We start from the raw sequence: 144,179 nt of genomic DNA on the forward strand, positions 1-144,179 counted from the left end.
CACCAAGGCCGCAGTGAAATACGAGCCTGTGCACTATCCGCAGGGCTAACAATAAACAACTTGGAGGGCTCAGGCGGGGAGGTTGAAAGACAGCCATGATATGACAGTTTTCCAGGTCATCAAAAAAGAAAAAAGGAGCTGAAAATAGTTTGAGAGCTCATTCATGTGTTAACATGTGTTGATGAATCGTGCCCAGCAGACATGGCCACGCATGTGTGCACAAACACACTCGCAGCCGGCAGCCTGCCCTGCACTGTGACAGTGGCCAGGATGGCAGAAGCAGGTAAGAGTTGGGTCAAGGGCAGACTGTCATCACAGGGAGACTGCAGCTCCAGGCAGTAATCTCACAGCGTGTCTAATCGCAACTTCAGACTCCATGACTTCACCTGTCTGCTTGGGGGAAAGAAACAAAAACTCCCCTTGGATTAAAAAACCTTCACAGGTTCAAGCTTAAAAAGCAAAAACGACATGCTTGTGTCTAAGAAGAGAACATCACTCAGCGACTCTACAGCGATGGAGAGGCTTGAGACAAAAACACACTCAGATATCAGCGTTTTAGTTATCGGCCGGTATCAAAGAGTTAAATCCTGTAAATAGCTAAAAGCACTCTCTTTTTAATCCCCCTCAAAAAAGATAATCAAAATTAAATGATGGTGAAAATATCCTCAGTAGAATTACTCTGATGACTAACATGGAGGGCAACATTAGGGCTTATTTATAATAAGGCTTAGGGGTAATACCTTTCATCCAAGGCTCCTTTATACACCTACTTCCTCTAACATTAACTGGATAATTGTAGTTCGATGTCAGAAACATCCGCCGAAATGAACATACGATTAGACTAAGCATAATCAAACTGACATTGAAACCTTTTTTTTTTTTTTGGAACTCTGAATTTTTTAGTGGGTCTATTAAAAAAGCCTGGCAGTGAATTTATTAGCGGGAGAAACGATTGAATAAGTGTTTAGCTGGTTAGATGCCTACTGGCAAAAGTGGCTACTTTACATTGAAATGCCACATGCACAGTCCATCATTTCCCCAGAGTTAATGCAAGGCGTTTTCCCCGAGCACTTCAATTATCATATTCAATGCTGTGCAATTAGAATTTTGCTTTTCTGCATTATTCTTTGAGACGGGGATAAATGTACAGAAGACAAAGAGAGGCAGCCAACATGAGAACAGGCAGAGCTGGACGAGGTAGCCTGGCTGCTGCAGACTGAAAGAATACAATAACTATTCAAAGGATTTCAATGCAATTCACAGGATGACTGTCTATGACAATGCCCTCAGGTGATCCCCTTACGTGCTCCAATGAGGTATAAAACTATTGGATGGATTTACATGAAATTTGATGCAAATATTGATTGTCTGCAAAGGAAGAATGACTTTCTTTGAGCCTCTGACTTTCAATCTAGCGCCACCAGCAGATCAACATTTGAATTTCCCGATATATAATGACCTTGACGAGAATCTTCACAGACACAATGTTCACTTATGAATTATATAGACATCTACTGGATGGAGTGAAGCAACATTTGCACCTGTATAGTTTAGGAGGTGATGAATCCTAATGACTTCAGTGATTAGTGACTTTTACTGTAGCTCCACTATGAGGTTGACATTTGTGGCTTGGAAGTCTTCAAATATAGGATAGATGGACATGAAATTTGGTACAGACATAATGTCGTACTCATGATGATGTGTAGCTTCCGTAATCCCTTTTCAATGAGCCGCATCATCAGGTCAACATTAGAACGTGCCTAAAACAGTATATGACCAAAAACCTGCAAAACCATCAGCCTCAGCTGTACTTTGTCAGTGTTGGGTAGAAAGTATTAGTATGATGATATACTGAAATAGTAAGCGTGCTTCCCATTATATATGCTAAACATGAGCACCTTAGCATCGACAGCATCAAATGACTGTATAGTCTCAGAGAACTGCTAGTACAGTATGTCTGTAGACTATCATTGACAGTCAATTAGCTTTTTAAACTACACACCCACTTGGGCATCAATCCAGACATAACACCAGAGTACAGGGGTCAATTAGACTTGAATGCGGCCACAGAGGTGATCAGCTATTCCTCAGGCCAGATCTGCCAATAATAACGTACAGTCTGCCATCAGGAGGAATGGATTAACCTGTGCAATAAGAGTTAATTGCATACAGTCGCTATTAACTAGTGTCTGGAGGTACAAAGGGAGATGGAGGACTGAGAGGTGGAAGACAGGAGAGATGAAGACGTAAAGCCAGATGGACAGAACGAACGAGCCCACTTTTCTCTCGGCATATGTCCAGACAGACACAAGAGAACTTATTGTCCTTTAGCTGCTGAGGCTATTCTGCTGTTACACAATGACACCATAATTACAGAGCAGGGACTAAAGAAAGACAGCCACTGACCACTTAGCCTCCACAGTGGGAAAATCAGCAAGCAGGGGCAATTATACCACTCATGCTCCACGTCTGAATTTAACAGCCTTTAATCCTCAGTGTGTTTTCCTTAAGATAAGAGAAAATGTTTCTCTCATGCCCTAAAGATAGAAGCTATTCCCTGACATATGCACATCCAAAACGGGAGAAGTAATCCCTTTTCCTGCTAGAAGCTGCTATGTTATAGCAATAGTATATAGACAAGCCAAAGACCTCTGAGCAATCACTTGAATTGATATGTCATAGCCCTACTCAGATGTAGAAAGTCTTTAAAGCCATATAATGTTATTTTTTCCATGATATAATCTCCAGATCTTTTATTGGTCTACCTTCTGTGATTAGTGTTTGGCACTGTGCATGAATGGTTGATGTACTGCAGCCCTCAGCAATTATTATCCCCACGGCATTCATCTCACCGAGACCCTTGATTTGCAATTAGTCCAGGGGTGATGATACAAACTCGTGTCTCTCTTTTACAACCAGGTACAGTATCTGTTGTGTGCTGCGCTCAGCTATTGTTGCCGAGTCCCACTGTGTAGCCCCGGGCGATAAGTCAGCGTGGATAAGTATTCAGCTTGTGTGCTGCTGTTGTCGACTTCCACCATGATCCTCTGAATTGTTGTATAAGTATGCATGCGGAGTGGCGGTGTGTCTCCTCAGTCTCCCGCTCCTCCCCGTTCGTGATGTACGCAGGCGGTTTTATCAAACCCTGACTGGGAAGACAGATGGCTTTGAATAGGGGGGCCTAATGTAAAAGTGTGTGGAGTATGGCGGAGGGAGAGATAAGAAGCAGCCGGCCATTTCTCTCTGGCTGTGTTGGGGTACAGGGCCTTAAATCACCTGTTATCTCCTGCAGCCTCAGCCAGACGCTAATGGTCATCACAGCGGGCTGAACCCCGCAGGCAGCAGAGGGAGGGGGGGGTTGGAGCTGTGCACTCGCTCCCTACAGCTGCTGCAGCAGGCGTCACACAGAGGGACGGTGGATGTGTCAGCAGCAACATTATTCTTTGGGCCGTAGAGTCCCATCGACACAAAGCCCATTACGTTACTATGTGACATCACTATTTAGATAAACGTATTGTGTCAAAGACTGCACTTTGAAGGAATTCTGTTTTTTCCAAACTTAGGTCTTAGAGGTCTGAGTTTCTGCCATCATTTGTATTTGTTATGATGACGTTTACTCATTAAACTAATTGATGAGATAAAGGAAGACAGCAACTGGTGTTAAACAACACTAGCCATTTGACACTTGTTCACATAATGTTATAACATCGGACCGAATGTCTCTAATTAGTTTGTTTTTTAGGGATTACTATAACCAATCTTTTCAGTTTAAGATCAGGTGTTGGTTCCTTTTTTCTTCCTCCCAGCACACAAACCTCAATATCAAGTTAGGAAATGACAGAAGAGACAAAAACAAATGCGCATGGTTGTAGAGAGTGGATTTGATAATAAATGACGTAGATCTCCTCACACATATTTCATCCTGTAGTTAAGTCTATCACTGTTGGCGGTGTTATAGAGAGTGAAAAGTACAATTCTGCACAAAGTTATTCACCACTAAAACATGTCTTACTCTAATAGCATCACCATCTTACAACTAGTATTCATCTTGTATTCCCAAATAATTGTGTTTCCTTGCAGCCCAGTAGCATATGCTCTATGGTCAGGTACTGGTGTATGGCCTGGGGACTGATAACCCCTCTAATCTAAACCACTTCATTTAATGGTTAAACCAAACATGAACTGTAATTATCCCTCATGGCACAGGAAAACCATGTGTGCAAGCTACAGTGGTAATTACAGATGGTTCGTAAACCTTAATGGATGTTTACTATGTAAGGTTAGGGGAATCATTTTATAGTTCACCTTCATTTTATCTCCAAAATTGGTTGGAGCTTTGGGTTTGTTTGCACGGATAAATAATTGACTGTATTTTCCTAAATCAACTCTTTTGCTAGAAATTGTAAAATGTTAAACAAAGCTGCACAAATATATTAAACAAGAGCTCAGACCTATCTTTTCACAGACTGACAAAAGCTAAAGACAAGATAAACAAATGAATGCAATTCATGTTTTGTTAAACTTACACACAATACATGTGGCTTAATAGCAACAACATTTAACAGAAGTACAATTATAACTCACAAGTGTCAGAGAAGTGTTCACCACATGAAGAACATGCTAGCAACATTAGCATAAGCCTATGTCCTTCTACATAGCCTAGCAGCTACCTGACTTATCCTCTACTTGTAGCTTAGAAAACACTTGTTTTGCGTTTCTTACTCACTGCAGTTACCGTCAGAAGAGCATGGTGGACTTTCTGTCGGTTTGGTTTAAGGGCAGCCATGTTGCAGGATGTAATCATGTCACTCAGTCCAACTGAAGGGGGCGTGTTCAGGTGGGAGAGTGACGTCATGGCATACTCTCTTTACATTGAATGATTGTTCCAGAACAACCAGCGTAACCTTTAAATGTTATGTTACAAATCACAACCATTCGTCTTATTCATTTTGCCATTTCCTTTCATATCATTCTAGTGTTAAATATTTTAGAGAAACACTTGATTTAGAGCTCAAAGCACATTCCTTGATCTCAACACTTATTGTTAGGAATGACGTCCAATACTATGAGAAAAAGGCTTTATAATAAACCACAATGCATTTTTTAAACACCATCAAATGCTATCACAATATTACATTCACTGCTATCATTACCATGTATTAATATGCCTTATTGTTACACTATAGTCACAGTGCTAATATCACACTTCATCAGGCTGGTTATACAAAGCGTTTTGTCTGTCTTACAACAAAGGAAGCTGCAGAGAGTTGATTGTCTGCGGCTCCATTATTTGTGTAACCTCACAGAGCGCTCAGGTCAGCAACGTGCTCTTCATAAAACTGTCAAAAACTCCACTGCTGGTACATTAAAATCATGAACCGGTTGTTCAGCATGTTCTGCTGATATTTCTGACAAACATCAGCCTGCTACCGACTATACTCTTAACCCAAATGAGATCGATGGTGATACCAAAACACCACCCACTTATAGCTTCCTGGATGATAACAAGATAAATACAATTATAATGTAGGCACAGCTAAAAGCTAGATATATTGTGTACAATGAAAGCAATCTGTCATTTTGAAAACGGAATCAATCATTGTTTATGTACATTCACTGCATGAGTCGAACAAATGAAAAATAATCAAATAGTTTTCAACACAGAGACCTCCATCTCCAAAAGGAGAATATCAAATTGGAAATGTTATACCTGCTGTTACAATCAAATAAGAAATGCACATTCCTTATTTCAATCATAACGTGATGTGGTATAGCAACTGTTTTGTGTATAATATAAAGAGGCATCTTTTTTTCTCCAAATTACAATAAAGAAACTCTGATTTATTGGATTCACAGCAGGGATCAGCAGTTAAAGTAGAGTACTTGTGCCAAGCAAAACGCCTTTGTTCCTCTGAGTGATGATGAACTTGTCAGCGCATTGAGCTTTCCCTGCCCTGTGCCAAGAATCAGGTTTATAGAATCAAATGTATAGTGAGTGGAGAGAACAGGTGGGATTACTGAGCTAATAAAAGCCAGAAAGTGGCCGATTGTAGAGTTGATTTAAGGCAAAGATTCACACCCTGCCATCTTCTTTGCCTTGGGAAAATCCAACAGTGTCTTGTTCTGGTTCCTTTTTCAGCTTTGATGTGGGCAAGGTACCGCAGGGCAGACTTCACTTGTTACTGATTGGAGACGGCCAGGACTACAATAACCATTTCCTCTCCCTTTTTCATGAGTCAGTCAGAATTAAAGCAGCTGCCCTTTATAAGATTAGAATTCCACAGGGCGATGGCCTACCCACTTATCTCTATATAATGTGATTTCCATCAGGTATGGCCACATTGAACACTTGGTCCATGTTCTTGAAGCATTAAAGAACAGGTTCAACTTTCTTTCTAACTTGTCTCACAGCAACACTCACATGCCTATTTTATTCTCAGGTAATTCCAGTTTACAAGATAAGGAAATGAACCCAAAGCCTTCCATCTATTCCAAACGTTCAATATCACCCAAAGCTTATTTGAGTATCAGGACTCAGCAGTTTGAGTTATCAAATGAAGTTTGTATCTTTCAAAGTTAGTCTTTTTAGCTACACTACCTGCAAGGCTTTATGGAACGGTTTATTCAGACACTCCCTCAATTTCACACGGATTGCCTGACTTGTACAGATGATAAATCCCTAAAGATGAAGGTGAACCTGTAAACATAAACACTTTACAATCAATTGAACAAGACAAGGCATTGTTTGATCTCACATGAGATGTTACTTGTGTTATTAACTTTATTTTTTTTACATTTGTATGAAAATGTTAAACATCAATTTGTAGAAGGCCTGTTCCATGATGGACACAAATGGCGTTCCACCAAATGAGCAGGGGCAGCAGATTTAATCAACTCAGTGTATACTCCCTGCTGCAGGGTTTTATAACCCACTTCCTGCTAATAGGTTTTGGATGGAAAAAAAGGATTGGTTGAGGTAGGAAAGGCCGGATTGGAAGTTAGGCCTTGTTAAGGTCCCCTATTATACTGTTTTTCATCAATATATTATAGGTCTCAGATATATACAGAACATGTCTCTGAAGTGTTTGGCTCCAAACACCAAACAGATCATTGCAGCATCCCATAATCCCCTCTGTTTCAGCCCTGTTTCAAAAGTGCTGATTCTCTGTCTGTTACTTTAGATGAAAATAAGGAGCCACTCCCCACGCCCCTCTGAGAGAGATTTGGTTAAGAAGAACACAATAGCCGCTTTCACACCAAGTACTTTGCCGCACTTAGTGCCCCGGCACTTAGTACCCCAGGGCACTAAATACAGATCGCGTTCACACCGGAATAAGTTCCCTGTGGGAAGATTATGCAAATGAGCCGCTGACGTCACTTCGTCTTCTTCTGCTTTGGGTTTACTGGCAGGCCGCAAACAACTTCACGGCGTATACTGCCACCCAAAGTCCCCGTCCGGAGTTAGGGACTGGCTTCAGTAGAAGCTTCTGGGACTCCCAGCAGCTTCTACTGAAGCCTTCCGAGTAAATCGCCAGAATGCCGACACCTCCTCATCTCCACCGCTCCCATGTTTTTTTTTGTGTTGCCATAAGTTATTCTCTCTCCGTTGGTGCGCGGGGCTAATGCTAATAATGCTAATGCCACAAATACAATGGCGGCTTCACAAAACTTTTCAGAGTTTTACGGGCGTGGTTTGCAATTCGCCCAGCCAATCAGAACTGGGGCACTTGTTCTCCCCAGGATAGTACCACCTCTCTAGCAGGCACTAAAAATGGGGGTAAAAGTTCCCGGGACTAAGTACTCTTTTTGGTGTGAACGCAACATAAGGGGCACTAACGGAACTAAACGGGAAAAGTACGGGGAAAAGTACTCCAGTGTGAACGTGCCTAAGGGTGCTCTAGGAGGAGATTCAGGTGATAAGGGGGGGGGGGGGGGGGGGTACCTTGGTTATTGGCTAATGGTTAAACAAGCCAAAAAAAAATTGTTATGACATCACAAAGTGGGCCAAAATCTGATCAGGTTTTTATATAAATGGATCAGGACAAAAAGTGAGCAAATCTTTTTTCCTGAAACTTTCAGAGTCTCTTTACACAGAGGGGACACATGTTGATGTATAAAAGACATGAAAAAGTGGATTTTGCATAATAGGTGACCTTTAATACAAAAGTCTTTCCTCTGCAGCTGAGCAAGGAACACTGTATTTAACAAAAATCCTAAACAATGACTATGGATTGTTTTCCACTTCTTTCCCCTGTAATCACCTTTGGAGGGAATCTTTCCAAAGAATGAAGTGACCAAAAAGCCTGGATAAACAATGAAAAGCAACCTGTTGAACCATGTGTTTGTAAAGGAATAAGGCACTGAGATGTGACAGATTTCCTTTCAGCTCACAAAACCACACAACGTTATGGGGGAGGCCTTTAAATATCAACGAGATCTGCGACAATTACACCACAAATACAGAGAAGGAAAACCGCCTGCTAAAAACTTGAATGCTCTCTATCAGAAGCCGAGTCCAATTAACAGAATAATTAACTGAACTAACGTCTCTCTTAAACGACTGTTACAGGCCACTGTGACAGCAACAATTGCATTTTAATTAAAGTGCCCTCCAGGAAGCGTGTGTGTTTATAAAGCCCCACGAGGGACTCTTTCCCAGTGAAGAAAGATGTTCAATGAACTGGCAACACGCTGCATGTGCATTGTGAAAGCTTTGTCAACGACGGCTAAATTGGTTTGTGGATTGTTGTCAGGCGGGGAAAAAAACCCAATAAAACTACTATTCACGAGGAACCACAATCTCCGCTACTGCTGCTGCGGGCTATCCTTATGGGTGTCCAATGAAGCATGCAGATCAGCGTGGAAATTAAAGAGGGATTTGTAATGAAACTCCCAAAGCACTCTCTGTAAGAAAGTAACAAGACAGCACATAAATAAGACACAGAGAACGAGATCATAAACGATCAGGACTCTCGACTGGAGCAGGAAGTCTACGGGCTCCACAGGGAAGAACGTCATGTAGCTGCCACAAGGAATATTTAAACGAAGGACGCTAATGTCTATGTTGAAGGTACTGATCTCCGTCTTTAGTTTGAAACGTAGATCTAAGAAAGATTTAAGATGTGGGGCTCTGTAATGACTTGAAATGGATTCACACATTTGCTGAATGATTTATAAAACAAACTACTGGTACTTTTGAAGGTAGGAGTGTAAGCTCTAATCCTGGGATGCCAAAATGATATCAATTTGAGAAGCAGGGTCCTCCTTTTTATGGGGATATCAAAAGAGGAACTTCAGGTAATGACTGTCACTCTTCAAAAATAGATGGGTACCCTTCAGGAAATGAACTCTTCAAAAATAGACTAAGCCTTGATTCCCAGTTGGAATGTGTGTAATGCAGAGGCATGTTCAGGCTGATTGAACGAGCAGGTGTCTCTGGGGAGATGGAGGAGCAGATGGCGGACAGAATCATAACAATATATCAAACTGTTGTGTTGGTTTCTCAAGTTTATTCGATCCGTGGTTATCAAAGACAATGCCCAAGAACATAAGTTATGATAAAAAAGCCTTCATGATGGGGGACTGAGTTTGATATGACATTATCATTTTTAAACAGGCATATTCATCCTTATTTATTTTAAAACAGCAATGTTAGAAGTAAAAAAACAAACAAACAAATGGACAGAAGAGAGCAGAGATGCTGAAAAAAGGACATTATCTCAGTGGAGTGCTTCTTTTGGTGAGCCTCGGGACGGCTCCTGTTGTCTGTGTGTGTGCGTGCACCATGAGTTCACCAATCTCCACATAATCTTACCATTGTTCACTAGAGCATTCACCAGCGGAGTGACTGTAGTTCACCATTGTTCCAAGTGCTGTGGTGGGTGGGGTTGGGGGTGGGGGCTGAGGACAGTCCCCACTGTCACCTGCCAGTCCCCTGTGGCCATACAAACACTATTCAGTCAGAGGAAAGCCAGAATAGATAAAAACACACTGCTCACCATGAATCAGGCACCAGGTCGTCACATGGCCCCTTAAAACATCACACACAGGCACACTTGATCTCACACACACATCCATCCTCGGGACCCACACACGACACACACCACACACACTGTACAGTAATACAATCACAAGCCCCATACGCACAAAATTAAGACCGTTTAAAAACACTTGATAAAAGCACATATGGTATTTTTTTTAAATTAATTGCACATGAAAAGACGAGATGGAGGACGCACAGTGAGTGGGAAAGGGGAAGGGGGGGGGGTGATGGGACTTGGGGCAGCGGTGAGCATGGCAAGAAGAAGGATACAGTACATTCAGTAAACAAAATAAAGACAGGAGGGGAAAAGAAAAAGGCAAGATTAGAATCAGAACCACTGAAAGCAATTAAATAAAAATCAAAACTCTTTTTGTCCAGTTTGTCATCATTTTTTTTTTCAGTCATTGATTCGAAGCTCACTCCGGCGTGCGAGTCTTACAGTAGGTCCCAGTCCTGTCTCAGGTGAGCGAGCTCGGTCAGTTGTGAAGATTTAATTGTTTTCTTGCTTTATTTAAAATCAATGTTCACGTCTACATCTCTACAGAGCCGACCGTCGGAGCATCGCGGCAGGGGGAGCAGTGGTAGGGTGCAAGTCTTCCATGACCTGACATATGCACAGGCATTTACACAAGTGCACACACATTTTCGCGCACGCATACACACAAACACACGCTCTCACATAAGAGTGCATTCTCATCCCCATCACCCCTGGGTACAGGCTCTTCTTTTCTTCGCAGCTTAGCGCCACTAAGTACGCCTCGTATTCTGTACAAAAGCAGCCTCCTTCCCTGGAATCGGAGTCTGCGTGTTTCCCCCTCAACACCCTTGCTTCTTTATTTTTTTCATTTCTTCTTTTACTTATTTTGAGCATTGAGCAGTTTGTCCAGCCTCGGGTACGTCGGTTACTTCACCGCTCTCAATTTTCTCTTTGACCTTGTAGGAAGGGTAGAGGCCAGTGCGGCCCATTTTGCGGTTGAAATGGCCTTTGGAGTATCCGTCCCAGTGGTTTCCCGCCACGCCGATCAGTCTCCGGGCTCCAGGGAATGTCCTCGCTGCTGCGCGGCTGGTGGGGGGTAGATTGGCGATCTGGTTGTGGGCGTTTGTGACCGCCAAAGTAGTAGATGTCGGCCAGGAATAGAAGTAGGAGGAAGCGTCTGGATGCAGCGTCTGCATAATCTCATAGCCACACGGCAGACCTGAGACACACAACAGAAACAGGAATGATTTGTCTTTCATCTATAAATTCACATGCTTGTATTCGTCTTGACAATAAGGCTGCGAAGGCAAGAGAACACGCTGCTCGAGGTATAAAAGGATTTCTCTCTGTAAGACATATACTTTGCATTTCAGCCCTGGTAAAAGAGGAATAACATGTGCAAAGCAACTCATTCCATTCAGATCCTTGAAGTGGACTATTAAAGCCAGTGTGTGAATAGGAAAATATGCGGCTATTATTTTTAGGCTTGGCAGGAAGCCCGTCTACTCCGGGTTATAACTCTCTATAAAACAGCACTTTAGAAGCTGAGATGATCAGAATAATAGATGACAAATGCCTTTTGTAAAGTCAGCTGTGTAATACATGGGCTGTGAATCATGCGAGTAAAAATGGGACAATGAGGTTGTTGACAATTACATGCTCGTGATTATGAAAAGGTTCTGGTGTGCCTTGGGACAAACTGGAAACATCAAGTGACTATTGTCTTTCGACGGCTCTAACACCGCTATTTTAGCACAAAACCTTTTGTCTGACCTGATTCTTTTTTCCAAAGCTGTGTTCGTAATTAAAAATATAATCAAGGTATTTTTGTTCTCAAGTGTGCTTTTATTAAAGGGTCATCTCCGCTTCAAGGTTATTCTCGTTCCTTTTTTTTACATCTGCAATTCTGTGCTTTTACTTGTTATTGTGAATTTACAAAGCAATCAAATCAGCTTCAAAGTCTATCATTTATTTCCAAAATAGCAGCTTAAAAAAGAAGAAGTCTTCTTTCTGAAATATTCATGAGCTTTCAGTCACACCTGGTGACCTTCCTCTGATTTAATTGAAACTGTTAAATTGATATCATGTGATCTACAGAAGGCTCAGCCTGGAAGTTCAGTTATGTGACAACTGAGGTCACATGATAACAACTGAATCATCTCCATGACAACTCAGCTCTTTCCGCTGATGAAGGTCATGAGATGTGCCTGAAAGGTCGAGACAATTTCCAGAATGTCAACCTCTTTTTCCAAACCAATCGTTCACTTTTCACTATCATTTACATATGTTCAGTAAATCGTCTGCAAAGGCTAAAATCCTAAAGTTCCATCTAGAGGGAATTTCTCTCCCACACTCTCTCCAATTACATGACACAAAACAACAACATAAAATGCATGTTTTTAACTAAATATGCCACCATTATTGTTTTATTCCACCTCCATACTTCTTCGTCTGCTAGCGCATCCCAACAAATCCATCACAAATGTCAATTTAGCCAAATACCAAAACACACAGCAAGAATGCCCCCATATCAAGCTGTAAATGGTGCCTGTGGGCTGACCTGTGAGGAGAAGGTGCAGACCAGGAAGTCGGTCTGAGACAGGAAGTAGATGTCCAGGATGACTCCTCTCAGCGAGTTCTCAGTGTAGCGGTTGTGAAGGCCTGCCGACCAGGAGATGGAGTTATCACTGATGAACTCATACTCTGGATACCTGGGAGGGTCGAAAAGACGGAGAAATGTCAAGTCTCAAGAAGACGATGATATTTAAATAGATGTGGTCAGAATCTTCACACACCCATTAGATCAGGGGGTGTCCCAAGTCTTTTTCACCGAGGGCCCACACACAGAAAAATATACGAAGGGCTGGGCTGTCACTAGAGGTATATTGCCTCATAAGTTATAAGTTAGAGAAATCAATCAAATGTAGGTAAATGATGGTTGATATTGATGAACAAAACCACACAGCTCCCCTTAGGGTTTCATGTATTTGTGTTGGCAGCTCACTTCTCAGATTGCTTATAATAAAGGAAATATGAAGGGTATGTTTCAAGGTTGTTATGAAAATGTGTTATTGGGCTTTTTTCTTATCAACTAAGGGGTTGTTAGAACATGTTTTCAACTTAATTGTACTGAATTTATTTGAAAATTGGGCTTATTACACAATGGATACTGTGTTATATTATTTGAACTATATATTCATGAAGTACAATAGCAGATTGTTTAATTTTGTGGGCCATATTCACTATACTTTTAGAATTTGCTGAGCGCCGATTCAAAAATGGTGGAGGGCTGGCATTTGGACCCCGGACCGTAGCTTGGACACCCCCTGCATTGCATTGCAACACACACACACACACACACAACACACACACACACACACACACACACACACACCACAGCACACACACACACACACACACCACACACACACACACACACCACACACACACACACAACAACACACACACACACACACACACCACACACACACACACACACACACACACACACACACACACACACACACACCACCCACACACAACACACACACACACACACACACACACACACACACACACCTGAACTTGGTCTTTGCTTCCTGCAGCAGGGAGGGGTCAATCGGTTGCCAGGTAAACTCGTTTCTTGTCGATGTGGACTCGTCTGGCCAGATGTTGGACTGCTCCTCCACATGCAGCATGTACTCCTCGATGGGGTGGAAGGCCGCCTCTGTCCCCACTTTATATCCGTCCTCCTCACATGGACTCTGCAGACACACAGACAGGGTCACACACATGATATGGTTTTCATATTGTGTTGCGTTTTGTTCAACTGCACTCTAAAGAAGTAGGGAGTATGAATAGAGTCCTCCCAATACAGCTGATGAAAAGCAACAGTGCACTTACTCTTAAAATTGTAAACCCAATTTCAAGGGAAACCAATTCATTTAGCAGAAGAGATAGCTAGACATCAAACAGATCTCTGTGTGAACTGTAGATTTGTGTTATCATTGGAAGATATGGCATTTGGCCTTGGCAGGGGGTTTTCACTCTCTGAATGCCCCTTGTAGTGAAGAAAGTGTTTTTATCCCTAGCGAAAGATCCTAGTTCTGACTGAACAGTCTGTTTCTTATTTGTTTTCATGTGTCGTAAAATCATAAATAAAAACATCACTTCAAACCGTATGCCTTTGAAATCTTTGATGGGGCAAACCACAAAGAAAGAAAGGAAAAAGAAAAGACATGCGGGTACAAAAAGGGAGGACGTTTTAAGAAACAGAAACATGGACAGACAGGGAAATAACCATCACAACTGTACTTTTTCAGTGTTTTTTGTCACCGCTTGCAAAAAGCAAGGACAAAGAGAGACTGCTGTCACCGGCTGAACTTGAGAGGAAGAGCACAGCTTGTAAACGGAACAAAGGACGGGCGAGAATGGAAACGCAGAAGCATCCTTCAAACTGATAGACGAAAAACACAATTTCATTCCATCCAAAATTCAATTACAAAACTACCCAGCCACATCTGCATTGTGACTTCTGGCCTGAGGAGCAAATGACATTTCAACAAACAAAAAATACATTTTTCAACCTTCACCTATTAAGGGAAAACTGAATATTCCACGAACATAAACACAGTTCCACCACCTAGTTCAACCATCTACTGCTGACCCAGGAGCAGCTCTACTGGAACATAGGAGGGCCAGGATCATTTGGTGGATGATCAGTCTTTAACTTTCTTTCCCCGGTTGCTTTAGGGATTCAAAAAGCTTCTCTAACCTCAAGGCTGTCTCTAGCGTGTTTGTGAGAATGAGGTAGGGGAAGAAAAAGAGAAAAGAGTCAGAGGTCCAGAGAAATAAACAGGCTCCCACCGCTGGCCGGCGGTGATCAAACAGTGACTGGGGAATGGTCAGCGGGGGTGTCTGATCCTTTTCATTCGCTGTCTCTCATCTCGGACAGAGGTCTTGACTCCAGGCTTTTCCCTCCTTTATCGAGGTCTTTCTCTCCCGCTCCCTCTTTCATGTCTTGTGGTTTTTGTTCCTGTGAACTCTCTTTTTGTCGCGGTCCTTTCTCTCTCTGTCAGAGCAGCACAGGCAAGCTCAGCTCTTACCCATCTCTGCCGCTCCCTTCCCCGGGACTCTCCCACACTATTACCACAATAATTCAATCCATTTACTCTCTACTCACACAGCACTGGCGAGGCAGGGCAATCCTCAAGGTGGGCGTAAAAGCATAAGAGACCAAACCCACCCACACACACAGCCAGTGCTGATTCTGCTGGAAACTGAAAATAACATGTAGACCGAATAAATGATTTGTTTGACAATGACCTCTGGATGCCTATCAGCAGCATGTGATGAACATATATTACCATATTACATCTGTACTTGCTGTAGAATAACACACGTTCATTTTGGCATCAAATCAGATCAAATGTGTTCTTGAGATGTAGCGCACGTTCATAATTATACCCTGAAAGCGAAAGGTCAACTTAAAGTGTGTTATTAAGGTGTTGGGTGTATAACTTGTCTGTAACTCTTCTGGAGTCTTTCCTTTAATTTGCCGTGTAGGGCAGTTGTGAACATGTTGTTAAACTGTGGTTTAAATGTTGCGGTAGCTGGCTGGTTGTTTACATTGTATGTGAAAGAGATCCCTCCTAATAATGAAAGAAATGATCATTGACTCTGCGGTTAACCTCAGCAGCTGTTAGCTTATCGTTTTTAAATTTCATATATTTGTTTGGTCTTTCTCTCAACACGCAACGGGCAGGTGTTTTCACCAACAAAGCCCAACCATTTTTCTTTACTGCATCGTATCAACATAGAAACTCAATGTTGTGTTAACAGCTTGTTGTTTCTGCATTTATTTAATTTTCACAATAATACAAATTTAGCTTTAAATTAGGTAGAACTTTTTAACAATCATAATTTATTTAATTTAAATAAACTAATAATTGGATTTTTAACACAGCCGATTACAAATAATTTTTTGTTCGGAAACGTTTTTTCTCCCCATACACCATATTATGCTAGCATATTAATAAGAACCCTCAGTTGAATGTAAACTGGGATATCAATATACAAATAACAATAGAAAGTGATTAAATGCAATAAGATTTTTTTTTAAAATAAGTTGGTGAAAAAATACAGTTTAAAGCATTTTTCTTTTTACGTTAAAGCATGTGAACACTGAATACAAAATATGAAACCAGAAAATGAGCAAAAAGGGCCCCTTTAAAATCCAAACACACATTATTATTTTTTTTAATATTATAATAACATGTTTTTTACTTGTAATATTGATCATTCAAAAGGAAGTTTGTCTGTGTTTTAATCTAACCCCTTAATCCCACCAGGAGCGTCTGCGCTGCGGCAGTTTTTAGCGATCGCGGCCACTCTAGTCAATGGGTACTTATCCACCAGAGCCGCTGCGCCGCGGCTCGAAGCGTCCCAGAAGCTCCTCGCCGCAAGGAATTTCCTAAAATATAGGATGAATCCTATTTTTGACGCGGCGCAGCGGGTCTGGTGGACATACTGCGAGGCTGCACACACGACGCTCCGCTTCCGCAACGTTTTGAAACGCGCCTGGTGGGTTATGATGCAGGAGGAGATCGCAGCGCTATTGCCATGGCGATAAGGCTATTCTAGATGTGCAATAGCAGCAGTCACCCAACTTTCCCCTCCTTCTCTCCCGACCAGCCTGACTACCATTAGGAAAGCATTAAATGGTGGCAGCATGGAGCCGATAGCAGCCTTTAGTCGGCGGCTCGCAGCCTTCCTGCAGCGTCCTGAGGGAGCAGGGGGGGGGGGGTTGTGTGGGTGGTGCTGAATGAGCGGGTGGGGGTCGGCTGGAGGTTGCTGGGTACTCTGGGGACCAAGCTGCCTTTCTAGCCCTCTCGTACCCTCTCCATCAACCCTTACACCCCCCCACTGCTTGCCACCCTCTCGCCTTTTTCCTTGTACTGAAACTATAGCTCTCTTTCAGCCCCACTGCTGCATCTCACATTAACCCCCCCCCCCATTTTTCCCTACACACACATATCGCCTTCCCCCACAGTGCTGACTGAGGCGCACAGGCACTTTGTTGCAACATCAGTGAAGAGAAGAGTGGAGCTGAGAAGGGACCGGGAAAAAAAAAACGAATGAAAACTTTGTTCTTCCCAGCACATCATTTCAATAAGCCTCTCCCCAGTGGTATGACGGAGAAAAAGGGTGGGATATATCAGGGGTTGGTGGTGGGGGGAACACAAAGAACACAGATAGAGATGTGTGTAAAACTATGAGAGCAAGAGACTTGTGGGTACTAGGAATAAGCACCGGGGGAATGTGAGTGAGAGGTGAGTGTGAAATGTCTTGAAACAGGGTGAACAAATGAAGACAGCAAATGAGAGGATGTGGAGATTGGAAAAGTTTGGGATGAGTCACAAAAAGGGGGGTGGGAGACATAAGATGCCAGGGTGATGAAGAGCTAAAACCCAAAGAGGAAATCATCTGAGAAAAGAGACAGGGAAAAAACGAGAGAGCGTGTAACAAGAGGATGGGAGATATGAGAAGAGCATGACAAAAACATTGAAGAACAGTGAGGATTATTTGCAGCAAAATGAAAAGAAAAAAGGCTACGAAAAGTGAGAATCCTACGAAGAGGGTGACAGAAGTAAACCAGGCTTACTTCACTAACAATCTGAATATAACTATAAGAATTAGTTTTAAACTACTTCCTTTCCTAGCTGAGGGGAATCCGTCTCATGTGACGGTGCAGGAACGTTAGGGAATCTTTTTTACAAGATTGTCAACGGCCTTACCTCACCTCCTCTTAGACAGTTTATTAACATACGCACAACTAGGGTAACAAGAGGTGCAGCGAGAGGAGATTGCATTATTCCACTCAGAAAAAGTTCTTTCAGTCAGTCTTCATTTTCTGTCAATCCCACCTCCAATCAGAGACACATTCACTTTATTTAAATCAAAACTCACAATATGGTTAGTGAGGAATCAGCTCTGCCAACACTGACCCAATCTTCTGCTCCTTACAACCCACTGCCTGTGTTTTAACATGTTCTTTTGTTTTCTTTTAATGTTCTGTATTTTAAAATGTTTTATTTAAGTATCCCAGTAATGTCTGTTGCATGTTTTAAATGTATTGTATTTACTTGTTTAAAATGAAATGTGTTTTAGGTTGACTTTTCAAATCTGTCCAGGGACTACAGATGAGAAATAGCCTCTTGGCTAACTCTGGCACGTTTACAGAAAAGTAAAAAAGTAATCATAAATGATTTTAAATCTTTAAAAACAGGTCTCTAAATTGTTATTAAATCTTAAATCGCTTATGTTTTTCAGAATCAGAATACCTTTATTAGGCTCACAGAGAAGACATTTGCATCGTTACAGCAGGAAAGAGCCGCAGACAGCTTAATGTTACAATGTCAAAAGTACTAAGTTATGAAAAATATATGTAAAAAAAGAAAGCAGCCCCTGCTTTCTTTTTTTACACAGTTACACAGTTACACAGTTACACAGTTACACAGTTACTAATGGCATTATGTATATAATAATGTATATATTGCACATATTTTGATGGTATTTAATTGTAAGAACAATTATACAACATGAGTAAATTGTGCATTCTTTGGGACTGTTTTCAGCTGAGGATTAATGCAGTGAGGCTCATTTATGTGTTTTTAATAGTTTTACTATAATGGCACGGCAGAGAGGAAAGACACTCAGTGAATCCGGCTCTGGCAACAAAGATAATAATTGTTTGTGGGATTTATTTAGAGTTGTTTATGGTATTTTTATGGGATTTGTTGACAATAATAAAAAAATAGAATATAGCCTGGTTTATGCTTTAATCAACAAAGACTATTGAAGATAAAAGAAAGGCTTCCGGCTTTTCATCTTAAACGCAGCCATTAATTGCATCACAAGCTCTATCTCTTGTTCGGTTTTACTGACTTTTACTCTACGGCTATTTCATTGATTTAGCAACAATATCAGATCAGAAGGTCTTCTGTATGAATTGACTTGGATTGGACGAGGGAATACGAACCCTCGTGAGGACATTTATACATGAAAAAAGTCAGAATCAGACTTCACATCATAACACCGCTATTAGAAAAACTAAGTACAGAGTGATGACATTTCAAGTTGATTTTCGTAACTGTGAACGGCAACTATGAAAAGCAAAAGACTGTAAAGGAAAGATAGAGGTGTAAAACTAACTAGACAAAACACAAACGCCAAATGAAGTTACTTGTATTGCTACTATTTCATTAACCTCATATTAACCTCACCCAAAGCAGTGTTTGTTCCACCACAGCCCCACGGCCATGTCTCTGTTCGCTTTGATTGCGCAGCACTTTGTAAGTGTAGAGGTATGCTATAGCGACAACGTTTTTATTTCTAAAGCGATTATAACCACAGAGAGGAAACACAGAGCCACACACACTGAGCTGTGAGAACTGAGTGTCCTTACCCGATGATGGGGTGTTTGAAGCCCAGCTTGGCGGTGGTCTGCTGGATCTCCTTCTCCAGCCACGTCTGAGGTCGCACCAGGTACTTGACGAACTGGGACACCCACCAGACGGAGGGGTCGCCGTGGAGACGGTGCAGGCGCGGGGCCAGGTCCTCGGGGATGGCCAGGGGAAGGTAGGAGGGCCGAGGGTGGAGGCTGTCCACGATGGGCAACTCCACAACCTGGACGTCTTTATCGTGGGCCTCTCCTGTTGAGTATAACGCACTCAATATTCAATACTGATTCAACCTTTATGAGAACAGGGCTTACGTTTAGGGCTGTAAACAATGTTCATTCATCAATTGTTTAACCAGTAAAATATCAGTAACTACAGAGAAAAACAATCCGTGCAGCTTCGCAGAGCCCAAGGTAATGTCCTCAAATTGCTGGTTGCTTTTCTAGCAGACCAAATAATACACAATAAACAGCAAAGCAAAAAGGCATTTATTTGAGAAGCTAAACCAGAAAATGTTTGGTGTTTATGGAAGTAATCAATTAATGCATTATCAACATTGTTAGTGATTTATTTTCTACAGAATGGATGAACCTTTCAGCACTGCCCATGTTTAAAACCTATTTAGTGGCCTTCCTCAAAAATAGTCATTTGTCATTTTTGGCAACAAAAATAAAATTGACTTGACTGACTTTGCTTCAGACCTTGCATCAGTAACGGCTGTCTGTAGGATTTAGAAAACCACAAACTCGAATCATTTTCATTTCTGATGCCAAAAACCATGAATGTACCTGTTCAGGTTAGACAACGTTCACCAGTTCATCAAGTTCAAATAAATCAGCAAGTTAATAGCAGTTTTTTTCTGTCCGAATAAATGATTGGGCGTTATTGGGAGTTATTGTTAAGCACTATTATATCCATTCCACTTCCAGCAGCAATCCATCCCCCAAGGTAAGCTCCCTTCCATCAGGGCTGTGTAGGGCCAGGGGCCGGTGCAAGGACCTGGGTGGTGGGGTTAGGGGGGGCCGGTGGTCTGGCATCGGCCCCTTCAGGCTGAGTCCTGCTTGGCAGAGGCCCTGGGCAGAGGCTTGAGCAGGGCTGATTACAAAGGTCACCTTTCTGGGCAGAAGAAAGCCCCCGTGCACGGCCAGACCTCCATGCACGTCAAGGCCAACTGTCCATACACACAGACTCGTACAGGTGCATGCTGCACACCTGCATGCGTGAATAAAGGTGGAGAAACATGCCAGCGCTCATGTACCCCACCCACACGCACACACACGGACATGATAAGACACACACAGAACAGGCTTATAGGGGTTTTGTGATCAGATGGAATAAAGGTGATCCAACACAGACAACTAAAGGGGATCCAAAAAAAAGAAACAATAAGAAATAAATGTGCATTCACGCACAAACACACACGTACACACAAAGAGCCCGAGCTAATCTCATCGCACCAGAAGGGATATGCCTGGCAGACAAAACCTTCACTCTCTTTCAGTCTTAAAACCCAAGGAGAGCTTTTTTTGTCCGTGTATGTGTGTGTGCGTGTATGTGTATGTATGTGTTTGTGTAAACCCCCAGTTTTAAACAAAAACAAGTTTGAGGCCTGTGTTCTGTCAGGCTAGAGTGTCTTCTCTAACTGCCACCGACAGAACCTAACACAGATGCAAACACAGCCACAACACACTTCCAAGTAAACGGCATAATGAGTCATTAAAAATGGCCTTTCACAGAGAGGGAGGGTACATAAGAAACACAAGGACAGACACAGAGGCTTCGATTTATGTGTCTGTATGTCTGAGCATGAACTGAATATAAATTGGTAGAAGCATTAAATATTGAACAGAAAAATATTCCGAGGCCTGTCTTTGCTTATATAACAGCATTGGCATGATCCATATACAGGGGAATGGGCATGTTTTGAGGCCTGCACTTCTTGGCACAGAGATGCAGTCTGTCTGCCTCCCACAGATACTTAATTAGATCACATAGCTCTTTTATATTTCATCTCAACTCCAGAGCATCTGCATACATTTCCTGTATGCGTCATGACTTAAAGCATGAAAGTCAGCACTGAAGCAGAATCACTACACTGTATTGTAAGCCTATGGTGTATATTGAGCCTAATAAATATTGCATGAGATTAACACAGCGATGAAACTGGAGAGCCAGTCATCCAGACACAAAATACGGAGCCTCTCCATTCATAATACATTTAAGATTATGAACGTTTATGAACTTGGAGAACTCTTGTTCCAGTCCTAACATGGCAGGGAACATTATGTTTCGGCTGCCGCTCGCAGACTCGCTCATAAGGCAGTAATATCTCTACAGAGAACCTCAAAGGAATACAGTCTCTTTGGCAAATTAGCTCTTTGATCAACGAACCATTGTTCCATAAGAAGCCTGGTTTCCCCTTTGTGTGCTCAGAATTTAGTTTGATATACCAGGTCTGTAAAGTAGTGCAAAGAGCTCATGCTGTCCACTGAATTTTAAAAGTTGAAGTAAAACAGCACAACACGCACCAGTGGATTAATAGACCGGAGGGCTGGGATTCAAACTAAATTCCTTCTTTTAGTACTGACAGAAATATGCATGATACGTAACAATGAGAACCTAAAGTTGTCAAGTACTAAAAACTGGAATTTGGACACATATTTGGACTATGGTGATTTGATGTATATGAATGCACCTGCCCATTGCCTGATCAAGTTAGATGCTGCGTATCACTAAGATTTGTGACAAACTGTAAAGCATTAACCCATCACTGTACTCTGTATGCAAGGGCTGGTTTGCTTTCACTAACTGTACGGAGGCTCAGTCACTGGTACATTTTTATATACAAAGCCATGTTAGGGAAACTTCCATCCTATATCTGCTCCCTGATCTCACGGCGAATTGTAAGTGGCTACTGCCTGAGATCGCATGCTGTGGTTTTATTAAATGTGCCAACTGCTAGGACTGTCTTAGGGAAGACAGCTTTTAGATGTGCAGCTCCACTGTCTTGGAATAGTCTGCAAATTAAATGGAAACGGAACAATCTGGTGCCACTAAATGTTTTTAAAGCTCGGTTGAATGCTACTCAATCGGAAGCTGTTGGTACCTGTTTATGTGGATAATGATGTAAATGATGCTGTATGATGTCCTTTTGTTGTTCTATTTATGTTGTTATGTTTCATGTGGAACTACTTGAGCAGGTCTCCCTTGAAAAAGAGATCAATGTATAAATAAAGGTTAAATAAAAAAATATATATTTGTTGTCACAGATCCAAACTAAAAGCCCATTTTCTGTAATTTGTTGAAGTAGCCACACAAGATAAACAAGGTGGATCAACTTGTATTAATAGTTCCATTAAATAATCATGGTTATACAAACCAAGCTGGTAAAATATGCAAGTGGTTAGTTCATTTGCTTAAGTCGCGAGTCAAAGGAAACATTTAATTTGGGTAAAACAAAACATTAACCAGCCATTAGCCTGTTGGACATAATGTAGCATCAATATAAAGCTCCTGGCAATTATTCTATTTTCAACAAGCAGCTCACACAGGGGTTCACTGCATGTTATGATGATTTATTTTTGTTTTTATTTGTTCCATCTGAGGGAACAAAACCAGCAGGTCCCCTAATGACGCTATCATTACCTTTGATTTGTGTCACACATGAATATACTGCACATCCACTCTCTGTCTATAGATGACTCATCCTAGGGGAAACACTTAGAAGAAAGTGGGTAAACCATGTAAAGGTAAATGAGGAGGGAAGGAATTAAATAGGGCTGCTACATAAAATACCCACAAAAACACAAGGCAAAGAACAGAAAGACTTGCTAAGCATAGAACACCCAAAGCAGTATGCTCATTACATTTTTAATAGAAGGTGACTACAAAGGAGTGGTGGCATTTACCGCGAAATAATACGACAGATGATTAGGATTTATGAGACACAAAATGAGAAAATAACGCTGTCCTCAAGGTGCAAAGCTCCATGCAATCCAGGCACTGTGCAAAGCCTTTTTATTTATCATCGAGTCATTTGCATGGTAGCTAACACACACACTGGTTAACCTTAGAATACAAGGCCAGTGTACTGTAGAACCACACTTGCAAATACATGTGGCTATTGCCCTTTTTTAAAGAGATCAGTATTCATGACATTCAAACGCTGTAATAGCACTAGCATGGACAAACACTCTGCTAAATTAGTGAGATATTCAATGCATATCTAGGTATGAATCCAAGGTTTTACTATCCCTGTGTGGTCCATTGCCCCGAGGAATGTTCTGGCCTGCACTGTTAACAAAACAGAAGAGATCTTGCATCTCAATAGGGCCTTGTTGGCTAAATAAAAGATGAGCACATGTGTAGCAAAGTATACAAAAGGTTTACATTAGCTATGCCTAGTACCTGGCGTGGTCAACAGAAAATCTGCCAATTACATGACTTAATAATGACATGAATTCAGAATGCTGAATGGCCTGGGGAGTGGCGTTTGAAGTGAGTTGGCTGTTGGCTGTGAGAAGCCAGATGGCATATATGGATCTATAGGAGGCTGTTTGTAAGACAGGCACTGGAGAAAGACATTAGATAGCAGCAAAGGACACATGAAAGGCAGGAGAATAAGAAAAGGGAAGACGCTTATGAGAGCAGGAGATAAGAAAGGAGAACCCAGGATGAGCTCAAGTCAAACGAAGCGATAGGAGAAAAATATACAGCTGAAAGGATGCGGTGATGAGAACAAGAAAGCAATGAGAGAAAAGTGACCGAGAGGGAGAGAAGGACGCAGGCATAGTCTTATATTAAAACCTCAGAATCATCTTCATTTTTTGGTTTTGTCAGCTTAACAGAGGCAAACACACCTGTATGTAATCTCTTCCATCAAATATTCTGCAACCAGAGCGTTGGAGAGGAGGTGCTTTCCCCCAAACAAGCACATCGATCCAAGGTGTAAGCTACTTTACATACAAAGTACATTAAGCTGAACATGGTGTTTATTATGGAGAGTCATCTGGTGGATCAATTCTAATACTCACCTTAATAACAAGATTAGAGCGAGGCTGGCAGCTCCGTTTGGCTGTACATGGGAACAGCGGTGGTACGAGCTAAATGCTATCATTATGAAAGTCTACCATGTTCACCATGTTAAGATTTTAAGGGATCACCCAAATAAAACAATTCATCCTGAGGGGGATTTACCACATTTAAAGTCAATCCCCCTCATAGCTGTTGAGAGTCACCCAAAAGCACACATTTAAACCTCGTGGTGGTAAATGTGTAACCGCCATTGCGATCAAAGTTAAATGGACACATTGTCTGGGAACGATGAATGTGTGTACCAATCAATTCAGTAGGTGTTGAGATATTTCATAGTATTGCTGAAAACATTGACCTGCTGGTGTTAGGGAGTCACTAAAACCAGACAAAATTCAAAATCCCCTTTATAGCCTCGCTCAACTTCAGGTCCCATCTCAGGGCTCACCTTAAAAAATCATTCAAAAGGTACGTTTAGACCAACAATAGCTCTCAAGCTAGTCCAGTTTAGAGGCACATTGAATGCTAACACCTTGAATATATGTCTATGATCCTTTATGCCTTTCACTGGCAGAAATGTTTACTTTCTTCTGAAAAAAATACGAATAAATGTACGATATTTATGGCTGAATACTCATACGCATTGCTTAAAGAGTAGAGCAGTGGACCTATGCTCAGGGGATTCAAGTACTTTTGTACTTTCATATGTTAGAGCAAACACAATTTCCCCATTCAACACTAGATTAAATATTGATGTCCAAGTGAATCTTTGGTATGCTAATGTTTACATTGCACTAGGCAAGTTTTAATGTGATAATATAAGACCCCTAAGTAAGTTTATGTAGAAACCAACAGATACAGTTTTTTTTACATTTGCCATAATCACTGTGATTAATTATAGATACGCCATGATGATAGATACTCAGAATACAGATAGAAATGAAAACATTGCGAGGATCTTCCGTTCTCACAAATACACAACATTTCTGCAAGAGTTGGTTAATCCATTCTTTGTTTGTATTAAACGTACGGCCGGTCAGAGGAGCAGGTTGTTCACTGAACTCAAGTCACAGGCTTTCTTGGCAATGAAAGCTTTATACAGTAACCGGCTGCTGCTACATTGGCTGCCAAAGTGCTTTAAACAGAAATTGCTCAGTCGGCTTAGCCAGGGAATTCACACTTTGTTTTTTCCGCTGTAGCTGCACAAAAGAGGGGCCTGGCAGACCCTGTCTTTGAGCCGAGATGGACCGAGACACACGAGCGTCATTTGATTGATAAGCAACCAATGAGGGCACTGAGGCTATGGAGCTCATTTCCTGCCATAACTCCACAAAACTAAAGTTTTACAAATGCCCTTATGATTCACTAACAAACGCAGTGTGGTTTGCAAATACAAAACACCATCTACAAACTAATGCGTTTAGTTTTTGCAAATATAAAACGTATCTATCAAAACAAACGCATCACAAAAATCAGGTGACAAGCGTAATGCATGTTTGTAGATGGCGTTCTGTATTTGCAAACCACACTGTGTTCGTTAGTGAATTATAAAACACGTTTAGTTTGTTTGTGGAGTTATGGCAGGAAATTAGATCCATAGATATGGCTGGTTGTGTGTTGGGTGTGTGTGTGTGTGTGTGTGTGTGTGTGTGTACGTACCTGACCAGTGTCCGGTGGAGGCCCCGGCGCGGTCGGTGCAGGTGTTGCTGACGGGCAGGACACACGGTCTCCCAGCCCCCGGGGCGTAGCGCCAGTTGTGGGACTCCAGGATGAGCGTGCGCTGCGTGCCGTACGCGATCATGAAGCAGTACACCACGTGGTGCAGCTGGCAGCCATAACCACAGCCCTTATTGATGTTACACACCAGCTTTCTCGCCTACTGCAGTCTGGAGGGTTCTGGGAGGAAAAGAGGGAGGAATGTTTCAACATTTTTTATTGCTTGACCTTCATCTCGTATCTCTCAAAGCCCTGCTCTCTGACTTGTAATAACACATGGCTGATATTGTTTCTTAGTTCCCTTTACCTGTCTGTCTCCACTTGCCTCTAATTTCATACCCGTTCAATCTTTTTCAGTTTGTCCCTCTCTCTTTACCTGCCAATTTTTCATTTTGCTTCTCTCTCAGTGTGTCGGTATTGAAACTTCTCTCTTCCCTCTTCTTTCTGCTTATTTTTTTCCATACTGTAAAGTTAAAAGCTGGTGATTTTCTATTTATCATGGTAGAAAGCACTGTTTATGTAGTCAAACTCTGATATAGATATTTATGTCCACTATTAAAAACACATTATTGAGCAACACCATTGCATTAATCTTCAATGCGATGAATATGGGCACCGTGGTTTATTTCATTGTGCTGGTGCTGTAAATATTCACAAGCGCATGTAAATAGGTGGCCACGGAAAATGCAATATTTACTGCCGTTTGAGTTACATTTGCAAAACTGAGACACAGCAACATAATAAAAATATATATAAATATGTATTTGCGGCAACCTTTTTTAGGATGTTATCAGTTGTCAGTGGAAACTAATCGGCTTGAGTGCCATTGCTGGGGGAAGTTAAAGGTTATTGATGGATGGACAACTTGAGGTTTCCTGGGATTTGTTGACAATTAGAAGACTGAAGAAATCCCCAGCCTTATCCTTTAATATGTCTTCCTTCTTAATCTCATTTGAGTCCCTTTTCTACCTCTGCCTTCTCCTGTCTCTGTCTTTTCATTACTCTTATTATTTAATTGTTTTCTTTCTCCCCTTCAATGTTCTCCGATCTTTTCTCTCTCATATTCTCCCTGCTTCCCCTTTTTGTTCTGTCTCCAAATCCCCATCCCACTCTCATTCCTCATCTCGTAAATTAGCTTCGATATCATACAAAGTCTTGACGGGAAGAATACCAAATGAGAGGCACTGGGGGGGAAAAAAACAAGGATTTCTTATAAATAAAAAAATGGAAGCCCACAGAGTGACACATGCTGTGTTGTCAATGGGTTGCCGGGCGGTTTGTGATTCGCTCTGCAGCCGGTCTGAGCGACTCTGCAACGCTCGTGCCACCCAGCTTCTTAAACAGCAATTACGGGCTGATAGGAGTGTTTTCCTCATTAGGCGGCTGCAGCTGTGGATGGTTCACAGTAATCAGGCCGCGCAGCACCCACCGGCTAACGCTGCCTATCACACACTCACAGGAGAGGGAGAGGAAGAGAGGGAGGAGGAGGAGGACAGGGATGAGGAAAAGAGATGAGGATAGAAAACAAACTGGATATGAAATGAGAAAAAGAATAAAGGAAAAGAGGGGCGCTGAACCTGAGAGCTGAAAACTGATTACCCTCAACTGCTGTTCAATATCCTGAGCAGAGTACAGCAGCCATGGAGCTGACAGAACAAGCCACACAGGTATTTCCCCCGAGTTACAGGCTGCCGGTTCACGACTTGCCCCAAAGGTGGAAGCTAACTCTCTGCCCTAATAATCTACAGCGGCGTCCCGACAGGAGAACTCGTGTTCAGCTTTTCTTTTGACAGAACTGCAATGTCTGCATGATATCAATGTGTGGTGTCAGAGGTGGGAAGTAGTGGAGTACAAATACTTTGTTACTGTTCTTAAGTACATTTTTTCGACTTTTTACTTTTACTTCTTACATTTTTAACACAAATACCTGTACTTTCTACTTCTTACATTTTCAAAACAGGTTTGTTCCTTTAGTTTTAATCTGCGTTTGGTGGTGTGATCATTATTATTTAGAGTCATTGCGTGCCTATTGATTTGAACACGATCCGTGTATCCATCATTTCCTGGTCTTCTCTAAAGAAGAGGGACCAATGGAAACGTTGTCATGTTGCCGTTGTTCAGCATGGAAACATTCATTAGCTAACAATGACATTATTGTTCTATTAATATAAAGGGAGGTCAGGTACTCTTTAAAACAGCTGCTAGTTATGGGTACTTTTTATTTAAGTACATTTCAAAGCCCATACTTCTTTACTTTTACTTGAGTAAAGAAGTTTAGTCAGTACTTCTACTTTTACCAGAGTATTTTTGAACACGAGTATCTGTACTTCTACTTGAGTAAAGGATGTGTGCACTTTTGCCATCTCTGGGTATGAGTAGAGGCCATCATAGGATCCCTGGCTGGTACTGATGAGAGACTCGGTTCAAGGATAATGACGGCGATGCGTGCTCAAAGGCAGCCTCTGAGTACTCTGCGCTGTAAGTGCCTGTTTAAATGCTGTGCTTTTTGAGTGTGAAACCTATAGGCAGTGGCGGAGTGATTCCGTTCAGAGAGACAACAGTGATATTGTTTAAGTAGGAAATATGGCGAAGAAGAATAGGAATAGATAAGAGGAATAGAGAGTCAAGCTCAGGCAATTATCTACTGTGATGCCCACATTCAAAAACAGAGTGGAAGATGAAATGACGCGGCCCACACTTGAAGATGTCTGATGAAAACTACATTACATTTTGTATAGAGAATGTCTGTTTGGCTGCTCTCTGTTTCCAGCACTATCAAGCTCATTAAAATCTTGGACCCCTTGAGAGGAACGACACCTGTAGAGTACAATTTGTGACACATTTGTTGCACTGAAAAGCAACAAGGTGTTTTCAAGGGGGGCTGAAGTGGTTAGCGTGAGCATTATCATGCACAATAGCTGGACTGTGAAAGAGCTCCAGCAAGAGAAAAGACACATATTTGATCAGATAATCCAATGAAAAACACGTCATTATTTGTATTATTTCGTCAACAGATGTAACCCAGTTTTTGTATTTTTTAGTACCAGCAATGATTCTCAGCAATGGCCATAACACGTTATTCTGTAAGGTCTCTTTGTATAACAGATTTCATGTGATTAATGCTTGCTGAGTTTACCTTTTCCGTTACTGGATACTAGGGGTGTAACGGTACACGTACCCGTACCGAAATTATTCGGTACGGGCCCTTCGGTTCGGTACAGGTGTGTACCGAAGTGTACCGAACGAATATAACGTTAAACGTAAAAAATTGAGAACGTGAACAACTTTTTGGAAGTAATCTCAGGTGCTGCGTCGCAGCATTCAGAGTAATTTGCTCACATTGGGTTCAACGCGTCATAGAGCGAGCAAGTCATTTCATTGGATGAGAGGCATACTATGAGAGCTGGTCAGAGGGATGCGTTCAAATGTAGTCAGTAATTTGAGGAACTGTCGAAAATTAATGGCGAACGCAGATAAAGTTGAGCTCGAAAATCCTCCAGCATCATTGAAGTCTCCGGTTTGAGAACATTTTGGTTTCGCAGTTACGTACAAGGATGACGGACAAAGACAGGTGGACCGAACCAAAGCTGTTTGTCGGCATTGTTCAACTAAAATTGGTTACGTGGCTGGCAATACATCAAACTTGCACACTCTTGAAAAGGCATCACCCGAACGTGAATATCACCGGTACCAAAATAAAAAAAGACTGAAGTGCAAACCCAACTCCCGCTAGCATGTAAGCCTCCACCACTCGCAGAGAGTTCAGACCGAGCCAAAGCTGTTACAAACGCCAAATATCCTTATGTTGCCATGTTAGCAAAGCGCTACCTGGCTGTATCTGCTGCCTCTGTCCCTAGAGAGGGTGTTCTCCACAGCAGGAGACATTGTTAGTGCCAGCAGATCTGCCCTTTCAGCAAGCAATGTGGACAAGTTCATCTTTCTTTAAAAAAACATGAAAATACAATGACAAGCAAGTCCTAATGTCAAGCTGGCTGCTTAGGAACTAGTACAGTTCAGTTCAAATACAGATTATTTCAGTTCATCGAAAAGCTGCACCTTAATGTTTATTTTATTTTATATTTTTTTTAGTGAAGATTCACAGTTTAATAAAAAATAAAAAACCCAAAACTAATAGTTTATGTTTTGTGAGTACTAGTAGCCTACAGTAAAGTTCAAATACAGATTATTTCAGTTCATCGAAATGCTGCACCTTAATGTTTATTTTATTATATTTTGTATTTATTTAAGTGAATACATTATTCACAGTTTAATAATAATTTAAAAAAAAATATATATATATGTTTTATTTTGTGAAAAAAAATTCTGCTGTACCGAAAACGTACCGAACCGAACCGTGACCAAAAAACCGAGGTACGTACCGAACCGAAATGTTTGTGAACCGTTACACCCCTACTGGATACAAATCGTTAATCTACACACAGGGGATTTAAAGACAAGGATGCGTTTGCACACAGAATACCTCAGTGGTAAAGCTGCAATACATGCATTTTTGTTAAAGCTTTAGAGTCAACTGACGCATCAACTTAAAAAGTGAAGGAACATCGCTAGAAAATACAAGTTGTGTTTGTGTCCATCCATCTGCACCCTCTTTTTTGGTGTCTGAACATTGCCTGTTACTTTTTGGATCCTTGCAGCTAGTTAACAGCTGGGTTTTAACCATATTATTTATCAGAGCTGCCTGCTGCAACCAGAAAACCCGTAAAGTTTAGGCCAGAAAACCTCGACAATGATCTGGAAGACGCTCTGTAGAGCTGAGAGGAACTGCAGAGTCAGGTGTTAGTTCTCTTTGGTTCCCTGACCCAATTCACCTGCTGCTTCAAGGATTATAACTGGGCACGTTTGTAGAGTGACAAGTGATCTTTGGGATATGCGGTGACAAAATGCCAAGGATCAAAGAGATGATCTTTCTCACTACCAATTAATTCCACAAAGTACTATAAAGGCTCACTGTGCAGAAACAGAAATCCGAGGAAGCATGCTACGTTCGGTGAATGTTGTGAGAGGCAGATGGAGAATACGCATGAAGGGAGAGGCTGGTGCGTAAGGCAGAGAGAGAGAGAGAGAGAGAAACCACACACACACACACACACACACACACACACACACACACACACACACACACACACACACACACACACACACACACACACACACACCACACACACACACACACACACACACACACATCACACACACACACACCACACACACACACACACACACACACACACACACACACACACACACACACACACACACACCACACACACACACACACACACACACCACCACACACACACACCACCACACTCTCGTTGTGTACCGGCATGTGCATCAATCTTGTGGCTGCGCATATGTGTGTGTGCTGATAGCTTGCGTAGGTGTGTGTGAATCCATCTGCGCGCGACTCGGTGTGTGTGTGATGAATTAGTGGCGGCAGCTGGTGGAGCGGTGTGATCCCTCAGCGGTGGTGACAGCAGCTGTTTGTGGTGCTGTCTCCGCCCAGCCAGACTGACTGGGTCCTCTTCATCAAACATACCGGCTCATTAATGCTGCGGGGACCCACCCGAGACCCCGGCCGCACCGGAGCCCGGAGCGGGGTGTCATCTCTCTCTGGGTGTGTGTGGAGCTTTAAGCATATGTGCATCAGAGTAAATAAAGTCTTTGTGCAGCGTAGACGTTTTTTTGCATTTCTGCATATGCACGTCTGCCGGTTTGTCATTTCACGAGTCTGCGCGTGTGTGTGTGTGTGTGTGTGTGTCACTGAACAGGCAAACAAGAATCCTACTTGTCAAATCCGACTGCTGAGATAGACAGTCGGCTATCACACCCCTCACCTGCTCCGCTAGAAACCCAGGCTGACAGTTATGGATGGTGTAAATGAGACTAGGGAGTGTGAAAGTTGAAATGAATATGCACGGTTGTACCTGTGAGGGAAACATTGGCGTAAATGTTCACAAGTCGACATGTGGGTGTGTGTGTGTGTGTGTGTGTGTGTGTGTGTGTGTGTGTGTGTGTGTGTGTGTGTGAGAGAGAGGTGTGTTGGTACATACCTGTAGGTAGGTGATTCTGTTCTGGACCAGATCCGACAGGTCTTTAGCCTCCTTTTCTCTCCACTCGCCCACTCCGTCCGCCTGGCTGAGGTAGTACAAGTCTGTCATGATGGACCTGCAGACACAGAAACATTTCAAAACTTATTATTTATTTATTTATTATAATAAGCTGAAAGGAGACACTGATTGCTACATCTATTGGGAGTATTTTTTTTGTAATAACTGTAATAAGTCAGTGTTATCTGCAATCCAATCCTCATTAAAACTATGACCATTGCCCTGACTAACAAAGAGAAGTACCAGCAGCCTCTGTTTCATATTAAAACGGCATCTTTGAGAAGTTGGTAATTAACACCATTTGAAAAGAATCCTTACAGACTCTAAGGCAGGGGTGTCAAACTCAAATTTCATCACGGGCCACATCAGCATTACGGTTGCACTCAAAGGGCGGGTTGCAACTTAAGACTATATAAAAAAAAAAATACATATATAAATATTTAATATATATAAAATAATGTATTATATTACATTATCGCCTCTGCATTGGATTATTATCGGATAGGTTAATAACTTCATAATTAACTACGTCTGAAAGCAGAAGTCTACGGCAAATAATTGCAAGTCTCTTCGGTGAGAATGTCACAAAATTATGTAAAAAGAAAAGCCAAATTCTGAAGAAAAAGTTAAAAAAAAGTGACATTTTGGAGAAAACACTTGACATTTAAATTCTGAGAAAAAGGCCAATTTGAGATGCATTGTGGGACATGTAGTTTATGGGCAACGTGCTTCTGTAAATCGGCATGTAACCGTATAATAAACATATTATATTCTTTCAGAGCTGTTGTGGGCCACATAAAATGAAGTCACGGGCCGGATTTGGCCCCCGGGCCTTGAGTTTGACACCCCTGCTCTAAGGTAAACATAAGAGCCCATTTTCAGTATAAACATATATGTTTTCTCTCTTCAACATTGACAGTATCTGGACAGAAAAATTGCATTGCACCAAGTAAAAACATATTTGCTATGTTTACGTTCTCAAAGATGGTAAAACATACAACCTTCTGTCCTTAGCTAACACATCAATAACTCAGCCTTTGCTTTGTAAAGTGCTTAATTTGCATCGCAGCCACTTAAGTTTTGTGACAAGAATTCAGTAACAAGTTCACGGTCATGAGGCAGTTAGAAGGAAAACCAGAGAGAAAACTTCTCAACACTGTTTGTATTCAACGCACCGCACCGATCGATCGACACGTTTTCAGCTTACACACACAGCAATGTATACAAACACATTCCGAAGGCTGCGTTTGGACTCAATAAAAAACTAATTAGGTCTGTGTGTCAATATGTTGTGCAGAGCAGAGAGCACACACTATCAGCTCTGATCACGTGATGTGTCATAACAGTAGAACAAATGTGTTTTATGTAAGTGTCAAAGTGTGATAAGTACAGATAAAGGACATGAGTGACTTCCCTTTTCTACTTCATTTAGGTCGGTTTGGAGTTGCTGCATTTTAGATCGCCTCGATAACATGCTCCTCTGCTCTCTCTTTGTAAATTATAAATGTTGGGTTCATGTTGTTTTCTTCAGATTTCAGAGGTCCATTTCAGATTGTCTACCCAAGTCTTATATTTCCGCAAATCCATCAGCAGGACAGGTAATTTAGAACTAACAGGATATTTAAATCAACATGATGATGCATAATCTATTTCATTAGATCCACCAAAATCAGACAACACACTTGGTTATATTATGGTATAACATTATCAAAATATGAAAGGATATACCACCATATCACCGCCCCTACTTTAATATGCATACGAGTTATGCCGGCATGATCTTGACTAAGCGAACTTACATATTTTATGAATCTTGCATAAAATACTTGCATATCTATCCGGTCTATGACCTTATTTTTTGTTCAGATGAGCTTCTGTTCTTTATTTTGAATCAGGGTACACATACAGACATTTATTATCCTCCCATAGAATGAATTAACTTTATCTTCTGTGATTCACTCCAGCAGGTAGATTGTGAAAGCAACACCCTGCCAAAAAAAGGTTCCCACGACATTACATACAGTACTGTAGGGCTTTAGATAGAAAACATCCTCCAGCATGTTAGCGGCATACTGTGAGTTAACATTACCAGGGCTCATTCCGCTTTCACGATGTTTATTGAAAAAGTTGTTTTTGTCAAGCTGACTGACGACTGCGTCTTTCTGGTTGTTTCGCTCTGTTTTGGATTAAGTCTGACAGCGGATTTGTGTCTCGTCACACGCTGCCAGATATCGTGACCATCCACTCCAAGAGCTCTGATACTTGCAGCTAAGGGCAGATGCAAACACATCACACACACACACACTTATGCAAGCTTAATTTATTACTCACTTCTTTGACCCAAATCAGTCACATCCTGTGTGATATATGCATATATTCAGTAGTGCATGCAAAGATAACAAACCCACACAAAGCAGATAAACGGCCCATTTCAACAGAGCGGCAGTGTGAACAGCGCCTTGCTCTACAAATAAGACAGACTCATTACTCATTGTTCAATTTCAAATCTGGAACCGCATTGTGTGCATGGGTGTCAAACTCTCTACCAGAAGCACATGGGGGGGCTGTGGGAAGTACAAGTTAACCTGACTAAATCCAAAAAGAAGGAATCAACAGACATGTTTTGGGGGTGTGTAGGATATTTGGGTATTTAGAATTTGTATGGGCATACGTAAAGATGGTGGGCTTACCTGGTGTTTCTGATGGGAACGCTTTTACAGTCCTGCCTGACTCTCACCATACTACTTCCCTGATGGCTCGCACAGGATTGTTGAAATCCTCGTGGATTCATCTTCTTATTATAGACACATGCATTTCCTAACATTCGGTCTATATGCTGTAAAATGTATTATCTCTTCGATTTACACACGGCATCTTTTGCACGTCTCTCCGTCCTGGGAGAGGGATCCCTCCTCTGTTGCTCTCCCTGAGGTTTCTCCCATTTTTCCCTTTAAACTGTGGGTTTTCTCCGGAAGTGTTTCCTTGTACGCTGTGAGGGTCTAAGGATAGAGGGTGTCGTATTGTCATACTGATATTCTGTACAAACTGTGAAGTCCACTGAGATAAATGTAACATTTGTGATATTGGGCTATATAAATAAACATTATGATTTATTGATTGATTGATTACAGGCTTTCAGGTTAAGATAGATAGATAGATAAGTACTATTTATGTTTACATTACAGCGAGAATTTGACCAGGCAATGTAAAGCAGAGGATGGCTAGAAAGGAGCCATATAACAGACTGTTTGATGACATGTTGTGAGCCAATTGGTTGAAAAATAAAAGTTTGCCCACTTTGAAACTGAACCCCTGTTTTATACATTATGTCGCAGATTATACAGTATTCTTGATTTTGGGAATTACTCTAAATGTGGGTCTTTAATACCAGTTTTCTCCATCTTTCTTTATTTGTTTGAAATGTTATTTAGCTGACACTTGAATCCAAAGGATACATGCACTCCAAAACCGTAGATATGCCTACAGGAGCAATGGGGTGAGGTACCTTACCAAAGGAGACACTTCCAGATGTTGACTGCAGAGGGTGGGATTAAACAGGTGATCCCCTGATTGGCAGATCAGTGCAATATCGCCCTGAGCTACAGCCAACCACTTTCTCTGTGCTCAGCATAAGGTTTACTACACATTGGTTTGTGGTTTCTCTTGTCAGTTTTATGGATCTCAGTTTAACTTGTGGGTTTTTAGTGAGACTCTAATATTGTAAAGACATATGAATATAAATTCAAGCTAAAAAAAAATCCATTAATGAGCTTCAGGGCCGTTTCTAGCTATTTGGGGGCCCTATGCAAGATGCTGTTTGGGGGCCCTATTTTGTCAAACTACATTTGAGGATTACAAAGCCTTTAAGATGATCTGTGGAGATACATTAATCTGTTACACTTTAAGAGGAACACAGGCTAAATTAACGAAAACCTCTCTTAAATTCAAATTGAACATCTCAAGTTGACCCAAGCAATTGAAACTTACAGAAAATGATATTAAAAAAAGGTAAACAATGAGGCTCCTCTATGTCAATAAATGCAGCATTTTCTCAAAAAATGTTACTTTACATTTTTCCTCCTCCTCAAAACTTCTGCTTCCTTGCTTTCTTAGAAGCAAAGTCATCAATAATGTCATCATATGACAGCTGCTTGCCAATCTCATGGTTGATGCTGATTATGGCAAGACCAGTGGGGCGATCCTGTCCCATGCATGACCTCAGGTAGGTTTTGATGAGCTTCAGCTTTGAGAAGCTCCTCTCTGCTGAGGCCAGTCACAGGAAGAGTGCAAGCGATTCGCAGGGCAATCCACAGATTGGGATACAGTTCATTCAGGTTTTTTTGTGGATGAAAGAGAGGAGCTCCAGTGCAGTCATTTCACATAGGCAGGCTTGGCAGATTGGTAATTTCCAGAGCCAGCTCCTTCCATCAATGTCACCTCCATCTCGTGCTTAATGTGCTGCAGAGCTTGTCACACTGGTTGCACAATTCCACACCATCCAGTTTTTTTGAAGTTGAGCAGCTCTCCAAATCTGGCTCTCACTTCACCCAGAGTTTCAAATCTATCCTTTAAGGATTCAATAGTCGTGTCAACAACTACATTGAAGAATGTCGTTTCTAGCCTCTTCATGGCATCTGCAATAGGCTCGTCTGGGGCTTCATAGGCAAAGTGTTTTGTTGTGCTTCTCAGTCTCTTCTCTTTCAGCACAGCCTCCACATTCATTTCCTCACACATGTCTTTAGCAGTGGCCTGAGCTGCAGCAAAGCCAGTGTCTCTATAACTAGTCAGAGACATGTTTGCCTTTGTAAGGAGGTCAACTGCCACATCAAGCTGCATTGTGGCAGACTGCAGGAGCTTGCCAACATGGTTCACATGGTGAAGAATGTCATACCATACCACTGTGCAAATGAGGAAGCGGTATGACCCAACCTCTTCTGCCAAACTCTGTGCTTCAACCTTGGTCAGGGGATCTGTCACTTTGTCCCTGACCCCCAACAATGCCTCCCTTATGTTAGGGGCCTGGTACCGCACTGCCTCTATGCTGTTGACACGGCTCTCCCACCGTGTGTCACTCCAAGACTTAAGTGCAATAGTCAGATGTTCCTTTAGGATTGCCCATCTTTGTGGGGCTGCTGAGAAAAGGGTGTACAGTTTCTGTACATTACCAAAGTAGCTGATGGCATCTGTCGACGCTTTTGCTGCATCAGCCACCACCAAGTTCAATGAATGTGACACACATGGAACATAAAGTGCACGTGGATTTTTCTGGAGCAGCCTTGCTTGAACCCCTCTGTTCCTCCCCTTCATGTTGGCACCATTATCGTATGATTGACCTCTGCAATCATCAAATGGAATATTAAGATCCTTAAGCCTGTTCAAAATCAAAGATGACAAACCAAGACCTGTTGTTTCGGAAGCCACAAGAAATCCTAGAAAGTGTTCCTTGATTGTGGGCGCTTCGTCCATTATGACAGTCCTTATGATGACTGACATCTGCTCTTGGTGGCTTACGTCAGGGGTACAATCCAAAATGATTGAATAATATTTGGACTGTTTAATCTCAGTCACCATTGTGTCCAACATTTTCCCACTGATTGAAGCAATCAGTTCATTTTGGATCAGATTTCCACGATAGCTGGAATGACTGAACTGGCCACTCTCCACACGCTCAATGTGCTGCTTCATGACAGGATCAAATTTAGCTAGACGCTCCACCTCTTTTAAGAAGTTTCCATTATGTTGCTGGTGTAATGTGTTCGCTGAACCTCTCAATGCAAGATTTCTCTTAGCCAAAGATTGCATTATAGAGATCAGGCGGGTAAGGACATCTCTCCAGCGCCTCTTCTCAGCCTCTAAAAGTGTCCTTTCAGCTTGGTCTATGGTCTTTCCGGTTTGTAGATGCTGTTCAAAATCTTTCCAGGTTGCCATGAGGGTTGTGTGCTCTGGACTACTTTCGTGACTTTTCAGAAGCATGCCTATGCTGCTCCAGTTTGATAGTCCCTCTGTCATTAATTTGTAGTCCTTCCTTGAAAATAACTTGCAGCAAAAGCAGTAAAGGGCATCGTTTTTTCTTGAGTAGATAAGCCAGGTCCGCTTTATCTTTTCCCCATTCACTAATGTTCTGTGGAAATAATGATGGTGAAAGCTCCTACCATCTTCTCTTGGAAAAGTGAATTGTTTATCAACCTGAAAAGGCCCTCTACCTACTAAATCGGTCCTAAAGGAATCGGGTAGCACTGATGGCCAATCAGCTGGATCTATTGGTGGACCAAAAGCTGGCTGCTCTGCTTGTAAGTCTGCAGGAGGAGCAAATTTACCTGTGGCATGTGGCTCAGGAGGTGATGAGAAGGATGGACCTGCTTGTGGCTCAGGAGGTGATGAGGAGGATGAAGAGGATGGACCTGCATGTGGCTCAGGAGGTGATGAGGAGGATGAGGAGGATGGACCTGCATGTGGCTCAGGAGGTGATGAGGAGGATGGACCTGCTTGTGGCTCAGGAGGTGATGAGGAGGATGAAGAGGATGGACCTGCATGTGGCTCAGGACGTGATGAGGAGGATGAGGAGGATGGACCTGCATGTGGCTCAGGAGGTGATGAGGAGGATGGACCTGCTTGTGGCTCAGGAGGTGATGAGGAGGATGAAGAGGATGGACCTGCATGTGGCTCAGGAGGTGATGAGGAGGATGAGGAGGATGGACCTGCATGTGGCTCAGGAGGTGATGAGGAGGATGAGGAGGAGGATGGACCTGCATGTGGCTCAGGACGTGATGAGGAGGATGAGGAGGATGGACCTGCATGTGGCTCAGGAGGTGATGAGGAGGATGGACCTGCATGTGGCTCAGGAGGTGATGAGGAGGATGTACCTGTGGCATGTGGCTCAGGAGGTGATGAGGAGGATGGACCTGCATGTGGCTCAGGAGGTGATGAGGAGGATGGACCTGCATGTGGCTCAGGAGGTGATGAGGAGGATGGACCTGCATGTGGCTCAGGAGGTGATGAGGAGGATGGACCTGCATGTGGCTCAGGAGGTGATGAGGAGGATGGACCTGCAAGTGGCTCATGAGGTGATGAGGAGGATGGACCTGCATGTGGCTCAGGAGGTGATGAGGAGGATGAGGAGGATGGACATGCATGTGGCTCAGGAGGTGATGAGGAGGAGGATGGACCTGCATGTGGCTCAGGAGGTGATGAGGAGGATGGACCTGCATGTGGCTCAGGAGGTGATGATGAGGAGGATGGAGCTGCATGTGGCTCAGGAGGTGATGAGGAGGATGGACCTGCATGTGGCTCATGAGGTGATGAGGAGGATGGACCTGCATGTGGCTCAGGAGGTGATGAGGAGGATGAGGAGGAGGATGGACCTGCATGTGGCTCAGGACGTGATGAGGAGGATGGACCTGCATGTGGCTCAGGAGGGTGATGAGGAGGATGGACCTGCATGTGGCTCAGGAGGTGATGAGGAGGATGGACCTGCAAGTGGCTCATGAGGTGATGAGGAGGATGGACCTGCATGTGGCTCAGGAGGTGATGAGGAGGATGGACCTGCTTGTGGCTCAGGAGGTGATGAGGAGGATGAGGAGGATGAGGAGGATGGACCTGCATGTGGCTCAGGAGGTGATGAGGAGGATGGACCTGCATGTGGCTCAGGAGGTGATGAGGAGGATGAGGAGGATGGACCTGCATGTGGCTCAGGAGGTGATGAGGAGGATGAGGAGGAGGATGGACCTGCATGTGGCTCAGGAGGTGATGAGGAGGATGGACCTGCATGTGGCTCAGGAGGTGATGAGGAGGATGGACCTGCATGTGGCTCAGGAGGTGATGAGGAGGATGGACCTGCATGTGGCTCAGGAGGTGATGAGGAGGATGGACCTGCATGTGGCTCAGGAGGTGATGAGGAGGATGGACCTGCATGTGGCTCAGGACGTGATGAGGAGGATGGACCTGCATGTGGCTCAGGAGGTGATGAGGAGGATGGACCTGCATGTGGCTTAGGAGGTGATGAGGAGGATGGACCTGCATGTGGCTCAGGAGGTGATGAGGAGGATGGACCTGCAAGTGGCTCATGAGGTGATGAGGAGGATGGACCTGCATGTGGCTCAGGAGGTGATGAGGAGGATGGACCTGCATGTGGCTCAGGAGGTGATGAGGAGGATGAGGAGGATGGACCTGCAGCATCTGGCTCTGCTTGCACAAAGTACTTGAGAATTGTCCCTGCAAAGACAACACTCCTTAAATTAGCAAGCAAACTTTGTTGTTGTTTATTTTTAAAACAGTCATCATACAAACATTAATCATAAACATATCACAATGTAAACTTATACAACAGTAATTAGTGACTGAAAAGGCTTTGGCAAAAAGCTTATATATGAATATCCTATATTCTTTTAATTAAATCGAAAACAAAACAAATACATTATTCACATTTGTATCCCCCCAAAAAGCAATACAAACAATTTCTTGAAAACCAAAAAAAAGGTACATTTTTAAATGTACATTTAAAGCTTTGTTCCATAATTTAACCCCAACAATAGATACATATCATATTGATTTCTTTATTAGCTTTTTGAAAAGCTACATTCACATTTAGCTGACGCTTTTATCCAAAGCGACTTACAATAAGTGCCTTCGACCAAGAAGACACAACCTTGAAGAAAACAGAATCATATAAGTACATCAGGTTTCATAGAGCCAAACATTTCAAGTGCTACAGGACTGGCTTTAGGTAAGCCAGTCCTTTGTTAGTATATAAGTGCTTTGTTAGCAATTGTATTGCTCGAAGTGGAGTCGAAAGAGATGAGTTTTCCTCTCTTGAAAAACAGACTGGGAGTGATTTTGACTTAGCCTGCTATACTCCAACACAGCAGGTGTCACTCCCATAGCACAGTCCATTTTGCATGACAATTTTATTTGAGCCTTTTCGTAAAGCAAACACTGTATTAAAGTGGGTTTATTCGCCTACAAAATACAAACAATCCTAGCCAACTAGCTCTTATCAATTAAGATGAAGCTAACGGAGCTAGCTGAGGCTAGCGCAGCTAGCATGACTTGCTCAAAGTAGCAAACTTGCTCAAACATTGGCTAATATTATAGCTACTCCCTCCACCCCACAAGTGAATTTACACCATGAACAAATGCCTTACCCTTATTCTCATCATGTGAGCGTTTTTCTTCTTCAGCTTTCTTCTTTCTTCTTTTTTCTGAACCAGAGGGATATGTCCGTTTTGAAGCCATGATTATCCCATTACGCTCGCTACTCTACTGACGTGCAGCGGCTGAATCTGAACTCTCAGCTCGGGGCCCCCTAGTGGCCGCCGGGGCCCTATGCAACCGCATAGTCCGCATATAGGAAGAAACGGCCCTGATGAGCTTTTCTGGAGCTTTGATAATCATATCATAAAATGTCTGCCCAGTTGTCATGGAAATATAGATGTTAACACTTACATGGTTCCCCGAGTGCTTTAAGTACCTTCTAAATGTAAAACCTTTTGTTAATTTAAGAGATTTTGCTTGGACTTGGTATCAACATACATTGTGATGTGGTGTTTTACAATATACTGTATTACAGACACACTTTGACCTGAGAGGTACACTCTCTTGCAGATGGAGATGTTCACTTCCTGTTGCAGACATTTGAACTTTGTGTGTGCTTTTCCTCCTCAGTGAACCACATGATTTCATATCAGCTGTATGTGGCACTGAGAGCCCTTCATAGCGCAGTGATCATGTTAATAAGGGAGAGGGTAAGTAGTGTGCTTCATTTTTTACATTAAATGGGGAATGTTCGTGACAAGGACCTTACCCCCTTTTCCCCGAGCAGAATTTAAATGAGAGAGCGGGGCATTTATTCCAGTCAAACATTTTACTGCTCTTTCCACCTCTGCCCCTTCCTGTGCTGTACCCCCAGCCCCCGCCTGCGGCACATACAGAGGCTGGGGGGCTTAGATGGAGAGTGAATGCGAGTGAAGGTCTGTGACTGTACGTGAGTGTACGGGTTGAGGAATCAGTCATTGGAAAGCTGCTTAGGCAGCAATGAGTAAGACAATGGGGCCTGTAAGCCACTTCAGCAGGATTACAATGAACCACTTGGCTCTGTGACATCAGGCCTTTCTTCATTCAGCCGTGTGAAGCTGGCCAACAGACAAAGAGAGTGCATCCATGACCTTTGCCCTTTGTTTCTTAGCAACCCACACCAGTGCTGCTTTCAAGTCCCCCTGTCAAATGTGTCATATTTTACCATCAGTAGGCAGAGCTGGTAAACAGTAGACTGAGGGTTTGACAATGAATGCTTCCACAATACCAAATGAGGACAGATACAATTTTTGTTATCAAGATTCTGAGTTATTTCTAATAGAGAAGACCATTATCACTACCAACACCTATCTAAGGGCTTCGGCTGACTGATTAGTTGTGTAGACTTAAAGATGAGAAAACATTTATGAATTTGAGACGGTAGAAATAGAGAATGTTTGAAAGTCACTTTTGATAATTAACGATTTGTCAAAATGATTGATTATTTCAATATATTTCATTATCACACAGAGGTGAGACCAACTAACATTTCAAAAGCAATGGATATTTAAATGTTCTAAATGTTTCATTACTCCTGCAGATGAAATACTTTAATTTCCATTCTAATACCGTACTCAGGACTACACACACTGCTTATAAATGTTACATTTGTAGCATTCAACGCCAATTTGTGGTACTTGACAGTTTGATACTCCACTTTTAGGTGGTCAACAGTCGGTATTGAGGTTAAATAACCAGGCCTGAGTACAGCATAGCAAGTGGGCAGGTAAGAAGCTCTTTAATATCAGTCAGGCTAGAGGAGTCAAAGCCCTGGAAATAGGTGATTTGAGAACATCACTATCAACACCAGTCTTTAGGACAACTACAGCATAAGGGTTTATAAAAAGTAATATAATACATCCTTAAGGAATTTGTGTCCCTGCTGGGAGTGTTTCAAGTTGAAGAAACAACCCACAGAGAAAACAAACAAGCTCATTTGTATAGGCAATTTTGAGTTGGAAAAGGCAACTGTCCCTGACTTTGGACTGTGGGAGGTAACCTTGGCAGGCATAAGAAGAACATGCAATAAAAAAATGTCCATGATGTCATAGGTTTCGTCAAAATCCATTTTGACATTTCCACTCAATAATCCCCACGCTCACCTCTCCTGGTGTCCCAGGTCCTGCAGGAGCGTGTCGGTATACTTCTGCCTCTCGCTGAGCTCGGCGTTGGCCAATTTCTTCACCTCGCTGCGAACAAAGTACCAGAACTCTTTAACGCCGTTCTCCACCGTCCTCCGCAGCTCCTCCTGAGTGGGCCCAGGGCCTGTTGGGGGTGGGAGAGAAGAGATGCGTGAGAAGTGCTTACATCAAAGCGTAACAAAGATACTCCGCTGGCACCGGTATGATCTAAAACAATGAATCGATGACGTTAACTTCAAAGCAGCTCAATGGTAATACAGCTGGAGGAACAATGTACAAATGATGCCATGACGTCTTTGAGCATTAAAGATAACGTAACAAAGCAACGTTTTTGATTAGAACCATGAAAATGTTGTCTTTTATTCGTTGTCCCTGGGTGTTGCTTTGACCTCAATACGGTTTCCCCTGCCTCGTGGCACTCATGTCTTTTCTCACACACTTCTAACAACAGGAAGGAACTCTACACCCCACCCGACAAACAATGTGGAGATACCCACAAGGACCACACAGCTGACTGCTCTGGTTTCTGCGGCAAGAAACAAAAAAAAATGGAGGGAAAGGGAAGGACAGCCTCGAGCAGGAGAAGGAGGTGGTGGAGAGGGAAACGTCCCTATCTTACACTCTTTCTTCTCTCCTCTCCGAGTGGAAAAAAGCTGGAGGGTATTTTTAGCTTTTTCTCCCCCTGCGGCGAGATGGAAAGGATGACCCTGTGCTGCCCTTCACGCATTCATGTCCTTTATTTTCTCTCTGTCCATCTCTTTTCTCTCCTCTGAGCCGTCATTGGGGCATTCACACAGCTTCTACTTCATTTACACATCTCCCCGCTCACCAGACAGTCTTCCCACCCCCCTGACCGCCGCTTAGAGAGGTAAATACACATCCATATCTCTGCCATCATCGGTGCTCAGCTGCAGCAGGTTTAAAGCCGGACTAGACTGAGACTCCAGCTTCAGGCGAAAGCTCACAAGAGCCGTGGACTGGTTTACACCATCAACCCCCGGACCTTCAAAATCAATCCTTTCATATTTCCAAGCTCTGTGCCAAATCCTTCCCTGCAACCTTTATACATAGTGCTGTCATGCTTACCATCTCCAGTGAGTTTCTGAAAGCTGTGGATCTTCTGTTTGGCTCTGGTCAGCTGGTCCTCCAGGGAGCGCAGCCTCCCTACAGCAGCCAGGGACCCCATGTCTGCCTGACCCTCTGGTATCCTGGAGGAGGGGGACACAAGGGGGGAGGGGACGGGTGAGCATGTGTACACTGATAGATGGAAACACTTTTTTGTATTAATTCATTTATTTCTACATATACATATATATATATATATATATATATATATATATATATTTATTTCTACATATATATATATATATATATATATATATATATATATATATTTCTATTATTATTGTTTTGTATTTTTTACTTATCGTTAGAACTTTAGTTTGAATTTGTTTCCAAATAAAGAATTTTAGAGAAGGAAAACACTTTTTTATTCATTTATTTATATTACTATTATTTTTTACTTATTGTTCGTCATTTTGTTTGATATTTTCTCCAAATAAAGAATTTTAGAGAACGAAAAAACTGCAAAAAAGTTTGACATGGCAGAAATAATCTGCTGAAAATGTAAAACTACATCCCGGTAAATCAAAATTCCAATGGAAACTAAATAATTCATACAAATTGTACTACAATTATAGTGTTGCAAGAACAGCACAGTTTACAGAAAAAGTGTTAGAAAAATGCCATTTAGCTAAAAGCAATCTGATATAATAAGCAGGAAAACATAGGCTTGTGCAAGTTGAATAAACCTGTTTGTCCCGTGGACTACAGTCGAACTCTAAGATAGCTAAACGTAGTTTTCCCAGGGAGGGAGCCAAGACCGCTGATTAATTATGTTATTATTATGTTTTTCGTTCCCCAGTGTTAAAACATAACCGGGGGTGTTTCTCAATCTCGAGTACACTTGCTTGGTAGCACATGTCTTCCGAGCGTCTTGCTTCAGAAGCGAGGCAAGAATACTTCCTAGCCTCGGAGAATGAAGAATGGAACAGGCTGGCAAGTGTGCAGGTGTGCGTCATATGAGAGGCCCCGCCTTACATTTTCCGCCACAGATTTGGGGAAATTGGTCCGTGCGCAAAGCATTGTGGGGATTTTAAGACCGCGGAGTCTACACATGTGCAGCCTCGAAATGTCTCCAAACGAAGTACGCCGGGCTCGGTAGAATTCCAAGTATGCTGGACATTGGAACAGTACTTCGGCGGCACTCGATGACGTAGTATGCTTGAAATAGTGGCTCTGGAGCAGCTTTACTCGCGATTGAGAAACACCCCATGTGCTCTTGCTACTTTTTAAATGTTATTCAACACTTAGTTTTAATTGTCAGGTGCAAAATTCCAAGAATCCCGACCTACTTAGTGTATTGAATATTCCCATTTAGATGTTTCTGTGCATAAAAAGTGCAGTTTTAGTTGAGCTGGGAGAGCTGACGTCTTTAATGTGCAACAGTGAAAAATCTTCTTGATTTTCTTAGACACCACGCTGAGCTGAGCCTCCTGGAGCCCTGTCCCACTTTATTTATTTTAAGCTCAACATTATGTACAAAGTACTCAATCATTTCCCCTCTGTGTTAGATCCAGCCTCTGCACTTCATGAACAATACATCCAAGCATTATATCCTGATCATTATGCAATGACTAGTCTATTTAGCAAATGTCACATTAGGGAGACAAGTGGCTGTTAAGTGCCGTTTCTTTGTGACTTTGATTGAACAACTATACAAAGAGGGAGATTGCTAGTATTTTCTCTTGACTTTGGTTGATGGCTCTAAAAACGACTGTTGTAATGTATTGCGGCAACATTGTTACTCTGTAATGGCTATTGAATTGAGTTGGGTAATAATAACATTAGTCAAAAGAGAAGGAGATCCAAAACACATTTTAGCAAATAAAAAACACAACTAATCAAAACTATTTAATCAGGGCAGTAAAAAGATGAAACATAATGTGTTGTTTTACTTGGGAAAATGATCGGCAGCCAAAACAGGAAACCCCCTTTCAACAGTTTTCTGATTAGTGTTGCTATGATAGCCTTGTGTTTCCTATATGTGTAAGTGGGACTAAGAATATTTTAGTGAGCTTGTTTTTTTATTTATAATGTGGGGAAATGATTTCTTGCCTGCACTAAATAAACTTAAAAGTATGATGTACATATGTCGCAAAACAAAACAATTATTCCCTTGGCACAACTCAGCTTTATGGCCTCTGTAGCCTTGTAAGGCTGGAGCTGAGATATGCTAAAGAGCATCATAATTAAAGGATTTAGCAAATGAACCGACCAAGTGGCTCATTATCGTTTAAATGATGTTTGGGAATCCTTTCAGTTCATTTAACGCATTTGGAATTAATGTGATATGTCATCTTTAAGTGCATATATGTGTACTGGTCTGTGTTAAAGCTGTATGTTCTCAGTGTAAATCATGGCTCACCAATAAATACAAAGATATAAATAAACATTTTTGCAGTCCCGCGCCGATGAACTATGAATAACTACTGCATGTAATGAAAACACAAATGAGCACCTCGACATGCTCGGAACAAAAAGATCAAATCAGTCAAGGAGAAAAGTTGCAGCTGAAATTATACCAAATCACTTCCCCTACATAAAACTATTAAAAATGGAATATGTTCGAATGCACAGGGGCATTGGCGAAGTGCTGCAGCGACCATGTTAATGAGTTATCAAGCCATGCAAACTCAATGTGCTCCCTGAGTGAGGAACATCAATCGCTGGCAGGCATAAAGATGAGACTTTTAAAGTTGCACAGCCCTTCTCGCTGCTATACCCATCCTCGCCCCCCCCCTCACTGTTTGCGCCTCGGTCCCTGGCGTCCCACTTCACTGAGCACTAACTGAGCATTGTGCTTCAAAGCCGTGGAAATAACGGAGAGAGGATATGTTAACTCCTACGTTATACGAGGATCAACCTTTCAAACCTTCGCATCATGGGTATTTATATCTTAACGTCAAGCTTTCTTTTCTCTGTACAAACTGTGAAAGCCCAAGCCAGCTGCCTGACAGATCTCTTGAAATAAGACCCAGGTGCATTTCCTTCCAATTCCCTGACCCTACTTTTTTTTCTAATAGCTAACTCTGTTCAAACACTATTCAACAGGATCTCCCAACGGCTACACCCTAACCTGCTGATAACACCCTTGTACAGGAAGTAGGACAATTTCCTAAGTGACATCATGTCCGAGAGGCTTTACACTATGATACAACTGTAACATAAAGCAACGTATCTCCTTGAACAAGGCAGAAGAAATAGGTCACACCAGCAGAAGCTAATGAGTAGAGACGTGACACAGAGGTTATCCAACATGCTCCAAAGTGACATCAACTGCTGAGGCAACAATGCTGGTGCAGGGAAACCACAAGCACACCCAACTAAGATATGAAGATATCAAATATATCCAAACACTCAGTGGTATCAAAACCCACACACAGACAGGAAAGGAGGCAAATACCGTGCACAAATACGCAAATGATTCCCGACGGTATCTCTAAGGACCTGAAGCGGAGACTAGACAAGGCAGCCGGATTCAACAGCGTCTTAATCAAATGTTACAGGAGAGGTAACAGATGAGTCAAACTCTGACTAGGGGGAGGCGGGGGGGGGGGATACTGTGGAGCGAAAGACAAGCAATGAAAGCAGGGGGTGATGAGACCCACTCGCACTAAGCACCGAGGCGGAAAGCAGGTGAGGTTCAGCATGCAGCCCAGTTTCCTCTGAAATGCGCCCCAGCTGTCGCTCCATTGGCTCCTCTCCCCCCCCACCCGGTAACCGTGGAGTTCACGGGGCGAGCAGGGCGGGGCGGAGCAGTTTGAACGGTGGAGGCCAGGGTGGCACTGCTGCGCATACATATTTCTGTGGCTAGATTTAATATAATCTGCTTGACTTCAAAAGGAAACCTATGCGCTGACCTGGGAAGCCATACATAGGAATGGAGATGTAAAGTGTTCTGGAAGGTGTAGATGAAAGCAGGCAATTTGCCCTAACATTATAAAGAACATTTGATGTTCCCAAACTCTGCATTTGTATACGCTTATGTGGGAATCACCACACTGTGATGCTTCAAAGACTGGACTACCTTGTTCTAGGGCTGCTCAATTAATCGTATTTTAATCGCAATTAGGATTTTAGCTTGCAACAATTATGAAAACATAATCTAAATAAAATGCGTATTTTATTTTTTAAACTATTTTATTGGTTTTCCAGTTGAATTATACTTACAGTTCAGGGTAATCAACTATTAAAAACATACTGTACTTTTTTCTTTTTTTTTCAATAAATTGATGTTTTCAAAGTAAATGGATAATCGTTTTTTTAATAATCGTGATATCAATTATTGACCCAAATAATCAAGATTATGATTTTTGCCATAATCGAGCAGCCCTACAATACCTTATTCCAGCCTTTCCTGCAAACTCACTTTGTGTTAAAACAAACCGCTTGACTTCAATAAGTCAAGCCAATAAACCACAGGAATGTTCCAGTGGGAAAAGGCAAGTAAACACTATAAATAGGCGGAAAAATCTTGTCATTACCATGAGAAACCCACTACCACTGCTCAGAATCGGTTTGAAAGACCTGCTTGTAGAGATAATAATAGCAATAGTGCTTTTGACTATATATTGTATGACTGCATAATACCTCATTGTGTATTCACTACAGTACATGGGAGGCTTTGTGTGAATATTTCTGCATTGTGTCGAATCAGTTCATCTTGCCTCGACATCTCCTTCCTCTGCTGTTCCCATGTTATTTCCAACTGACTCAAACAGTATTGCTCCCAAGTAAACTGATTCTGAACGGTGCATTCTTGCTTTGCATGCTTCATCGCCTCAGTACACCCGGAGAGAACCGGCTCCGCTCCGAGCCCTACTCGACAGAGATGTCCTGACCACAGACAGCTCCCACAATGGGGCCAGTGTGTGTGGCAGGAGCCCTTCCCTCACCGGGCCCGAGCGCCGGACTGGTCGATGGGAGTTCAGGCCTGGAAGCGGCAGCAGCAACTGTTTTGGTGCGGCCGCTGGGTTCAAACCAGTACAGAATTAAAGGTCACCTATTATGCAAAATCCACTTTTTCATGTATTTTCTACATCAACATGTGTCCCCTCTGTGTTAAGAGATCCTGAAAGTTTCAGTAAAGAAGATTATCTTTATTTTCATTCTGATCCATTTATATAAAAACCTGTCTGAAAATCAGCTGATCAGATTTTGGCCACTTTATGATGTCATAACGATGTATTGGCTTGTGTAACCATTAGCCAATCACCAACCAAGGTAACCCCCCCCCGCCCCACCTTATCACCTGAATCTCCTCCTAGAGCACCCTTGTGTTCTTTTTAACCAAATCTCTCTCAGAGGGGCGTGGGGAGGGGCTCCTTAGTTTCAAGTAACAGACAGAGAATCAGCACTTTTGAAACAGGGCTGAAACAGAGGGGATTATGGGTAATGCTGCAATGATCTGTTTGGTGTTTGGAGCCAAACACTTCAGAGACATGTTTTGTATATATCTGAGACCTATAATATATTGATGAAAGACAGTATAATAGGAGACCTTTAAAAACTTCTCTTACAGTCTCCTTGTATATGGGTGGACCTCACCTCCCTAAACTATAAACGCCTGTCTGTTTATACAGTTTGAATTTGCATTCTACTTGAAAGATAGGGACCCGAATTAAGCAGACATATGCAAACCGTACCACAAGATTTCAGTTCAGTGCGGACTCTCATCCCCTTAGTCCTCATTTCCTCCCTGCTGCTCTTTACTTAGTCCTCATGCCATCCATCATGTTTCCCTCCTCTGCATCGCCCCCGCCCTCCCTTCATCCCTCTGTTGGCATGCCTGGAGGATCGATCAGGTCCTCATCGCTCAGCCCAGCTGTCACTCTCACCCCTCATTCCCTCCGATGTCCCACCATCAGGCCGGCGTGTGTCATTGTCTCTGCAGGAGCCGTGGCTTCTTGCCCGAGGTGATTGACAGCTGCAGAGAGGGCGGAGCCAGACAGACTGAGCAACTCGACCCCGTGCTCCCCTCTCATTAATGCTGCCGGGTGATTGGTAGGTTGGCAAGCTGCCTGTCGCTCAGGAATAGCCCGAATTACAGACTCACCGGATTGGATCTGTAGCCCAGCCAGGTGATGCTAATTATAATCTGAGCTGTGATTGACAGATTGATTCATTTCACATGACAATCCCATTCTAAAAAATATAGATGGTTCAGCAAAAAGCAGGTAAACCATGATAGTGGTGACGCGAATAATCCATTTAGCAGGTTGAATAAGTATCCTCGTTTGGATGCTTCACAAATATGCAGTTTACGATAAAACAAAATCAATATCCCAATGCTAACTGCTTCAGCAAACTATCCCTCTCTATCGTAAAGCAAATGAGACAATGTAAACAAGATGCCTTCAGGTGTATGATGAATGCACAACACTGCCCAATAATGTATTACACATCCATCTAGTACTGCTGCGCTGCGATGACACTAACCAAGTTTAATCCTACTCATAGCTATAAATCAATCTCAATGCAGTGGGCTTCTCCTGTGCTAAAACTCAACACAAAGGTGATATAATGTCAGTTTTATGGGTTTGAATTTCTCCGAGGCCTCTCATAAAGAATGAATGCAGTAATGTGAAGGTTAGGTGCTTTGGGTGAAACCTTCTTTATTGTCTGATGTCAGCTAGTGCTTGCAGAGAACTTGCGTACTTGTGCAACATTCAGAGATTCATGTTCGCAGTACAAATCTGCTGAATGTACAAGTCAGAGAATTGGGTTAGGCATGTGTTCAGTTAGTCTATCAGCGAGCTAGTGAGTTGTTACATAGTCAGTCAGTCAGTGACAACCTGCGAGCTGGAGTCTGGCTTGGCGCCATGCCTCTGTCAGCAGTTTGGTAGTGGAATGAGGAGAAGGAGGAAGGTGAAGAAGACAGAAACAGGACGGGGCAATGAGATGAGAAGGGAGGGGCTGTGACAGGGATGATGGGCAGCTCTGATGGGCAGCTTGCTAACAGCCTCTTTGCGTCTATTAGGGCTCTAATATAAGGATAAGAGACGCTGCAGTTCTCCTCTAGGCCTGTATCTATCCACTGGACACACACATGCTGAAGAAAGAGACAAAATGAAACGGAGCACAAGCCAAGCAGTCGATATCTCATGAAGCTTAACCTCAGCCAGCCAGTTGCCTTCTTTTAGCTTGCTGTGCCAGATACTTAGCTGAGGCTGAAGCTCAGAGGGACTTGAGAAGGCAGTGTAGCGCTGTCCCAGTAAACAACTGTGGAGGCCTCGGTCCCAGATCAACAACCCAACTCAATAACAAGCAACAAGCGCGCAGTGTGTCGGGGACCCATCTGGACACTGGTCGACTGAAAGCTGCACTTGTTTTTGTGCCATGAATTCTACCTTTGTTTTTGAGCCAATTTTAAATAATTACAAAAGCAAGGGATTTAATCAGGGACCAGCTGTTTGAAGCAACGAGAGCGCGTGTGTTTTTCTGTTTGTGTGCACAGATGAGGGCCCAGCATCAAAGTGAATCAGAATATCACAGAAGAGGCAACATCTGAAGCTAGAGTTCCCTGTTAATATAGCACTGCTGCATTCCCTGCACATGCATGTGCTCAGTAGCAAACACAGATGTACAGACAGTATTTATGTGCTAAGAGGAACATTGTCAGCATGCAGAGATAAGAGCAGAACCATCTGTCTCTTTCCAACACATAGCCCGAATGTGTGACGGATGCTGTGTGGTTAATGGGCTCGTACAATGTGCTATTTTCTGCCAAAATAACACAATGAGAAATCTGGTGAGGTGTGTGACAGTCCATCCATCTGTCTGTCAAACACAGCATCTCCACCACCACTGATCAGCTTTTGATGAAACTTTGCAGCAACATTTGGTCTGTACGCGCCACAAGATGTTGATTTAATGATATGCTGATTAGACGTTAGCAAAAACAGAAACATCATCCCATTTCCACTTGGTGGGATTTGTGAAATTAGTCTGATTGGATTACTAGTGAGCTAGAGGCTGAACTTAATTGCTGGACTTTGCAGAAACTTAGGAGGATGATGCATTGCACCATAGTTGTTGTTTTGTTACTTCAAAACAAAAGTACATTGACCAGGCAAGCAAAAAGGGCTGCACAACATTTGTTTGCTCTGTGCTTTTCTGCAGAACCTCAGATCCACAGGTTCAGTTATTGCACTGACTAGCCAAAGCTGGAACTGCAAATACAGATCAAAACTATTCTACTCTGCCACTCATAACGATGTTCAGAAAAGCTCTTGTTTGATACGCAAGAAAGATTGTGATTATTTTTGTTTCTGAAAATATCTCACTTAACTTTTATTGAGTAAGGAAACTTAAAAAATAGTATACTTGGTTTTTTGTCTTATCTGAGTCTTAAAATGATGTTTATAGTAAAATCATGGCAATTAATATCCTTATATGCTTGTGTAATTCACTCACTAACAACTAGGCCGGCCTTGACTCCGGGGTTTTTCTTTTTAACAATTCATCCTCTGCATTATCAGTGTTTAATATGATATTGTTATACTACCCACACTACTTGCCCAGTACAATTTTATGTCGGTCAAGTAAATCTATTAACTCATTCGCCGGATCATAAAAAGTAATCCAAAAAATTATTTTCGGGCATTTAAATTATCCTGAAAACAGGAGTTCAGTTGGGTGGCTTTAGAGCAGGGGTGTCAAACTCAAGGCCCGGGGGCCAAATCCGGCCCGTGACTTCATTTGCTGAGGCCCCACAAGAGCGTGCAAAGAATGTAATATGTTTATTATACGGTTACATGCCGATTTACAGAAGCACGTTGCCCATAAACTACATGTCCCACAATGCATCTCAAATTTAACTTTTTTTCTTCAAAATTTGCTTTTTCTCAGAATTTGGCTTTTCTTTTTAAATCATTTTGTGACATTCTCACTGAAAAGACTTCTTTCAGACCTAGTTAATTATGAAGTTATTAACCTATCCGAAAATAATCCAATGCAGAGGCAATAATGTAATACGTTATTTTATATATATTCAATATTTATATATGTATTTTTATATAGTCTTAAAGTTACAACCGGCCCTTTGAATGCAACCATAATGTTAATGTGGCCCGCAATAAAATTGAGTTTGACACCCCTGCTTTAGAGGATGTGGGTGAAACGCAATATTCAATAACTTCACTAAAGATAAAACATGACTATTAACTTTAGTCCATGTTTTTTTGGAAACTGCTAACAATCGACTAATGTCAAACTACTGGTTTCAAACGCACTGAGTCAGACAGCATATTCAGGTTTCTCTCAGCCAGCTATGGGTGTATTCAGGTATCTTAAACATCATATGATTGGTACAACCAAATAGGGAGGATACTAGTTTGCATGTAAGCACACTTAAGAAAAAAGTTTAGTGCCGTTATAGTCAATCAGCTTAGTTCTAACAACATACCTGAGCGATTCGGCCATGCGCCGCAGGTCTTCATTCTGCTGCTTGAGCCGCTCCAGCTTGGCCAGGATCTTGGAGAGTTCCCTGCTGGAGCGCTCCGGGTGCTCGCTGTCCCTCACCAAGTGACCACCAATGTAGAAGAGGAGCGTGCCCCAGGCCAACAGCACCAGGGTAATCCAACGCCATGAACCCGCCCAGGGCCGCATGGTGCAACCTCGCCCACCCAAAAATGCGTCTTGGTGTGCCTGTACACCCACGACCCACTGGCCTGCCTGCCGGATGTGCACACACACTCTGCGCCCCGTCACCACAAGTGCCACAGCGCCAACCTTGGCATCTGCATGGTTGCAGGGGTGGTGTACAGTAAATGACAGATGTGAGGGAGATAGTTGTTTTGTGCCTCAGGAGTGTGTTAGAAAAGGCAGTAGGTGTTTGTCCAGTAATCAACCAGCTTTTCTGGCATGTGCTAAAGCATGGCTAGCATGCTCCGAAGTCTCTGTTTTGACGGTGATGTCTCCTCCCCTCCACCCAGCTCCGTGTTGACCAGCTAGTCCCACGCCGCTTTGTTGTTTCTCTCCAGTCCCACAGGTTTCTCCTATTGGGGTTGTGTCCTGTAAAGAATAAATAAAGACATGGGGGTTAGTTGAGTTTATTGCAAAGAGTTTTGTCTTGCAAATACTTTATGTGCTTGTTATTGTAACATAAGCAAATTAAAGTCATCGAAAAAGCCAGGGCAGCAACCCAGCTTGACAGATATCCTCCTGAAGAGCAAAGTATTAGACATGCCTCATATAACGCCATTCAGACACAGAGAGCAGCGCACAGGGCAGACAGAGCGACAGTTGGAGCCAAGATGCTGCAGACCCGGCATAACCCTGTCTCAGCAGCCTACAGGATTGATCAGCATGACACTGCAATTTGCATCTACATAGTGATGTGCAGTCCCTGAGCTGTGCTGCATTGCTGAGGAGGCAGGACAGGGATGTTCCACGCCCTGCACATTACAAACAAATTCATGTAGTCTTTCAAAAGTCTCACTTACATGCACGCCGAGACAAGCTATCACACATCCAAGATGACATCTCTTTCTTTTCTTAACACCCTATATACTGCATCGTCAACCACAGCCTACCACAACCTACATCCAACACTTTGTCCCTCACTGTGAGTTAAAGCACGACTAAGCCCAGCGGTTAATGGCTTTGTTTGGAGACGGATAAATCCCACAAAGTTCTCCCCGAGCATTTTCCTCCTTCCCAAAAGCCCGCTGCCTTGCCCGTAGCCTCTGTGACAGAATGCAACATTGTCAAGGTGCTACAGTGAGCTTAATGGAGCAGAGGGAACGGAAAATTGCCTGGATCATCACTTCCCTTCATCCCAAAGCAGCGGGGGAGATGAGATGGACGCGTGGCAGGTTTATGAAGCAACCTTCGCTGTCAACTCGCCAACAAAGCCCTGCCACGCAACTGAGACTAGTCGTGTGATGGGATGAAGACTGGCAGGTGTGTCTTTTAAATCTAAGTCTGTGTGTATGTGTGCTATCATCTGAGTGTGTACCACAGAAACGCTGGAATAATACCAAGCATCTTAGACTTCATGTGATTGGCGGCGGGGTGCAGATGATTGACATGTCGCAGTATCTCTGGTGCCTCCGCTAGTGACGCTCAAGACAGAGGAAAGCGCTCCTGCTGGGGTTCGCCTGGCAGCACAGAAGTAGGTTAACAGTAGCACTTTATGTTTACCATGGCAGCATAGTGGAAATATAGGACATAAATGGTGCCATGCCATGCTGTAATACCATAGAGACTGTTAGGAAACTGCCCAGAATTGAGCAGCTGAGATCAGTGAAACAACGAGGTGCAATCTATTCTTCTTTTCTTTGTGATTGATGTGGATTATTGAAATGTGGGCAGACGTTCCTTCCTTGCTGGTGCTCCTGTTGTGACTTACCTAGGCTGACACAAGGGTGGCCCCTCTTTATGTATGCAGCAAAAGATGTGCTGAGCTGTGTTTTATTATGGAAAATAAGAGCTGCGAGAGGGTAGCACTCCACCAGCTAATGCACGACTGGGACTTTACTAAAAGGCAGCCTGCAAAAACCCTTAGGCGCGTTCACACCGCAGTACTTTTCCCACTTTAGTTCCGATATAGTTCCGAAATGTTGCGTTCACACCAAAAAGAGCCGGAACTAAAATGAGTTCATGAGAACCTTTTCACCCCCTTTTCCGTCCCTGCTAGAGAGCAGGGACTTTCGTGGGAGAAAAAGGTTCCTATGTCTGATTGGCTGGGCGGATTGCAAACCACGCCCCGTAAAACTCCCAAAAGTTTTGTGAAGCCGCCATTTTATTATCGGATGAGGAGGTGTCGGCATTCTGGCGATTTACTCGGAAGGCTTCAGTAGAAGCTGCTGGGAGTCCCAGCAGCTTCTACTGAAGCCAGTCCCCAACTCCGGGGACTTCCGGCCGGGGACTTTGGGCGGCAGTATACGCCGTGAAGTGGTTTGCGGCCTGCCAGTAAACCCAAAGCAGAAGAAGAAGAAGTGACGTCAGCGGCTTCATTTGCCTAATCCTCCCCCAGGGATTTATTCCGGTGTGAACGCGATCTGTACTTAGTTCATGAGAACTAAAGAGTTCTCATGAACTAAGTTCTGATGAACCTTTGTGGGAAAAGTACTGTGGTGTGAATGCGCCTCTTGTCACTGTGTTTGAGGAGCCATAATGAGGTTTGTGCTCAGTAGACTAAAACTGATACATATAAAACTGTTGGATGTGGCAGGCAACTGCTGCCAAATGAGATATGGGACATTTGTTGAGATAACACATCCAGCTAGTTGTGTTCAGCTTATACTGGAAAGTCAAGCTTAGCTAGTAATGTCTTTCTGGCATACTAACAGAGCGTTGGGGAACTGAAAATTATCTTCTTGCAGTTAATGGCATTCATGGGATACTAAGGACATGATATCAAAGCAGATAACAGAGAAGTAAAAGCTTAAATGTTCTGTACACACCCGACTATAACAAATATAACAAATGCAGTCAGTGTTATTTTGATGGTGTCAATGGAGCCTGTGGATACATTATTTTAGTGCATTTTGAGAACCAAACAAAGGCATGGAATAAGAAGGCATTAAACAGGCAATAGTGGTCTAATGGGACATTCTATATGTTCCATTCATACTGGGGTCTTACACTCAGGATATCTCACCCTCTGATGCTTTAACTTTGAACTATTCTGTTTTAATGTGTTCTATGCAAAACCCCTAACATTATGTAAGTGTAAGGTTATAGTGCTTGAGCGCCCCTTTAATATCCCCACAAGTGAACATCTTTTACAAGGTTAAAAGACAAAGGTTAAGAGAGCATTTTCAAAAACACATGCGTCACACTAAAGGTCATAGATATTGTTTTTTGATAGTTGAAAATGGGTTCAGTCTGCTTCCCTCACACATGGCCAGGCCACATTTTCCCTAATGATAAATGTAGATTGTAGAGCAGGATGTGAGCTCTGAGTAATGTGAGATTAGCTCAGTGTGTAGAGGTTAGCCAACAGATCCTGAGATCAACTGCTTGCTATTAAATACTTGAGGCACCAACAATCATAATTAAAGATCTGTGCTTTACCTCACAGGACTTGCAAGAGTATAGGTTAATTATGCATTAAAATCAAACAGAAATTAACTAACTGCATATTATGACAGTGAATAGCTGGAGAAAACGAGAGAAGGTTTTACAGTTGCTTTTCAACGAGCCCTTCAGCTCAGTCTTGGCTGTGACTAAATGGCAAAGGATGGAAGAAGCACATTGGTGATCTCTCTTTTGATAGAACGCCTTGTTAAAGAGACAATGATACTATTCTGCAATTTATTCTACTGATGAAGATCTTGCGCTGCAGATTTTTGCATTTTATCAAACCTCTCACATTTGCCCTCGAGTCGCCACGAACAGGGGGCATCAATAATGAAAATTATAATAATGTCAGTTAAATAAATAAGTAAAAGTTCCCTACTGGGGCACAATCATTTCTAAGTTGGACTGTGTGACAGATATGCTGACAGAGGGATTTTAGAGAAATTGCCCATATCGTGCCTCAACTTGTTTAAATCCAACTTTCTTCCTCCAAGTCCCTCCACCCTCCTCTTCCAAGTACAATTATACATGATTTCGAGTTCTAAGCTACTCTGGACAATATTCAATATGTTACTGCTTTCTTTCGAATGAGCTCAAGTCCAACTTTATAAATTGGCCTACTTTGATCATAAATGGTCTGCTCCACTTACACTCTCAATCCCCAAATCTTCCTCTCGAACTTGTATATCAAAAATCATTCTTTCCCCACAATGCCCTTCACCTTTCTGCCACGGCAACAGAGGGGGCTGCTCAGGGTAAAGGCTGGCGTGGTGCATGTGGCTCAGCGGAGGGGGGGACTGCCACCCTGTCACCACTCGACCCCGTGCTGCAGCACCATGCAGGAGCCCGAGGGGTCGGCAGAGATGACCTGTTTCCAGTCCTGCTGGTTAATCTTCAACGTGACTCAGGCCGCAGCAGAGGTCATCCATCAAGGCTCCTCTCTCTCCGGGGCAATGAGCACCGGCATGAGGTCCACCGTTGAATAATACATGTAGCTTGGTTGAGGACGGCTTATATTACACCAACACTACTCAAGCTTGTGTGCTCATGTTCGCTACTCATCCATATTGGTGCAGGTGAGTGTGTTTGCGTGTGTTGCTTAGGGCAACCCTAAGGGGAATATGCAGCAAAATGTATGACATGTAAAGGCATGTAGTGCGCTGGACAAAATAGGATGTGTTTGTCGGCAAAGTAGCATTTTATACATCCATATCTTAACGATTGGACAGCAGCTATTTTTTTTTTTGCCATAGCCATAGAAACACATGTTGAAAAACATTTTCTATCCCAGCATATGACCAGTTTGAGTTGAAATGCCTGACTGCTAACATTAGCTAATGAGCACAACCGAGGACGCAGCTTGCAGGTGTTTTGGACAACAGAAAAATAATCAACCTAGATTCTGGCAGCAAATTCCTAAACATTATTTATCCAGGGATGGTTTGCTGAGCAGGCTGTACTACCAACAGCCTTCTTTATAGCCATAAAGCTTCACTCGGATAGCTGCTTGGTGCGGTCACAGTTTCCTTTAAATGGCCACTGAGCAGCTTCTCCTGCTATTTTCTCAGCTGGTCCGGAGGGTCAATCCGGCGACCTTTTACCCAGTTACAAAGTAAGGGATAACATTAGTGTCAGGAAAGCAGGGGCTGACACAGTTCAAATAGAAGGACCACAACCACAGACTGCAGATAATTGAATCAGGCTATGGCACATCAAAATGGATCAGAATCTATTTATTCCAAAAATGCTGCAACAACAGGAACAAACAAACGCAAACGTTTCCTTGAGGGTTGTAACCTGAAATGTTTGCTCTCTTGTTTTCTGCCATTTCCAACAAAAACACTCCTATTCACTTTTGAGTGCGATTTTTTTTTTTTTCCTTCATCAATATGAATATCAGCAGCTGTGTGACTCATTCAGCAGCAGAGTGCTCTCTCTCTCCCGGCGCTCCTTTTCTCTTCTCGGCTGGCTTGGAGCCGAGCTGCGGAGACACCCTTTAACTTTTTTGGGGCATTTCATATGCATGTGTGTGCCCATGAGTGGGTGTGCTGGAGTCACCCAGCCAGGTTGGGTATGCTTGACTGCACACACATATAGACTCGCACACAACTACAGGAGAGTGGTGAATATTTCATGAGCTGCTGTTTACTTCACAGCATTTCTAAGCTGAATGTGGAGGAGTCCATTAACTTAGACCAAATGGCGTGGGGAAAAGGACAAACACAGATAGAGTAAAGACGCCCAGAGTAAATGCACTGGGTTTTAATGCACAAGGAGAGGCCCAAAGCTAACACGGAAGCCATGCCTACTCATAATTGTTTATGGGAGCATGAGGCTTTTAACAACTTGCTAAGGAAGATAGCCCTAACAATTAAGACAAATTACATATGGTGAGTTAAAAGATATCTTTAAATGTGACTGTTTTTTGGCAATCAATTAAGTTAAAGTTACTGTTTGTGTTCAGTGCAGGATCCTTCAAAACCACATTGAGGGTGCATTCACACCAGCCTTGTATAGTCCGGTTGAATCGAACCCTGGTGCGTTTAGCCGCTAAGGTCGCACTCCTTACCTCTAACCAATTCAGGTTCCAGTGGGGACCTTTCTCCCTGCGTGTGCCTCTCCACCTGTTTCCTACTTCTTACTTGCTACCCTATTCCTTCAGCCTATCCTAGGGGAGTGCATGTATGTAGACACGTTAGTTTAGCTGCTATAGGCTTGGACTGTCGGGGGGCACCTTACTCCGTCTTTCTGGCTGTTTGTACCTGTGTACTCTGTTCCGATTAACCCAGTTTCCCCCAAATCTCTTTTTTGTGTCCATATATACGCCGGGATCCTGAGTCGAGGCTAATCCTGTTGCTGTGGTCGTGTGTCCTGGATCCTCCATCCTGAGCACTGGATCTGAGTCCTGGACTTCGGGTCGTGGGCGTGGCTGAACCTGTCTCTGTGGTCCTGCCAGACTCTCACCATACTACTTCCCTGATGGCTCCCACAAGATTGCTGACATCCTCGTGGATTAATCTTCTTATTATAGACACATGTATTTCCAAACATTTGGACTACCTATGTTGTAAATGTATTATCTTTTCGATTTACACACAGCATCTATTGCACGTCTGTCCGTCCTGGGAGAGGGATCCCTCCTCTGTTGCTCTCCCTGAGGTTTCTCCCATGTTTCCCTTTAAACTGTGGGTTTTCTCTGGAAGTTGTTCCTTGTACGATGTGAGGGATAAAGGACAGAGGGTGTCGTATGGTCATACTGATATTCTGTACACACTGTGAAGACCACTGAGACAAATGTAACATTTGTGATATTGGGCTATATAAATAAACATTGATTGATTGATGTGATTCGTTTGGGTCGGTGTGAACGCAGTCCGAGACCTCTGAAGTGAACTAAACAACCGGACTATGGTCCGCCTAAAAGAGGTGGTCTCGGAGCGCTTGCTAGTGAACTCTGGAGCGGTTAATCGCTGGTGTGAACGCAGTCCGCACCAAAACATAGGAAGTGTAGTATTTACGCGTCACAAGAACGCGGATGTCTTCAAAATCTTTAGCGAAAGAAAGAGTTTTTCGCTAAAGATTTTGTTTAGTTAAAGAGTGAAGCAGAATGAAGTGTTGAACAGTGTCGTAAGAGTAAAAATGCTCCGTCAACTATACATAAAAGTCAGAGCCACCTGTCGTCTGTGAAACCTCCTCCTGACTGCAGAACGTCTCATTATGTGTTATAATGTTTTTTAACGGACGTTGTCTGATTATATAATAATATGCGCGGGCCGCTATGTCTGTTGATCTCCAGATTAACAGCAGCATGAGAATAACCTGTCGAAAGTACCGATGCTCCATGGCGGAGGCTCCGGTAGAAATTGTCGGGATTTGCGTTTTTACCCCCCTTAATGTCTGACCAATGGTTGAACAGCATTTCCGTGCACATGACTTGTGTTTAAAGTTTATAGTCCGTTTGAGTTTTAACTGTCGTCTGGTGGGCACCTGAAAACGGACTATTATGTGTCAATGCGACCTTAGACAATTATGTTGTAAACGAACATAGAAAGAAGCAAGAAAAAGTGATAAATCCAAAAGGGAAATATCTTCTTGGTAAGATGTTAGTGTTCGAAGAACCATTTGAGGTGGTTTTACTGTTGGAACTTGCTGTAATGATTCACTATTTGTACTCCTTATTTCTAAATGCCTGCTCTTGCGCTGACTATCTGAGCAGGGCCTCCACTGTTGGGCTTTGAACGCCTCATCACAACTTTGGGATTAAGTGTCCAAAGGTCTCGGAGAAGTTCTCACCACGCCACCGCTGAGCCCGCTGCAGCTTGGCATTCGGTATCAGAGCTGAGCACACAGCCACTCCTTCAAGGTTATCTCTGTGGAGAATTCGCTGACAGCAGGATACACGTGCACACACATTTACACATGCACGTGCACTCACATGGTGACACAAAGATAGGTAGCCATTCACACAGCGACACACACACACACACACACACACACCTCAATGCGCCGCTGGGGGGGAGGTGTGTTTGTGCTGACGGTTTATGCAAACAAGTTTTTAATTGGGATGGAGAGACATGTGATTAGCAGTAAAAAAAAGTGGGGAGTCATTCCTCTGTTTTATTAGTTTGTATGCTCAAATAAAAACGCGGACATGGGCGGGACACACACCTGCCAACCCAATCTGTCTCCTGACGAGTGAAGGTGGATCTGGGAGCTCAGACGTGGTCAAGGACACCATTGTAAATTCAGTGTCAGTGAGGGTGATGAACTGGCTCTGCAATGATGTGTGTGTGTGTGTGTTTGAGATAGTAGGAAAAAAGGCTAAAGTCAATGCCGCTCAAGCAGCGTCATTATCATGCCTGGAGCAAAGAGGACATTGAAAAGTGTGTGCACGGCTGTTTATTTGAAATGGTTGCAGAGACATTGTGGAACTAAGCGTCATTACATAGTGATCTTCTAACAGTACAGCAGTGTTGAGAAACACAATGCTCTGTGAAAATCAGGACGGGCTACAAAGAACCCTGACCACTATTATTTGCGAGAAACAGAAAGGGGGAAGTCCAATGTGTGCGTTATCATCTACCTTAAGCTGTATTTCTGCTTGAATCCACACACACACACACTTCCTGTCTGTTCCGGTTTCTGTTCCTCGTAATGAGTCCCAATGACGGCTGACCTTTTACGGCCTGGGGTCCAAGGGATGAGCTAGAGTGGTGGGGGCAGGGAGGGAAAGCGGATGGGCATTTGATGATCCCATACAGAGGGTGCCAACCTTTATCCAGTTACTTTAAAGTGGCCTAATGAGAGACTAAATACACAAGAGAATAGAGAGCAAAAAGAAGGGATAATAGAAGAAAATCAGGGGCCGGAGAGGGAGGGGTAGCAGGAGGAATAAATAGGAGTGGCAGAGAACACGGCTTCTGTTACACTGTGCCAAATTCTGTGATTTTATCATCTGAATATGTGTTGACGCATAATGTGATACGCCAGGATCCACTGAATATGAATCCTGCTCAGATTACAATCAGACCTTTGAAACAGGACTTGGAAGTGGCCAGTCTCACAGTGATTACAATTCTTTGTTATTTGGCTGCAATCCACAATGAGAGCAACACGATGCAAAGATGAAGATAAAGGGGGTTCTAAACATCTTTCAGTTAACACCTCTGAAACATATATATTTGCAGGTGTGGCTTAGCAGCTATGTGAACCAATTAAATACTTTTATGTGGTCAACTATTAAAAAAAAATCACACTTAAAACGGCCTTCAGTGTAACCACCGTCGGACTGAGAGAGGTGGCAGGAAAGTAAAGGGCGGAAATCAGAAATGGCACAGCATTGAGAACAGACAGCGGGGGTTGGGGGGTGGGGTGCATGGTCTGTCACAAATAACGACAGCAAGGCCCTGGCTTTTTGCTTTATGACAAGACTTGGAAAATACTCTTTCTCAGCTGTGATTGACGGCATAATGCTGCAATGGGTGTCCTTTGGTTTTTATTAGTGATAACGTAATGCTACAGTTTTATTGAAAAAAAGATTTTCTAAAAAGTATGGCATGTTGTATGCATGTAAACAGACTATCTTCCACACCAATACATTAAATCATATTTAATATATTGTGTTGGGGTTTACAGAGAAGCAATGTGTCTGCAATTAGTTGACAGTCGCAGAGAAAGTCAACAAAAAAGGGTCCTAAACTAATTTCTCTATCTGCCCATAAAAGCCAAGATTGACTAGTGTAGGGGGCTTGGTGGTCTCTTAAGCAATAAGTTACATTTCCAACACTATAAGCAGTGCACCACAGTCCTGAACTTCCTCACGCATCTTCTGCAACCCAATTTACCGTCAGTGGTTAACTCATTATATCCTGGCTCAGGGCAAAAAGTCCCCCCACCCTCCCCCTCACCACAAATCAGTGCACTCTCTAACGGCCCGTCCACACAGCGGCGTGCGTTGAAGCTTGCCGGCGGGCGTGTCTGAGACTCGACCAACAACCAATCACATGAATCTCCCACCCCTGACACACAAGCAGCGGTTTGATTAGCTAAAGCTTGTACTGGCATATGATTCGATTGGCTGACGCTTCTGCCGAGGGTTCAAAAGTTGAACATTGCTCAACCTTTGTCGCGAGCCACGCCAGCAAAGCTCTGCGTCGCTTCCCACAATGCAGTTCGGCAAAAAGTGACGTCACCCCATTCAAAGTGAATGGTGAAGCGTCAACGCACGCCGCTGTGTGGACAGGCCGTACGGCTGAGGCATTAAAGATAAAGCTACAACTTAAATAAAAAAGTAAAAAAGGGAAGGGGTGAAGTGGCAAAGGACATTCAGACAGTAGCAGTAAAGGAGGAAGACTATAAACAAGAAGAGCAACAATTAAACAGCACAGGCAGCAAAAACACCAAGAAAATAAAATACAGGAAGACAGAAGGGACAAATAAAAACAGCAGTGCGGTAGGAACAGTGGGAGCCAGGGAGGTGGTAATGGGAAGAAAGATGGCGGCTGTAGACACAATGACAGAAAGGGAGATGACAAGTGTTCCCTGAGGGTCCAGAGTCCTGACTAATACAGAGAAGGAGTTCTATAAACAGCAGTAACACACAGCTCCCACCAATTCATTGCGCTCTGCTACATTACCTCGCTCCTCTTATCTTCAACCCTTAGCTCCTTTGCTCCGTGACCTTAAATCCCTGCACTGTGAAAACACGTCAGCGGTGACAAATGACATCTATTTATACTCCGTTCTGCCTTAAAACTGCAGGAAGCAGTTATGTCAAAACATATGCCTTCCTCTTGAAATAAAACCCGATTTAAATACATTATTGCTCGAGACACATTCAAATGTTTTAAATACATGAATTCATTTTAGGACAGCTCTGCAGATATTGAACATTGCCTGGTTGTTCAGTGGTAGTTTGGATCACCTCCAATCACACCTTCCAGGCTTTTATGTGCCGACTTCACCCTCCACATTTGCTCTTCCCTTTGAGTTTCCTCCAGGTGCTCCAGCTTCCTCCCACACTCCAAAGACGTGCATGCGAGATTAAATGAAAACTCGAAATTGCCCACAGCTGCATGCATTGGACTGTCTGTATTGGCCCTGTGATGGACTGACGACTGGCATGAATACATGTTAAAGCGGCTACGAAATTAATAATTGACAAGTCGAGATGGCTGTTTTGTGCCGCGCCCCCCGACTGCCGTCCTCCTCTCAACCCTCTGCCTCCCGATTGCTTTATTCTGGATGCTGACTATCTCTTGACTCCACATCCTCTTCCTCATCTTTGCTGATTCTTGACATAAAAGCCCAAACCCACTGTGACCCGCGCAGAACAGACATGGGCAAGTTTGCTCTAAAGTTTCTATTTAATTGCTTTGCTCTGGGTCAGGATGGTTTGACACTGTTAAAATATTGTAACCATCACTTAATGATGGGAAATTACTCGGCAAAATTCGGATTCAAGGGCTTGACATTTAGTTGTGGATAAGGCCGAGTTTACGAGTCTAGACAAATATTTTTGCACTTCCTAAAATAGGCTTAACACGCCTCTCTTTCTTCCATCTTTCTTCAAAGAGCCTCGTCTCTGCCCTGTCCCTCCACCGCAGAAGCCTGCATGCGTCACAAAACAAGTCATATTGACAGAAGTCCTCGTCAGGTTGAATTTTCTGCTTGGGGTCTGTACTCCTTCGTGTGTCTCCTCCGTCTCTTCCACTCCGGCTCTACGTCTGGCCCTCTGTGTCTGCTCAGCCCTTCAGGTTCTGCTTGGTTGCTCCTTTCACTTGATGGGACCGGTTTGCAAGTCCTTTCGTAGTTAATGTATAGATTTTGTTACAGTCCCATGCGTGTACCCTTGTGTGGAATAATATTTTCTTATGTCTGAGATGTACATTTGCAGCTATGGCGTGATTTCATTTGACAAGAGTTATTCTAGTGTTGTAGGAAAACAATCCTGCCATCAATCTAAGGGGTTTCTGCTTTGCAGTAATAACATCCACTACATTCGGCCTTGACTTGCTTGACTCGGATACACCATTGGTTGTTAGTGTAAGAAAACTGACAATCACAGGCTACACTGCAAACATTCCCTCTGTGGCTTTTTCATAACCAGAGGCTTTTTTAGTGTAGTCACTCTGGCTTGGCCCTAAATGGTTCGACTCTACATTCCTCCAGAGGACCATAAAAAAGACATAACTGTCTCACCTCAAGGGGATGGAGTCTCCTAAATGCGATTAAAGAAAAATACTAGCACACTGTCTTCCCTGACCCCTATTAACGGTCCCTGAAAAACAGCCACGGGATCTCTCCTCTAGACACACCCTGCCACTAAGCAGGACCTGTTGCTCAAATCACATTAACTAACAGCAGATGAAAAAACTCAATACACTGCATGCCAGGCTGTAGTAACGCTGAGCTGATGCAATCAGACCCACAAACACTATCCCTGCTTTTATTACGTCTCTCACAGAGGAAAATAAAAAACCACTAGTTGCCGCAAAAGTGTCCCGAGTCTTTCCTTCTATCCAGTGTTGGCACACCTGAGACCTTATTACGACTTGGGAAAGCCAGAGCAAGAGTTTACACACATTGACTTTGTAAAACCTGAAAGTGAAGGAAGACACTAAACTCTTGGACTATTGGCAGGACATAGTGATCCAACTGTGAGCAGCTGTATCCTTGTTTCAATAACCCATCGACAACACGCTGGCCCCTTCAGGCTGCGATGATCCGCTGGGAAACCCTGATCCCGGACACAAGTCATGTTGCACATCATCGATGATATCAATGTGTGTATTTTTGATGTGCGTCTTGTCAGTGGTTTTACACATCGGTCCTGACACAAGACTATACCGCCCATGGCAGTCCATCAATCTTCCCCCCGGGAGGGCATCAGTTTGTTCCTTATTCAGTTCCCCCGTGCAACGATTGGGCTTTTACCCCCTCACTTGCTTGCAGCTCCTATTCTCCAAATGTGTGTAACCAGTCACTGCGCACAGCTGTCATGTGTCTGGTGGAAGTGGTGTGACTGACATTCATTGTTCAAGATTGAATATGCATTTCTCCCTCCAGGACTGACACATGCCAAATGAAGGACATTCCCCTGATTGATGGCAACTATTTACAATAGATCTCTCTCTGTCTCCCTTTGCTCTTGTACAGTCTCCATTTGTCTTATTCTGCCATGCTGACCTTTGACAGGACCAGAGCTCAAATCTAACACCGGGTAAACAGAGGGGAGAGGAGATTGAATGCTGAATTGGAAATCTCTTACAGTTCAACCACATTTAAATCGAGGGGTGAACAAAATGTACTGATTTCTGCAGAACGTATGCATGGGCACAGGGATGGGGGAGGGAACAGGAGGGGTCAGTCCTGAGCATCAAGGCGAGATGACACAAACATAATCAATAATGCACTGCCTATTGTGTTTCAGCACTGCAGTCGGCCCGGCTCCGTTCCATTCCACAGGGCAGGAGCGGCCTGTGCTAAGTCAACAGTCATGATGAAAGATGGGCCTTCTCCAATTCGACGACAGTGGAAACAGCAAGGAAGGGGGAGATGGGAAGATGGCCCGAGCAGATGAGAGGGAACGTGGGCGGACTTGGCAGGAGAACGAGGCACAGAGGGAGTGCCTGGTTGCCACTGCTGCAGATGTTGTTTGTGAATCTTCACACAATGTTGCACTCGATCCGCAATCCACCAAAAGAGGATAAGGTTATGGCCCGGGGCAGAGGCAGTAGATAGTAAAATAGTGATGATAATAATAAAGATAAAAACACCATCTTTCCTAGTACACTCAGCATGGTAAATACTTCATTTGATATATTACATTTGATGTATTTAAATAAGTCTGACGTGTGCCCCTTTTTGCACTCTTTTCCCAGCTCTCCTGCTTCCCTGCCGCATCTTATCAATACAAACCAATCCGAGCAAAGAAATACTTCCTAAGGGCTAATCCACCCCTCAGGCAACATCAATGGTCTCATCTTCAACTCTGCAAACCAAAACCCTGGCAGACAAAATTGCAGTAGTCTGCATTTGTGTCTTCGGGATTCTATCTCTCATGCGGATCATTGTTTATCGGCCTGGAAGAGCATTAAAATGTACTATCCACACAGCAGCCATATCCACAGATTTATAACTACTTCACATACAATTGAGTTATTTCCAATGCTTCGTTTTGTGACCATTCAATGGGCATGGTGACAAATGGGCCATTCTGTGTTATTGCTGCTATATTGCCTTGTAATGCAAATGGTTGTGCGTGACTTCCAATGAATTATTGATCTGCTCATGTAAACACAATAAAAGGACATCTCAAAGCACACAGGATATGCGTATAGAGCACTAACCTTATGTAAACACAGACCATATGGAAACTACTAGACATGCAAGATCATAGAAAAAAACGTAACCATAAAATACATTCACAAATTAAAAACTCAACCACAAAATAAACCATGAATTAAATTCACACATTTATTGTGAATTTATTTTTGTGGTTAAGTTTTTTTTTTTTTATCAAGTATCTTGAGATAAAAGCAAGTCTTTTTTGTCACCTATCCAATTCAAAGAGCTGCTTGTTTTAGAAATTCTTATCACATTCCTGAGAATACATGATCCTGGAGAAACCTACGAGGCACTTTTTGTACAAAGTACACATTGATCTTAGTGCTGCTCAGCTAACATTGATCTAATGCCAGGTCTGTGAACAGGCGGGCTGCTAGCTGGGTCCTCGTGTGTGAGTCGGTAATGGTCTAGTTTGAATTTTGCCTGTTCTGGGGTGGAAATCTTTCCCCCCCTACGCTCCCTTCCTGCCTCCTCAGTCTGTCAGATCTGATCCTCCCTGTGTGTCTGCTTCTGTTCCCCTTCCTGTCGGTGAGCTGAGGGTCAGCAGAGGGGAACTGGCTCCCATCGTCTTGGCCTGGTAGCCTGGCTCCCCACAGCCTAGTCATTACTGCTGGCTAGCAAGCAGAGAGCGAGGGACGTCTGCGGCTGCTCTTCCCTTTAACTAACAAAGAAAAACACCGCACGAGTAACTGTGGTAGCAGCAGCAGCAACACAGAGGCGCAGGCTCCTGCTGGACCCATAATGGTGCTTCCTCATTATATGCTGTCTCCGGGGGGGGGAAGATGTCCACACTGGGCTACAGGTTCTTTTAACTAGACATTGTGAGACTACAGGGGTAGAGAGGAAGGAACACTATGTGCACGACGTGACACAAGCCACTGCTTTCAATTATTTGAATGTAATGATGCCTGTGTGTGTATGTGTGCATATGTTCTGTGTTCAGCTGGAAGTTGACAAGCTTCCTTAATGTCATGTTATATTTTTGTCAGTGCCGGGGACGTCAGAGGGATTCCTCAGAGGGAGGAGGGGGGCATGAAATGAGGTTTGACTTGATTTGATTCCGGTGGCTCCATTGGAGCTGGGAGCGACATGGGAGGGAGGCAAGACTTACACAGCCTATGTACTCCAGCGTGCATGGCTCAAACCAAAGCACATGATCACAAAAAATATACATCAGGCCAAACGCAGAAACACACATTCTGCTTACTTCAAGACCCACAAGTGTGTGGTACATGCAGCGTTTCCTAACAGTTGGCAGTCAATTTCAGTAAAGGCGGCGGGAGGGAGGCGATGATATTGTATGTTTATTAATGACTTGTAAAATACTCCTAAATCCTTTGTCTACTAGTTGTTTGACAGCTTTTTAAATACATGTTATGTTGTGTATCCATATTGAAGTGGGCTGTATTTTTGGCAGCAGATCTGTTGACATTTAATCTAGTCAGCTCAATACCTCATCTTTGCTCAGTCACAAAACGCTCACTCTATTATAAGCTAATGACAATAGAGTTACCCAACTTTATCATGCAAATGTATGCCATATTATACAGTAGGTCCAACGGATCATCACACTTTTTTTTACAGATATACCATCAATTATCTCAATACCATCTATGAATCCAATGTTGTAACTGTACTGAACGCATGGCAAAGAATAGTCCGTCTACATCCAGGAGAAAACATTACAACATCTGTAAGTCCTAATGCAACCCAATGCAATAGCCCTGCGATTTATACTATTTTTGTATATAATATATTTTCATTTGACACTGTCAGAGTGTTGTCGCCTCAACTCAGTAGTTATTTTTGAGGCTGTATTTTGTGCTGGGGCTGTACTGGATTACAATATGTTGTCAGGGTTTTCATTACTTTCTGATACAACGGACCTTGGTATTGTTTTGCTAAATTATGTTTTTTTGTTTCATTTGACAACATAAATGAGGCGCCATCTATTCTAACCAACTGTAGCCTCAAAACTGATGGCATTGGTGTTCGATTCCAACCAAGGGCCTTTGCAGAATTTCATCCCCACTCCCTCTCCAAGCCATCACTATCAGATAAAGCAGAAAATACTAAAAGAAGATTAACACAAAAATGATTGTTGGTTTATTGTTATTGTGTCACCCCCTGCTAAGCTTTGATTCTGCACACATGTTCATGTCAAAGATAAAGTAAAGCTTTAAAAAGAAGGATCCGATCCCCCACAAGGGATGTATTTCGATTTAGCTATTTTTGCTAGAATAAAATGTGGGGGTTGTGTTCAAAAAGATGTGATGATTGACAACTTAAAAACATCCACATGTACCACTCCACTGGTGCTACACAGCAGCAAAACTATTTTAGAACTCTCAAAAATGACAGAAACATTTCAAAACTTCTACACATAATAAAAAAAGAATTCAACTTATCGGATGATAAAGATATCCACAGACAGCTGATGCTTGCTCTCAAAAATGAGCTCGGGTTACTGTGAACATACTGGGCTTTATCACTAGCCACTGGTTTCAATGAGGCTGCAGTACGATGACTTTTAGTCTTTCTTGATATGATTAATTTCTTATCTATTGTTTTGTATGATGTGCTTTTTTAATTTTGAACTGTTTTTATTTCATTTTGTATATTTTGTCTGTCGTATTGACTACAATATTGACCTTCTCTATGTTAATAAAATCAATAAAAAATTATCATAGACAAGGACAGGTGCTTGCAAGCATTTAACTTCACATTGTGTTCATTTTAACTACCCAATATTCAGCCACATAGACTTCCATGTGCAACGTTGCCAAACAAAGCTTGAAAATGTAATTGAAGGTACCAAGGATAAATACCTGTTTACTGCATAACAGCAGCAAAATTAAATATATAAAACCCTAATTTACTTGAGGGGCCATTCATTTACTCCGACCAGCTGCGCAGTTCATATCAGTTCGTGGAGAAATGCAGAATCTGCGAACAGCTGCTCTCCTCGTTCCCTCAGTAACTCATACACCAGTAAAACACAGCAGACACCAGTAACCTCGCCACGATCCAGGCGCCCCCCCACCACCCATATATGTACTCAAGTCACGCAGTTGATCTTTGCCAGGTTGCAAACTGAGACCTGCAAAGAGCCGCCCTAAGACCAGAGCTCTGACCCCTGGTAATGGGTCTCTGGGGTGAGGGGAACCTATTCTGCTGTGTACAGTTGTAAACAGTCTGGACCATCCCCCTGGGACTGACTCCTACATGTTGCAATCTCCATTCACCTTCCCTCCCACCCTCCACCGCATTGAAGCAAAGTGACGCTGTTGCCAAGGTTACATGGGGCTGAAAAGGGTGGGGGGGGGGGGGGTCGTTTGGTTGTACAGATGAGGTGGTTTGTTATCTGCCTGCATGGTTGATGTGAAACGAAATGTGTTGTGGCTTGGTGGTATGGGAAGTGATGGGCTGATGGAGGTATAGGAATGTAGTTATGGTGTGAGTAAATGTATGTTTCTGAGAAATTGCAAATATATCAGCATATATACGTGTTGTGTATGTGTGTGTGTGTGTGTGTGTGTGTGTGTGTGTGTGTGTGTGTGTGTGTGTGTGTGTGTCTCTAAGCAGAGCAGAGGTTAGGGAGGCTTAGCAGACTGTGGAATGTAAACTAGCCACTGCAGCAGTCCTGCCTGGCCTCAGTCAGACGCCCCCCCACCGGGGATCCAGCGTGTTTCCGTGCCCCTCCACCCTTCCTCCTCCCTGACAGGCATCCAGCACATAGGGCCGCCGTCGCTGTTAAAACTGCACGCATAGCACCCACCTTGCATTCCAGTTGCCACGGTGATCCGCTCTCCTCGTCTCTCTTTTCCAGCATGTGCGGAGAGTTTAACTAAATCGAGCCGTCTCTTACCGTGCATTATCTTTGATACCTGCACCTTGCACAGCCGCAGCTATCTCCATAGATGATTGCCCGAGGGAAGGTTCAGAGCTTTAATCTAATCTGATGACAAATGATTCGATTAGCTTGGCCACTGATTAACCTCCTTCTCTTTGTTCTGCGCACCTATAGCTGAGCAAGTCTAATTTCCATCCCCACGTGGCCCCCCCCCCCTCCCTATGTGGCTCTCCAAATGTCAGTGTTGCCTGCGTCATGTGTCACTGACTTGATGCATTGTGTTGTGCTGTGTGTATTAACAGTGGCTCCGCTGCTCCCATGGCTCACCAGCCATCTGCAGCACACTGAAGGACACATGATGATGAGGGCTGAGTCACCCATTAGCCCAAATTAGAGCCATCCTTCCACCATTCAAGACAGGGCCGTTGGCGATGCCACGCAGTCAAAGCCATTACGGGAAACACGCGCTAAACTGATTTTGCTCTGCAAATACCATTAGCTGGTGCCCCAAGATTATAAATATCCGAACTCTCAATCTGACGAAGAAAATGGGCTAAAATGGGAAACCGTGTTTAGAAAATCCTGCATCAATGTCATGGACTTCTTCACTGGTAGCCAGAAGGCAGAGCCAGGCGGTAATGGCTACAACCAGCTGAATATGAAGAAACAAAGAAAAACAACCTCAGTGGGAGAGGGTTTACATGGAAGGCGATCATTTTAAAGACGAAAAAACTAATTCAACTTTGTGTTTAGCAGAGTTATATGCACCCCAGCTTTACATAACTTTAAAACTCATTGTTATAAACCTAATTTGAAAGTTTGAAGCAGCGAATAAGTGCTTCCAAAATGGCAACGATAATACTGGGCTACATTGTTGAAATGGCATTGGTTTAGTACACAACTGTCCTGCATGTGGGCCAATTTGTCAAAACAACATTGTGTCTTCAGGCCTGGGGAAATTGCCATTTTGTCCAGACAACCTATTTTGATCCACTCATGTTTCCGTTTTGTCACAAAAGCACCCCAAACCCGCCGCCTCGTGCACCATTTCCTTTACTTCAGGGTTTCTGTAGAATGCCAACAACTGTTGCCTAGCAACTAAATATTCACCCTGCAGAAATCTGCTAGATTATTATTTCTCTCCAAGTTTCACATTTCTGAGAGAGAGAGAGAAAAAGAGAACTTTTTGTGATTTCAAGTTTACAAATCCCAGCGGTGCACAAGCAGTGGTATGCTCTTCGAATGAAATGCACAACCCTGCGTCACATCTACAGGGGGAACGGAGACAAGTATTTCAGGGCGGATGTACTAATTAGACAGTGTTCATAACCACCCTGAAACCAACCTATCAGTTGTTAAAACCATAACTGATAATCTGCTGAGAATGTGAATACAAATGTTTTATTGACCGTTGATATGAACAAGCCAGAATGTACTAGGGTTGGGAACCGAAACTCGGTTCCAGATGAGAACTGATAAGAAAATGCTGGGTACCGGGTACCCATACAAAATACATAATTTTGGTTCTGCTTAACAGTTCTGCTTAACGGTTCCTAACCGCGGTAGACCCTGTATTCCACCGAGTCCGTCTGCGCCACGGCGACCCGGTGGAATACAGGGGCGGACTGGCCATATGTGTGTTCTGGAGAATCACAGAACGGCCGGTCGTCAGCGGGCCGTTGGCGGCCGGCTCGGTTCGCTGACGGCCGGCACCGCCCTTCATTTTTTTTAAGCGGCATCATGTAGGTTGCGCTGACAGGTGACAGATGTCCACAGTTTCCCCGCAGCGAGGCTCCCCCCGTCCTCCCGTAGACAGTTCACAAGCTCCAAACACCAAAGATGGATCGCGGTGAACGCTCTTAAGTGAGGCTCCACCACACCAAAAAAGAAAAAGACAAGGCACTGAGCTATGCCTGTGGCAAGTTAACAGCTTGCCACAGGCATAGCTCAGTTAAAATAAAGCACAGCTATTGTGTAATACATTTGTATTGCATGTATTTTTTTTATTTGTAAAAATGTCAGTTAAAGCTTAAAAGAATAAAGATATTTTTGTTATCTAAACGTTTGACCTCTTTCTTTTATAATTTTGGAATCGAAACGGGTAATCGATAAGAACCGGAATCGATAAGCAGAATCGGAATTGATAAATTTCAGACGATACCCATCCCTATAATGTACAGAGGCAATTATTTCCAACATTATTCGTGATATGTCTCTTTACAAGTAATACATCTAAAGTAGACTCACTTGATTTCATCTGATATTGTACTTTTGGCGAACCAAGTGTCAGTATTTCAATAAATGAAGTCCCATTTAGTGAACTCTGCATTTCTGTTGCAGTCATATTTCAACTTCCTGTGTTCCCGTCCAAATGCTCCAGGACTGAACTTATTTCCCCCTTGAAGACTGAACGTGTGTCTGTGGCAGTGTGGGCTGAACTCTGGACTTCCAGTAATATGTCTATTTATTCAAGACAACAAAGGCCTCTGTGATAAATACCATTGAGTGAAGACTCACAATGCACACAGTCAACATTGTAGTAATGTTTCATTTCCAGTCTGAATGTGTATCTGGCACCGCAGAACGCATCTCCTGCCACAGACAGCAGTGTGATCAGTTTATTTGTGAAAAAGCTTCTAACAAGTGGCATGTAATGAAAATGTCATGCTAATTGGTAACTGAGCTTTTCGAGGAAAAAACAGTTTTGCTTAAAGGCTTATCTTTGATATGTGTTCACTCTACTGAACAACATGTTTCTTTGCTGTTTTTCTGTGTTTATCTGTTCTGCTGGGGCATTTACTTTAATGGTGGTTTCAACAGTAGTGCGGCTTGATACTGTAAAAGTGAGGCAAAAACTATTGAACACATGGAATAATTAGAGGGTTCTATTAGAGGGCAACAGGTTGCAGAGAGGCCTATCCCGGCAAAGGACTGTGGAACGTAGTCACATACCTACTCCTCACGTCTGACCAATTCCAATTAAGGTTCCAGTGGGGACCTTTCTCCCTGCGTGTGCCTCTCCACCTCTGCTTCTTACTTGCTACCCTTTTCCCTCAACCTATCCTAAGGGAGTGCATGTATGTAGACACGTTAGTTTAGCTGCTATAGGCTTGGACTGTTGAGGGGGGCACCTTACTCCGTCTTTCTGGCTGTTTGTACCTGTGTACTCTCATGTTCCGATTAACCCAGTTTCCCCCAAATCTCTTTTTTGTGTCTACATATACGCCGGGATCCTGAGTCGAGGCTAATCATGTTGCTGCGGTCGTGTGTCCTGGATCCTCCATCCTGAGCACTGGATCTGAGTCCTGGACTTCGAGTCGTGTCTGAACCTGTTGCTGTGGTCCTGCCTGACTTTCATCATACTACTTCCCTGATGGCTCCCACAGGATTGCGACATCCTCGTGGATTCATCTTCTTATTATAGACACATGCATTTCCAAACATTTGGACTACCTATGTTGTAAAATGTATTATCTCTTCGATTTACACACGGCATCTATTGCACGTCTGTCCGTCCTGGGAGAGGGATCCCTCCTCTGTTGCTCTCCCTGAGGTTTCTCCCATGTTTCCCTTTAAACTGTGGGTTTTCTTTGGAAGTGTTTCCTTGTACGATGTGAGGGTCTAAGGACAGAGGGTGTCGTATTGTCATACTGATATTCTGTACACACTGTGAAGTCCACTGAGACAAATGTAACATTTGTGATATTGGGCTATATAAATAAACATTGATTGATTGATTAATAATAATATTTCCATGTTTAGCTTCATACAGTCACCAGTGCGAGTGACAGTTTATCATTTACATAATGTTCATGTTCAAGGTAACACAAGAGACAAAAAACACAAAGATTTGACATTCAGGAAACATAAAGTAGTTAATACAAACACATTTTTCTTGAGGTTAGGAATTGCATATTTCAAGGAAGAACTATTTCTATGTTTGGCAATAGCTGCCAGGCTTTCTAAAATGAAGATGGATATGCTGGTAAAAAGCTGTGTGTGAATTTGATGTTCTTTTCAGTAAAACTAATTTAGCAACTTCTGTATAAAGGTTAATGATGCATATAGAGTTCTGAAGCTCGGCTACATTTACATATTTTGACTTTGTACTCTGGGAAGTCAGAGAATAAGAGTACCAACACAGAGTGTAGGAGCCATTTAGGGGTGTTGTTGGTATGTCAGTTTATTTATATTTATACTACAATACTATTTTGAACACTTGGTGGCGGGGTTTAGCTGCACCGGGTGTATAAAAGCAGTCACAGGTGACAGGCAATGACGTGGACACAGGAGGAAGAGCATACCGCTTCCATCAGCAAGAACAGAACGGCAGAACGGCACCAGCCCAGCAGATGCTCATACCACAATCATTGACACAGTGTAATAAAACCTTGGTATGTAAACGCAACATAAATCATCATTCTAAACTGCAGCAAAAGACCGGAAATCAATCTGTTCGTGTCTACGTCAGGATCACTCTGAAAACCTTCTGTGAAAATAATGGCAAATATATAGGACATTGCAACATGGAAATTGCCATTACACAGAGAACTAACTAGAGGTTCTGTTCTTTTTTATAATTAATAATGTTCTTTTGGAACTAAATTAGTATGCTTATCAGATGAAGGCTCTTTGCAAGGCCGCTTACTAGGATCATGGCGTATCAATCTCATGCAAAAATATGAAAATGACTTACTATAGAGCAGGTTTGGAGCTAGAGAGCAAACGAAGAGAGTCAAAAGTTCATGTGGCGCCTCTTAGTGAAACGTTTTCTCATCAGATCCTAAAGTCATTGTCCCATCAGAGACATTATCTCAACGCTCCTCAGCTCCAAACTATATGTGAATATCAGCAAACCACAACCACTGAGGGCGTGAAAGCTATCCGAAATGGCCACACCAATCTCTGGCTGTCACACCTTGTGCATTTGCACTAATGCAAATATTTATCTGAATTCACACTTGGCTTAATTTGACAAGAGCAAGTCAGTCTTGAATGGCTTTGGATGCAAAATGGTAATTATTCCTAAACCGTGCTGGAATAATGAACTCGTTAGCATGCTCAGCCTCCTGGAATTCATTACCCCGCTCTCATGATGGAGCAAACCCTGATCTGTCTTCATTCCCAACTGCTCAACTGGGACACACTCTGAATCAAACAGCCATGTTGTGACATGTCCAGCGAGTACTCACATGTACAGTAGACACACATGTAAAAGCTCATCTAATGACGCTAATCCGCTTCCCACTGTCTCATGTGATCGCACATGAAGAAAAGCATGATCCGTGCAAATCGGAGGAAGGCGGTGCAGGAAAATCATAACTGGTGCTTTTTACTCAGCCCTTTGAAAGAATGTGAGTGTGTGACAGTTTCAAACCAACTGTACATATCATGTCACTAATTAGACGACATCAAGTCCTTTATTTTTCTTAAATGGAGGGAAGATAGCAATGTCACTAGTAGGGGAACTATTTTCGAAATGGTTAAAAGCTCTCCAAAGAAAACTTCCACCTTATGGATGGATTTTCAAATCAATATAACCAAATCTCATAATAAAAAAAAAGAAAGACTGAAGACACTAAAGACTTTGAATTTCAGTAATCCATATTGTAAAATCACATAAGGCTATAAAAATGTGAAGACCAGCTCTAGTTTCTGTCTCACATTTGAGAATACAGGAGCTGATATGAGACCGGAGGAAGTGTCTTTCTTCCTCTTTCTGCTCTTTTTATAAACAGATGTTCTTGTGGTTCCTGTTCAGGCCAACAGACAAACAGAAGAGTCGTGCTTTCACACTAGTTTTTAAATTGAATTTACATAATTCAGACTTAAAAATAGCCAGCCACAGTGGCTCTACAATGGGGGGGGGATATTTATACAGCATTTGATGATACCTATTGACAAAAAAACATCTGAAATAAGTAGCAAACAACTCCATATGACAAAATATGCAAGAAATGGAGTGATGTGTAATACCCATGGATGTAACTGGATACAGCATCGGAGGCGGGGTTTTGTTCTTTCCTATGAGAGCTGCTCATTGGCGCATGAGGACAAAATGGCCCAACTTTAGAGAGCGAAACGTCAGATTACCCATCATGCCTAGCTGTCAGAGCAGAAGAACCCGTATGTGCGCTCACAGAGCATGCACCCCTTAAGCCTCGCCCCCCGAGCTCCCACTTTCGGCTCAGTAGAATGAATGTAGATTCGGCTTTTAGTGCATTTTACAACGTTAAGGACCGAATGATTCTAATAAGGGCTATAAAATAGTTCATACTGGGTAGTTTATTTAGTTTAAAAAAAATGATCCACCGATTTACAGACGTCTCTTTCCCAATGTTAGTCAATGGGGAAAAGTATTTCTGGGCCCAGTGACGCCACGGACTGATACGGAAATTGTAGTACCGCCGTTTGGACCCAACGAATATTTTCTTCAGAGTCCGGTGCACTTCCTGGGGGCTTGGTAATACCCGGCAACCTGCTCCAATGAAATAGGAGGCAGCATTCGAGCTCACCTACTGGCTCCATCCAATCTAAAATAAGTCATGAATTATACAAGAAATAATATTGTTATAACATCAAGGCAAGAGTAAGCTAACATGGGTGCTATAGTGACTCAGGGATCAAGTTCTATTAGAAGACATGACGGGCTGAGGCTAGTCAGTTAGCATGCTAATTTCAGTAGATATGTTTGCAATATAATCAATAGATAATGTTTACACTCTAACCTAGTCACATTCTGTTGACAATGTTCATTATTTTAAATTATATAAACTTGAACCTCAGAGCCATATCTTACACATTTCACTTGTGAAAACATCTACTGAACTTCACAAAAAGTGTATACTGGCTTGTTATTACCTGAATCATTGCCATATACACTGTAGCTAATGTGCACATGACACTAAAGCCTTGAATCAAGTAAACTGCTCTCAGAGCACCCAACCAATTTGTATTCTGCTTTTTAGTCTTGTTTTTCTCATTTGTCTTCTCTACCGGCTGGGTCAAGGACAGATCAGGGTGCGACACACTCCCAGTCAGCATTCGTCCCTTTTATCTAAGGAAAACGCTCGCAGGCACTCGGCCTGTTTGTCCTGCGTTTGAGTCAATCACACCCCCAAACAGGCTCACAATCAATGCACACATTGCTGATTACATTTCAGATGGGTATTTGGGAGGTAAACATTTGAATGACAGTACAAACAGACAGAGTACTGTGACAGACACCGCTCTGTGCCTTGCCAAGTGTCACACAGACCGCAGCATCTGTAGATTCACACATTCACAACCGCCGCGCAGCTATGCCAGTTCCTTGTAAAGACTCCTATTTATGCAGTATTGCTTCCCTTTAATGTTGGCAATTTACGATGATAAACTAATTCCATTGTTGCCCTCCCTGTGACTTACTGGAATAAAAGCATTGGATGAAAGCCTAATATCTGTAAAATATTACACTGTTTTTTACTCAGCACCTGGAAGTGGGGAAGCTTTATTGGGGTTGTAGTGTGTCTGGTGACAGCTGAAGAGATTTTCAGCACAGCGGAGTTTAATGGAAACAGCTGGGCAGCATGTGGGTTAATGTAATGGCTTTGCATGTTGAGCAGAAGTGGCGCTCAGCTATCAGAGAGTCATCGACGGAGCAGACCCGCCGCTCCATCTCTCTCCGGCTCTCTGGCCCCATATCTCCAGCTCTCTTTTCTCACTCCCCTCTAAGCACCCATCAATTGAGGCAGTGAAGCCATCAGCGCCCACGCTTAGCCCGCCTGTCTCATTGCTTGGATAGCCGTGTGTGTGTGTGTGTGTGTGTGTGTGTGTGTGTGTGTGTGTGTGTGTGTGTGTGTGTGTGTGTGTGTGAGTGAGAGAGCTTTTGCGTTTGAGGGTGCTTGTGTGTGGAGCCCCTTGATTGGACTCTACAGCAGAGGCTGGGACATTAATGAACACTGCCTGTCACAGTCACAGTCCTCTCTGCTGATCTCTCACCCATAATTCTGGGCGATGGATCAGCGTAGCCGGATCTAAATGGGCTCTCTTTTTGCTTTTCTCTCCTCCCCGCTGCCTGCTTTGCTGGCTGGAGATCGCAGAGATCAGTGGAGGCCTCTAATCCGGGCCGCTTTCTGCAAACCTCCCTGAAGTGTGTGTTCAAATAGTAGGCTAGTGTTCAAGTCAAAATCAGGACCAAAAAACAACTGAGGCGGTAACTTGGATCATTCTGAGATTTTGACAAAACTTCTGGGAAAGATATACCACAGTTTTTAAGTTGTTCAAGTTCTGAAAATGACAGTGGCTCTTCAAATCTGAAGACATATACTTTATCTTAATCCTCCACTGATATCATTTGCATTCTTTATAATGTCAATGCAGGGACAAAGAACATTTTATAATAACACATTTCTCTAGGCAATATTAATAAAAGGAAACAAGGAGTACAATAAACCAGATTGCTATCAGCACGGATACTGACCTGATTTAGTGGATTAGTTGTAACTTAACCAAGTACACTTTCTTTGTAAGTTTCAGGACAACATGTAATATGTCGGCTATTGGTTACCTTCATTGTGCTACAGTGGGTATCCTATTCAAGATTTAAAGGTCCCACATTGTTTTTGAGATATGCACAAGCCAACGAATATTGATGGTGAAAATCTGTTAAGATAGTAATGGTCCTGTGTTCATTTCTGTAGGCAACAATATACAGATCTCACATTCGGAGAGGCTATGTATGTACTTGATTTATTTCCTAACATTTTGAAAGGAATATTATAAAACACAAAATTATATAAATACATTTTTTTCGGTACCACTTTAGAATAAGACTACCCTTATAAAAGGTTTACCAATAGTTTGTAATTCAATTATTAATTAGGTTGTGAACACTTTATAAATCATGAATAAGCTTTTTATAAGATATGAGATAAACAGGGCGACTGTGACCAGTTGCTTGCCAAATAGTGAGCCCACATTTATCTGTACTGCTAAGCCTTATATTGGCTACCTAGCTTACTTCGTCTTCTTCATCAGCCAGCATCCTTGGTATCTGTTGTTCACTGAGTTGATTCTCGCTAAGTAGCCAATATAAGGCTTAGTCATCTTGCCAAATAGTGAGCCTGTGTTGATGTATGAAAACTATGTTAGAACTGGTTTATAAATGGTTCTTAATGATTAATAAAGTGTTTACAACCTAATTCATAACCTAATTATAAACCCTTTATGAATCCTTTATAAGGGTAGTCTTATTGTAAAGTGGTACCTTTTTTTCTTTATGAAATCATTCCTCTCTAAAAAGTACTATGGAGATGCCTGTTGCATGCAAATACAATTAAGTTGTCAGTTTTGTTTAAAAAAACACCGAGTACAATCTTGAGTGCCCAAGCACAAACTGACCTCTACTATAAGAGCATTTAAAAAGTGTAATTCAACTTCCTCATTCCATTTACATTCATCTGTTCTGACTGATCAGTAACTGTAAAAACATTTTTGTTTCACAACAGAGAAAGATTGTTGGTCCAACCAGATGTTATAAACACAAGAAGTTAAAGGAAACGTCATTCCTGCATCATCCTGCATTGTCAAGGTCCTTGTTGTTTCAGATTAAACGATCAGCACTCTGCAAACTCGACTCACGATAACAATTAGAGAGACAAAAGTCTTCCTTCCTTCTCAGAAATGGAGAGAAATCACACCTTTGTATACAGCCCTGCTCTGAGTCTGCTCAGCACACACACACAGGAAGCACCCAGCCATATAATGTCAGCCTGCGTAACATCCTTCCACCCCACATTCAGAAAGAACGCTCATTATGAATATGCAAGGTTGCAGTAGGAGCAGCCTTTTGTCTTTACGCCCATGTTTTATTTAATGAGCCTGGGGTTGGTTTGACTTGATTTGCATGTGCTTGTTATAGAACCACACATTGCCCTCACACCTCCCAATATAGAGACATTATGATTCAATGTTTCGCTTCACTTGTCCGTCAGTTTACGCGGGCAGAAGGACCATGACTCAATTTTCCACCGAGGAGGATGCTGGGGCTTTCCATTTGTGTGCACTTTTTTCATCGAGGACGGCGGTTCTGCTTTTTGGAAGTGTATGCGCGCGTTTGAGCATATGCACCCGTGTGATCTGAGGTGTGTCGTTTGAAGCTGGGTGCGTAGGGAAGAAGTGGCTCCCCTGTGAGGGAAAGCTGTGAGGAGAATAGTGCTGATGCGGTCCCTCTCTGTGAAAGCAGCCGGATAGCACCAAGTGATACCACAGCAGGACACCAACTAAATGAAAAGGCCTAAAAAAAAAACTGCAGCCATCTATCTTAGATGACAGACAAAAGAAAAGATAAAAGATGAAAATCTCCTTCTTCTCTTTCCACTTCTAATCTGGAAATGGCTTGCATGGAAATGCGGCTCATACCATACATGGCGATTAATAGCCTTGAGGCGGGAATGTGTCCCACTTTGATGATGTCAGTGCTTTGAGGAGTGAGGGACAGGTCAGTGTCAGCGTCATGGACATTAGAAGCCTGTGGCGAGATGTCAGGCCGGCTCGCGCCATCGCCGTGTGATGAGGCCTGGACAGACGCGGAGAGGGGGCAAACGTGACGATGATTCAACCCCGCGAGGAGGGAGGCAGGCAGGGAGGGAGAGAGAGAGACAAGAGGGGGGAGGAAGGATACAGAGAGCACATGGCGAAGAGAAGACTAAAAGGAGAGGATATAGAAAGAGATAGGGCAGCGGGAGGGAGGATCATGATAGGGACAACAAATGGGGACTCTAAAATACACTGAAGCGGGGGTGAAAGGAGGAGTGTGTTAATAGAGAACAGCATGGAGTGAATGAAGCACGTTAATGAAAAGGGGTGCTGCTGAGCGAATGGGAATACAGCTTTTGAAGTGCTGAACCTTGCAGCAAATAATGACTAAAAGGCATGACGACGGGAGCAGAATTGAAAGAGGAACAGGTTGACTGAATCAAAGTTGTGAAAGGGAAATCAACAACAAGTCAAGGAGATCATTTTGTGACCAGAAGAGGATATAAATGCCTCCTATAACACCCACATGTCACCACAAGCAAAGCACACACTTTCCAGCTGCTTCGGTGTAGCGCTAGCTGCTCGGTAGCCCAGGAAGAAAACAAATGTGAGGTTCTCCTGCAGAACTCCCCAAGCGATCGTGAGTTGCTGCATGAATGCGAAACAGGGCATTGCTGAACAAGAGCACATATCCTCTGCAAACTTTCTCTGAATAATTTAATGATCTGTGTTTTAAGAAATCAAAAGTTGTTTTTTCGGTTTTCTGTGCCATGGCATTTCAAGCCTTTGTGAAAGCTCCTTCATCTTCTCTTGTGATACAATTAAGTGTGTGAAGGTGTTTCACTGGATATTTCCCTTTTTAAAGACCAGTGTCCGACCAAAGTCACACACCATTTCATTCAGAACAGGGATCTGAAAACGCTGTCAGAGAAAGTTAGTGTGTGGAAACGCGATGTTCTTACATGTATTTATTTTTGCTAAGACTCTTTAATAATTCAATACGAATACTCAAATAAGGAAATCCTCCAAATGGCCAGCATCTATATTTCTTTCTAACGTGGAGCAGTGTGGGCGGGGGTCGGGAGGATGTACTGAAGGGAACGTCATGTGGGTAAGGTGTGGCGCTGACACCATGGCCATCTGGAAGACCTGTGTGGAGCCGAGGACCTAACAGTGAGCGCAGACTGCCACCTCACACACACACACCTGATCTCAGGCCAGGGTCTGTCTGCGTGAAAGTGTGTGTGCACGGAGAGACAAATAGGGATTGAGTACTAGTCATATTATGGATTACGGGTGTGTATGGCTATTTAAAAACACATATCTGTCAGCCGTCTGGAAAATGGGTTGAAATAAACAACGCCTGAGGAACGGTGACAGATGGAGAGAAAATGAGACATCACACGTGTGTCAAATCATATTGACAGGGGTGTCTCCAAACAATCCTTTGATATTAATCACAGGGCCAGGAGCCATTTGTGTGCATATGGCACAGAAAGGGAATAATTGAGGAGAAAAGACCCAACTAGCTATAATCCTTTATTTTAGAGCATGGGTTCCTCTGACGGAGTTGAGTAAGCCAATGGTAAACTTGCTGTCATTTCATTGGTCAGAAGGAGGCATTTGGCTTAGGACTAGTGAAGGAAAACTAAGCGTTGTGTTGGCGTTAGACTCTACAGTGTAGATACGCAGAGAGGCCAGCTTCTCCCCGCATGCCAGAGTGGAAATGGAGTGAAACATCCCAGACAGTATCAGTAACATCAGTACTGCTGCTGATAAGGCACTTTATACTGATGGTCTACATCAGAGAATTCATCATTGGGTTTCAGCTATCATGACTGACAATCCTAATTTGTTGTCCTTTGATATGTCTCCAAAACCCACAGTTTTATTATATTATTATGGTGTGAAATAATCATCTAAATATAAGAGTTAATGCTGACTTAACTTACTCGTGTATTCGTTTATTTGATTCCATTTGTTTATCCATTTACAGGAATAATTCAGTTGTGTTTGTAGTTTGTATGCACCTCTTTTAAAAAATGTTTTTTGCAGAGACAATTTGTTTTTCCTTTGCCAGGTTCACTACGTTTCCCTTTTTCTTTGCCAACATGCTGGAGTCAGCTTTTTTATAATAGTCATTTTGAAGCATTATTTGCTTAGCTTATTAAAATGATACCCTCACCTTTATTCCCTCAACTGCCCGTGTGCTATTTCACCAAAGCCGGTGTTTTTAATAAGGTATTTGTGTAATTGTTCGGCTCTTTCCAATGGAGCTGAAGATTATTACACTTATCAGCTATTCTTTCAATTTATTAATTGATTGTTTAGTCTATGAAACGCCACAAGAAAGTATAATGAACTACCATATCTCAGAGCCCAAGGTGACATATTCAAATGGCTTATCCTCATCTCAGCCACATTCTAAAAACACAAAGAAATTAAAGACAGGGCTTCAACTAGCAATTATTTCCATGACTCAAAACAGATGCTTATTGAGTCAGTTAATGTGCGGTCACATACAAACATAGAAAAGCAACTTCACAGAGATTAAACAATTGATTTTGGTTCATCAACCAATCAAAAAATAACTCCGCTTATTCCCTGGTTTCAATGTATGTGGTTACCGCTTTATTCCTGCACCAGAACTGCCATGGAGTACACAACAACCCACAATGCCATGCTGCGGTGGGTATACCCACATGTATGCCTTGAGCTGTGTTTGACCGTTTCTACTTCTGGCAAGTTCCTCTTTGCTGTGTGATTACTCTGCCTTAAGCCTGTTTAGAGCAGGTCCTTCTAAGACTGGGTCTATAGCTTCTTCCCGTGTTGTCTATAGGTCAATGCGCACACTAACACGATCACACAAAAACACACAAGCATACATACAAACAAATACACAATGAGGCCCCATGGCTATATAACCACTCTCTTTGCCTCCAATATAATATATGTTTGTTTGCTGGATCTGAGCAGACCAACAGCATTACCCTGATGCAGCCAAGCGTAGCCTGCCTGGACACACACTCTGTCAACGGCAGTAACCGAGCACGACTACTGCACTGCCAGAGATATGGAGCAACAAATCTATAGCTCTCACACAATGGGAGAGTGTGCAAGGTGGTATCTAGCTGCAATATATGATATAATTTGATAAACAGCGAGGGTCAGTAGGTAGGTCAGCACACCATTAAGTCATTTTGACATTTTTGATCCATTGCACCCAGTACTGGGACAAGGCACTGGGCGTCACCTAAGAAAGAATGGAAAGAAGAAAAACTGGCTGGAAGCACAAGGGAAACATAGGCCGCTTTCACTGCAGGAGACGAGCAGAGACAAAAGACATCAGATGGAGAGTCTGCTTTAACAGAATGTAACGAGAAACCAGGATCAGAAACGCACTCCCTCCAGGGAGACAGGATGGGCAATATGGAGAGGGAGAGCTGATGTAAAACTGTGGTATGAATTATGTAGAGATCCACTAAAAATAAAAACATTTGACTTATTGCAATATTTTAATACTTGCGATGAAATGTTGAATATCGAAAAATGCAGTTATTGGATAATCCTTTGGAAATGGTGTAAAAATGGATGAGGTAATATTCACACTGTATAATTCTGCTTTTCACTATATCTAATGATCTTCAGCTCAGTGAGTGGAATTCTGAATTGAATGGGGGAAGGTGAGGCCTCTGAGTTAACAGTTCAATTAAGGCAGCTACTGGATTGGTAAATAATATTGCTTAACAACTAAGCAAGCAAGATCAATCATCTGAATGTCATTTGGCTGAACTGGAAACAAAAGCATGTGTATGTACAGTACATAATGTGTGTGTGCAAAAATACAGAGCAGAGGCCCAGACCAAAATGAGTTTTTTTATTAGACATGTATTATGTAAAGCATAAAACTGACCTATTATCAGCTCTTAGCTGTAAATATCTGGAGCTTCGTTTTCTGTAAGACAAGGATTATGATGTGTGGGAGTCTGATATGTTCACAAGGTAGCAGCTAGAAAGTAGAGTGTAGGTCAAGTGTATAAAATGAAAGAAAAAATCTCCCCATTCACTGTGATAGACTGAGGGATACAGTAAGGAAACCATTGTTGTACACTCTTTATATCTCAGGTATGCTGAGTCATGGCAGTTTCAAGATAACCGTATGTACAGTGTTTTCAATGAGATGCAGTGCTTACAATGTGTGTGTGTTTGAGGGCGTGTGTGTGCAGGCATGAGCCCAATGAGGCAGAAAGGGTGCCAGTAGCCTTTGAGTAAAGGAGCATGTGTCCGGCATCCACCGCTGTTGTGTTGCGTCACAGATGTCACCTGCTCCAGCAGCCTGCCCTGCACCCCTCGTCCTCCCGCACCACTTGTAAACAACACTACACTGGAGGGGGACACAAGCAGCCCACCGTGTTGTTAGCTGTTTGGATTGTATCACATTGTTTTCTGATTGAACTGTGGGTCGAAGAATAATCACAAGCATCCTCAATGAAACAGGAGAAATGTTATCCACAGCTACTGGCTATGTTACGTTGAAATGACCTTTGCCAAGAACTGACACTGCAAAGTTAAACTGAATTAAACACTGCTGGCTGCTGGCCTTAAACACGGCACATTAGCCTGGAAAGAAGCCCGGCAAAAAAAAACATACTTATACGGATAATGTCAGCCACAATAAAAGTGTGAAACCACCATCCCACAAAATAAATCCACTACAACACAAAGATGTGTTTGTGTGTGTGTGTGTCTTGTTGATGTCTGTGTCAGAAGCATAGCGTCTGCTAATCTTTCAAAGGAGCCCCCTTTCATTTGTGTGGTCATCTTTTGGAGAGGGCCTGAAATTCCTTTTGCATGCCTCACCACTTGTTTGCTCGAGAAGCCGAGAATGCTTTACCGCAGGAATCCTCCATGGAGATTGTTGATGTGTGTATCTTTCTCTCCCTACCTCTCTCTCACACACACACACATAAAATGTGCACACCCACACATCACTGATGTTTCTTTTTCGGAGCGTCTTTAAATTACCACGCATATTATGGAAGTACTGCCGTGACCCCTTTTTATTATTCCTCTTAATCTCATGTGTTTACAGGGTCAGCGGCCGCCCCCATTCCACCATCGCCCCCCCCCCCCATCACAACTCTGCCTCTCTCCAGCAGAAAGAGACAAGTGGTGGCATCCGGCCTCCTGTGGAGCCCCTCCTGCACCCCCAGATCAGGACAGGACAGCATGGCAGGCTCCTGCTAAAGGCCTCTCGTGCCCTTGCCGCTAACCAAGTTCCCTTCCTACCAACTGTGTTTTATGGCTACAGTTGTGGCTCTAATACTTTATGATTTCTAATAAGGACGAAGGTGTCAAAATGCTTGAATAAATAGCTTGCAGGATCATTAAACAGCTTCCAAAATCCCCTCCCCTGTAACTTCCCAAAGTCTGAATGAGATGGAACTGAATCTGACAATCCAAATACTATGCCCTCTTCAAGCTGTGATTGGTCAGGTGTGGGAAGCTGGGAAAGTATCCAGGATTTCTGCACACATTCAAGGAGAAAGTCACTTTCTGGTAAAGAAAGCAATCAGGTGGATAATGAACTTGAAAATGTAGAATAAGAAAACAATTTGGTACAAGAATGATATACGTGCTGCTTGGACAAAGTTGGCCGATGTTTTAGCTATTAAAGGCCTTGTTATTGTCTTTCCTTGACAGCAGGCCAAGATGGCACCAAGAGGGTGAATCATTTTGTGCTGGCTGACATAAGCAGTTCATAAACTCCGGTTTAAAGTTAAGTGCTTAAGGTTAACATTAAGGAAGGGGTTCAAAATGAAATGGTGAGGTGAAACATAGTGATTTTCTTGCTTTGCTTGTAAGAAACATCCAATGACACGAAGAGGGTTCAGTCAAGTACACAGAGCGGGGCACTAGGAGCGCGATCTGGGGGCCTGGTGGGGGCCTGGTGGGGGCCTGGTGGGGGCCTGGTGGGGAGCCTGGTGGGGGCCTGGTGGGGGCCTGGTGGGGGCCTGGTGGGGGCCTGGTGGGGGCCTGGTGGGGGCCTGGTGGGGGCCTGGTGGGGGCCTGGTGGGGGCCTGGTGGGGGCCTGGAGGGGGCCTGGAGGGGGCCTTGGTGGGGGCCTGGTGGGGGCCTGGTGGGGGCCTGGTGGGGGCCTGGTGGGGGCCTGGTGGGGGCCTGGTGGGGGCCTGGTGGGGGCCTGGTGGGGGCCTGGTGGGGGCCTGGAGGGGGCCTGGAGGGGGCCTGGAGGGGGCCTGGTGGGGGCCTGGTGGGGGCCTGGTGGGGGCCTGGTGGGGGCCTGGTGGGAGCCTGGAGGGGGCCTGGTGGGGGCATGGTGGGCGCTAGGCAGCCAGTAGGGATGTTAAGATTCATCGATTCGCATCGGTATAAACGTTGAAGATGCGAGTGTACCGGTTGAAAGAGTGCACATCGGCTACAGTTTGGGTTGAACTCGCGATGCATCGATTGTAGCGTCTTTGCATCGGTAAAAAACCGATTCCTTCATATAAAATCCCCTCATCCTGTCAGCATTCAGCAGAGACGACCTTTGATCTTTGCTTCGCACTACGGAGGCCGAGAGTCTCAGTTATCAACAAACATGGAAGTCGAGGAGAAAGAGAAACACAGCGCACCGAAAAATACCTACAAATCAAACGTTTGGCAACACTTCGGATTTTTCAAGAAAGACGGACAACTTGAAAAATTGCTCGCAAATTGTAAACGATGCCGAGCCACTTTAAAGTACACAAGTAGTACGAGGAACTTAGCAACGCACATAAAGAGGCGACATGGGGTCTGCGGCTGAAAAGAGAAACATGAAAGTTAGACATATGAGTTCAATCACTCAGTGAGGTGTTCTGTCAGAGAGAGTGGTGTTGAGTTTACAGCAGCCTGTGACTGCCAATAATAGTTTACATGTCTTCCTTACTGTAAGCAGTTAAACCTGTTTGTGAAAGGTTGTTTTCTTTATTGTTCATATAGAAACCACACCACTGCTCACTGGTGAGTTAGCCTCTAATGAGTGTTAAGCACATCAGGCTGGCAGCTGTTTGGGCATTGCACTATGGTAGCTGTTAATCATGGGCAATGCATCCTTAAATTGTTTAACTGTGAGGTTTTATAAAATTGTACTTTACTCTGGAGACAGAGAACACTACTACACTTGTGAAAAGGCCAGTTTGTGAAAGGTCCAAGTGTTTGTTTTTTTAAGGTAAAAAAGAAACAGCATGATGGGATGCGCAGTACTAGTAGAGAGAACCAAATATGTAAAGCACTTTTTTGTTAATTTATGATTTGCTGCATATAAGGAATAAAACAAAAATCCTCTGTCGTACCATATTGAATTATCATTATTTTGCATCGTGTTGAATCGCATCGTATCGCATAATGTTGAATCAAATCGTATCGAACTGTATCGCAACAGGGGTGAATCGTATCGTATCGCCTGGTGTTTCAAAGGTATCGTTAATGTATCATATCGTTGGCAGCGTATCGAGATAGGGCTGCTCAATTAATCGTATTTTAATCGCTATTACGATTTTGGCTTGCAACGATTACAAAAACAGCGTAATCGAAATTAAACGATTATTATTATTTATTTATTTTTTGGTTTTTCAGTTGAATTATACTTAAAGTTCAGGGTAATCAACTGTTAAAAACATACTGTTCAAATGTCTTTTTTCAATAAATGGATATTTTCAAAGTAAATGGATAATCGTTTTTAATAATCGTGATATCAATTATTGACCCAAATAATCGAGATTATGATTTTTGCCATAATCGAGCAGCCCTATATCGAGATGCGCATCGTATCGGCCTCAGTGGTGGAGATGCACATCCCTAGCAGCCAGGGCTTCTAATCCCAGTTAAGACAAGCCCGGCAGGCCAGCCGCCACAAAGGAGCTTGGTCCAGTGTTAGTGGAATTAAAGCAAAGCCTCTGTTGTTATGCTAATCCACAAGACAATGATTATCTGCAGGGCAACGTTGCCACGGTGATAAACATGGCTAAAGAGTGTGTCAATTAGGGCGCCAATTGCCAGAGGGGAGCAAAAAGGGCGATGAGGCTGCTGTGAAGGAAAAGGAGAAAAACAGTGCAGAAGGCTTTTTGTTATTTCAACCAAGTGGATGGGTCAGTTTTCAAAAAGAAGGGTAAGCTTAGAGATGAAGCGTGACCCTCACAACTTGACCTTAGCTTGTCCAACTCCACGCACTAAAGACTTCCCCACTTTATGGCAAAAGTACAAGTACTAGAAAATGTAATAAACTGTCAAATAGTTTTGTTATGTTTCCTACAGAACATATAGGGCACAATTATGACTCTATCAACATGCTGTGAATACAATGATGAGTAAGTATGCCGGGTTGGTGTTTGCCTCATTTATCCTCTAATGTGACAGCACGGCAGTTCAGGTGGTTGCACTTTTAGTTTTGTTCAAGCATCAAGAGTTGAAGGAAAACCATAACATTACATTCATCTATAATAATCCTTCATTTACTCCATAAATCAAAGTAGGAAGCCAGAGACCTCGACGAGTGTTTAAAGCTCTTCGATGAGTTGATGTGCCAACTTCAATTCCTTGCTGTTGTCAGAAGATCAAAGAAAAGAACAAACCAGGCTATGGGAGGCTGCTTTCTGTTTCTGGAGCGGCTTGTCACACAGCTATTTTACAGATGCATATTTGAAAAGCTGGTAGTGCGGCTGGCATCACACGAGTGTCTCCTTCATCTTCTTTAAAACTAGCTCGGGGTCACAGACAGACAGAAAGTATACATGCCTTCATGGTTCAGATTACCTACATCCTGTCAATCCAGTTTTTCGGCACACTTACTTCCCTGCTGTTTCCTTAAGGAATGTTTCATGATTTTTTTTGCCATCTGGTCAGCCACTTGCTCTCTTCCTCTTCCCTTCTGTGCGCATCTCCAACAGCATAATAGGTCTTGGACTGCTGTGTCATCTCAATGAGTCCTATTAGGGGCTCTTATATCTGACTGGCATGTTGTTATTGCTTTCCCAGACCACAGCTAAAACTGAGGAATGGATCTGCCAAGCAGGCCCATTAAAGTCCCCTCTGCATTGATGGCACTGGCAATGAGGAGCATGGGGCTTGTGGTGGAGGCTGGTACAAAGACAACGTGAAAAGAGAGGAATGAGGTGACACCGTGTGATGCAACACCCCTGGGGCTACATGACAGGCATGTCAGATGCAAATGGTCTCATGCTGGTTTGCCAAAGGCTTTGCCATTGGTGAATGCCAGTGTTGTCACTCACCCTATAGTATGTATCAACATACTATAGGGGGGTTGAAGGACTTCAGAATGCTTGTAGAGGCAGCAGGATGCAAAATAGAAAACATGTTGATTAGGTTTGCCAGTTCACTCCGATGCTAAAAGATCTCAAATGAACCATTTATTGCCCCTCGTTTTTTTATTAGTTTACAGTAGTTACATGATGGGGGATTTGGACGAGTTCAGATTTGATAAGTGGATTGGATACTAAATCTCAATTTGATAAAATGCTAATGAATCCCAACCATTGTGCTGATGAAGCTTGTTTATTACTCTTACTGGGAGCTATGGCTGGGCTCTGGCTTGGCTTGTCTCCATGACAAGATGTGAGAAGGACTCAGCCAGAAATGTCTCTGTTCTTGGCTGAGATGAACAGCATAGCGCTGCAATATGTGTCCTATTAAATACAAGTTGTTCATTTTTATGGATTCCATTATTCTACCGTTTGTTTGATGGAATTAATTACATTTTTTCAATAAGGTTTGGAACGTTTTATGCATGTTTTAAATCCCAAGGGTCAAAAACTAACCATTTTTTATTGAAAAGTCTCATTTTCGTTTACATCCCTTCTGAGAGCTAAGCGCAGGTTTTGGTCTTGGACAAAAGGCCCGTCTTGCAGGGTTCACAGTCTTGCCTTGTATATGTATTAAAGAGCATTTTGTTTATATCCCCATTCTGTGGACCATGAAGCCTCAAGAAGCATCAAAGAGAAGCCGTTCTGTCTCCAAAACAAACTCCCAAATCCCAAACTGATAAAAGACCACACTATCCTCCTTCCCCTCAGACTGATTCTTCAAACTCTTGAGGCTCAGGCTCATGCTGGTACAATCACACACCTCCCCACATGCAACCAGCTAAACTATAGATAGGCTTTTTCTGACTGATGCTTCAGAGACACTAGATAACTCTTAACCCTCTCCTGTATCAGTCACTAGCTCTGTGCTGAGAGAGATTGTAATCCGGTCGACAGATGGTTGAGGTTGTTGTTCAGTGCCCCAAAAGCAGATAAAACACAGGAAGACGTCAGTTTCTCAGACATTATTTGGGAAACAATTGTTCTGCAACACACTGTTACACACAGAAAATATACAGTTCAATTTACCCTCAACTCTATAGTTACGGTTTACACAAGAGTGCACCAGGCATTTCCACTTCTGCTATTACTCATTTTGTGATATGGAACTGAAAAATCAATCAGCCCATTTGTGATGGAAACCCCCGGCAGCCGATGAGGTGTGTGTTTGTTTTGAAAGCAAACATATATCACATGAGAAGCATATAATGTATGTGCATTGTACCTACAAACAACTTCCATCTGCATTGTACAAGAACATGTGTATTGATTAGTGGTGCACGATAATTATATGATTATGACGTCATCCCGATAAACCCGATAAAAGTATTAATAGCCCCGATAATATACAATATATTTTTTGTAGGGATGCTCCGATCGCCAATTTCGGGGCCGATCGCCGGAATCAGTATCGGCCGATACCGATCACCGATCCGATCGAGTGGGCGGGGCCTAAATGGAAGATTTAAACATCACTGAGGCTCATTCACTGGAGCTTCCACAAACAACAATCAACTTAATTATTACATTCAAATGATGTACATTATTCAAGTTTACATTCACTTTGGATAATAACATGGGAGAAATTAGCGGAAGCGCTCTCTTTTCCTCTCTCCCTCTCCTGACAGCCTGTCAGTATCTCATGCAGCTCACTGATCCAGTAATGAGAGCCGACAATGAAGAATACATATATTTATAATAACTAGTTTAGCTTGTTCCAGAGGTAGATAAAATAGCTAAGTGTGTTAGGTCTAACGGCCCGTACACACAGCAGCTTTTGGCGATTTGTCCACCGCTTCCAGCGCGTCTCCGCCCATTGACTTTGAATGGGGATGACGTCACTTTCCCTCGCTTGTCGCCGAACTGCATTGTGGGGGGGCGAGGCGAAGATTTCCAGGATGTTCAGGATTCCAAAGTTGAACAATGTTCAACTTTTGAGGCTGAGCTGGAAGCGACAGCCAATCAGATCCGTTTATGCAAATCTGACAGTTCAAGCGCTAGCCAATCAAACCGCGTGCAAGCTGGGAGAACCAGACCCGCAGTTCATTTCTATATTCCACAAAAATGGAGGAGAACTTAGTTATTGCGGTAGCAAATCACCCGGTTCTTTATGACCAGTCCCTATTTACTTACCGGGATACAAACCGGAGGAACCAGGCATGGAGGGAGGTGGCAGAGGCAGTGGGTGAAACTGGTTTGGGGATTTTATATCCAGTTTACTTCGTTGCTAGTTTACTTTGTTGCTAGCAAGCATAGACAGTATCATTAGCCAGCATGGAATGTAGCATAAAATAGCACCATAGACATTAATCTCATAAATGTTCAAAATGTTAAAAAAATAAATGTTCATCATAGCCCTTCCTATTTGACAATAGTGTAGAAGAACCGGGTTTTTTTGCTTTGTATGCCGGGGGCGGGATATTCATGTGATATTCATGTGATTGGTTGTTGGTCGCGAAATCCCCAAGCTGTCAGACACGCCCAGCTCCAGGATTTTCAAGATTTGGTCAAAGCTGCTGTGTGGACACACTTTACGGTACGTCCACACAGCAGCTTTTCAAAAATCTTGAAAATCTTGGAGCTGGGCGTGTCTGAAAGCTTGGGGATTTTTTGCGAGCAACGCGACCAACAACCAATCACATGAATCTCCCGCCCCCGACATACAAAGCAAAAAAAAACGGGGATTTTATGCGAGCAATATATATATATAAACTCCCCAAACAGGCGAAAACCTATACCAGTTTCACCCACTGTCTCTGCCATCTCCCTCCATGCCTGGTTCCTCCGGTTTGTATCCCGTTAATAGTTCTGGTCGTAAAGAACCGGGTGATTTGCTACCGTAATTTCTCGTTTGGAATATGAGGAAATGAACTGCGGTCTGGTTCTCCCTGTGTGTGTGTTTCGCTGCGCTTACCTGTCCGGCAGGCGGAGCTGCAGGATTTCTGCTTCACACACGTTGCATACCGCTATTTTACTGTCTTTTTCGGACACCTTAAAATAATGCCAGACCGGTGAAGCCATTTTGGCGAGCTTGTTTTGCCGCACACAGAGAAAAGTGTCATGTATTTTACGTCATGCGATCGGCTCTCGCGATCGGCATGTTTAGAGAGCACCGATCGATCGGTAGAGAGTGAGTATCGGCCGATATCGATCGGTGACCGATCGATCGGAGCATCCCTAATTTTTTGGGTAAAAAAAAGAAACAAATACTGCGGTGTGGGTGGATTGGGATGAGGGGCGCTTGTTTTTCACTCGGCTCCTCCCGTTTTGCCAGTACTGTGGTATTAGTGGTTTAGGAAGAGGGGAGTTTTTCACAAATCCAGCGCTAAAAAAGTTAAAAGCGTACGAAGACGCCTGAGCTGCTAAACTAGCGGCGAATCCAAAGCCAGCTGCAAAGGCACCGGGGATTTTACCTATCGACGAGGCTTTTGAAAAAGGCAAGAAGTTTGCCAGATTTGTTTGGGAAAATAAATATGGTCACTTTGAAGAGTCAAAACTGTTCTTGGCTTTGTTTTGTTCATAGTAGTAATGCTCATGTCATTTGCTCACTACTAGTCTTTTTTTTACCACCAGGTGTGCAAAAACTACAGGTACATTTAATATATATATATATATAATATATATTATCGGTTATCGGTATCGGTCTTGAGAAGCAGGAAGTTATGGGTTTCAAAAACACAATATCGTGCATCCCTAGTTGATACTGCGGTACAGAATAATGCTATATCTATAATGCAAAGCCTGCAGCGTTAGAATCATACATGTGTTTTATAACTCAATCAATAACTGAAACATTGGGATTGAGACTTCTCTGTCACAGGGGACTGCTCAATACTGAGACGTGGCATTAAGCAACACGAGATTGAACATCACCGAGTGGTCCAATGGGAGATATTCCCACAATCATCTTAATGGGAGGCTCCTGGAATTGTTTCAAGTCACATCGATTAAGTTAATACATCCTTAAATCTATACTTCAAATGCACTGCCAAAATAATGCTTTGGCAGTGCTTTGTCCACATTTTGCAGATCTAGCTTTCTGTGGTCCCCTCTTCTGTCGTAGAGTAAGCAAATTGCAGCGATATGGAAAAATGTCAAGTCATTGTGCAAGGATCACGGTTGAACCTGCCTTTAACACTCAGGTCATCCATCAGTTGGCACAACCGACATGCCACTATTGTATTATATCTCATCATCGTAGGTTAATAAAGAAAACGCATCATGATTTCCCCCCAAAACAATGCTGTCTACATGTAATGACCGGATATATTAAGCTCAAATGTTACATGATTACTAATGAACACACCATTCACAGTTACCTGGTTATAATACGACCCTGATCCTTTGCTGATGTGCTCAATTAAATCCACCTCGGCCAGAAAATGAGTTGTGAGAAACACACACAAAAGAATAATCCACCCTCAGATACTTTTTGAAAAGCATCAATATGGGATGAACAATGCACTCCAGGCGATATTCTGTGATTGTTATAATTACGGTTTTGTTGTACCCACTTTCCTTCAACCTTCCTCCTCTAATTTGACTTTGGTTAGTGATTTCCTATATTTCCCAGAGTGCTTTTCAACAACTCTTAGAAAACTGGGGAATATATTGGTGATGTTGGGCTAGGCTTATAAGAACAAAATGTACTTGACGTGTTTGTGCCGGCAGTGCTTACATGCAGATTGTTCTGTAAATTCACAATGTCTGATTGCTCCCCTGCTGGGTTGCAGAGGACCATGCTGAGCCAGGTGACAGGACTCCTGCAACGGAAATCCAATCAGGCCAATCCTCCGCGATCCCTCACAATCCCCTCAGTACACCGCCAACAATCGGTAACACACACTGCACATTCCACACATACACATACAATGAACTCTTTGATAGCTACGGAGATGGACACATGCACATTAACCATCTCACCTCCTCTGAACTTGGCAGAGATATAGGGGAACTTAGTGCTAAGCTAAATAAATCCGTAGCCGACCTCACATGCTGACCTCGCAATGGAGTTCACAGAGATAAATCTGTATCAAAGGTGTAACGCCAAAATCATCAACCCCCCTCCATTATATAAACAAACCCTCCAGGAAGCAGGACTGGCACTGGTGACATGAATAGCCCCCTGCCTGTGAGAAAGATAATGCACGCCTTTCATCGTGGTCCAGGTCCCACTTTCCAAGGGCCTGAACCCTCTCTGGACCTGTGGGGAGGTCACACACAGGCCACCCAATACTGGCTGGTACTGATGGATTGGAAAACCACAGGCTAAATGGAGGCCTTTCAATAGGCCTTGTGTGTGGGTAGAGGTGGAGTGGGAATTTGGGCTTCCAGTGAAAACAGAATAATATCCACAATGCAGAGTCAAACCTGTCACACAACCTTTCTACCCAAGTGTGGGAAATGCACCCATTCTGTCAGATGAGCTCATAGTCTTGTCCTTTTTCTATTCCTCTGTGCGTGCGTGCGTATTCTGTTTTCTGGATGCAGAATGAATTTGGGCTATTGTCACTGTGAACTTAATGGCCAGCATCTGGTTCTTTGGCTCACTTTTTTGAATGTCTAGAGTGTGTGTGTGGGGGGCTGGAGGGGTTCGGAGTGAGGTGGGTGATCTGACTGCTTACGCCTCAAGCTGCGCAGCTGTCCCAATTACTACCTCTCTCTTCTCTCTAATTTCCCCTTCCATACCCATCTGCCTCTTCTACCCTCCAACTCTCTGTCCCTTCCATCCGTAGTCGCCACTATGACAGTTTGTACTTCCACCAGGCTCCAATGCTAGAAAGAGCCCTTAAGAGACTGAAGTAGGTTAAGATCCTGTTTTAAGTTTGATGCTGTGGGGTGTGTAAGACCTCGACAGTGTGGGATCTTGTCATGTGGCTGAGCATTTTTAGCAGCATCCCTGAATCCCTCCAGCCCGCTCTGATCCTGGCCTGAGCCGGGGACTCAGAGGAGCTGACAAGGCTGTTTGATGGGACATCGGCACTCAGCATCAGGGGATTGTGGGTGGGTGGTTAACAGGAAGAGGGGGTTTGTTTGTGTCCCACAGTGAGTCCCTCAACATTTTCTGATGAGCTAAACATTCTCAGTGTGTGTCATACCCATGTGAATACAGTTCCTCACACAGAGGAGGCACCACAAGCTGTACTTCCTTCTCCTTGTTCTTGGGCTGAGCATTCCCAGAGATACATAAACAAAATAGCATATACAGTATAAAGACACAAAGATATACATACATATATAGACACAAATTAATGCAAAGAAACACAGGCGGTTTTGCAACGAGGGACAGTTAAGTGCTATTGAGTTGAAATGAGAAAAAAAGGGGAAGGAAAATGTAAGCGCTACATGTGGATGGGTACATGCCTATTTCTGGATGGCTCCAATGAGCCGAAAAGAGATGTCGTAAGACCCACTTCCAAACTCAGGCTGCAGCAGCAATAACTCCCCGAGATACAGCAAAAGCAAGCACACAAACGTGCGCACACACGCACAGCTACACATCCTCTCTGTGAGTGCATTGCCAGCTGGGCAGCCTCCCTGCAGGGCCAGACAGAGCTCTTTGAGGGGGAGTCCAGGTCAGGATCTTTGACTGGTCTACCCCGCAACCCAAACCCAATTTATTCTCACAAATCCTCCAACCACCCAAAAAGCTGAGACTAAGGCATTATGTGATCTAGATCCAGTCTCTACACAAATCCAATCTGATGTCACATAGCTTTCGGGCCAAGCTCCTATTGTGCCTGCCTGACTGAATTCCTTCTCAGAACTCCCCTTCTTCCAAACTGCCTTTAAACATTCAGCAGAGTATCTACATCCAGAGACAGGTAGACAAGCAGCGAGACATTTGGACTGACATACAGCAGGGAAGGCCTTCTGGGCCTTTTTCTGCTGCCGGAGAATGCTATCAACCTGGATCAGGCTATGCAACTCAAGCTAAGCTTCAGCAGCCTCACAGCCCAGCTCCATGGAAACCTGCCCCACACTCGCCCTGTGATTGGCTCCTACGATCACTAGACAGACACTCTGTCTTACAATACAGATAATAATGGCCCTGCGGAAGGATGAGAGCAGGAGAAGAGTGATGGCAGAAAGGCCTTTTTCCTACAGATTGTGCCCTTTAGAGACAGCATTCTGCAAGCCTATGAGAGACCATAGACTACAGGTATGTTCACGCTCATTGCACGCAGCAGGTTAGCTCTAAAGTACCTACTCTGATGCACAAAGTCACTAAGATTCTCCCAAAGGGCATTATCATCTTAAGAGGTTAATGATTATGTTCTCTTCTCTTTAATAGTGGTTTATGTCATTCTCACATGACAAATGCAATCCACTGTTTATATTTCTTGTCTTGGTTGGGCGTGCGTCTATCCATATATAATAATTTCAATCTTCCTCAAAGCAGATTGCTAAGGCTTCTATTCAACAGATTCTGCTCTATTTACACTATAATGTCCTGAATAGGGATGCAGAAATACGCTGCACAGAGATTAACAATACTAACTAAGACAATGCTTCCAGATGAGCCCCTCTTTTTCTTAGCATTGTTACTGCCGCTTGCTACAAGCATTGCCATGTCTTGCATAGCCTCTTCACTTCAATGCTCTTTGTGTTTGGGGCCCCCAGTCTGAGAACATGTCTTCAAAATATGTTGTTTGTTTCCTTCATAGCTCTATTCAGCCTTCTCTTCTTATTCCTTTGACGTTTTCTGAAAAAAAATTGATATATCTGGGACAAAAAGGGGCTGTATGAACATTATACACACACTTTACAGTGAGCCAAAACACTGTGATGCTTGAAATTAGAATGGCTTTCCATGCAAACAGAGGCACTTGCTGTGCAGGTGACAGGCTGGTATTGCAGACAGAATTGAAATGAAAAACAAATCCAAGCGATTTCAAATAAAACTCCTCTTGGCAGTGGCTTGCTGCGCTAAACCAAACAGAGAAATGGAGCTTGCCATGTGACAAATGTGCACGGTGTTAAATACAGATAAAACTATGAAATGAGTCACCGCCCATTTTTGCTCACTGCACCACATCTAACCTCTTTGGCAGAGCAACACTAATATGTTTAATGAACTCATTAGTCAAAAATGAAGACAGACAGTGGCATGAGGCATGGAAGATGGGAGCACAAAGGGCAGAGAGAGGGAGGTAAATGAGAAAGCAGCTCAAGTGAGAAAGTGGGGGTCTACCCAGTAGAAAGCACATCTCCTTTATTATAGATGCAGTATCATGTGTTTCAGTAGCTACATGGTAGCAAATACAACATGTGTCCAATGCAATCAACTCACCAAGCAGAAACAACACAAAAAACGTCAAACCTGCCAAGTACATTTCTGGGGTGAGTTTGAGTGTTATCACTAATATTTCATTTAAGTGCTTCATCAAAATGGCACAGCCTGAAATGAACTGCTCTAATGTCATTTTTTGCACTTGGCTGATATAAATGGATCCACCCATGGCTATTCATCCCCAAAATGGCAGAGCCCAGATGAAAGCAAATTGTTGCCAAAGCTCGAGTCACTCTGCTTTATGTAGAATAATTAGTCTGACAGTTTGAAACCGTACGTATTCAAACAGAAGTGTATCTAAAGCAGCACATTCCTCTCAAATCCAAGATTCCCCCGCCATGGCATGGACCGACATCACCGCAATATATATGGCTGTTTACTTATTCATGAATGGGTAAGTCAATCAATCTGCTTCCAGTTACCCAGGCTGGCTTTATTAGATAACATTAATGATGCATTGGTTGTCCATGAGTGTTGGGTTTCTCCCTTGTCAGCGACTACAATTCAAATGAGAACACAATGCATATTGGCTGTAAATGGATCGAAACTCAAAAGATAATTGCAACCCTATGAGCTAATAATTTATCGTCAGACAATATGCTGTAAAGAAAATAAAAGTTGAAATATGACCTGTAATATCACCTGCAGACATTAAGTGATATTAAATACTACAGCTAAAAGACTAAAAAAGCCATTCGTCATCACAAATCGATTGCATGTGAAAGCAATTTAATTTCCCTTTAATCCATCATATAAGCAACATACATGCTGCGAGTCTGAGCTCATGACAACATTGCACCCCCCCATATACTGAGAGTTCACAATGTGAGTTTTGGAGGCACTTGTACATCACGAAGGCATACATCTTTAATCTAATGGGACTCCTGCTGGGAGTTGAACCTTACCAGCACTGACGCCAGACTTCATCAGTTGAGCTACACTGAACACAGGAGCACACACACCGCCTGTTATGCTGCCATGTATTTTCTCATAAGCTTTGTAAAGTGTGTGTGCTAAAGAGGGGATGGAAAGCAGAGACCCAACTCCCTGCTCCCTCTGACTGCCCTCATGTGATGAAGGTGAAGCTTGGACCACCGTTTTACCAACTTAATCACACATCAAGGGCCTTTATTATTAGTACACATTAACCACACCTCCAGATACTAAATACAAACACACGCCTGGTTGTGGTGATTATTACAAAGCATTTCTGATCCTAGCAGAGCACCGAGGCTGAAACACAGGCAACTGCTTTGTCTACTCGTCATACATAAAACACATTAAAGGATACACTTGTCATGGACACCTCCCTATGTCAAGTGTCTTTATTTATACGTGGTGTGCAATAGTGGAGGACAAATGCAATAGCTATTCATTTAACGGCGAGAAACTAATATGTGCCCACGTCAAACAGACAGTTAGCTTATAGGCTACACGCCTCTAGCACTGTTGATGCATTTAGCCTTTAAATAACGGCCGCCAAGTTAAACCAACACTAAATGCATTCACACTGCAAGGTTCAGGTAATGCTGCGGTTCTTAATAGACGTTTCCGACTGACTACAGTTGTCTTTCCGCGGATACATTGTAAATTGTTTTGAACATACACACTTGCTTTTTCACAGCGCGAATAAAGCAACAAAGGATAAACGCGGGGTGGTTTGAGTGGATATATTGTATCGAAGAAGCAACTGAACACCCCCCTGATGCACAGCAATAACATCCGAGTAACGGCGCTAACATAACGGGACCAGAAATTCCTTCCTACCGTGACCGCTATTTGGTCACCGTCATCTCAGCAGCGACACAGTCAACAGGCCGGGATGTAGTGGGGGAATCTGAGCCTCCGTAGCTCCTACATTTCCACCATGCAGCAGGGTTATCATCACCTACCTTGACATGATACACCGGCTTCCAGCGGCATCCGACCGGGGCTGCGGACACCGGGTCTGACGCAGCGGCAGCACAGATGTGTTGCTCCAGAAAATTGGGTAAAAGGCTGCGGCGGAAACAGGAACTGGGAGAGCTGGGATCTGTGAATACGGCAGGCTGCTCTGTGGGGATCTGCTGGACGGCCGGTGTCAAAGCAAACCAGAGAGGGGGAAACTTCATATCCGGTCACACCTTTTCAAATGAATACGATGTGTGCAACTCGCAACAATGTTTCTGTTGTCAACAACTAATTTGGTTTGTGTTTTTGCCACAGTTGATTGTGGTATAATTATATTTTTGATTTCATATTGTCTTTTTATCAAATCATCTGAATTTAAACTTAATATGAAATGTTTTTGTTTTGTTTGGTTGAGCTTAATTCAAGTAGTGAGCTTTTTTATGAATGGTTGTGAGGTATATTTGACGACTTCAACCTTTGTGTTTGAGTTATTTAATAGCTACAAAATAATAAATAATAGGTAATTTATGCAACTTTTTTGCCAATTGTTTTGTGAAATTTCTACATAAATTCAAATGAATTCCCATTAAACATCTATAATATGAAACATTTTGTGTTATATGGATATACAAATAAACTTGCATCCATATTTCAAATAAATGTAACCTTTGGGTAATTTATTTTGAAGGCACGGTGGTCTGATTTCCTGTCTGTTACTGGCTGCCTTGGAAGCTGCAGTGCGCACACCAGTGTCAGGTTGCTGTACTGCAGTCGGGCTGAAAGACAGACGAACCCTGTGCCACCAGGGTGATGGTGGGTACAGCCCCCCCCCCTGAAGGGTGACACCCTGCTTGACCTTCACTGGCACAGCATCGCATGGCTGAGTCTCTTGGATCGTATGTACCAAAGTGCCTTGAGTCCTCACTCATATCGAGACTGAATATGTTGCTTTTCATTTCCCAAGAGCAGCACTCAGCTCCAAAACTCAAGTTTTCTGGCTGTTAATCCACTTTTTCTCAACATATTAATCATACATTGATTATTTCTCACTTGAGTGATAAGGGAAACCAAATATCTTTGATATCCAATGTTTTTTAATCGTTTTTTGGTAAACTCGGGCAGTTGGGAATATAGTGATACGGATGAAGCAGTTTTTTTTTTACCCTGTCGATGAGACTGGGAATTTACAATAGGCTGTGTCATCACTCAGATGCTCAGATTAGACAGATTTTCCAAATTATGATGTCAACATTTTACATTGAGCTGTCAGCCAGAAAGGTTTCAACATCTATCTTGGTGTAATCTAATTGTTTGGACGAAAATGTTCTCATACATTCACATCATGTGGACTTGGGGATACAACAGTTAGAGCAAGTGACCAGGGAACGCACATCATTGCCACGTTTTCTCAAGTGGAAAGTATGTGTGAGGTAAAATCAGACGGAAACTGAAAGTGCTTTCATAATGAGTGTGTCTCATTTCAAAGAAAGCCTGTCATTTCTTGAACTGTGGGCGCCAAAGACAAAAGAAAACTCAGAACCACTATTCACAGAACATTGAAAAGTAAAAATAAAACGTTCCTGCCACATTATATACTTGCTGTAAGATCAATTACAGCGTTACAAGACTTGAAAAAACATATGGCAGAAACATATCGGATGTCAACTACACTGTGTTTGTAATTACAGCAGTGAATTGCTGTTTCCAGCAGAATTAAAATATAACGTATGGGATGAATACCAGTTTTTCTTTTATGTTTACAAAATTCAATTTACTGCTCTGCAAATGTCAGCTTTTTGTATTATTTATTAATATTCTGTAAAAGATTTTGTTGCAAAGCTCATCCTATTTATGTTTGTAAATAACATACCTGAGTGGACAGGGCTTCTGGAGGAGTCATCAGATACACAGCGATAAATCACTGCGGTAAACGCCGGACGTAATCAAGCTCAGCAGTCTTCCTGGAGACCTGCTTATTCAGTAATACACAGTTATGGTTCAGACTGCATGGCATTCATTTTATGTACTCAACTTGATACAGCAGAAATGTTCACTAAACTTGAAAACGACTCAACAAAGATTTTCACCAATTGCTTTTTGGTGTCTTTTCACTCTAGTTTAAGACATTTTGTTGCAGTAGCTTTCTTTGAATGTGACTAAACACCTTTTTAAACATCATAAATTGACCAGTTAGGGCCAAGTATGTTTTCAAGCACAACAACAAGAGAAGCCAAGGATGGTGTGTTTGAGTGTCTGGATGTGTGCTGTGAAACAGTAAACAGGCTTTCAGGTAGTAATTTGTTGCCCTTGAACATGCAATTTACTATCACTCTCTGTGAACTACTGCATATGGATGTTTTCCCATCTCCTTTTTCAGACTCACTTGAAAATTGAACCACTAAATCAAATTCATAATACCCAAAGGCTTTTCATTTGTTGTTGTTGTTTCCCCATCCATCTTTGAAAAAAATATCCAGCATGCCTCTGAGAGGTCTCACTCCGGTGGCGAGGAGCTGAATCACAATAACAACCACCTCCTATATTTGGTACACACATATTTTCCGTCTCACGTAGCAGTCTCTTACGGCTGATGCAGTAGCGCCTTCATGTGGTGCAGGGGCCACAGTGCAGTGTCTCTCTACAGAGAGGGGAGGGGATGGGATGAATCAGCCTGAATCATTTTCTTGGTAAGAGTCAGTTAAAAGAGGAAATATGACTCAGAAGACCTTTCAGTTTGGTTTCATCAAGCAGGCTTAACCCCTTACATAAATGACTCATGGTTCAAGAGTTCATTTATATTTGTCGCTGGCACACATGTATGCAGAACACCAACTGTACGTGCACTGCTACAGAGAAACAAGTGCACTCAAGTTCACAACCCTCACAAGCACACACGAAAGAATGTTATCACTCAGCTGTGATAGTCTCATCAGCGCTGTGTGGTAGGTCGATCTCTGCTGACCTTCTTCTCTTTGCCGACCTTTACAGATTGAGACACTGAGGAAGAGTTTCCAATAGAAGAACCTGTGAACTGTATTCACCTGAAGGAGAGCTGGAGAGGAACGAAACAGAAGCAGCATGGAGGATATGCAGCACCAAGTCACTGATGCTGCTTTATGTATGCAAATGTAGCCTTCTAATCTGATTGAATTGTAAATCTGTTTTAGAATAAAAAAAATCAGAGACTGTAAGCAGGCTCGCACAAATGCATTTCAGGGGTAAGAGTCACTTTTCATGCTTCACGAAATGCATCTCATGCTATGACAGAAACAAAATGGAACATGATAATTAAAATCTCATTAGAGTATCATTAGAATATCATTACCATATTAATTTGTAACACTTGAGAAGGAATGTATCATCATGGCACTTGTTACAATGTATTCTGTGCTCCCAAATATCATGAAATGTGAGACATTTAAAACGTTTTAATGAAGAAATAGACTGTTTAATGCAGTATAAGATCTTACATTCATTCAATTCAAACCTTTATTTATCCAGGTAAAATCCCATTGAGATCAATGATCTCTTTTTCAAGGGAGACCTGCAAGATGTTACATTCATGACTACAACATCCCTATTTCAATTCTGGCATGGGAGCTTTGTGGTGGAGCATTTTGGGGATAGGAACATCGTATTAATTCAAGTAACATGGTTAGCGACCCAGGCTGTTGTTAGCTTCAACTCTTGAAAAAACAACTGCTCATGGAGTTGGGGAATTACTCCAAGGTTGAAGATTAGAATATTAAGTATGAATGTTAATATTGTAAGATTGATTGTTAGTGGGTCACCTGCACTGAGGTGAACTATAACATCAATGATGTACTTTTAATGTCTACATTACTTTTGAAGTTTATCAAAATTAGGACCACTTCCTGGCTTCTTATTGAGATATGACACAATCTATTTTTACATTTTCAGACAATCATCTGTTGTTTTTCAGTATTATTGTTTTCTGTGTATAGTAATACACAGTAAAGAGTGATGGTGTCATTGACTTATCTCATTGCATTATTTAATAGCGAATTACAGTATGACATGATGGATACTATACACCATATTGCTGTTGGAATGATAGTTGATTCAGCCTTGCCTGTATTATTTAGAGAACAATCTCAGCAGTGGAAGTCTGACTGGTCTGGCCTCAGTAGCAACACCGTAAATAAATGATGCCAGTCAAACTGAGTTTATTTGAATACAAATGCTGGTGAGTGAGCTGTGAAAAATGTAATAAGAAAAGCAACAATCCAAAAGTCTTGAATTGAAAATATAATAAGGATCTGTTCGCGGTGGTTTGTTATTAAAAGTTGTAATGAACTTTGGCATGAGCTTAGAACAAATACAACCAATTTAACATGCAATATTGACGGATCGGGGAGTACCTATTATATGTTTAGGCTATAGCAGAAGATTTATAATATGATATGATTAATTATGTGCATAGAAAAAGTAATGCCTGCTGTTAATGGTTTAACTCTGGGTTTGAGGGCATGAGTTCTGGGATGCACGATATTGGTTTTTTGAAACCGATACCGATACCGATAACTTCCTGCTTCTCAAGACCGATACCGATACCGATAACCGATAATAAAAAAATGTTTACGCCACTAATTATTTTAACGCGATTAACGCATGTGTATTTTTTTTCCTTGGCCGCCCCGTAGTTTCAGAGCGCATCGAGTTTAAAATACCATCTACAAGCTGATGCTGACAGCCCCGCTCCTGCCGCCCGCTTGTGGCAGACCACACTTCCACGCTCACCGGCAGGCACCGACTGGCTGTTGGGAGGACCGGGAGGGTGTGTGTATGTGTGGCCCGAGCGAGCGAGAGAGAGACCTTACGTGCATTGTTGTTGTTAGCATCTGGTGCTAGCTAGCTGCGCTAACGGATATAAGGAGCTGTTTAAATGAAAACAGAGGAGCGACATTTCACCACAACTGCGCCGAGCACTTGACTTTATGCAGGAAGCCAGACAGTGGGATATTGTACGAAAAGTCAGCACACTCAGCACGGATAGTGCGCAACATGATTGCAGCGTCCAGGCAGCTCCGGTTCGAGCATATGCCTTGAGTTGCACATAGCTCCAACGCCCATACCACCGACGACATGTTTGTTTACTGTCCTGGCTTCACGGCCGCACACCATTTACGATAATTATCGGGCCGATAATTATCGTGCATCCCTAATGTGAAGTGTGAGCAAGAGTGGCTAAATCTCTGTATGTTATAAAGTAGCAGCATTTAGAAGGGGATGAATGCTTTTTGAACACCACTGTGCGTTTCCTATTAGTGCCACAGGGTAGCACTGCTGCACACACAGAGACAGATAATGAGCATGGAGGTTGTTTAATTTGTCTGACACATTTTAGATGGAAGGCAAGCAGCGCAATTGAATTACAGGATAACCAAAAGCGATGTCGACTGACTTGTTAACATGAAAAACAAATGAACACAAATACGGAGGAAGATGGGGAAAACACATATTTGGAAGGAGGCTTAGGGGAAAGTTGGGACATTTTGCCTCGAGAGTGAACTAATACTATAATAACTGTACTCAATTCATCTGAACAGCTGCTTCAAGGTAATACAGCTTGCTTGTTTTGTAATTGCATATTTAAAGTTTATTGCTGGTTTAATGAGCAGTGCAACAGTTGTTGATTGTGTGTCATCAACGCTTTGCCGATCAGTTTGTAAGCAGTGGTTTTTATTTAGTTTCAATGTGTGAATAATTGCAGCTGCCAGGTTGTATTTGTGAAGCTGATTGAAAATTGAGCATTTGTTATGATTTATCAGAGGCAGATGTATGGTGATTGATTCACTGGTGTGCATTGGCTGTTTCCACTTCGATGTTTCCTTGCGGCTGATTAAATCCTGTATTGACATTCAGAGGCTTAAAGCTTTGCCTGTGTAAAATCAGCCATCTAGGGCATGGCAAATAACTCACTGTTACTTTACATTAACTTTGTATTAGGATGATATGATTACATTGCTTTTCTTACACAACTCTGCAGCCCAATCATTGATGAGTTGGTTTAAATGTAAGTATATGAAACATTTGTTGTTTTATTTGTCTAATATGATTGTTTGATGCAAAGCCTACAATAGTAGTGGAGCACAGTTCATTGCACATCATGTACCCCACTGTGTTTGTTTTTGATGTGCATTTATTTCTATTGATCTAGCAGTATCACATCTGTAAATTACATACACTATGATCAAGGATGTCGTGCCATTAATTGGGGATTGCAATAATACACAAAATATTCCCTTTAGTGTCTAAAAAGGGCATTTCCCCAGGCATTACGATTACTCTATTATTGGTATGGCAATTATCTTTTTCCATGGCATTTGGGTTCAGTTGCGTTTTGTGCAAGTTAAGAATTTCATGCCACATTTCATGGTCATTTGTAGCATGTGATCCTTGGGGAGGAAACAGTTTATAGGACAACTTGCTTGTTAGAGCGTCTTAAGTCATTTCTTTAAAGCACTGTTTAAAAAAATAAAATAACCAACATGATTATCTGCTAAATAAAATGTAATAAATCCTAACTCTGATTAAATATGATGGAAAGAAAATATTTAATCATCACCCACCAATTTGACACTTGTTTACCAGTGTAAGTACTTGAGACTAAGATAAACACAAGTTTGAAAAATTATGTTAAAAATACTAATAAATGGACGAAGCACAGTGAGTGTATTATTATATATTATATTATTATATATAAGATAAAGTAGAGTTAAAGGACACATATACAAATATTATATGTATTAAATACATTTCAATTCAATGCTTCTGCAGGTGAGAATTTTTTTCTTTATACTTTTTTTCACAATGGGAGTCCCGGGGATTTCCCCCTCTGGGGTCGGTGAGCATCTCATTACCGTCACATGAGAGTCATTCGGTGGAAGTAATTTGAGAGTCATTGGGGTCCAATGCATTAAGCTGTGAATTGCCCGTGAAGATTATGTTAGGATAGCCCTGTAAGTAGCTGGTAATTGGTGTCATCATTCTGTTCAGGGATGGTTGGTTGAGATTGAATCAGAAACCTTTTGTCTCAAAGGAGAATCTCCTGCCTTTACGCTGCTGAATCCTAACCTGAGGATATCATGAGTCTATTTATCCATCATCTGTCTTCTGATCTGGGTCTGGAGCCTGTCTGGATCAGATATTCCTTGTTGCAATGAGTATGGTTTGACTGTGACATTTTCTAAGTCCCAACCTAAAATCCAATTTCTTATGTATTACTTATAATCTTCACTGTCACTCTCTACACTTTTCCTTTTTTTAAAGTGCGTATCTTGGCTTTTACTCTGTATTTTATATCCCAAACTTGTATTCACAAACACTTCTTGGTAATACAATTGTATATTTGTATAAGAAATCAGATGTTGTTACAATGTTGATACAACATGTGAAGGCAGGTCTTTGGTTACCTTTATAAAACAACAATCTGAACTTCTAACATAAGGGTTGCAGGGCCGTCTGAATCAGTGGCCGTTTCTCAATCTCGAGGATGCTGGCTTGGTAGTCGCGTACTTCCAAGTCATCTCCTTCAGAAACGAAGCAAGTATGCTTCCAAGCCACGGCTTCGGAAAATGAAGAAGAATGGAACAGGCTTACAAGTTTGCCACTCTCTCTAACGGTTTCAACATAAACTGTACCGAAAATAAATACCTCACGATGTCTATCTAATTATGAACTTGCTTTACTTTCACGGAACACATTTTTGTTGATAACAAATGTAATAAAGTAACATATTTACCAACACATGTTCTACGCCACTACATACTTACATTTAAGTGTGTGCTGCGTCGGATCAGCCATTCTCCGCAAGGGTTTTTGAAATTGCAAAGCATTGTGGGGATTTTAAGGACGTGAAGTCTATCCATGTGCAGCCCATGGATGTATAATAAGAGGTGCAGCCTCGAAATTTCCCCCAAACCAAGGACGCGGCCTCGGTGGAATTCCAAGTATACTGGACATTGGAACGGTCCTGCTGCGTCACTTGATGACGTGGCATCCTTGAAATATTGGCTTGGAAGCCAGTATCCTCAAGATTGAGAAACGGCCAGTCTTTTTAAATCATGTAATGGTGCCCACAGCCTCCTCAAATAATATCAACGAAATTACATTACATCACACATTATCCATCCATTGATATTACAGCTGTTAAATCACAATCAAAATATATAAGAATCATGTTCACAACCAAATACTTTTATATGTGTAAGCAAACTCTATAAAAGTAAGTACTCCGTTACATTTAACTTTAGTATTGTATTACTCCAACAGTAGATGGCAGTGTTACGCCGTGTCTGCAGTCAGGCTTCTCACAGCTCTGTATCACTAAAATCCAGCAGGCCACAGCACCATCTAAATGTGTAGGTCTTTATATTTAAATTGCATGTGTTGCCATACTTTGTGCATGGATTACACTCTGTTGTTTTATTATGTGCACTATGTGACCCCTGTTAACTTTGTTGTTTTTATGTAATGTTCTCATCACTGCTGCTGGCATATGAAAATGGCCTTGTGTTTAAATTGACTGTCTGACACCCTAACTTTGGTCAAAATTAGATTTATGTTCCAGTGACAGGAGGCCCTGTTCCTCCAGCAGGTGTCACTAAAGCATCAACATAGATCTCACTGCAGTCTCTCTGTGTCCATGCCTTTATCTGAGTCCACTCTCATTATTATCCTCTTTACCATCATCCTTCAAATCATGTAGGAATTTGTCACAAATGTCACCATGAATACACCTGACTCAACTATTCAACCAACAACTATTTTGACATTCAATGTAAAATGCAAGGTTAATATTGAAAAATACCCATTATTGTTTCCAAAGGCCAAGATGACACCTTCACATTTCTTGATTTGTTCGCCTAACACATTCCAAAGCAAAACGCATTTGGTTTATTCTCATATTTATTAAAGAAAAGCAGCACATTTTCACATTGAGAAGATAAAACATTCATTTTAGCAATAGCTTTTGGCAGTTTGGTTGAGAAAAATCAAGCAATTAAGAGAGACAATTTTGTCCTAGATTTGGATGATCATTTTAAAAGGTTTTCAGACAGTTTGATTGAGGGTAATTAACAATATACCATGTGTCAGTTAAAGGGGCCCTAATATGCTTCATACTTGTATTTTTTGTCTCTACTTTATTTTTCTCATACTGCTGCTCATTCTGCTGCACCTGTTTTCACCCTCTGTCTGAAACCAGAATCCAGTCTGCTATCATTGGTTTGCTAGCCGGCTCTGTTGTGATTGGTCAACCGCTTAGAAGATGTCCCGCCCCTTAGCTTATGACGTACAATGTGTTGCTAGCCAATTGAAGCGCTAGTGCTATAGTGATGTCAATATGTAACGGAAGTAAACAAAGGAGTCCAATGGAGGCGTTTCAAGCTTATCCAACCTATATAACACACTACAGGAAAGGGAACACCTTAAAAATCATAATAGGGCCCCTTTAAAAATGTCTCAATCACACAAATGCCTCCCCCCTTCAACAGTTTAGTAAGTGAAAAGTCTGTCAAACATTATGAGGGTTCATTTAATTTACTGACTTGTGGCGGGTTCCCAGTTCCCATTTGTTCATTTTCAATCCACACTTCCTAGCTTTTCCAATTTCATTTGGTGTGTCATTCGCACCTCTATTTCTCATAAAAGCCACTGAGTCACATGGCTGTTTCTGTACTGCAGAGTAAATATAGTGTATGATTGTGTTGCACACTGCATCACACCTCCAGGTAAACAATGTTCAGTATTTTGAACTAAGTCGAGAGATTTCAAGGTTTATGATACCAATGGTTCCAAGAGCTCTCCACCGGCAGTAAAACAGGCAACTGCTTCACAATCGATATACCTGTACCACTTCATGGTTGATGGCAGTACCTGTGTTTACTGTCAGAAACTCTTCCATCTGTGGCAGTGTCTGACATTTAGACTAAGTAAGAATTTAAAGATGTGAAACTACGAAACTCATCAGTAGCTGCACTCAGTTTTAAAATGCCACCTCATTTACTGCCTTATAAAACAACAAGGTCAAGCTGTGTATAGGGGCACTCAGCTACTGTACTAAACACTTGCCGTGGTGTAAAAATCCTTGTCACCTCTGTAAAAAAATATTGTACTAAAGTACCATTTCACTCTCAGCATGTCAAGTAGAGATTTAAATTGAATCCTGGTGGTTGCGACTGTCACAAATCTGCAGCTGTTATAAAATGTGCTGAAGAGGAGCCGGCTGAGTGACTATTCAAATTTGTGAGATAGTGGGTTATCTGGGAAATCTCTTGCTGTAAATGGGAGGTGCAGCGACAGTGAATGTTTGGAGAGATATCGTTTATATTGTGTGCACTGTGTGTGTGGCAGGTATCAGCTTTTACTGCATGCCTGTGCAGGATGTACACTGTATGAGCAAATTACAAAGCAAAGTATGATTATGTTTTCAATAACTTTAAAATGCCCTGTGTTCAATAAAGAAGGTGTGGAGGAAGGATAGGACTTTTAATCTCCTGCAAAGTATTTAAAAATGCAGTGGAAACCTAAAGAGAAGCACACAAAGCATATTTCCACACCCATATGTACGATACAAAAATAAACAAAAAGCACTAGCAACCGAAGGATATATCTTCATCACTTTGACAACACAAAAGCTGTTTGTAGTGCAGAAAGACAAGCCAGTAGCATGTTTCAAGCAACTACTTTGAGGAACTGAAGAGCCAGAGGAATTAAAATAAGACACTTAAAAATGGAACTAGCTCTAGGTTAGTGAGGTTAGTTTAGGATGGTGCGAAAGCTGTTGATGTAAACCTGATGTCGACAAAAGAACTGGACTGGTACCACTTGAAAAGAAAGGTTTCGGATAGTTTCCGAGACTTTGGTGTGTTTTTTTGTGCTGTGAAAGAAAATAGATCAAAGGCTAGTCTGTGTAATTGTTTTGCATGATTTCAAAAGCCAGAAATGCAAGAAATCCATCCGTTGACCACGAACCGTTAAAGAGGCAATCTAAAAACTGGCCTGGCTGCTTGAGGACGGTTAAGGACGCTTAAAGGGGGCTACCCGCTGCAGTGGAAATGCGCCATAATAATAATTGTTCTGTATAAGCTACGTCGTGTATTAGTGTAAATCATTTGGTAAACAACATAGGAGAGTTTGTGTATCTGGAAGTGAGCATTGGGATTTTCCCTGACCAATCACACGGTCAAGGCAGTAATCCAGCAGTGTTTTCCTTATGTGTTAAAAAAGTCCAATACAAAGTGTGTGACAAAGCACTCAGAAAGAAACCTACATACAAGACGCCTGGTCCTGTCTCTACCTGTGAGTCAATTCTCCGAACATCACCTGATAGCTGTTAGTCACCAGAAACTGATTTCCCACTTTGGTCCTTTTGATGAGCTCATGACGCTGGATGACGTCACCACAGCTGAGTTTCCTGTCAGGTTGTATTACTTCATACTTATGTGTTAGGGTTATAAACAGGGCCGCCCCTGGCCAACTTGGGGCCCCAAGTGACATTGTGAGATGAGGCCCCCCCCCCCAACCGACAGTTGTTTTTGGAAACAAAGTAGGCTACTTTGCAAATATAATTCCTGTTTATTATTATTATCAACACAGTTACTTTTTTATACCGTGAGGTAAATGGTAAATGTGCATGTATGTCGTTCAGTATGCGTTTACAGGTGAATACGTCTGCATTTCCTGCCAAATACTAGCCTCAAAAAGATTAAAATATAATTAATGCAAATAAACTACTTCTACTAATAATAATAATAATAATCATAATCAATTCAATAATATAAATATATTATTTTATTATAATATTGTTGTAATATAGTCAAGACAAAACATGCTTATGACATGCTCAAAAACTGATATTTCTTAAATCTGTATTCAAATATAGTTCCCTCTGTCAGCAATGTATCAACAACTACACACACATTTATATCAGTATTTCTCTGTGTTGTGGTTGACATGATGATGACTGTTAGGAGTAAAAGTTTACTTTTTATTCATGTATTTTCTTTTAATGTTTCTTTTATTATCTTTTACTGTTTTTAAATGCCTTTGTCTGAATGTCTTTCATTTTTGGAAAGCACCTTGAATTGCCTTGTGTTGAAAGGTGCTATATAAATAAACTTGCCTTGCCTTGCCTTAAGGGGAGAGGCTGAGCGTCACCATGAAATGTGCAAATAGACATAACAATGAATAAAAGGGGGAAAAATGCACCATGTTTTTTAGGCTGCAAACTTTAACTGTTATGTAAGCCAACTAGACAGACAGTTTATCATTCTTCCTCCTGTACATTAGCAGATAAAAGGCATAACATACTTGAATGAATGGTAAATAAAGAATGCTGGAAATAACTGCATCTCCATTAGCCTGTATTAGCCTATGCAGAGACTGCCTTCTTTATGTCCTGAATTGCAGCTGATGTTTTAATATGGCAATTGGCAATTTGACTTATACAATAACCCACCTTCGAGTGATGCTCTAGTTTCTTCATGTTTTGTTTTTTTCCCCCTCTTGCTTGCCCCGGACTGAAACGGTCTTTTCACCGACATCTCTTCACTTGCACTAGTGGCCGTATCAAAGCCGTGATTGGTCAGATGTCGATTCATTGCAACGGTGTCGGGTTACACACGTGCTCCCCTTGTCACCTCTCACTCTCGCGGAGAACTGAGCGGAGAACTGCGCACAGCAGCTGAGGCCCTCTGGGCGGGGCCCCCTGCGCAAGGCGGGGCCCCATGCAGCCTGCGTGATTGGCCTGTAGGGAGGGGCGGCCCTTATAAAACATCGAGCGAACATGACCTGGACCAGGATTAAAAGGCAACAATATATATATTTTTCTCTTTGTAAAAAAGAGTGATTGGTGTATGGCAGTGGTGGAAAGTAACTAAATAAATGTACTCATGGATTCTACTTTAGTACATTTTTGAGGTACATGTTCTTACTTACCAGTATTCCCGTGTCATGCTTCTTTATACTTTAACTCCACTATGTTTTGGCAGCAAATAGTGTGTACTTTTTACTGCCTACATTTATCTGACCTTAGTAAATAGTTACTTTTGCAGGTTTATATATTAATACAAACATTGAATCAACTTATAAATGATGATTGTCTATTATGGGTGGATATACTTGGCAGTATAAAACGTTATTGATGTTATCTCATCCTTTACCAACAGCAAAATTAAAAAGATGGATACGTTAATGCAACAATAATTATAAACCAGTGATATAATATACATGATTCCAAAAACAGCCAGATTTGGTAATAAAACCCTCTGGGCGCCGGCGCGTCCAGGTGCGCATAATTTTACGTAATTAATCATATATTTTTTCGATTATAAGGAGTAGAAATATGATTCAGATATCCGAGGAATCGCTGGAAGAGTAGCTTTCCAGCGGTATCTCCTGTGAGACTGTAACCAGGGCACAGCAGCCAATATGGCCGCTCAAAGCAGCTTGACTTTACACTGTGTGGGATTGGTGGATTCGTGTGTCCGGCAAGGAAATCTCGGCCGGCAGCCATCAAGGTCTGAAATGACCAATGGACATCGAGAAATCACTAAGGACCTACCCACCAAGTAAACAAAACATAAACCACGTGTCTCCCATCAGTTTACGTCTTTGAGGAGAGAGACAGAGACAGAGAAAATGCATGAGAAAATGGCTAAAAAAAACTTTACAGTTGCCGACTTCGCTAGAGATTTATTTCGCTAACAGCAGTGAAGATAGAGCCTCAGAACCTGAAGTCTTCGACTCTTCTGAAGAAGAATAATAATACAAAGACAACAACAAGGATCCATTTGGGCATGGGTAAGTGTAAATATTACAGTAATAGTGTACTGGCAATGTGTGGGGAATACCGCGAAAATGAACAATAGGTTTATTGATATATATTTTTTATCGATAGTCATGAACTTTTTATTGGACAAAATAGACTCTCCATTAGCAAACGTTTACTCTGTGTTAACGTTATTTTGGTGTGTAAAAGTGAGATTACTGTGTAGAGCAGGGGTGCCCAACCTTTTTTGAACCGAGAGCTACTTTTAAAGTTGCCAGTCTGCCGAGATCTACCAGTCCAAATAGAGAGGCGTAGCCATTACTGACAGCCTACTACCAGGTAAATACACATTTCTACTTGTATAAAACTGACCTTTGTACGATTAATACTTCATAAAATACTGCAGATCCTTTATCTTACCTCTTTCTAATCTACACACATACAAGTATCTAACTGAAGTTACACAACAGTGTTGTTGATACAGAGTTGGAGTTTATTCACACGTCACTACAGTGGGTAATGTTTTCAAGAAACAATGAACAGTGCTGCCACATATGACACAGGAAAAAAAGAAAAGACTCTGAACCCTTTCTTTGCCATTATATACAAATAGTGTTGCTACAAAAGTATAAATTAGGCTTACTAATAAGACAACTCAGATCTGAAGCTACACAGGAATCTGCTGCCAAAGTGCAATAAAAAAGACAAAATTAATAGAATCAAACCCTTTTTTTGTTGAATTTTAGTAGAGTATAAAAGGAAATGCCTTTTAAAATAGGATGCAAGCAACACTAGTTTCTTAACCTGAATTGATATAATCAATTTAAGTTTGCATTCTTATACCATTGTGTACAATAATTATAATGAATAAGTTCAAACAAACTAAAACTTACAGCTGATTAATAACGGTATCCAACTTGAGTTTTTATTATATCAAAAACCTGTTGAAATGCTACTGTTATTTTTACTGTCCCCCAAAAGCGCGTCGGCAGCCTCCAGGAATGCTTCTTTCACAACTTCGCCGTCTTTGAAAGACTTCATGTGTTTCGCAAGAACGTGACTGACACGTAGCAGCCTTGCTCTTGTTGTTGGGCCTGGTGAAAATGGACTGCTGTGCTTTTAGCTGTCCTTTCAGGCCCCTCCCCTTTTGGAGCAGAAGCAGCCACGCTGCGACTACTCCTCACCCACGTAACCAAGGAGATCGATCCAAAGAGCCCTTCCGTAAACACGGGGGCTCCCGGCCCGGGAGATCAACAACACGGTCCTTTTGGAAAGTGCCATGCGGCGTGATCCCTCACCGGGATATCACACGGCAGACAACGGCGGCGGCCACGACCAAGCTACAAATAATCGCTCCGATCTGGTGAGGTGGGGGCATCTCCAGCAATGAGCGAGATGCCCAACAGTAGGGCAGAATTAGGAGGGAATTCCATCTCGTAGCGTTTGTGCAGTTTTGAAATGTCGCTCCTAAATTACCCTTCTTCGATAAAGCCACGCTCGCATTGCAGATGAGACAGATGGACTTTGAATTGGAATAGATACAAAAATAATCATCCTCCCACTCGGAGTGAAAATTATATATTTTGGGCTTTTTTGCTTCTGCCATAATTACGGTCTTGTGTGTGTGCGCGGACTGTCACTCCTTTTAGTTTTGACACGGACAAAGTCAGCGAAATAATGCCCACTGCCCACCAGACACGCCCCCACACATGGGGTCACGCCGGCCAATCACAAAGCTTTGGTGCGTTCAAGTGCATTATTCTGGCACGGGAAGATTATGTTATAGGACATTAACGATAAAACAGAATATTGTTGTTCTATTTTTAGACACATCTCGCGATCGACTGGGAATCTCCCCGCGATCGACCGGTCGATCGCGATCGACTGGTTGGGCACCCCTGGTGTAGAGGATTCAATTAATCATTTATTCGTCCCACAACGGAGACATTTACAGTGACATGTTTTTGCCATCGATTATTTTATCATACCGTCCTGTACAGATGAGACTTTGTAATCAGATGTAGCCTATGTGTGTCTGTGATTTTATACTGAATGTAAAGTAACTGGAAATATATGTGTGTGTGTGTGTGTGCGTGTGTATGTGTGTGTGTGTGTGTCACTCCTCCAACCTCCCAAACTTTCTTTTTATGTGTGCATTGTTATTTGTGCTTGAGCAACATTTTACTTGAACTTTATTTCAATGAAATTAGTTGTAATTATTGTCCTACGTTTTAATTTGTTTTACAGAGATGTTTCACAGCTGCCTGGGCCTAGCGGCCCACAGGCGGCGTTTATCCAGCAGCCAGAACATCCATCTGTGCCTGCCCCCAGGTCAAGATCTACCGTGGCTCAAGGGCCTTCACCAGAGCCATCACCAACAAGGACCAGCATCACTACAGCTGCCTCCACCTCCATCTGCGGCTGCCACCAGGTCAAGATACACCTCAGCACAAAGGCTCCACCACAGCCATCACCTTCAACCCAGCCAGCAAGGAGGTCTCGTGGAGGTCTTGTATAGCACTTGTACACCCCACCTACACAGCAGCCCATGCACCATCACCCCCATCTTCACAGCAGCCAGATCTGTCTTGCCACTGTCTTGGAAGACAGACAAAGACCTTCACACTGTCTTGACATTTATAATGAATAGTTGGTTGAAAGTTCTGATGTTCAATATTGTAAATAGTTAGATTTTCCAGTTTCTTATATTTATATACACCACTATTGCGGTAAGCATGTTGTAACTTCCGGTTGTTGTCATCTCCGGGTATCCCGTGTGCCTGTTCTGTTGCTGATAGCTTATTATCTTAACTTAATCGATCGTTTTAAAACTCTTGATCACGGCAACTGCCTGACGTTGTAATCACACGTTACTATTGCTTAAGCACTCACAACTCTCCTTCTCTTAGCGACTGTAACTCCACAGTTGCCTACACTCTTTTCGGGTTTGCTAACGGTAGCTACTTTAGCTTGATAGCTAGCCATGGCTCTTTCCCCACCCTCGGGTGTTATTTCCTGCTCTAACTGTCTCATGTTTGGTTACTTCCCTACCTCTTTTACTGGTACCGATACATGTGTTAAATGTAGTATAGTTGTTAGGTTGGAGGCGGGAATCATAGCCATAGAAGCCCGGCTCCGCATCTTAGAAAGTAACTCAGCTACAGTAAAGCCCATGTTAGCCGGTGCGGACCGGCAAAAGGTAGCTCCTATTAGCCGTCCCCCGGCAACTCCCGAGCAGCAGGGGGACAATATTAGCGGTGTGTGTGTCTGCCCAAGGACAAGTTAAGGTAAAACCTAATAGAGGTGTCATACATAATAACCTAATAAAAGTAAATGTAACAACTACTACAGTGCAACAAAACAGGAATATGAAATGTGGTCTCTTAAACATAAGATCTCTAGCATCTAAAGCAATATTGGTAAATGATTTAATATCAGATTATAATATTGATATATGCTGTCTCACTGAAACTTGGTTGAGACATGAAGAATATGTCAGCATAAATGAGGCCACTCCACCCAGCCATATCAATACTCATATTGCCCGAGGCACGGGCCGAGGAGGTGGAGTTGCAGCAATCTTTGACTCAAGTTTACTTATCAATACTAAACCAAAATTAAATTATACCTCCTTTGAAAGTCTCGTTTTTAGTCTTACGCATCCGACCTGGAAAACTTTGCAGCCAATCTTATTTGTTACAGTGTACCGTGCACCAGGTCCTTATTCAGAATTCTTATCTGAATTCTCTGAGTTTTTATCAACTTTGGTACTTAAAACAGATAAAGTAATTATCGTAGGTGACTTTAATATTCATGTTGACGATGATAAAAATAGCCTTACTGTTGCATTTAACTCTATATTAGATTCTGTTGGTTTTTGTCATAGTGTAAATAAACCAACCCACTGCTATAATCACACTCTCGACCTTGTTCTGACTTATGGTATTGAAATTGAGCAACTATTAGTCGAACCGCATAATCCTGCTTTATCCGACCATTTCTTAGTAACTTTTGAAGTACTGTTACGAGACTACAAAGCATTAGTCAAAAGCTCCTGCAGCAGAAACCTATCTGTTAGTGCTATAGCCAAATTTAAGGAAGAGATTCCACCAATACTTAACTCGATAGCATGTCTGCATGTAAGGGAGGACACTTATACAAAATGTACACCACCCCAAATTGATCATGTTGTTGATAGTGCTACAGATGCGCTGCGAATAAAATTAGACTCTGTTGCTCCTTTGAAAAAGAAGAAAATAAAACAACATAGATTAGCTCCATGGCATAATGCCGAAACCCGCAAAATAAAGCAAAAGTCGAGACAACTTGAAAGGATATGGCGTTCCACTAAACTTTTACATTACATTACATTGCATTTAGCTGACGCTTTTATCCAAAGCGACTTACAATAAGTACATTCGACCAGGAAGACACAACCTTGAAGAAAACAGAATCATATAAGTATATCAGGTTTCATAGAGCCAAACATTTCAAGTGCTACTCAACTGGCTTTAGGTAATCCAGTCCTTTATTAGTATAAAAGTGCTTCGTTAATCGTTCTAACGCTCGAAGTGGAGTCGAAAGAGATGAGTTTTCAGTTTGCGCCGGAAGATGTGCAAGCTATCTGCCGTCCTGATGTCAATGGGGAGCTCATTCCACCATCTTGGAGCCAGGATAGCAAACCCACGTGTTTTCGCCGATGGGAACTTGGGTCCCCCTCGCAGCGAGGGCGCAACGAGTCGTTTGGCTGATGCAGAGCGTAGTGCACGCGCTGGGGTGTACGGTTTAACCATGTCCTGGATGTAGGAAGGGCCAGATCCATTCGCAGCACGGTAAGCAAGTACCAGTGTCTTGAAGTGGATTCTAGCAGTTACCGGAAGCCAGTGAAGGGAGCGGAGGAGCGGAGTGGTGTGGGAGAATTTAGGAAGGTTGAAAACCAGACGAGCCGCTGCATTCTGGATGAGCTGCAGAGGTCGGATGGCACATGCAGGTAGACCAGCCAGGAGGGAGTTGCAGTAGTCTAGGTGTGAGATGACGAGAGCCTGGACCAGAACCTGAGTCGCTTTCTGAGTCAGCTGGGGACGTATCTTCCTGATGTTGTAAAGCGTGTATCTGCAGCAGCAGGTTGTAGCAGCGATGTTTGCAGTGAAGGACAGGTTGTTATCTAGGGTCACACCCAGATTCCTTGCAGTCTGAGTCGGGGAAACAACTGAGGTGCCGATGTTGATTGTCAGGTCAAGAGTTGGACAATCTTTTCCCGGGAGGAAGAGCAGCTCAGTCTTGTCAAGGTTGAGCTTGAGGTGGTGAGCAGACATCGACTGAGAGATGTCAGCTAGACAAGCAGAGATGCGTGCGACGACCTGGGTCTCTGAGCGGGGAAAGGACAGAATTAATTGGGTGTCGTCAGCGTGGCAGTGGTAAGAAAAACCATGCGGGCTAATGACTGATCCGAGCGAGTTTGTGTACAAGGAGAAGAGGAGGGGACCAAGAACAGAGCCCTGAGGGACCCCCGTAGTTAATTGACAAGGGTCGGACTCAGACCCTCTCCAAGTCACCCTGTAGGTACGGTCTTTCAGGTATGAGGTGAGGAGGGAAAGTGCAGAGCCTGAAACTCCAAGTTTTTGGAGAGTGCGAAGGAGGATCTGATGATTCACCGTGTCGAATGCAGCAGACAGGTCCAACAGGATGATGACAGAGGAGAGGGATGCAGTGTGCAGTTCCTCCGTGACAGCAATGAGAGCAGTTTCTGTGGAGTGACCTGCCTTGAAACCAGACTGGTGCGGATCCAGAAGGTTGTTCTGATGGAGATAACAGGAGAGTTGTTTAAAGACAGCGCGTTCAAGTGATTTAGACAGGAACGGGAGGAGAGAGACAGGCCTGTAGTTTATAACATCAGACGGGTTGAGAGTGGGTTTCTTTAGGAGAGGGTTTACTCTTGCCTCCTTGAGACTGTTTGGAAAGTGACCAGAAGTTAGAGAAGTGTTGATGAAATGGGTGAGAAACGGTAGAATATCAGGAGCGATAGTCTGAAGGAGGTTTGAAGGGATAGGGTCCAGAGGACAGGTGGTAGGGCGGGCAGAGGTAATGAGGGTAAGAACCTCACTTGGAGAGAGAGGGGAAAAGGAGGTTAGTGTGTTGGTGGAAGGAGGGTCTGGTGACCCAGCGGTGAGTAAAGGTGAGTCAGAAAAAGAAGAGCGAATATCATTAACCTTTTTTTCAAAGTGGGTAACAAAGTCGCTTGACAGAAGTGAGGAGGGGGGAGGAGCTTTTGGAGGGTCCAGGAGGGTGGAGAAGATGGAAAATAGTTTTTTAGGATTGGAATAGGAAGATTGGATCTTATCTTGAAAGAAAATGCTTTTTGCCTGAGAGATCGAAGCAGAGAAAGAGGAGAGGAGAGCTTGATAGGTTAGGAGGTCGTCACGGTGTTTGGATTTCCACCATTTCCGCTCTGCTGCCCTAAGGACGGTTCTATTAGCACGCAGTGCATCATTTAGCCAGGGAGCCGGAGGGGACTGACGAGCCTGCCGAGATGTCAGAGGACAGAGCGAGTCCAGAGTGGATGAGAGAGTAGAGAGGAGAGTTTCTGCAGCAGAGTTTGGAGGCAGTAGTTGGAACGAATCAGAGGAAGGAAGGGCTGAGAGCACCGACGAGGCAAAGGTAGAGGGAGAGAGGGAGCGAAGGTTACGGCGGACAAGTGTAGGATGGGAAGAGATTAGTTTGTTATGTTTGGAAAGGGATAGAGAGAATGAAATGAAGAAGTGATCGGATGTGTGGAGCGGGTTTACAGAGAGGTTAGAAGTAGCGCAGTTCCTTGAGAATATGAGATCAAGGACATTGCCAGCTTTATGAGTCGGTGGGGACGGAGAGAGTGAGAAAGCAAAGGCGGTTAACAGAGATGTTAGTTCGTCTATCTTCCCCATCTGGAGGTTGAAGTCTCCGAGAAGTACAGCGGGAGGGCCAGTTTCAGGGATGTGTGAGAGGAGATGATCTAATTCCTCCAAGAAGGAGAAGAATCTCGTTTAATTTGGCATATTACTCTCAATGAATATAAGAAAGCACTGCGTAAAGCGAGAGCAGCCTACTACTCTTCATTAATAGATGAGAATAAGAATAATGCAAGATTTCTTTTCAGCACTGTAGCCAGGCTGACAGAAAGCCACAGCTCAATTGAGCCTTCTATTCCCATAGCACTCAGTAGTAATGATTTTATGTGCTTTTTTAATGATAAAATTGTTACTCTTAGAAACAAAATTAATGACCTCTTGCCTTTGACCAGTATAGTGTTATCAACAGCTCCCGGAAACGTAAGTTCTAATATTACACTAGATAGTAAACTAGAATGCTTTTCAGCCATAAACCTTGAACAATTAAATTCAATGATTCTCTCTTCTAAACCATCAACGTGTATCTTAGACCCAATTCCAACTAAGCTGTTGAAGGAAGTTTTTCCATTAATTAGCACTTATTTATTAAATATTATGAATATGTCTTTATTATCAGGCTATGTTCCACAATCATTCAAAGTAGCAGTGATAAAACCGCTTCTTAAAAAGCACAACCTCGATCCAGAGGTTTTAGCCAATTATAGACCTATTTCCAATCTTCCGTTCCTCTCAAAAATTCTTGAGAAAGCGGTCGCAAAACAGTTGTGTGATTACTTAAAAAACAATGATTTATTTGAAGATTTTCAGTCTGGCTTTAGAACACATCATAGCACAGAGACAGCTCTGGTTAAAGTCACAAATGACATTCTAATAGCCTCTGACAAGGGACGTGTCTCTATTCTTGTTTTGCTCGATCTCAGTGCTGCATTTGATACTATCGACCATGATATCCTATTGCAAAGACTAGAGCACTTAGTTGGCATACAGGGAACTGCTTTAGACTGGTTTAGGTCCTATCTATCTGAACGCTCTCAGTTTGTACGTGTCAATGATGAATCTTCCACGCAAACCAAAGTTAGCCATGGAGTGCCACAGGGCTCAGTGCTCGGACCTATTTTGTTCACATTATATATGCTTCCGTTAGGCAATATTATAAGGAATCATTCTGTACATTTTCATTGTTATGCGGATGATACTCAACTATATTTATCAATCAAGCCTGATGAAATTAATCATCTAAATAAAATTCAAGACTGCCTTAAGGACTTAAAAACGTGGATGACCTTAAACTTTTTGATGTTAAACACGACCAAAGTTATTGTACTTGGCCCGATGAATCTACGAAACAAATTATCTAAGGATATATTAACTATGGATGGCATTAATTTGGCCTCCAGTGAGACTGTAAGGAATCTTGGTGTTATATTTGATCAGGATTTATCCTTTAACGCCCACATAAAATCAATTTCAAGGACCGCCTACTTCCATCTACGTAACATTGCAAAAATCAGGCATATCTTGCCTCAAAACGATGCAGAGAAACTAGTCCATGCATTTGTTACTTCAAGGCTGGATTATTGTAACTCTTTATTATCAGGGTGTACCAAGAAGTCAGTCAAGTCGCTTCAGCTGATTCAAAATGCTGCAGCTCGTGTACTAACCAGAGTTAGGAAAAGGGACCACATTACTCCTGTTCTGGCTGCCTTACACTGGCTCCCTATAGAACACAGGATAGAATTCAAAATTCTTCTTCTCGCCTACAAAGCCCTTAATGGGCAGGCGCCATCTTACCTTAAATAACTCATTATACCCTACTGTCCTACTAGGGCATTGCGTTCCAAGAATGCAGGGTTGTTGGTTGTTCCTAGAGTCTCTAAAAGTACAATGGGAGCCAGAGCCTTTTCTTATCAAGCTCCACATTTGTGGAATCAGCTTCCAGTTTGTGTTCGGGCGGCAGACACCCTATCCGTTTTTAAGAGTGCGCTTAAGACCTTCCTTTTTGATAAAGCTTATAGTTAGGGCTGATTAGATTCAGCCCCTAGTTTTGCTGATATAGGCTTAATTTGTCGGGGGACATCTTACTTCTTCCTTCTCTCTGTCTATACCTGTGTACTCTCATGTTCCGATTAACCCAGCTTCCCCAAATGTCTTTCTTTTTGGTGTCTGTATACGCCGGGATCCGGAGTCATGGATGATCCTGCGCTCCTCTGTCCTGGATCTTGAGTCGTGGCTGTGGTCCTGGATCATAGGTCCTGGATGGATATCCTCGTGGATTCATCTTCCTATTATACACACATGCATTTCCAAACATTTGGACTACCTATGTTGCAAATGTATTATCTTTTCAATTTACACACGGCATCTATTGCACGTCTGTCCGTCCTGGGAGAGGGATCCCTCCTCTGTTGCTCTCCCTGAGGTTTCTCCCATTTTTCCCTTTAAACTGTGGGTTTTCTTCGGAAGTTTTTCCTTGTACGATGTGAGGGTCTAAGGGTGTCGTATTGTCATACTGATATTTTGTACAAACTGTAAAGTCCACTGAGACAAATGTAACATTTGTGATATTGGGCTATATAAATAAACATTGATATAAATAGTTGGTTGAAAACAACATTTATAATAAATTGTTGGTTGAAAAAAAAGGTTGAATGCTCAATTTCTATTTGTACACATCACATGAACCTTGGTATGTGATATGAAGTCATTATTCAGTCCTAATGTATCTCAGTCCCTGCTGTGGTGAAAGTAGAGTGATAAACACCTATTTTACTCAAAATTCGAATTTAATTTTTTTAATTTTAGACATGAATAACACATTTATATACAGTGTAATTCAAATATTTCACTGCTTTTGTGATCCTAAGACATTGGTAACCAAATCTAAAACACCAAAACAATTCGATCACATGAGTACATTTGTGTTTTCACAAAAGTTTTGAAGATTTTCCGAAAATCGGATGTCAAATTTTAAGCTTTTGAGCTACTTATCTCATCAAACAGTGCTCTAAGGTGAGTAATTTGCATATATAGCAATACTAGAGATTGTCCTGAACATTTTGATATGTAACACATGGGTGTTAGAAGAAATACATTTAAAAGGTGATTTAAGAAAACATCTAAAAATCGAGAAAATACCCTTAGACTCCAGAGGGTTAAGTACTTTGTGATGTTAATACTTTTGTTACTAAGTACAATTTTGAATACAGGATGTTTGCTTGTAACAGAATATTTCCATACTGTGATATTGTTACTTTAAATTAAGTATAACATCTGATACTTCTTCCACCACTGGTGTATGGCCAATTAATAAAGAATATAAATCAACATCCTCGCTCTCACACTTTTCTAGTAATCAGTAGTTGGTGAGGTTGGTAAAAGAGATGTTAAAACTCCATGTCGTTTACTCACATTATCACTAGAAAACATTCCTTTAACCTGGCCACATCATTCATCACACCAAATGAGTTAGCCCAATGGCCAGCTGGGTCTGAATAGAAAATCAACTAAACTGCATTCGATTTTCTTCTAGCGCAGTACACAGGCAGGCCCAAGGATAAACCCACTCATGAATAAACCCTCCCCCAGCTTATCACACGGACCATTCAGCAACCTTAACACACACAAAGTCCACACCATCAAAGACAAACACGCCTAATGGTTTCAGAGGAGAGGGAGGGGAGAAAGAGAGGGACAGATGCCAAATGGGCGGCTGAGTGACTTCCTGTTTGGTTCCTCCCTGCTATCTGCCTCCGTTAATGATAACACACCCAGAGTGACAGGCATGGATGCAACAGTGGCCATGCTGGCTTCAGTCTCCTAACTAGCGAGATTGAAGACAGGGCTCCTCTCCCACTGTTATGTTAAAGCGGCATCGAAGCAGAATAATGACAAGCCCCCCCACAGCAACACGGAGATACACAGGCGACTGTGTGTGGACTTTCATTTCAGTGTGTAAGCAAGGAAAGCTAACAACAGCGTGACATTTAAATGATCAAAGCAACTTGCTGTCTGTCATCTCGTTGTGTTTTTTTTAATACCAAACGTAAAGCAGGGTTGCCAACTTTGGGTACCTGGCTGGAGTGAGATTTTGGTATCATGGGTTTGATTACACATATACGCATGAAATGACTGCTATCGTGTCAGCAGCGGGACCTTAGCATATATATAGGATATATATACAATATATACAAATACACAATATTGGACACAGACTATAAAGGGCACACAGTTTCATTCACTAATGAAAGTCAAACACACGTTTGTTTCCACTGTTTTATTGTGTGCCTGTCGCGATAAACAATTAATTGACTTATCGTACGATAAATAAAAATGAACTCGATAAATTGCCATTTACATGAGGATGTGACTAGCAGTTTGAAAGGATGTACTTGAATTATTATTATATATTATCATTATGTCAGTGGTCTAAAATGGTCATACAACGGTGCCGACAATATTATCGTTTATTGCAATAATTTCCGGGAAAATGTATCCAACAAAATTAATTATCGTGAGATGCCTATACACGAAACACGCACACACAAACAAATCTACAGACTTACTCCAAACTGCCAAATATATTAATTAACACACTCTCACTCTCATACTCTTTGACTCTATTTTGACCTAGTAGAACAATAAGCAGCAAACTTTTACTTTTTATCATTTCTACTGGATCTTAGATCTGCGCATGCGCAATACGGGTCGGCAGTGGCGGCCACGGAGTATTTTTGTTGGATAATCTATGGTAGGGCCGGCTAACCCATACAGTGGTGGGGCTCATGTCAGTATTTGCAATGTAATTACATACACGCTCCCCTTGACAGTGAAACGCCACGCGTGAGGTTTAGATTATTTCCCTGTCTCAATCCAAATTGAACTGTATGAAACAAAAAGGCACATTTGTCTTATAGTAAATAAAAAGGGCGACCTGGAGCCAATCCTGCAATTTCCCCACAAGTGAAAGAGTTGACATGCTGAAAACCCAACCCCTGCAGGGGGGTCTGGGGGGATTCTCCCCCAGGAGATTTTTTGAAATACTAACATAAAATACCCATTCTGGTACTCTCTTGAGAAGAAAAATAAATACATCTATTACTACACGACATATTTAAAAAAATGAATGCCATTTTAGTTTTGTGTTACTTTGTTCTGAAAGCTGAACCTGCTGCTCCTCACAGAGAGAAGAGGGAAGAGGCTGTGAATGACTTTACATTGTGGATAAGGGTGGATAGCCCCCATTGTTCTGTGTGTCAAAATGAAAGACAGCCCACACACCTATCAATCATCAAACCGTAGGGTCTTATTTCATTATGTGTTGATTTCTATCAACACGTAATGTTGTATCGATGTAGGCTATAGAGATGTACTACAGCAAAAGTATTCTCCGTCGGGACTTCCTGCAACAACACAACGCCGTTATCTTGATTCTGATTGGTCAGAAGACATTATCAAAGATGTTCTATTGAGAAGACGATTACTACGTGACAAAAGTTTTCAAAACCGTTTCTAGTCTTCGGTATTCTTGTTTTGGCGTGAGAATAGTTTGGGCAGCGTGAGAGCGTGAGATTGAGAGTGAAAGCGTGTGTCACACGCCAGATGCGTGAGAGTTGGCAACCCTGATAAAGGAACCATGATTTAAGATGATAAACTCACATATTTGACACATCCTCTCCCCATTACAAAAGGTATCCCTGGTGATCACCGTGACTCAGCACAAAGTGAGAGTTTGTGTGGTGTAAGCGTATGCAAAGTCAGTGGAGGATTAAGCTGTAAAGATGTCAATGGCGGCCGTCATCGCGCCAGCCTCTTTTTTGGCAAGGGCGTCTCCTCCCTCAGACTGAGGAGGGAGAACACTCAATAAAACTGGATGGAAATCTGGAGCGTAAATTGAGTCACGTCCCGGTCTCTGACAAGATGAATTCACTTAATAATGAGAGCTTTTGGGATTTATGGGTAACGGAGAGGTGAGCCCCATCTCTCAACTTGAACAGGCTCTTAATTCCAGCCAAACCCACTGATTCCCGCCCTCTCTGTGGATGTTCACGTTCATACATACAGCTCCTGTAACTCTGCTCAGCACCAGCGGCGCCGGATTCATTTCAGAAGTGGGGGGGGGGGGGCAAAAAGTGCGTGTGTATGTGACATAGCCTACTTGCCAACCCTCCCGATTTTCGCGGGAGACTCCCGTTGTCCTCCCGGGGTCATATTTATCCCGCATTTCTCCCGATTTCTGACTAAATCTGATTTGTTTCATTCTAACATAACGCACCAAATGTTACTGTTTCCACTCGGACTTCAATACAGCTACACCATTGTGGTTTCCATGGTAACGTGTCTCTTTAGTAGCGCGAGCAAATGAAAGTCTGAGAGGGTCTTCAGGAGGAAGATAGTCAGAGAAAACAGAACAAGAATGGACAACTCAACCCTCTGCTCACTCCTTTCCTGTAAATTAAACTATACAGACCAGCCCACACATATGACAGCGCAGTTGCTCATTCCATCTCTTCTTTTTTCCATACGCTCTTGTTTGACAAGCTGAATGTTGACTGGTGTTTGACTGAAGTAAGCTCTGTGAAAAGTTCCAGTTATTAACTCGGTATTTACAAAGCTGTCATCTCCACATTTGGAGAAAGTTACAAGCCGTTTGACAGCAGCACATCTGCATATTTCACAGAAGGCTCGTTTAGTGGTTTTGCAAATAATTAACCACTCTCTGTTTTTGTACCATTCTGCATTGAAGTACCTTCTCTTTGCCCAAATAAGCTTTTATTGGCCCGTCACAATGTCCCGACAACAAACCTCCATGCAGTCGGAACCAGCCTGTTTCGGTTCAACGATGCCGGCGGCGGCGGTTTTGACAGCCTCTGCGGCCGCAGAGCTGCTGCTGGGGTTCATCTGGCTGCGCTGGTTCTATGGTTGAAGGGCCAGGCTCCGGAGTTGTGGATGTCAGGGATGTGACATTCAAGTTGTTGAATTTGAGCTTAGTTTGACTGTATTTTGTTTTCTTATGCGCCGGTTCTTCTGACATGTTTGCAAGTTTATAGGTTAACGGCTGACACACACTGAACAACGTAACACATAACGTAAACAACGTAACAAATAAACACATCTAAGCTTTGTTATTGGTTGTAATGTACATGGATACATTTGAATGGTGTGACAATGTCCTATTTGATTGGATTAAAATGTACATATTCTTCCTGTTATGTCTGCCTGCTGTATTTTACCTAATGCAAAGTGACCTGCTCCATCGAAATCAGTCGCATTGATCCGAAGACACATTTTGAGTTGTATACACTGTTGGAAAGAGGAGATTCCTAGCTTTCTAATGATATCAGGATTGTTTTTGTACTATATTAAGCAAAATATGTCACATTATATAATGACTGTCACCGAGTCATCATTTTGAGAAAAAGGCCTTCAAAGTTTCCTCTTCTCTGGATCGATCTGATTGATTATTAGCGGAGCAAATGATCAAAGTAGTACGGAGGGAAGATATTTTCGTTTGGATTACTGGTCTGGGGGGAGCTCGCGAGTGTGTGTGTGTGTGTATACGTGTGTGTGTTGGTGTATTTTTGCGTTTGTTTCCCGGGGGAAACTCTCAGGAGAAACCCCGGCTGTTGTTATGCTTGCTGTGACGTCAAGTTACTCCGTTCTCCGCTTTTAATTATGCCGTTACAAGCTTCAAAGCTGTATTTATCATCTGAATTTGCCGAAACAAGTTTAATATTCTGAAAGCCAAGACTTTGTTTATTTGAAATCAGATGAAAACAAACTGTAACGGACCCTGCGGTGTTATCTATGATTACTATATGCCTTACATTCATAATGTCAGCGGAGGGAGGGGAAGCGGCGCTGTGGAAGAGCAGAGTGGCGAGTGAGAGGCGAGCTGTGTTCTTCGCTTTACAAGCTTCAAAAATGCCTGTAGCTAATGAGATTGAATATAACAATCAAAAATAACAAAAATATACACAGATAGATCAGATGGCGTTCTTTTTAGATGCGACTTTAGAGTAGAGGGGAATTATTGAAACGGGATGTGTACAGTGTTCCATGGCATCCGCTGCTGCGAAAATGTGGGGCAGGGCCGTAAAGTGGGGGGGGCCAATGGCCCCCTGGCCCCCCCGCTTCCGGCGCCCTTGCTCAGCACCCGTTCATCCCATGAAGCCTGCCCTGCTCTATATTTGCAGACCACAGTGAGAAGAGTCCCTGTTGCCAAGAAGACAAAAAAAAAACGTGTAAGAAATATTTGGACGGCTATGACAGAGAAATGCCTCGCTTCTGTTTCAACTTGCTAACTTTTCTTCTCAGCTATCAGGGAAGTGGGATGGTTGGAAATGGAATACACACTTGCCAAATATATTCAAACATTGATTATACCCCGAGGAGGTGTTTTTGGCGTGGATTATGCTGTGTTCCTGCCCCAAGAATGAACCGTTTTTCCTCCTAAGGGAGTGATTTCTCATTATGGCAAAACAATTTTTTAAGAGCAGATACCTGACAGGTTTATGCTGTGAAGCAGTGTTTCCCTGCCAGGTGGTCGGGATGCCCCAAGGAACCGCGGTATAAAACTGAGAGGTATAGCGACATGATTAATAGCACAGGAATCTTGAAAACAATTTAAGCTACACAAAAACAATTAGATGTGCATCTTTTGCTTATTTTCTTGTCTATAGCACTGGATAACTTTACCTTCACATGTCTAAAAGATAAAAACAAAGTGGAAAATCTTTTGGATAACACATAGTCTGTCATTGGGTCACAAGTAGAAATTGCTATATTTTAAGGGAATAGTTCCAGGTTTTCGAGAATGTGCTCAGTTCTTTTGAGTTTTAGAGTTCTTAAAGTGATGGATTGTCGCTAAGTGGTTACAGGCTACAGCGACTCTCACCTCCTGAAAAACTGTATTGTACCATGTGGAGGCTTTAAGGGCTGTGAAATGCTGCTTGGGTTCTCCCTTACAAGTTTCTGAAGCTGGGAGAGATTGTTCAGAGTGAAGACAACGGTAAGAAAGGTGAAGTAGGTTCATATGTCTTTTCCTTATCAGGTAGCTATATATAGTAATGCCTTTTCCACTGCAAGCTTTCGGCTCACATTGAGTGAAAGGACTTCTGCATGACGGCACATTAGTATGTTGTGTTCACATCACTCTTTATTTCAAGTTAATACAAATAAGCGAACACATTTAGTGTGAGGAATATAATCGAAGTTTGATGATACGGCTTGGTCACTTGTGAATCATCTGTCTAGTGCGGTGTAGATATCAGACACGGAAGTCCAAACTTGTTTTCATGGTCACTTTACAATTAATTCAGTTCGAAACATCCTCTATTTTCTAAGAGGAAACTTTTCATTGATCTTCCCAATGATTCTGCCCATCATCTAAGGCAGGGATGGGCAACTTTGATGGTGGTGGGGGCCACATCATTGATGTATGGCCACCAGGGGGCCGCAGATTCACTTGGAACACACACACACACACAACAATTCCATGTGTTGTATGTAATTATTAACAAATATACTAAGTCTGACATCTTCATTGACATTTTACAATCAAAGGGAACATCCTCTAATAAGCTCACTAAACAAATATCAGTTCACAGAAATGTTATTTCATTTTTACAAGTGGCATGTTTGCATGGGCGTAAGAAGCATCCTGAATGTGGGGGGGACATTTTTAACGGGGGGTGTGGGGGTTCTCCCCCACGAAAGAAAATAGATTTCCTGTATTCTGGTGCATTTTAGGTGGTTTGATACTTTTATGTGGCTATACTAGCATGAGGAAAATGATGGGTACATTTTGTAATTTCATTCTTCAAGAAAGGAAACGTATTTGATTATTAATTCAGAGCCGTCTTTGAATTAATAAAAAGCAGTTTAAATGCCCATTTTTTGTACATTTATATACAACAATAAATATTTGTGAGTGCATTGAGAGATATTGTTGTGGATAGTCATTTATATATACATCGCAAAATACATTTGTGAATCCTTCTGTGAGCATTTATTAATATTGAGACTGATCTGACTCCATACAGATGTTAAGTTCACCTAGGAATGGTATCATTGACTTGTTCAAATAAATGTTGCTCTTCTGTCTATATTGGTCATATGATGCCCCTTGACTGAAATGCTTCCTGTTCAATATCCCCACTGATTTCCTTAAAATTCTGGGATGAGAGTCCACATCACAATTTACTCTAAACTGTCATTTCCCTTTCATCACTCACCTCAGCAACGGACCTCTCTCCACTGTCCCTGTGTTCTGCCTCTGACTCACTCTCAAGCGCCTAGATGTCAAGAGAGGTGGTGAAGTGATCATTATTTATTGAGCAGTATACTCTTTCACATTGAATCATAACAAGTCATACTGAATGTAAATACAACTGACTCTAAAGTAAGTCCCAGTCTGTGACATTGGACATTTTGAAGACTCAAAGTCTCAAGCAGTAGGTAGAATATTAGCTAGTCTATGTAATGTGCACAGAAAATAAACAGTTAACTGAATACTGGGATGGAAATGGCCTATAAGCACTCAGTAAAACATAAACACACACAAAAAGCTTCTGAAAGATAAGAAGTATAATTAAAATATAATGCACATTACCATTTTGAGAGAGAGTACCGAAGTTAAAGAACTCAGAAAATAATCTCTTATCGAACTGAGGCTCCAGTAAAACACACTGACTGCGTCTCTATGGACATCATGGTGTTTACATGAGCACAGAGAGATCGGGTTATTCATGTTCCCTGTTTACATGATAAATACTAGTAACCTGGCATTTCGATGCCTTTTCTCATCTAAACTATTCAGTATTTGTATCTCTCTATCATGACATAAAGACGAAATTCCTCTCCAGAAGTGAGACGCCGCCGCCGCCATCACTGTTAACTGATTAACTGCTACCAGCTGAAGACTTACTTTCCTCTTCTTTGAAAAAAATGTTCTTATGTCCATGTTGTCTGGGGGAGAAAACATATCAAACCAAGAGATCGTCAGCTTTGATTTTCGCTGTATTAACCATTTCCTGAACATTTGGTGTGTGTGCCTTACCTCCGTTACCGGCATCGCTTCATACAACAGATCTGAGCTGTCCAACTATGACAACACTCCTTGAACATGCGCGCGCTATGGGAGAATCTGCCTTGGTACAAAGTAGCAGTGAAAACATGGTACAGAGTTTCATTGATTTGGGCATTCTCTCAATAAGCAAGTGGAATGGATTTGATAGTGAAGCACTGACTCTACAAAGTGCGGCGAGTGGATAGACCGATTCACGGACTTTCCACGTGGTAAAAGTGGGGGGGTCTAAACTAATCATTTAAAAAAGTGGGGGGGACTTGTCCCACCCTGATATAATGGCTGCGACGCCCATGCATGTTTGTATTGAACAGGTTATTAAACAGTGGAATAAAACTATTTTAAACTATTGGAAAGCACGGAAAATGTGTGTGTATTGAGATTAACCATTAAGATGACATACACATGTAGTCATGAACACTAACTTGAACCTAAAACACTTGTAGCCAGTCTCTGCATTCCCCTTATTCCACAATAAGGGGAATGTCCACACAGACACCTGTCAGCCCGCACTCTGCTGTTCCTCAGCGCAGCCCCCCTCCCTCCGCTGAAATTATGAATGAAAAGCGTAGTAATCATATAACACGGCAGAGTCCGTGACAGTTTGTTTTCATCTGATTTCAAATAAACAAAGTCTTGGTTTTTAGAATATTAAACTTGTTTCGCCAAATTCAGATGATAAATACAACTTTTAAGCTTAAAGGCATAATTACAAGAGGCAATGTAACGTCACAGCAGGCATAACAACAGTCGGTGTTTCTTGTGAGGGTTTCCCCGGGAAACAAACACAATACACACAAATGCGTCACAGATTATTTTTGCGGTATTTGAAATCATGTACGCAGCTCGCGACGTAACTAGGAGTCTAGTGGACGGTATCAGTACTACAAGTAAAAAAAAAATATATATTTTTTTAATTAATTACGTTGTTTATAAATTAATCTGAGTGCTGCTAAAAGAGGAGGTGGGGGCCGCATGCGGCCCGCCATTTGCCCATCCCTGATCTAAGGTTAAATATTAAGTTAGCGCACAAGAACAGTGGCACCAAAGATGGGAATGTCACTGTAATGACAAGACTTTAGACAGAACCAAGCTAGCTGTTTCCCCCCTCCAGTCTTTATGCTAAGCTATGCTAACTTCACTCTCAGAAAAAGACAATAAGTGTTTTTTCTAAAAAAGCTGATCTAATTATTCAAGGGATCACATGCCAAAAAGGTTGTCGAGCACTGGCTTAGAGTCAACAGGTTAATCTTTGACTCACAAGCAGATGCATCTCCTGCCTCTGCCTGACTTTGATAAAAGGTGTTAACATTAAAGGTGGAGAGGAGTGGGCATGAAGGCCACAGCAGGATTCTTCAGTCATTATTGCACACAGGATTGTTGTTTACTGTGAGCACAGCATCTTCTTACTCATCTCCTCTGCATCTTCACCCCCTGCTGCTAAGGCAAAGTGTTCTTCTGTATATAAGGCATGCATTGAGCTGGTGAAAAGTAAAGGTTGCAAAAAATCGTGACTATAGGAAAATTATGAATAATTGCGCATTGTGAATACCCAGCGTTTCAATACAGGCACATGATGGATTGGAGTCCACTTTAAGACTGCAGATAAAAGCTGCAGTTCAGTATTGGCCTGGCTAAGTGCAGCTCACCCTGCCTTAACCATTGTAAATGAGTTCTCGCTCACAAAGGAAGGCTGCCCCGCTGCCTGGCCTCGCCGGGCCCCGCCTCGCTCCACTGGCCACTGGGCTCGCCACTCAAAGCCCCCTTTTCCATTTTCCATTGCAGCCACGAGCCAGCTGGCTTTACTTGAGTTTTTAAAAGCTATAGCCTCAAACATTCATCCTCCATCTCGACACAAACGAGACAGTTTCCCTTTTCCTCTCTGCCTCACTTCATCTTCATTTCCCGCTCACCTCCTTCTCTATGCGGTGTAGGCTCCCTCTCCCTTTTTTGAAACTTCTCTCCCATTCCCCTTAATCCTTCATCTTATCCCTAGAGCTCACTCCACTGCTTCAGTTTGGCCTAGCTTCCCCCATAGAGACATGCAACAGTGCCAACACAAATGCTACTTTCAGCCATATTAAATTCTCCTCCTTCCTGCGTTCGCTCTGAAACAAAGTCCTCAGAGTATCGGGGGTCTGCTCTCATCTACTTACATTTAATTTAGGTTTCACTGAAGGATTCACATGCATTCTGCTGTCTGCCTCTTGTCGAATGAAAGCCCTGAGACAGGAGAGGCTGGCCTCAATTTTACTCCTGTTCTTTATCATTATTCTGCCGGCGTGTCTTCAAGGCAAGGTTGTGGTCAGCCACAGTGCTTCAACAAAAAATAATTACAATGCACAAACGGAGAAACCACAATCAAAGGCAGATGAGGTGCATTAGACTCGGTTATTCTTTAAATTTCACTCACTTCTGCTTTTTATGAGGCCATGTGCAGACATTTTGCACATTCATTAACCCCCCCCTGAGACATCACAGCATTGGGGGGTTTTCTCTGATTCCAGCCTCATTATCACTGGAACTTTCAAGTCACATACGAACACTGTTGGACTCAGAGCTGCATACATACAGTATAAACAAATTCTTGCCAAATGAGACCCAATCCGTCCCCAGCAGAATTGCTTAGTGGTGTGTTTCTATATCATTAGTGGGGAAAAATGTCCATATTCTGCACAGAGGCATGGCATTTCCTCTTGCTTAGGGAGAAGAGCTCATCTGGGGGGGGGGGGGGGGGGGGGTCTGAGGCTCTCGGCAAACAACGCTGCACCTGTGTTCTTCGAGATGCATATCCGCAAAAAAAAAAAAAATCCCAAATGAATCCCCTAAAAGGAGACACAAATTGGAATGCGTTTGTAGAGTGAATTTGAATGATAATTAACTGGGAAATTAGCTAAACACAAGCATTGTAACTAATTTGGACCATCAGTTATAATATACTGAGATAAATGGTGTCACGGTTTGTGCAGGAAGCAGGACCCAAATGCAGACTTAAGTGACAGTGGCCCGGGGGCAAGGCAGAGGACCAGGAAGGGGTCTCGGGCGGACGGCCCGGGGGCAAGGCAGAGTCCAAAATGGGGGTTATGGAGGGGCGAAGGCCACCGCGGGCAAACTCAGGGGGCCGAGCATGAGGGCGAGGACCGCGGCCGGAAGAGTCAGGGGGCCGGGCCCGAGGGCGAGGACCGCAGCAGGAAGAGTCAGGGGGCCGGGCTCGAGGGCGAAGACCGCGGCTCTCAGGGGGCCGGGCTCGAGGGTGAAGACTGCGGCTCACAGAGGGCCGGGATCGAGGGCGAAGACCGCGGCTCTCAGGGGCCCGGGATTGAGGGCGAAGACCGCGGCTCTCAGGGGCCCGGGCTCGAGGGCGAAGACCAGAGAGCTCCGGAGGCCGGGCAGGAAGGCGCTGACGGGACAGTGCCAGAGACCGGGCAGGACCCGGTGTCGGAGCTGGTGGGACAGGCCTCGGCAGGATCCCCCACGGAAGAGGACCAGGACACGGGATTTGCAGGATCCCCAGCAGGAGAGCAGTCGGCGGGGCCTCCAACGAGACAGGACAAAGGGTTGGCAGGACCCCCGGCAGGAGAGTAGTCGGCGGGCCCTCCAACGGCACAGGACAAAAGATTGGCAGGACCCCCGGCAGGAGAGTAGTCGGCGGGCCCTCCAACGGCACAGAACAAAAGATTGGCAGGACCCCCGGCAGGAGAGTAGTCGGCGGGCCCTCCAACGGCACAGGACAAAAGATTGGCAGGACCCCCGGCAGGAGAGTAGTCGGCGGGACCTCCAACGGCACAGGACAAAGGATTGGCAGGACCCCGGCAGGAGAGTAGACGGCGGGACCTCCAACGAGACAGGACAAAGGGTTGGCAGGATCCCCGGCAGGAAAGTAGTCGGCGGGGCCTCCAACAGCACAGGACAAAGGGTTGGCAGGAACCCCGGCAGGAGAGTAGTCGGCGGCCCTCCAACAGCACAGGACAAAGGGTTGGCAGGACCCCCGGCAGGAGAGTAGTCGGCGGGGCCTCCAACGGCACAGGACAAAGGATTGGCAGGACCCCCGGCAGGAGAGTAGACGGCGGGACCTCCAACGGGACAGGACAAGGAGCTGGCGTCGTCTGGGGAGCCAGCAGGAGACGAGGTGCTGGAGTCGGCCGGTACGCCGACAAGACTCGAGGAGCTGGCGTCGGCTGAGGAGCCAGCCCTGTAGCCGAAACTGGAGTCGAGCCCATGGCTTCCGGGGACGGTACTGAAGCCGGAACCATGGCTGCTGGGGCCGGAACCATGGCTGCGGGGGTCGGAATTGAAGCCAGAATCATGGCTGTAAGGTCCGGTTCTGGAGCCGGAAACATGGCTGTAAGGTCCAGTTCTGGAGCCGGAAACATGGCTGTAAGGTCCAGTTCTGGAGCCGGAAACATGGCTGAATGGGCCGGCTCTGGAGCCGGAATCATAGCTGAATGGGCCGGCTCTGGAGCCGGAATCATGGCTGTAAGGTCCTGTTCTGGAGCCGGAAACATGGCTGAATGGGCCGGTACTGAAGCCGGAACCTCCAACGGCACTTCAGTAGGGACTGGAGTGGGAACTCGAGAGGGGACTTGAGATGGGACTAGAGTTGGGATTTGAGAAAGGACTAGGGAAGGGACTAAAGAAGTGACCTGAGGAGGGACTTGGGAAGGGACTAGAGAAGGGACTTGAGATGGGACTATGGCAGCTGGGGCAAGAGCTGGGTCTGGAACCATGGCCGCTGGGGCCAGAACCATGGCCGCTGGGGCCAGAACTGGGACCGGAATCATGGCTCTTGGGGCTCGGGCTGCTAGCCTGGACTTGCGACTCCTTCTCCTAGAAGCCGCCTGAAGGCTCCGTGGACCTCCAAAAGCCAGACGAGTTCCAGAAAACGACTCCTGGACAGGAGCAGGAACTGGGGCAGAAGCACTGGTTGACTCCAGACGGAACACACAGAGACGATTGTATTCAGCAGGCTGGAAATCACACACCCAGAGGAAGTCCAAAATCCAGCCAGGTAAGAACTTCACCAAGTCTGGTTTCTCCATAGCCAACCGGTGCGCCTCTACCAGAGCGGCCTCCCTCTGCCGAACACTGGACGCTCCCTTCCACCAATCATAGCAGCAAGCCAAACCAAAGGAAAAATGCTGTAGCTCCACCTTAAATGGATCATCTGCTGGGTCCATTTCTGGTCGGTTCGTTCTGTCACGGTTTGTGCAGGAAGCAGGACCCAAATGCAGACTTAAGTGACAAAATAATTCCTTTATTTCAAGGCTACAAATATCTAGACACAGAACAGAACACTCACCGCAGAATAACTCAAAACACAAGACGAACCGACAAAGACAGACGGAAAAACCAGAACTTAAATACACCCAGGACTAATCAAACAAACACGAGACAGGTGAGGAGGTAGGAGAAAACACAGAGGCACCAGGTGAACACAATCGGGTAATCAGGGAGGGGAAACAGACAGAAAGCAACAGGCAGGAAACGGGGGTGAAGAATTTACAAAATAAAACAGGAAACCCAAAGATAGAAAAAGACAAGACAAAACAACAACACAGACAGATCGTGACAAATGGTTGCTATGGTTGCTATGGTTGCTTTTCAGCTTTCCATATTGTTTGTTTCTTCGTGAGGCTTTATGTTGCTCTGACATGGAAATGAGCTGCTGTCTTGCGAGGATTACTTAGACACAAAATGGCCTCCATTAGTCTTAGCATGTCACTGGCTTCTCTGTCCCCTTTGATTTACACACAATTAGTGTCAGTATTTGTACATTGTTGTTTCATTCATTATGTCGGTTTCAAATGTATCATCATCCTATTCTCCTTTACATCAGCCAGTAAGCAGAAACGCATTCATCCTCATTATCATACAGAAAAGTATGCATGGGTAATGATGTCACAAACAAGCATCACAATATTTTGGGCCAAATATCCCAATTCATTAGGTAATGGGGTTATTTCAGAAGATATATTTATAGAAAATGTTGAGAAACAGACCTAAGTAGTGTGTTTTTTATAGACTCCCCCAGTAGCGTAGTGCAGGAGCAGTGGGGTTTGTTAAATTGAATTTTTTACTCTTTCTGGCTCATTAATCCTGTATCTGACTGAAGTGTGCAAGTAAGAATCTATGGCCCAACTAGGGCTCTACAATCAGTAACTTAACTCAGCTGGGCTGTGATAAATCCATGGGGCTGTCTGACTGCTGAAATGGAGGACTTATCTGTAAATGAGACTGTCCCGCCCTTCTGTCCAAACTATAGGAGGAGAAGGGGTAACGGTTTTAAAACAGTACAGAACCAAAATTGGGCCATATTAAAAGCAAACCCCTTGGTTAAGCATCAGCTGACAGAGACCGCCAACATTATTGCAGTGGTATGCAGTTTTTTAATTAAGTATTTTCTTTCTGTGCCTCTTTATACTTATACAGTCCACTACTTTTGTAAAATATTGTACTTTTTACTTCAGCTTTGGTTACTAGTTTCTCAGATTTTAACACTGTAGGTTATTTTTATTATACAGCACTTTGGCTCGACCAAAAATCGTTTATAAATGTGCTATATAAATAAAACTTGATTTGATTTGAACACACATAACTACTGAAAATGTTTTAAAATAGAAATGTATTTTTCATAGGTCCAACCTTATATTTTCTGTATGTCTTCGTCAAACGATCAATGGGTTGAGGACATTTTACTCCTAATACCTTACATTTTTTGATAATACTTTAATAATTATACCATTCTCAAGGAAGTGCTTTTACTAATTTTACACTGTAGAATTAGTAAGTAAAACATCTGAATATTTCCTCCACCACTGGCTGTATGTCACTTGTAAACCGACTCTGCTGCATTTCAAGGGTTACTCTTAAATAGTGAAACCTGGAAAGAATACATTTAATTATCCCTTAAGGGCACACAGAATGATTATGAGAAATGTAACCCTATCAGATCATCCTCGCCCCACTCTTAATCCCTCAAATATAGCATTTGAATTTGTTCAATTCCTTGGTGTAATTATTGATGTCCATACAAATATATATATATATATATATATATATATATATATATATATATATATATATATTAAGAAGGCACAAAAGTTGTCAAAAACAACTTTCTGGATCTATATTACTGTATGATTTATCTTTCATACCTGATGTCAATCAAGTGCTAGCAAGCATATAAAGCTAGTCTTTAATCCTTACACAATGTGTAAGAAGGGTTACCATCTCTATCTGCAATGCTCTCCCACATTATTTATAACCTTTTGAGTTATTTAACACATTTTACATAAATAACTTTTAGTTTTTTAATATTAAAACTATTCCATTTATTTCACAGTTTCTTTGTTACTAGATATTATAAGATCAGTTCTACAGAACTAACCCGTCTTTCATTAACCACAGATGAGAGGTGGAGAACTAGAACATTTTAAATATGTAAGTTGTTTTTTATGAAACAATGTGCTTCTGTGTAATGCTGGCTGGGTCTTAGTTACTGGACAGCACTGGAACAATCCTCCTGTAGCAGTTAGACACAAGTGGCAGATAGATATGTTTTCCCCTACAGCCAAAAGAACTTTGGACTCATGTATTATTTATGAGTGAACTACGTCCACGTCCACATACAGTTGGTTTCCTGGATCTGACAGCGAGGGGGACTGCCAACTGTGATTAAGCCAAGCATCTGTGCATGTTAAATTATGTTCAGTGTGCTGTAATGCCCGCGGCACCAGAGGCTCTTTCACAAAACTCTGCCAGGAGATTGGAGTACAGTATGTCCAAACAAGTGGAGATATTTGCCCTTTCATTGACTCGATGTATAAATCTTATACTGTAGGGCAAAAAAAACTGTATCATGCTGCATTAATAATAATAATACATTTAATTTATATAGCGCTTCTCATCTGCCAAGACAAATCTCGAAGTGCATTGTGTGTCATATGACTGGAAAAAGACCAACAAGCTATGTCAGGATATTGGGCCCATACATTGCCTCATATAGCAATCTTATATTATTATTATTATTATTGCTTTGACTAAAAGCATTAGAAATATAAAAATACACGCCACCCATTTTCACTTCACTGCAGTCAAGAACCCAAAATATCGTAAGAGTGCAGGTGAGAAATCAACCTGTATGACCAAGACAAATATTTGACCCCTCAAAAGAACTTTTATAAGAACTGTTATTTTTAAAAACCTTATTACCTCCTTCCTCTGTCTCCTTCAACTTTTCTGTCATCATTACCACAGACAGCATGTCATCATCATCTTCATCGATCTCATAATGATCATCACCATTATCATTATCATCATCATAACTGGGTAGTGATGGAGGGACGCTGAGGCTTGCTGGCATAAGCGTATCTGCAGAGTAATCGTGAGAAGTGTCATGTAAAAAATGGCAGCGCTGTACACATGCATGAATGTGATTGGACATGGATGGTCAGCTGGTAGCCAATCAGGTGATGAATGAGACAGGGATTGTAAAGCATGAATGAAACAATCAGCTAATGCAGGAGCTCAATTTGCCCCATGTCACAATTACTTACACACAGTTAACCAGTACTTTGTTAAAATCTTCATCATCAAAGTAGATCTATAATACATTTATTCTCCTGAATACTGAAAAATAGATTGTTTACACCTATGTTTTGTGGTAACTCTGTTGCCATGCAGATAGTTTTGGTGTTATTCGTCCAGGTTCTAAGAAGTTTCACTCTTAGGTTGCTTTTGAGTGACAGTGACACTGTTTTTCGAACATGACAAGTGGACATATTTCAATACAGTGAGTACCAAAACACATTCTATTCACTTCCATCGAGAGGAAAGAATCTAAGAAGTCAATATATCAGAATAGGGGGAAATAAAACCAGCATTATCTGCACGGCGAGAGGTAAGTGACAGCATATTATTCATAGGGAAAATTGACCCTTTATCAAGTAAAAGAACATAATATGAAATCACCCTCCATTAATGTTGTCAGCAACATTGTTCCTATTTCCATTAACTTGATCATTATCATGACTTTGTGCTCATCACAAGCTGTTCATTGTGTCCTCAGGGCTCTCCATCATCAGCACCATTATCATCGGCATTGCCTCTGCAGAGGCGCAGAAAAATGAAATGATTTCCTGCACCATGTAACAAGGATAGTGGTGGAAATGTCAGAGTAAATAGCCCGCAGGAGAAAGAGAACAAAACAAACATGGGGCGATAGGCGAGTTTGATCTGCTATTTATGAGAAAGTGGAAAAACAAAACAGGACTATGAAATCGATAGCTTCCTAAATCACCTAAGAGAGGGTGAGCAGAGACTCCTGGGCAGCCCTCCAGCTCAGGGCCTAGCAGTTTATGGATCCTCCATCGCACACACACACCAAAAACGACCAATCCTGAAAACATACCTTCCCGTGTCTCTCAAGTAAACACACACCCACATAAAAAACTAGAAATGCATACCTATTCTTCTCCCTCACTTACAATCACACACATAGAGAGAAGCGTACACCCACACACATACAGTAATCCCCCTTTATGTCACACAAGCACACACCCTGATATCCGCAGTGGCAACAATCCCTGAACAAAATCTTGAAAGCACGTCTCTATCACACACACACACACACACACACACACACACACACACACACACACACACACACACACACACACACACACACACACACACACACACACACACCACACACACACACACACACACACACACACACCACACACACACACACACACACACACACACACACACACACACACACACACACACACACACACACACACACACACACACACACACACACACACACACACACACACACACACACACACACAGAGAGAGGATGCAAGCAATCACATGCACAGTTCTGCTCACTTTCACTCACAGGCAGAAAGTCGCATACTCAACCACACAA

General features: G+C 42.7%; 2 protein-coding genes across 2 annotated transcripts; both read right to left on the reverse strand.

Annotated features, from left to right (window-relative positions):
- Nucleotides 1-9,487: 9,487 nt before the first annotated feature.
- On the reverse strand, nucleotides 9,488-102,695 carry fut8b (fucosyltransferase 8b (alpha (1,6) fucosyltransferase)). Its single transcript, XM_034220269.1, is given in 15 exon segments — nucleotides 9,488-11,226; nucleotides 11,229-11,238; nucleotides 12,580-12,730; nucleotides 13,605-13,636; nucleotides 13,638-13,696; nucleotides 13,699-13,759; nucleotides 13,762-13,783; nucleotides 19,486-19,732; nucleotides 26,171-26,389; nucleotides 26,392-26,407; nucleotides 32,302-32,416; nucleotides 43,530-43,692; nucleotides 44,655-44,776; nucleotides 54,097-54,704; nucleotides 102,486-102,695. Coding segments are annotated over 14 exon segments (1,746 nt in total). The 5' UTR covers nucleotides 54,300-54,704; nucleotides 102,486-102,695; the 3' UTR covers nucleotides 9,488-10,900.
- On the reverse strand, nucleotides 35,336-38,772 carry LOC117548801 (zinc finger MYM-type protein 1-like). Its single transcript, XM_034220282.1, has 2 exons — nucleotides 36,429-38,772; nucleotides 35,336-35,357 (listed from the first exon to the last, which is right to left on the reverse strand). Exon 1 carries the CDS (start codon nucleotides 38,365-38,367, stop codon nucleotides 36,829-36,831), a length of 1,539 nt encoding a protein of 512 aa, XP_034076173.1. The 5' UTR covers nucleotides 38,368-38,772; the 3' UTR covers nucleotides 35,336-35,357; nucleotides 36,429-36,828.
- Nucleotides 102,696-144,179: the final 41,484 nt, after the last annotated feature.

This window comes from Gymnodraco acuticeps, unplaced genomic scaffold (assembly GCF_902827175.1).
Source record: "Gymnodraco acuticeps unplaced genomic scaffold, fGymAcu1.1, whole genome shotgun sequence".
NCBI classification, from domain to species: domain Eukaryota; kingdom Metazoa; phylum Chordata; class Actinopteri; order Perciformes; family Bathydraconidae; genus Gymnodraco; species Gymnodraco acuticeps.

Coding starts and splice junctions, on each gene's coding strand:
- LOC117548801 (XM_034220282.1), bottom strand. CDS start 38,367: ATGACAGAGGGACTATCAAACTGGAGCAGCATAGGCATGCTTCTGAAA.